At 39.4% G+C, this 115,971-nt stretch overlaps 2 protein-coding genes and 3 long non-coding RNA genes across 6 annotated transcripts; 2 read left to right on the top strand and 3 right to left on the bottom strand.

Annotated features, from left to right (window-relative positions):
• The first annotated feature begins 2,289 nt into the window (after positions 1-2,289).
• On the top strand, positions 2,290-5,853 carry LOC145458816 (uncharacterized). The gene is made up of 3 exons (XR_013921194.1): positions 2,290-2,432; positions 4,674-4,776; positions 5,135-5,853. It is a non-coding gene; the product is annotated as an uncharacterized LOC145458816 (long non-coding RNA).
• Positions 5,854-6,628: 775 nt separating this feature from the next.
• LOC145458883 (uncharacterized) lies at positions 6,629-8,354 on the bottom strand. Its single transcript, XR_013921218.1, has 3 exons — positions 8,233-8,354; positions 7,520-7,702; positions 6,629-7,457 (listed from the first exon to the last, which is right to left on the bottom strand). It is a non-coding gene; the product is annotated as an uncharacterized LOC145458883 (long non-coding RNA).
• Positions 8,355-13,605: 5,251 nt separating this feature from the next.
• LOC145434678 (induced myeloid leukemia cell differentiation protein Mcl-1 homolog) lies at positions 13,606-14,037 on the top strand. Its single transcript, XM_080312023.1, has one exon. It carries the CDS (start codon positions 13,606-13,608, stop codon positions 14,035-14,037), a length of 432 nt encoding a protein of 143 aa, XP_080168149.1.
• Positions 14,038-16,832: 2,795 nt separating this feature from the next.
• Positions 16,833-108,236, bottom strand: LOC145458402 (uncharacterized). 2 transcript variants are annotated; one of them, XM_080336764.1, is made up of 22 exons: positions 100,292-108,236; positions 99,864-100,231; positions 98,375-98,551; positions 95,808-95,874; positions 95,661-95,743; positions 94,491-95,232; positions 91,210-91,407; positions 88,554-88,814; positions 85,884-86,099; positions 84,753-84,980; positions 82,491-82,721; positions 81,098-81,328; positions 68,217-68,444; positions 65,075-65,293; positions 56,569-56,796; positions 56,085-56,327; positions 53,244-53,471; positions 49,045-49,287; positions 42,979-43,851; positions 30,349-30,456; positions 29,004-29,879; positions 26,261-26,818 (listed from the first exon to the last, which is right to left on the bottom strand). In XM_080336764.1, exons 1-22 carry the CDS (start codon positions 101,631-101,633, stop codon positions 26,787-26,789), a joined length of 7,422 nt encoding a protein of 2,473 aa, XP_080192890.1. In that variant the 5' UTR covers positions 101,634-108,236; the 3' UTR covers positions 26,261-26,786. The 2 variants fall into 2 exon arrangements, with proteins under 2 accessions (XP_080192899.1, XP_080192890.1); XM_080336773.1 differs by lacking the exons at positions 26,261-26,818; positions 29,004-29,879; positions 30,349-30,456; positions 42,979-43,851 and adding an exon at positions 16,833-18,005.
• LOC145458855 (uncharacterized) lies at positions 69,879-74,963 on the bottom strand. The gene is made up of 3 exons (XR_013921209.1): positions 74,496-74,963; positions 73,010-73,195; positions 69,879-70,071 (listed from the first exon to the last, which is right to left on the bottom strand). It is a non-coding gene; the product is annotated as an uncharacterized LOC145458855 (long non-coding RNA).
• Positions 108,237-115,971: the final 7,735 nt, after the last annotated feature.

The raw sequence follows: 115,971 nt of genomic DNA, 5'->3' as shown, positions 1-115,971 counted from the left end.
GGCTGGCATCAACCCAGATATGTGGACCGATCTAAAGGGTCGCAGTTCTATTAGCTTGACTGTCCATTTTGTTGGAGAGAACTTCACTCTCAGAAGTGATGTTGCGACTGTTCGGCAATTCACGGATACTAAAAAAACTGGTCTGAATATCAGACAGGCTATCGAAAACATCGATTGGGATTCTTCGACAATGATTTTGAAAAACTACCTCTACCGATATGGATGTTTCGGAGACTGGACAAGATTCTGCGGGTTATCTCGGAGTCTGGGATTGAGATGCCCGGAGTCGGAGGGACTTTGCCTCAGAGACCAAAGTTGTCGGAGGGACTCGGAGTCTCGAAAAGCAGACTTCGCTCATCACTGTTACTCATACAATTCGACTTCTCAATTACCAACATAACCGCGCACGATAAGTAGGCTACATAAACTCTCGCTATCATGTTCTAAATATATCGTTATCAAACTATTTTTTATTTAAAATAACTCTTTATAACACTCAAATTCGCCTCTGTGAGCGATATAACGATATTTGTGATACAGCACAGTATTGTGACAAGTCATAGTGTTTGAGTCATAATCTTAATATGACGGTCGCTTCATATCCACGAGTCGAACTACATAGAGACTGTGGCGAATTCGACTACATCTAACATCCACCCATTTCCACATGTTCCACAAATCTCAATATTTAGAGTTGGAAATCATAAAATTAGCATATTGAGGAGAATGCTAATCGTCTGATTAAAATCAGAAGATCGTGGCAATCTACCGCGCTGGATTGAACATTTCACCAGACGACTCGAGACAATCATTACTCCAATTCCTATCAAACTTCATGCACCACGTTTTAATCAGTCGATCAGCATTCATCCGAATATCCTATCGTTATGCTCTCCGCTTGGGATGGTGTGGACCCCTGAAAGGTTCTGGTTAGGGTGAACGCGAACCTTTTTGAAAGGTTCTGTGTGAACGCGAACGTGAACCTATGACGTCGCGTGACGGCACATTGCTAATACCAACCCTACATTTCAGTGAAGGGATAGCCTATATTAATATACAAGATACCTAGCGACGATTCATGCCACATTATGCCACAATGCTGAAGTAGGCCTACATGTTGGCTTTATAAACACCACCAAATGAAGAAACTGGAGAAATCAAATGCTATAATAATCCAATAAAATCACTATCTTCTGTGACTTTGCCAACAATTTCGACGAGGACTTGCAAGAAAATATAAGCTAACGCCAATTACCTTATTTGAATAAGCATCATTCGCTGACTAGTGACTATCTACAATTCAAATGTAGTTTATTTCGTTCTTGATGTGGTGTGATTGCGGGTCAAGCTCACATGAAGAGAGTCACTAAATATTCACTAACAGAAAGCTGATTATTTGGAGCAAACATTTGTAACAAATCACGTAAAGTTTCCGAGATTGGCAAGGTATATGTATGATCCTTTACTGTTGATTTTTCATGCTGCCAGCGCCATGCCTTGGGTGGTCCGAAGGTATAATGACGTCAAAAAATGTAAATGTAAAATGTAGAGGTTCACAGTGAAGAACCTACCAAGATTTACTTTGTGAACGTGAACCTCTAAATTTGTGAGGTTCACATACAGAACACGAACGTGAACCTCACGGTCACACCATCCCTATTCTCCGCCATCAATGTTTTTACTACCAACGCTTCTTACACACAACGCACGCTGAAGTTATGACGTCACACATCTGTTTTTTTTTTTATCAGGCTCGTTTCAAAACTTTTTGATATAGCTACAACCATTCCTAAATTGTGTACGATTTTCAAGGTGCAATACCCCCACCAATACTGCACATGCCCTATTGAACTGAGACATTCCGTCAGGCAACTGTCACCCTAAACCTAAGAATTCTCTCTCGGTCTTCAGAGTATTAATATTCAGGTCAATATGAAGACATTGCACTGTGTACTTTATGAATAAATAGCAATATGAATATTTGAACACATATGTTCATTAGTTCTGCCTATTATTCCACGAATTATTTGTGTGCGATGGTATCAATTGAACAAGACATTGTGTGAAACGTGTCTTTCTCTGAGCTATTGTAGCACTGAATTAGTAAGGTTTTGTATTCGTTAGGCTAGCACGAGTTAAGGTTTATCATAATCCGCAAAGCGGCACTTCTCTTTAGTGATACTTTCTCATCCCTTTTACGTCAGGGGTGATTTCCAAATTGAGACATATGTATGGCTTATATCAAAGTATCAGCATTTGTCCAACTGATATCAACTTCTTGAAAAGAGCCCTCTTGTTCTACTGTACCTGCGCTATCAGACAATGTTGACAGTGACGTGAGGACTCACTCGTAACGGATTTTTTTTCCCCGGTGCAGTCATCTTATGCGATACATACGTTTGTCTCAAGAACCCATGGAAACGTATGATTATGTAAGCCTATTTATTAATTTTATATATCACCATTTGTGCTGGTTTTTTGCAGTCCTACTTTTCTCACAAACTATCTAGTAGAGCCGATATGAGCTGAAAAAGGCTTCTTCATCTGTATACATTGAACAGAGGTGTAGTTGAGCGTAATGAGCTCGTGTAACTTGTATTTGAGCTATTGCTTACTGAACTATAACGCACTAGGTCAGGGGTGGGCAACATACGGCCCGCGGGCCGGATCCGGCCCGCGAAGGGATTTTGTCCGGCCCGCGGACAGTTTTCTGTCTTACATGATAATGTGGCCCGCGGCCCCAGTATTCAGAGATTTCCTGCCACTTGCGTAAGCGGCAAATTTTAGTGACTGTATGTTATTATACACATGTATGCGCACTGCGCAGTGAGCGAGGGTGGTGCTTACTCGTAAGTTAGTCGAAGCGAGAAGACTTGCATTATCGGCATTTACGATGTACTCAACCCTAATGTCATTTGTGGTAATGATGGTGTTTGTCGACTACAATGGTCATTTACACTAGGCCGATATTTCATATTTTTGATTCCGTAACCGTCGACTTGTAGCACGACACACTTCTAGGCTTTTGTAAGACATCGCTTATACCAGGGGTCGCCAACTCGAAACGGGTCGCGGGCCACTTTCAAATTTTGTAGAGGCCGCGGGCCGCATGAATTCAATATCGAGATAAAATAGGCCACACAGTTGAACAACCACGCTATATCTCGTCACCTACTAAACCAGGGTGGCCAACCTGCGGCCGTAGAAGGGAAATTTGTGGACAAGTAATTCAATTAGTACCGTATGTGCGGGCGGCCATCGACATGCAATTTGAATTTACAAATTGAGTCTCGATTTTTTGAGAGATCCTAATCAATCTTGAAATTTTCTTCGCGCTGCGCGCGATTCAATGTGACTTCGTTTATCGATTTTAATATAGTGGCGCCCTTTGCAATCATAGCCCCACAGTACAGACGTGAACAGCAGAGGAAAATGATGCGCCTCATATAGAAATACCAACTCGGAGTCTTGTACTCCTCACTATACGGACAATCTTGATGGTAGGTCAAGAAATAATAGCATGCAACCAAGTGACTAATTATAATGGGCCCACCCGAAGATGCATCATCATTGATATCTTGTCCTAAATTTTCGAAAAACACACCCTCCATCAAATCTACAGTTGAATCTGATGACATCGGATGAGAAATAATATGAAAAATACTATTATTTGGGACGAAATTCATAGGTGAATCGGAAAATATTTTCGCGCTTCGCGCGATTATGTACGGCCCATAACATAACCATGACCAGTCACCAGTGACCACTCGCGAAGTCAGTGCGTATAGTAAGCCTATGTGATTAAACGGATAAGTCCGGAGTTCACCGGAAAAGGACATGGACACTATAACATGTGTATTTGGCGTCCAGATAGTTCATTACGACTATGCCCTGGAATGCGGCCGTAGGCTACATGAGTAGTCGAAATGCGGCCGTGAATGGCAAAAAGGTTGGTCATACCTGTACTAAATCCTAATGAAGAGATATATTGGTGAATTTGTAGTACCGGGCTTATCGAACGCCTTGAAATCTTAATTAGGGATTGCACCGTGGTGATCGATCAGAGAGAAGCAAACATAGTGGTGCCTGTATGACAATGCTGTTCTCAAATCCACATTGTCTTTGTCATTATTGGCGAGAAATGGCTTTGAAGTTACATTGCTGTCGTTAAAATACATTCATTAAATACGATTTATTCCTTGTATATGTGGATAAATGGGCGAATAATGTATCGATTCAGCAATCCGGCCCGCCAAGTATTTAATTTTCCTATATCCGGCCCCCGACTGGAGAAGTTGCCCGCCCCTGCACTAGGTGAACATCAATTTAGGAGAATTTCCAATTTGCATTAATTAAATTTAATCAGGAAGGAAGGATTTTAAATGATTGACAACAGTTACAATTCCTGCAATGAAGGAAAAGTTCTCAACACCTTCGATAAGATGTAACAAAGTTTTTGCACTAAAGACAATCGAAGTGTCCTTTGTCTGATATATTTCTCGTCTAAATTCAAAGCAGCTATATAATCTTAGATTAAAAGTTATATGTAAATCCTATGTCAATTATCATAATGGAAATCTGAACCCATAGAAACAGCGATTCTAACCCCATCAATACAATCTATTTTGCTATATTTATTGTCTGATCTTGTTTGCAATCAATTTTATTTTCAGCAAAATGAGGTTGATGAAGTCAACTGCCTTCTTCTTCAAGCCAAATGGAGTGACAAACGAATATATGTTCAAGTTCCGAGGGCATGTCTTATCATTGAATCAGGTAATCTTTCTGTTTTATGGGCCATACAAGTTTAGAAAGACCTGCAACGTTTTGCTATGGATTTCATTCAAAGTTACATTTCTGCATTTTCACTGTTGCCTGGCAATGTCTGCCATGTTAATGTAAATGACAAAATGGCCGAATAGAAAAAAATACAGACCTGATTACAGATATTTTTATTAGTCGTTTTCCTAATTTTAGTCTTACTCTAACTCAGTGATAGGATTTCACATGTAGCCGAGCGCCTTTCCCGTGCTTCTGTAACCTACCTATCTGAAATATTTTTATTTATTTCTGCATAAAAATTAGAATTTTCCTTGACATATTCAAAACTTTGGTATTTCATCATATTTTCAAGAAGCACCACTCGGAGTCGACCAGTAAAAAGCCGGAGCCGCCATGGCACGCCTCGAAGCAAAGATTCATCAAACCTTGGTTGCAAGCTGATCGCAAGAATATAAAAATGCTTCGGCAAAGATGGAGCATTCAGGAAGATTGTTGACATTTTGAGCTGCTATGCATTGGAGTTATCATATCCTAAACGAGGAGTTCTCGAACTGGGGGCGTGAAAGCATTTGAAGGGGCGCGCGATACTGCAGTCAACTGAATTTTTTTGACGCGGTGCGATAGCTATTTCTCTTTGCATAGCCAGAATTTCATATTGGACTATTCTCTCCTTAGCAGCCATTAACTTCCATGCCCACAAACTATCCTTCCGTTAGGATTTCTAGCATTCTGGTTGTTTTTTATTTTAAGATATGACGATAAGGGGTGTGTGATATTTTTTGCTATCATAAAGGAGGGGCTGGGAACCACTGCCGTAATGACTTCCAGATTTCATTTTTTTTGCAGCACACTGTGGTAAAGTTCAACAAAAATCTTTTCTATAAATCTGCAAAATTTGTATTGAATCGAAGAAACCATTCTTGTTGTTTAAACTAAAAGTGATAGGCATTACCCTGATATAAATACTTGTAATGCGAGCACTAGGATATTTTTGTTGCCTGGTTAGCGGGCCCAATTTCATTAAGAATTAAGAAATACTTGTGGTTGGTTTTCTTGGTAGTGGAAGTGGTACTGATACATTTGTTTTGTTTGTTAATAATGAACTTTGCAATTTACAAACCATAATTTGATACGTTTTCCATTAGTTGTAATGATTTGCGTTGATCTTGTTTTCTGCTAATGGACGTAACCAATGAATTTGACTCCATGCCCCTGCCACGAAAAGTTAAGACACTAAATGATATCTTGTTATCACTATCCCAGTGCATCGTTTTCATTCCCATGATTGAGTGAGTTGCATGATATTTGTAGTGAGTTTGCTCTGAATCATTTGTGATGTTGGTGATTTCATGAACTATTCCGGAAACCGTTTCAATTGCTGATTTGAATTTATAAAACCCTGTCACAGCAGCTATTGGAAATTTGAATGTTTGCACGTATTTATTCAATATTCACCCAGGTTGGGTGTTATAAGTGCATTTATTAATGAAGCAATAAAATCCGATTTCATTTTGAGCCCTGCGTTCCGGTGACAGGTCAACCAGCCACTTTGAGACTGAACACTTGTTTAGGTAAACACTTTAAATTTAAACACTTCGCAACACTTCTAAGTGTTCAATTTTGGATCACAAATCGTGTTCAATTTTCCGGGTTGAGCAACACTTCTAAATTTAGAGTGTAGTATTATCATTACTGGGTCCACAGCAGAACTGGTAAATACAATCACAATCCTGGAGCAACCTGCGCCATAAGGAAATGTTTAGATTACATTAAACCTCTAACGTTTCAGTATTAAAGTCAAAGTGTTGTTCCTATTCGACAGATAAATTATTACGAAATATTACATAATTGCGGTACAGGAAAAATTGGCATCGGTTTTAGAGGGAGGCTAGATAAATTTATTAATATATTAATTGAAAAGTTAGTTGGTGCTTATTGCGGATTACCACCTGCACCACCGCGTGTGTGTACTTAAATCAATCGATGAGTAAATGGACATTTTACCCCACATTCCAAACTCACCGATGGAGGGGGTCAATTGGGGTAGCGAATGTAAGTTGCTAATAGGATGAACGGGATATGCATCCATTGTAATAAATTGTAAAAACGATGTATCGACGAAACTAATAGTGGAAGCATGATGTCAGAAAATTATAGACTGTTGGACCGCCGTATTCGTTACACATCGGGGAGTCGAATCAAACCTGATTCTAAATAACGTCATGCTACTCCGTAGAATCTTGAGCGTGGTTGGAACATTATGCGTTGAATGTGGCGACTGCAGTTTGTATTTGGTTTTGAAGGAATGATTGAGCTGTTGACTAGCTTGCAGTGCATCAGTATAATATCTGTATTGTAAATTGGGGAGATTTCTTCATTGCATCTCGGGAGTCCCGAGCCGTAATGATTGAAGCTTGGTGGATCGAATGTATCCCAGCCCGATCAACCCAATTCTTCAGCCTATTTTCTTAAATAGATTGGTTCTACCAATCACAAATAAAATTGATATTTACCTGTGTTGAAATCGAACCTTAACCGATGAGAGGCCGACGTAGCTGTCATCACGAATGTACAATTCTCGGCGCCGATCGTATAATTTTCGTTTTCGTTTGATCGGATAATTAATCCAACGTCCGCGGGCTGCACCGTTCCGCAATTCGACGGAAGTAGAAATACTGACAAGGTTGCACCATAAATTTATACACCCAAGTCAATCATAACACATTGCTTGACTTACTTGACGTTATCGCATTCACAGTGATATATCGATGTTGGAAAATCAACACGAATTGCATGCACTTACTGGTTGGATCCATACTGGAACTAATTCGGAAGAAATATAATACCAAATCCTGGCAACAGCTCCGCAGAAACGTTTTAGTGCTTTTGACTCGACATTGTCACGATTGCGTGAAGTAGCCTTTGATTTGTAACATTCATAATGTTGTATTCAATCTACGTCGTTTGTGTTGGCGTCTTGCATCATTTTTAAAACAACTCTGCTTTTGTACGACTGGATTAGGCAGTTGATATAAATACAATGGATTGAGGAGACAATGATACTACAGAATGTTGGCTATCACTCGATCACGGTATTTACGACATAACTTACTACTACATCGGCTCATATCAATCACCAACAATTGGTAAATGAATGCCGTTCGATGAATTAAAACCATTTGAAAGCGCGCCAAGGAGTATTACCATAACGTATCATTTGAATTAGTTCAATCATACGGAAATGATCTTGATGTAATTGTCCGATCCTAATTTCCGCTGCAATACACCCATTAGCCGTCTTGATACGGAACAAAGGGAGTCCAAAATCAACAGTTCCCAGAACAGTCAGACCACACGCTGCAGTCTATCACGACTGTGACGCTGAGAATGCGTTCACAATTACGACAAAACCTGATTTTGTCAATATTTTGTGATTCTTCAGATACTTACTGCAAACAGTTTATCGTTGATCGTTAATTCGATAATGCCAAACGTGCCCTCGGGTTGTCGCGGGTGGCAAATTGTTAGTGGTCAATGCATTGTCTTCGATAATCCGAGCCAACAGCCATAGTCTTGCATGCCATCAAACTATCCATTCGCATTTCGGTTGTATTTTGTTATATGACGACAAGGGGGGGGGGGATTTTTACTATCATAAAGGTGGGCGTGCTGTCTAAAATAAGTTTTGAGAACCACTGCTGTAAATTTAATTACAACATGTATGATAACCTAATACGTGATTTTCCAATTTAAGCTATATTATATGAAGTAGTTTCGCTACGAGTCTACCCGATAGAAAGGCCATTCGAGAGGCAATATCTTGCTGTGAAAACTTATCATAAATTACACTAAACCTGGGGTTGGGAACCTATATCGCTGGCGACCCACATATGGCTCTTTCGATGATATGATATGATATGATGGGTCTCTTATAGGTTTTAATTTGACACTTAATTCACATCTTTTTTTATCAATATGACTGTAACCGTGCTGCTCATCTTCACAACAGCCACAATCATTATTGTAAGGTAGGCCTACTTCAGCCCGTCTTTGAGAGGTAAATACATTGACCCATTCTGGGATTTCAGGGGCACGTAGTACCCCTTTTTAAAATTCCAAACTATCTGTCAAATATTGATTTCTCGTATTTCAGTCCAATATAATACTTCTTTTTTTATGGTAGAGCAAGTATGATACCTCAAAGTTATTCAGTGATCCACATCCGCCAAATATGATCCGTTGAGTTTGATATGAAGTTTGCAAAATTGCAAAAAAAAGTTGCAACCGTTATCACTCGGGACTTCGATGCATATCCCTAAATCTTTTATTGCGCGATTAGTTGAATGATCAGATATGAAACAGACATGGCGACGTGTGTATGAGTATGCAGTTTTCTCATCCAGATTGTCTTCCTGGTTATCGACGCGGAATGAAAACCGCTCGAAGTGGTATTCGCGGTTACGAATTTACATTTACAAACATAGCCATTAACATTCCCGATTATTAGGTAGGTTACTGCGCATGCTGCAACTGCCGTTAAATGCAATCTTGTAGCGCGAAGTTGCGTTACGGTCTAACAAGGATATCCCTGCCGTCTATAAGCATGTGAGAATTGAGAGGTAAAATTGACCAGTTAATATCCGGCTTGGAGGAATTAATTGGACCCTGAGTGACTGGCAGTAGAATCAGGGATGTGTAGAAAAGTTCCAGATATCCATGCAGTAGAACAATTGAGGTATGGCTGCCCTCGCTACACTATGTAAACTGCTCCGAGGGAGATTGAAATTAACACCGTGTGTTGGAATGCGGTAGTTTGTAGCGAACCTACGCTCCGTTTTCGCAGTCATGTGGTGTTTTGAAATGATTAAATTAGGGATAAACTGATACTGAGGACGGATTTGGTTGTTTATCATGCAATAACCATAAGTAGTAGAGATAGGCCGATTATAGCCACGAATGAGATTACGCCACGTGTCCTGTCACGCCCACTTTCAAATTTAAATATTGCAGCGTATTTTTTCAATTTTCTTCTAATTTTATGTCTCGAATTTCAGTGGATTATGAGAACGGTTACTCTCCGAGAATTGAACCGAGGACCTCCCGACTCAGATATGAAAACGCGCCTTCTTCTGGAATCGAACCGAGAACCTCATGTCTTATAGACCACAACTGTAACCATTAACACTACCGCGCTCGCTGAGAAATTCCGTATGTGCTGAACCGAATGAAAACGGCTCCTCTCCCTGATTTGAACCGAGGACCCTATGTCTTGTAGAACAGAACCGTGACCATTACACTATCGCACTCGCTGCCAATCCCCGTCCGTATTGAAGCTTTTAAAAGGCTATCAGCAACTTTCAAGTATAAACATTGAACGAAGCTCGTATACGACTAAGCTATTGCTAGCTTCCTCTAATTACGTTCGTTATTAATGATAATTACATTGGCTATATACGACTAAGCTATTGCTAGCTACATCTAATTACGTTCATTATTAATGTTCATTGATAAATATTTTAATTAATACGACATCGATTTCGCGACGATTAGCATTCAAGCATTGAAACACATTTTTCCAGTTATTCTTTTAATATTGTGATATTACATATTGTGATATGTTTGCTATAATGTTTCTCGTCGACCTCAGAAAAGGATTCAGGTCCATTTTCCAGCCTCAAGAAAGCTGCCATTAAATTAGAGATGGTTACCGTACGCTTCCGAGCCCGCGCCCTCAATTGTACGGCGAGGCGACGAGTGTACAATTACTATTGCAGACGTACAACAAGCGCTCAATGTAAGTGGCTCTGTAAATCATGAGCAATAATAAACGACGAGTGTGCCATAACATTATAGACGCACAAACGAGCATATTCAACTAGCATTGATGCTTTATCGATATAGCGCAGTATGTGTAGCTGGATGCTAACCAATTCACATTTAACAATGCGACCCGCGCACAATTATGTAGCCCAATTTTCGTTGAATATTGACGACCCCAATAAATCGAATGAGCTCGTTTTCGCAGACATCTATGACACAGCTGTCAGTCCAATGGGCACGAACTTGAGATTCCGTGGGGTTAAATTCCACATCAAATAAGATCAGAGTGGCTTTTCTCGCTTTCAGAATTTGGACTGATACGTCCGGCCTATGTCGCAACACTACAATATGTGGCAACACAAACCTGTGTACACGTACAGTTGTTATTTGTAGTGTCATCGTCGCCCGCCGATGCGATAAACTCCCAACAGCTGACACATTGGTCTTCAATCTAATACCAGCATAATTTTTGTAGGTCGAGAATAAGGGTAATTTAATTGCAGCTAAGGTGCCTGCGGCTTGTTTTGGCTCGAGGGTTGAATGCAACATATGGATCCATTCGCGTGACGCAATATAGCCTATTTAGGATGATGAGCCAAAACGCGTAGGCGAGGAAATGGAGATAATAACTAGCCTATATATTTAGAGCAAATCAAGTATTGAATTTATGATAACGTATTCGTTATAACGTCATAAACATTTAGCGAGTTTTATAAGCTGCTTATCCTCAATAGGCCTAACCAATTTGTGGAAACTAGTGAAGAAGTGGATTGTACGGATTCTTAGAACAGCACGAGAATCTGGTTATAGATTTGCTTATGGTACCTGCTGACAGCATCATAACCATGCGACCTTTACTTACCCGTCAGCTAATGTCTTACTATGTAAAACTTGCTTCCTGCACGTTCTTCCGTGAAGACGAACGTAATTTACTGATGTCCTAAATATTTAATTAATTCGGTTACTTTATCTGGCAGCTCATAATTTGAAATCAGCAACGACTTCATTACATTACAAGTCTTACATTTTACGTTACTTCTTGATCGTTTCTTTACTGCAAAAAGCGTTTATATTCAACTCGTCGCATTTTAGATTGCTTCGAGTCGTGGCGGTAGTTATGAATAAGTTAATATTGTGCCTACTGTCCAGTGCACCTATAGATGCGGAATCTACTTAACACGCGCATCGATCGCTTATTCCAAATAAATCGCTTAAAGTAATAAACGTGCTGGAGTTGTCAATCTAAAATCACATTCATGATACGAAATAAGTCATTGCCATTTTGAATTTATGATATTTTTATAAACTACCTTTGAAAATGCGTGCGCCCCGAAGTCAGGTCATTGCACCAGCAATAAAAAAAATTAACATAGTAAGTTTAATCAGGTCGATAAAATATTATATATTTTTTGAATACATTTCGTCCATATCTACAAATATATCTTGATGCTATCGTGAGCCACTAAAATGTTGTCCGCATGCGATCCGCTAACCGTAGTTTGCTCATCCCTGGTTTTAATCATAATCTTTCAAGTGAGTTCCGTTGGTAGGCAAGCCCTACCAGAGTATATTTTGATAAATGCGGGAGTAAATCGTTATCGAGCCCCTTTCGTTAGCAACTTCTTCAGTAACACAAAATGGGTGACCAATCGCGACCTCTCGAAATAAATGAACAGCATGCAATATGAACAGGACATGAAGCTACGATGTCCGATAATTCCTTTCAATTAAAGTAGAAGTATATAGCTATTTCCGACCGAGTAAAACGTTACTCGGCATTGCGCTGTCGATAGTAGTGAGAAATGACATTCGTTTACTTTCGATAAATCCAACATACGGGCTCATGTCGAGGGCAATTTTTAGAACTCTAATATCGCATAGCCTAACTTTGCAATATTTTTCGATTTATTTAGTCATGTTTTCCGTGCAATAGCCATTCAGCATCGCGAAAATTCATAGTAGCCTACAATTTAGAATAAACTGCTACCTTTCATCAAGGTCGTTGAAAAAGTACTTATCAACATTTAACTATCATAACATAGTAAACTTCTACTCAAGTAAGAGAAGTAGCGATTGTAAGATGATTAGAAAATAAGTATTACGGACCCAGTTTTGCCTAAAACCTAAATAACAACACGTTATCTGATCCCTTCCGAATGGCGAGATTGAATATCCCTGAAAAATGAATAATATTCATAATATTCACATTGCTATACATGAAATTTGCTCTGACATTGGCCATAGTGACCATTTAGAATTGGATATTCAAGGAGTCGATATTTCTTCGATGCGCCTAGTGCACTAATTCGAGTGCTGAAATCCGAATCGACTATGTTTGTCATAATGATTCGAGTCGAGTTGTAAAATTTAATTAGCGAGCACTGAAATTACAGTAATATAGTTATATGACCGATGCGAAATTTGGTAGCCATTTCCCCGGAATAGTAATCAATCCGAAACATTATGATAAATAGATAATGTTGAAGAAACATAAAAATATCATCAATGGTGTATGTATTATGAAACTGGAAATATTGTATTTGCGGTAGACCGCAATTAGTTTCCAATTCGTAATTTCAACCGCATTGGTAGTTTTTTCATAAAAATAAATAAACAAATACTTTGATGCTAGTTTCAAAATAACGTAAATCTCTTAATGAATTTTCCTTGAATAGTAATTAATCCGAAACATTATCATGCAAGGTCTGGGAAACATAAAAATATCATTAATGTGGTATGTATTATGAAACAGGCAATATTTTCTTTGCGGTTACCAGAGAATATGTTCTAATTCGTAATTTCAACCCCATCATCAGTGTCTCATAATAATGAATTAGCAAATCCTTGGATCCTGATTTTCAAAGTAGCTTAGCTTAGATATCTGAATGAGCTCTGACTCGCTGTTATCTTCAAATCATGGAATTATTACGAGTATCACCATCGGTCACTGAAGAAAAGGATGATATTATATCCGGGGCATATTCCTTGGCCAGGAATTTTATCATGTACGAACTAGACGGACCAAGCGTTAAAGCAAATACGAATGCGGAGGCAACCTTACGGCGAGTTGGTGATGAAATGTTCGAGCGACATCGAACTGTCGTAAACGCAATCTCTAAACGTCTCCGATACACTATTGTTGAAGTCGATGAAAAATATGAAGAATATTCTGCGGATGAGCGGATGTTTCTGATGATAGCTGATGAAATTTTTAAAGATACCCAAGAAAATTGGGGTCGGATTGTATCTGTGTTTGTGCTGGGTAGCATTCTTGCTCGCAAAAACGAGGAAGAGCATCACGGTGATAATATAGAAGGTATCATACAGTCAGTCGGGAATTACATCGGTAGAAGAAGACGAAAGTGGATAGGGGAAAATGGAGGATGGGTAAGCGATTTTGCATGCCCTGATAAGGATTTGGGAATTATCGTTTAGCTTGAGGTACTGTGTATCTGCTCTCGAGAGCCAATACCATCTATCGATAATGAAACTTAGCTTGCACTTCACAATTCGGTTTTCAATTCACATTTTGTCATAAGGCACAGAAATTTACAGACCAAGCGCTCCGAGCTTTGAATTACCTAGCAAGTACGGTGACTTTCCTCTGCAAGATTAGGAACCCTTACATTTTTTTCTTTGTTTCAGGACAGTTCTGTAGGATTTTTTGATAACGCAGCTTTCGATGATAGCAAAGTTTGGAAGAGGCTCATGTTTGTCGGAATTGGACTGACGTCTATTGCAATGGCAATAACAAGATCATGGATACTCCTTTGCCATACATCATGTAATATTTTTTAAATAATATATTTCTTCGCCGTTTCATTACATCAATAATCACTGTAGGACGGATGCAGTTTCTTCTGAGATTACATGAAAGATTAATCCATAAAACCGTCTTTATCTGGAACATTTCTATTCTTCAAATTTATCCAGCTGCGTAAGGGAATTGTTAGGTTACCTAGAAAACGCCGCAGGTCATATTTGACCCAATTCCGACCATAGTTGCGACAGGGAGTTATGACAGCTCAAAATTATCCATCTTTCTATGCCAAATATCGTTGGTTCTCCACGACCAAATATCGTGTTCTATAAATATTGTGTATATGGATCAGATATAAATGTTGCTATTTTGTTGTTATTTACGAAGAATACTTTGCTCAGTAATTAATTTCACGGGGATTCTAAACTTCAATACATGCAAGTGAGCCAAGTTACATTTACCTGGGTTAACCTGTAGTGTTATGTAATTACCTACACTTTTACCAAGACGTAGCGAACACGATAAGTAATATGAAGTGAAGGAATAAGGGGGCCAAATCCCAATGTATAGATGCGTGTTTATGCGGAAATATCGTCTTACCGGAAGAATGCAATTGTTTCCTTAAAGTGTTCCTGTCTACGCCATTCAAGCGCGGTAAGATCAGTTTGTGTTGGCGACATTCAGGATGATATTTCACGAAGCTCTGAATGGTAGTCACATATTCCTCGTCGATTCTTGTTCTATCGCTGTCACTGAGGTCGAATACCTTTAGCTGTTCATTGAATAATTGATTATTAGGCGGTTTAGATCAATTTCATAAACGAAATCTGAACTACATTGCTTTATTGAGAACCACGACAGAGCAGGAAATAACTTACTGTAGCGCATCGCTTCCCCATCTCTTCGGTAAAATTCCTGATTTGCAATGAAAGCATCTTGCAATTACTCAGGTTGAATTCTTCAACGCGGGTTTTATGCAGGATTTCAGTTACTGTTTTGTAGCAGGAGGAAATGTCAGGATTTCTACTCAAATCCAACGAATGCAGCTTAAACACAGTGTGATGATCAAATATTTTACGACGCTACAAACAGCTCAGTTGCTGTAACAATGATATTTATCGACGACAGAGCAATATTATCAATTTCTGCGCCTCATCGTAAAACTGGTGTAATACAGAAATTGATAAACGTCGATAGGACTTGAAGAAACTGCCGAAACTACCATTAATATGAATGAGCGATAGAAAACCTTCCGCTCATAAGCAATATGACACTTTTTATCAGCAGACGTGATCACGAATGCCTTATTGATGATAAATTCGCTCGCTAATTGAAATGCTATGCCTGACCTTGATTGGAACTCATATTAGTAGTACACTATGCTTGTTTATTTAACTTGCAAGAAAACAAAACAGATCTAGCTAAAATGGATCACCTCATGATTTCCGAGACCATTATTCAACGAAGTTAATGACTGTTCAGTGATCATCTTATTCGCAAGCTGAGAGTCGAACTGCCTTCGTGTTATGCCTTTTCGCGAAGCGTCCGATTTCTTGCAATCCTACCGGTTCCAAATCCGTATTGTAACATTAGATCGAGTTTATCAACCTACAAAATACAGCAAACTATTCTGAAAACGACACACAAAATTGTGGAAACGAATGGCTACCTCGATTTCACCAAAACATTCAAAAGCATGAATTTCATCGGGTGTAAGGTCGCATCCTTTCATCACAAGGCTAACTGCTTTGTCTTTACAAAATAAGGGCGGCAGTGCAGCCATACACTCTTCATCCAGACAATTATAACTGATGTCGAGATATTGGCGCTAAACGAATATGGGAAACTGACAATTTACGACAAGAATTAATCGGCGATGAAGACAAACATTACAAACTTATAACAGAGAAATATTGATTAGCCAGTCACGTCATAATAGATTAGCGAAATGTTCTGAGATTAAAATAGCATTTCCGTGATTCCTCTCAAATGGACTCTTTGCAACCAGTCATAAAGAATGTGACTATTGACCACTACTCAACATAAGGAATTTCAACTTGATCATGATCCATAAGTATTGATTGATGATACATCCTCTTATCACCTGTAGCATATGTGAATTATCGTGAATTCGTGATCAGAAAATAAAATTATTATTCATTCTAATCAACATCCAATGTGTTTTGGTGTTGGACGATTTCAATATTTCGATAAGTCGGATAAAATGATGATACGTGGCATATATACTCAAGCAAGAAACTGCTCCAGTACCAACACATCCACGTATATGCCAATAACATAAGACTAAATCATGCTAGTTTGCAGAGTTTAGTCAACCATTGTACAGTTTATGCGCTATGAGAATATCGAGTTAATCCAATTACATCATCATAAAGTTTATCCAAGAGTCAAAACTATATTATTTTCCAGTAATGTATGGACTAAATTATTAGAACTAAACATCCAAAAAGTTTAAGCTTTGGTTTTTACTTTATAAGAATAATTTATATACTTTATTATAATCATGGTAGGGTACTTGTAATAACGAAGGTGTTTTTTAACAACAAGCTATCATTAATTTCATCAATGACACAAGCTAATTGATAAATTTTGAAATTGACTGTAAGATATTAAGCTAATCGTCAGAGTCGACGGCAATAAAACTATTTTACTTGAGTAATATTTATCGCTACATAAATATCGTTACGCCTTCGGTACGATGTAAATAGTTGTCTCGTGCGGCATCCGTTGCGTGTCGTCACGCTTCGTACACCGTCGAGGAATAGGCTACCCGGCTCCATTGACTTGTGACTATTTGTCGTAGACTTAAGTTGTGATATTGTAAGTTTCGAGGTTCTAAGATGGGTCCGTTCTGGTAAAAAGGAGTCCGCGGAAACAATGAAGAGACAATCCTGAGGATGCCGCCCGCCCCGCTCTGGGTTCGGGGCCAATAATAGGGATTAAATTGGGGCGGGCCGCCACGGCCAATAACATTGTACATGAATAATGGCGGAAACGGAATGAATTGGATACACTCAGATCATAGCAGGCGGTATCACAAGGACACGAGGGTAGACCAAAAACACGAGGGTAAGGCGGTTGCACAAGAAAACAAATCAATTATCGGAACAGCATGATAAACTCAAGTCACAAATTGCGGTTGCACGATAACACAAATTCAACAACATAAGGCGTTATTCGAGGATTCAGGAGTAAATCGGTAATACAAAAATTCACTTTTAATTGCGCACATTTATCTATGAGAAATTCACGGTGAAAAGCATATTTTGGACAACATATTAAAAAGTGTTCGACGGTTTCGGGGTATCGGCAGTAACTACAATATGGAGATTCAACTATTCCAATTCTAAACAAATGAGCGTTCAATCGGCAATGTCCAGATTTCAAACGAAACATGATGCCATCTATAAGGCGGTTTCCACAAGTAGGGGGAGAATCACAAACCGAGGATTTGAAGGATTTATATTGACATCCTTTTTCGGATATACGGTATTCCTGATCCCACAACGTCATGCAGTGACGACGTACGACACGGCGAGCTTCTTGTTCCGAGAGCATCGGCAAATCCCGGTAATTCGGCGGGGAGTCGGAAACGGTTTTGGCCAGTCTGTCCGCTTACGACCTGCATGTAGTGTTGTTGTTGTTTATGGCAATATTGGTGCTTTTGACCAGAATGGTCATTTACACTATACCCGTAGACCGATATTCTTTGTTATGATTCAGTAGGAACCTAGATAAACTTTGAAACCGCAAATTATTGGTGTTGCAGCTGTGGTTCATACCACTGCGCCATCTCGCCACATGTAGTGTTTTCGTTCTTGCTGTAGTCAATGTAGTATGATTGCAGTGAGTCCCTAAATATTCACAAACGGTAAGCTGAAAATTTCGACCAAACTTTTCTAGCAAAGCAAAAAACATTTTGAATTTCGCAAGGGCCATGTACGTTTACGGCTGAATTTCGATTCCTGCTGCCAGCGCCATGTACAGAGTGAGCCGAAGTTGACATACTAGGAATTTCAACCGAACATACTGCGATGACCTGAAAGATACATCAAAAAGGTTCCCAGTGCAGAGATTACCAAGGTTCGTTTGTTAACGTGAACCTCCAAACACACCGGACGCGAACGTGAACCTGATGATTTACCCAATCACTATTTGCTACAGATATTAACTCAAAATTCCGTAACTCAGTATCGGACGGATTTGGCTTTTATAATACAATAAACGTAACCTAAAAATTTTCTTCACGCTTAGCGCGATGCAGGGTGACTTGGATTTTTCGTTTTCAGTATAATAGTGTCCTCAACGCATTATTGGGAACACGATGCGCCATATAAAGAAATACCAAGTTTGAATCGTGTACGTCTCACGATTGAAGGTTTTTCTGGTACGTTTGGGCGATTCCAATATATTTTGACTCCGCCGACGATCCAGATGGGAGTTCAAGCAATAACAATATGCAACAGAGCAATTCATAAAAACAAGAAGATGCATCATCATTAATTTTGTGTCGAAATTGTTCGTATACACCCTCTCCATCAGCCCTCTCCGTTGCTCTGATCACGTGGCATAAGTATAAATTCAATTCCGAAGGTAATAAGTGAAACTACCACCATTATCGACGAAATTCAATCAAGACGGCGGAAAAATGTTTATGCTCCAAGCGACTAGAAATTTAATACCAATAACTTGTCCTGATATTTATACTGGTGGTTGTGATACATATAGTACTCCGGCAAGGATGTTCCGATTCTACAATTAGAAACAGTTATACGCAAGGTACATCTCAAGAAATCAGCGATGGCAAAGAAAACCACATAGACACTCCGCGGTGCAAACTTCGCGGTAGCCAATTTCACCTGGGTATTTGTCGTCCAGAGGGACTATGACGACTCGCTCCGCTGGAATGCGGCCGTATGCTAGGGTTACTTTACGTACCATGCGGCATGCGTCCATACGTAGGCTACCATACGATTCAAAGTGAGGACCTTATTTTAGTCAATACCGCTGAAGTAACGTTAAAAGTGGGTCGAGACCTTGTTTAACACATGAATATTTCCAGTAAAATCTCCATAATATGCTGATTTCGTTCTCGGTAAATTAACTTTTATGTGTTTTAAAAAGTGTCCTCCTTTCCTTATTGCAATGTATGGTAACCTTACCATGTGCTATATATCTAATCCACATGCGGCTTACTGGGTAATCGGTGTATTATGTGGTCACGGGTGTACGAGTTTTTAGTAAACGCTAAAAGCGTATACCATAGCGAAAAAGGTTGAAGAGCACTGCCCTCGACAAACCTCAGCAGTGATAGCTAGGGGAGATGTGGTACCGATGGATCAAAAATCGCAAAATGATCTCTGGCCCTCAAATCTTCAGCCGGGAATAGCAGATCTTTTGCTGACTCAACACTTCGATACAAGCTCTACCTATCGCGGACATTTACATGAATACCGGCCTTTTCAAAAAATATTTATAAACGTTTAAAATTTGTTGCTCGAACGTGTCATCGGTCCCCACCCGGTGGGTCCAAAGGCACACGACCATGGGACCAATGAGAGAAACGCTCAAAAACTCAAATTTGTTAACTTGTTTTGTTGTGTACTATAAGCTAAGCTACAGCAAGCCAATGAAGAATGTTTCGTTGCGACCTTTAAGAAAAAAATTGATTATATCAACTCAAATGTTGGCGTAAAATCATGTTTTGATTTACGCCTAAACTTACAAAATTAATGCCACATACGTATTACCCGCAAATCGACATTTGGGCTTTCAAATACCTCGCAATAGCGATAAAACACCACAGGTAACTATAATTCACAGCCTGTATATGTGTAGGCTAGTTTCTGTTGATAAGTGATTAGTTGGTCTATCTATTTTGCTTGATTTGGCTATGGTACCATAGGTCCCCCACCCACTAAATATTGTAATTGACTTGAAAATAGTCCACTCGAGGATGGTATTGATTCAAAAAATATGTGCCATTATATACCCTGATACAAGCCCTATACTTCACATCAAAAATTATGGCGGGTTTGTTAGTCTGAAAGGTGATATAGAAAAATGAAAATGTCGATCGAAATTTACTTTAGACCCCATAAAACGTAAATCATTCGTCACAGACCCAATAACTCACGAAGGTCGAATTTTTTTGCATGTGAGGGAAGATTCTGTCAGTATGTAATTGTAGACAAATTCCCGGAGTGTAATCAAGGAATTATCATGGAGAATTTTTCAAGTATTTTCGGTCCCAGTGATCCATCGGTACCACATCTCCCCTACTTTGTCTCCCTTGCGAAATCACAAGAGGTCACACAGTTTCAATATATGCTATTCACTAACATAATGAAATACCCATCAAAGGTAAGTGTTTTGTTGAATATCGTCGTATAGTGCATTAGTACTAATAAATTGAAGTCTTTTAATCTACCTTTGTGATCTGAACAAGTCTAACGCGGACAGCAGGATGGGTTAATAAGCAACAACTGAACAGTACGGATCTATGCTAGGGTTGTCATACGTCCGGAATTTCACTGTAAAAACTGCGTCCGGGAGGAATTTCTAAAATCTGGCTAAATGTCCGGAATTTTGAAGGCTTGAAGTAAACTAATAATTTTTTCGTAAATCCACATAAACAAGATTATTTTTGGGCAGATATATGCCACATGAAATTTTACTCCGCGCTGCGCGCGATTTAGCATCATTTATATTGGTTTTAATATGGGGACTATCTCCCTCGCAAAAACGGCGATCAAAAATAAATAAAAAAATAACATTCATATACAAAAAGAAGTGTGATTGTATTGGCAATTATAAGATAACGGTTCGGATGATATATTCAGATATGGTGTTTCTAAACCTGGGGGTAGTTTGCTTTTATTCTGCGGTTCGCGAAGATTTTGAACGTAATTAGCTTCCAAAATATGCCGTGAGTAGGTCTGGGCAAATATACCGACTTTAAATTAGTAATCAGCTCTTCAAATTTTGAGCTGGACCACGGCACATTTTCAATTTGGAAATAGAGTCGCGACCATAAAAGGTTGGAAACCCCCGGATATGCGGTGTTTATATAGCTCAGTGGTTCAGTGCGCACCGGCATTAGTCTGATAAATAATCTTATCGGCGTGACATGAACATGACTTAACGATGTACAATTATGCTCCTTGCATTCTCGAAGTCATCATCCTCCACCAGCTCGACCGCTAACTCTGATCATGTGGGCGGAGAGAGAATCAAAATTATACAGTAATATATGGAAGAACCAATATTAGTGACATTCAAATCATTTAACGACCAGATGCATATAGTAAGCCCCCAGAAGTTGCATTGAATACCCAACGGGAGGCCCAAGATCAGTGTTTATCTCGGCGGAAGGGAGCTGAAAAAATGTGACTTCGGCCCTGGTTCCAATTTACCATACACAACCACATACTCCTGAACCCAATCGTGACCACCTCTAGTCCATACACAAAGCGTTGCTGGTGTGACGTCATATTCATCGACAATGTGCTCACACCTCATTTTAAAATCCGCTAGTGGGCGCCGAAGAGCGTCCGGAATTTGTGAAACAAAAATATGGCAATCCTAATCTATGCCGATAACGAAATGATGAAATTGCACCCAAAGTTTTGTTTGGTGTTAGAGATACGCAGTTACATGTTTGTTTACGCAGAAAGCGAACACCCACCGAACACCGAACAGCCGTGCGTGTGTTTTCACAAATAGACCAAATAGCTGTTTTTGCTCTCGGTATATCTATGAGAGAGAGAGAGAGTCTTTATTTTCATCCAACCATAATACATAAGAAAGACAGACGGCAATGATGGTGGTACAGACAAAATGCATGCACAGTATTCGGTATCAGATAGTAATGATCGACACGACCGTGAAGGTCAACTAGCATCAAACAGATACACTTGACTCCACACAGTCAGGCTGTAAAAAATGTTGGTTTAAAAAGGAAAAGAAAAAAGAAAAAGTGACTAATGGTAGCAAATGCTGAATAAAGCAATGTCTGGGCAAGGTAGGACAACAGTGTTAAAATATTACGACAAGAGGTGACTAAGTAGGTCTTTTTTTAAAGTTATTATAGGGCATTTCACGAATATCTTGTGGTAATCCATTCCAGATGACAGGGTTGTAATGACTCGAGTCATGACTCGACTCGAGTCCGACTCGAGTCACGATTTTCTGATGACTCGACTTGACTCGAGTCATTTTTTCAAAATACGGAAATGACTCGACTCGACTTGAGTCAATCTGTGTATTGACTCGACTTGGACTTGCGCATGACTCGAACCAAGTCATTGACTCGAGACTCAGACGGCCAAGACCGACATTTCATTGTAATTCCAAAGCCAACACACTATTGGGATTTCGTCTGTTGGTACTGGTACTTGAAAATGCGACCAGAAACTGCTAAAAGTGAGGAAAGTTGTTATATTATACATGCGAACCATTCGACATCACCAAACAGAGTTATAAAAAGTGGGTTTATCAATAATTTAACTGGAAACTGAGCAGTCAACACAATGACTTGGACTCGGACTCCAGTCATAATTCCATGACTCGGACTCGACCCTCTGCTCGCTGACTTGAACTCGGACTTGACTTGGTGGTGAATTGATATGACTCGACTTGACTCGAGTCAAAACTGTAAAAGTGAGATTGACTTGTGACTCGGAGCCTTGTGACTTGGTTACAACCCTGCCAGATGATAGGTCCTGAGTAGTCAATAGATCTCTTAGTTAGGTTGCTATTGGGGCGCGAGTAGACATTTCCCTTTGATGAGGATCTCTTGTAATGGGAGTGGACAGTGTTTTCAAGTAATCGTATTCGCAATCAATTACATTCGAAAAAAATCCAAAGTAATCGTAATCGTAATCGATTATATCGTATATATAATTGATTCATTTGTGAAAGAACGATTAGTTTTCACTTTTACAAGGATCTGACAACTGAACATTCGTAAACAAGGAAGAATGCGTTAAATCACGTTATTGATAGCAGAAACGTAGGGCATTCAAACGCTACTGCTCATTATAACGTCACTAGTATTACTTTTGCTCGTCATTGTGTAACGAATTATCCACAAGCAGTGAATTCGATGTATAATGTAGTAGTGTGATGTAAGAATGACCGGCATGTCGTGTATCAGGTTATAAATATACTCCAAACGCAATTATCTCACAGCAGGATAATATTAACCACTCTGCCTAGTTTTAAATACTAACTTATGTATTGAGGTTTGGTTAGGCTTAGTTAAAGGGTTATTAGTTAAATTGAGATTGAACATGAGCATTGCAGCTTGGCGGGGAGTAGGCCTATGTACGTCGTAGCCTACACCGGACAACGATTCGAAATTTTGTACTCGTCAAATGAAACATCACGATTTCCTCATCGCAGCATTAACAATCAACGGTGCAGATATATATCATAACCGACTTGTTCTTTGCCGTTACTTGAAACGGCAGATCGCAATATCTGTATTAAGCCCGCTGCACACTGACCTCGCGACGCAACATAGCGAGTTGGGCGTTGCGAGTCGTAAGTCGCGAAGCAGTGCACACTGCATGGTCCCGGCAGTGCCCACAAGCGGCAACTACAGCTCTTGCGCGTTCTGTCCTAAGTCTCGAAATGGATACACATTGCACAGCTCCTGATAGATCGCAAAATGAATATTTCGATGGGTATACATAGGTTTGTCAATGAATAAAATGACGTCTTATATGCACACACTTTTCCATTAACGAACCAATATCATATTTCAATGCTGAAAACGCATAATCTAGTTGACCCAGTTGAACGGTTGCCGATCCAAATTTTTGGAGTTCTAGCAGTATCCTACTATGCTATGCTACACACACCAAGCCTTTCTGTGTTCCATTGCCTCAGTGACTGCATCAACTGTCAAGTAATCATAGATGAATTTCTCGATATGATAGAGAACAACATTCAAATGCATTATAATTTTATTGTAAATGAATTAAGTCTTAACAATATTCAAATATAACTCTGGGATTCTTTCTTTTTCAATCTTCGATTCGCCCTCAGGTATCAAGCATTGAATATGATCCCTGGGTCTGGTTGATTCATTCTCCATAATGATGCATACTCCATTTCTGACTATTATAATATGCGCCACTACATTTCGTAACGAAGTCTGATAAAGAGGAGAATAGACGAGATCTGACATCAAGAATTACACTGCTGTTAACTAGTCAACAAAAAGGTTTTCAGACGTCGTGTACCGAGATGTACCGGTATCTGAGATATACATCAGCGAACCCATGACATACCACGATTATATGTACCTGCTTAACCCAGTTTCTAACCAATGTACACTGCACAGGTAAAATGTATCAGACAAGGTATATATCTAATAAATCCACCTGTAGACATACAATGACTGAGAGTTTCGCGGTATCGGTACTGCCGGTACTGGTTTGCCTTTGGTAATTACCAATTACCGGTACTGCTTAGTGCTTACAGTATTTGTTTGTTTGTATTGGGGTGTTCATGGTATTTGCAGAATAATTTTTTTTTCGGGATTCCGATAATAAAAACAAGACGTGTATGGACACTAAATCGCGCAAAACGCGAAGAAGTTTTTTAGGTTGCATTCATCTGCCCCAAAATACTGTTATATTTATTGATTTTAGGAAAAGTTTCCAAAAATTTGGGGGAGCGATCGCCCCTTTCGCCCCTCTCTGGCTACGCCAGTGGCCTCGAAGAACGTGTGAAGAATGGAATTAGTGAACTGTTAGATACGACATGTTGTCTATGTGATTCTTAACTGGGGATTAAATTTTGGTGTCCAATCTTAGGTAATCAGGGTGAATATACCAAGTATCGCCTTTCAACTTTTCCTTACACACAGTAGCGATCTCTAATCAAAATAAAATTTCTATGGCTATCTCGTCATTGTGTTTGACACATACAGTCGAACTGTGTGATCTCCAATAATTTACCAGTGATTCCTTGCGGATGACCTCACTGAGAATGCAGTGAATATAAAAAACTGAAATTGAAGGTGAGCCGAATCTAAAGAAATCGCCAGCGGGAGATATGGACGGCTGGACGCGTAAAAGCGAGAAAAAAACTGATGTCGAAGGAGCGGAAGGTGAAATTATTGTGCCAGATTTCAAAGTAAAAAACTTTTAAGTCATTCGCATAGCCACTGTGCAAAATAAATGGACGATTTAACGCGACCTATCAATGAAGATCCCGACAATTACCAAAGTTAGATGTAGATCAGGGGCGGGCAACTTCTTTGGTCTGGTATGGGAAAAGGAAGTACTGGCGGGCCGGATTGCATAATCGATACATTAATCACGTATTCATTCAGCTATACAATGAATACATTGTATTTAACGTAAAATTTAAGTTTAAACCATAGAGACCCAAAACAAATTCTAATGATTATGTTGCACTCTGACCGCATGTTCGATGTAACTCTTAGTAAAGACTGCATGTGAAATTCAGCTATATCGGAACGCAGCCTCTTCTTGTTAATAATGTTGGTTTGCTCGCAAATGTTTGCAGACTCGAGCAGAACAGTTAGTTTCATCTTTTATGACCATCTTTCTCAGGTTGGAAAACTTGGATTCATTCTGTGACGTATAACAAATTTCAACGGTTTCAGATTAGAATGTCGCATTCAGGGTAGAAACGCTCTGCGGGTAGGTCGAAATCCTGTGGCGCCGCGGATCGTATGTTGCCCACCTCTGACATAGATGGTGGGTATTGTCTCCTATCTGTGCGGATTTATTCTGTCGACCACTCCAAGGTGAAGTGCAATAGCTATTTTTTCTATACCGCTGGATAGTTCTTCAAGATGTAAGGAGAGTTTACTGACAGAGTAACATAGACGACAAATTATATTTCATGCGATGTATTCACAATTTATGCGACAAAGATATAACACATATGTACAGTGAAAAATTGTTATAAACGATGATATGCCAATACAATGCGAGTATTACACAGCTGTAGAAGGGTATAGTTCAACGGCTGGTCGTAGGAATAATAAATTTGCTTTCCTCGAACGAACGTGTCATTTGCTGGTGAGGTAAGAATTTGGAAGCACTATATTAGATTTAAAAAATGCTAACGATTCTGTAGCTACTTACAGTATCTAAATCATGGTCACCCCTATCAAACATTAATACAAAGGAAACTATACTATACTTTAGGATTAGGACCCACGTCAACAATATGTAATTAGATAACATCGATCAATAAATGAGGATTTCAAAAGAGGTAAGAAAATTAACACTTAACAACAATAAGTCATCAATGCTTGAGGCAGATATAATCATCTGCTTCGTTATTACTGTACACTTTCCATCCAATGTTGTATTTTCCGATGTAATTTTGATGTCGTCGCTTTGGCAATTTCCATTCAGTCATCCGCATTACTTTGGTCAGGACCAACTGAACAGGCAATGTGAATAATTTATATATGAAAAACGCGTAAAGAAAAACAGTGATGTAGACAAATAAGGCCATATACACATTATGACATATTAGTCACATTCCTAACCAAAAGAATCCAAAGAATTGGTATCATCAGTATTTTATCAATTTGTCATAATAAAATCTTTTATTGGGTGGATTTATGCATTCACAAAAATCAACAGTGTTTATATGAAATTTATCAGTACCTTCAGAAATATACGACATCTTGAATAAATTCCAAAATACAATATATTCTCGTGTCGAAAGTGAAATATTTCGTGATGGCTATAGCGAGTTTAAAGATGTGTAGTGGCAATTATCCGGTCAGTCATTGAATATGACGGGTTATAGATATCCCAATAGAGCTATTGATCAATGTCGGTGTAGGAGCTACGCCGTAGGTAAAGCATAGCATGAACAATTTTAGTATTGAACGAAACACCCCCTTCGCCCCACTGTAGGACATTGTTATATACAGTTCTCAGATCCGAGTGACACGGTTCCAAAGTTTGAAGAATTTCCCAATGCCGATTTTGTATGTTCTTAGCACGCCATTGAAGTCAGTTTAAAGCTATAAGATGCAACGAGTCTATAGGCATATCCGGTAGCAATTAGCATGGTACATGCAGTCTCTAGTCACTTCAGTCACGAAATCTGCATTTTAGCTTGGTATATTTATGCTAATAGCATTGGTGGTCCAGCTTTCTGCTATTTGTGGCAGCGTTTCGATTACTTACGTAGCATACCGCAGCATTCCGGACATATCCAATTAACCATAATTAACTAACTGGATGTCGAGCTTTGCGGACAAGGAAGATCGCGATGAATATGACCAAAATCGCTTGTAAAAGTGTTTTTATGTACTAAACTATCATTTAGAGCTGCGCAAAACAAGTTTAAAAAAAATGTCCGAATCTGATCATCTCTACGGTACATGTCCATTTCCAGTGAACTCCGCTCTAATGCACTTACTATACGTAGCTTCGCTATGGCCGCGCGTAGTAAAACAATTTCACATTCAGTAATGAATTTCGTCATTAATATTAGTTGTTCCAATATCATTATCAAATATTCACCGTTCTCAGGCCATGTGATTAGATTCACCGGTAGACTTGATGGAGTGAGTGTTTTCGAAAATTTAGGGCGTGTTAAAAATTATAGAGCATCTTTGGGGGGCCAATTGTTATTAGTCGTGTCATTATTACATGCTTTCATTCCTCTACCTTTCATCAGCATTCGAGGTATGGTGGAAAGATATTGGAATCGCCCAAATGTACCAGAAACAAATTTGCTTCGTGACAAATTTATTTTTATAAGGGGCGCATGATTTTCCGCTGCAGTTCAGATCTGTACTGTTGGGCTCAGATTGGAAAGGACGTTCTATATTAAAATCAAAATGTGAAGTTGCATTCAATATCGCATTGCGCTAAGAAAATTGCAATAATAATCAAATTCTCTCTAAAATTCGAGGTTAATTCCTAAAATAATTTATTATCTCGACGGTCGCCAACACACTATTTGAATAACGTGTCGACGGCAGCACACATTTTCTTCTACGACCACCCCTGCCAATAGGATGCGAAACTTCCCTCAAATAGGTAAGTGTGGAAAATGTCATGATTAACTGACAAACATCTAATATATTTGAAGTAGTCGACAATTCTGAACATTGCCCGCTTTCATTTAGGTAGACATTGGTAATATTGTTAACATTTATTTTTCCCAAACGCGGACACGTTCGGTTGGCTTCAGGTCATGACCTTATCGCTCATTTAAAGTCGGATTTTATAGATCAGTGGTTCCCAACCTTTTTGTCTTCATTTTCCACTTCAGATTTATCCCGAGTCTTCACCACCCAAAACTATCGTCGTATTTCGTTTTAACTTATGTCATTACGGAGCAGCTATATGCTTGTTTGAGTAGAAAAGACGCACAACCACACCAGTACGCAAGACAATCGCCTATAACTGCAACATAAAACGTATTCTGAACAGGTAACACCCAAAATTTAGCGAGATAGTTATTTCACGTCATACTGGCCGTCCTGGATGCGTTGGTGACGGCATCATTGATTATCCATACTTAAAATGAGTTTTTGTCAACAACACGCAATATAGTTTTCGACACATACATTCCAGAGCAGAACATTAATGTCACTAACCATGTTGAATATTATGTATGATGCAGTCCTGTGCCTGTAACAGCCTTGTTCCATCTTTCAGCTGAACCTGAATTGTGAGGTTGACATTTGATGTCGCAGAACTCTCCGGTCGTAATTGGAAACAACGAACATTCGGAGCGGAGTGCTTAATAATATCCCGTATGGCATGCGTGAACGAACCGGTTGGCTCAAATAGAAAACCCTGCTTCGGAATAAGGCACTCGACACTACTTCGAATTGTTAGGTTCTTTTTGCATTCCAATGGAGGAAGTTGTCTGTTCTTCACATCACACCCATATTCTTCTTTCATTTTCTCCATCAAATGCGCTTTGGCAAGAAGCGTATCACGGACCATAGCTACGACGAAGTGACTTTCCTTGAAATAGATTATTGGCCTTATGACATAAGTTGGATTGATCGGGTTGGAATAGGCCGCGATCCAGGAACTGAAATGACGGGTTTGGAATTCAACGTATCCGGAATTATCCACTGACAGAGTGTTCATACACGACCATGTCTCGGAACGTTCATCGTAATGCATCAGATCTATCTCTTGGCTTTCCATCCCACCAGAACACCAAGTGTGCAATTTCACTGAGGCTCTTTTTTGAAGTCTTTCCGCGGTAATGTATACAGTGGGGCTGATTGCCTCTATATTTTCCGGCCATTTATCTACGTCAATTTCCGTGGAAACAGTGACAGTTTGCATTTCGGAAAATGCTCCTGCGGGGAAAGTTACGACGCAGCCACCGACTTCGATGTCGCATCCTGTGTTTTCTACATCAACAGATTTTGACGCAAACGGTACCCTGGAAATACATTTGAGGGTTTCCCTTGCTTTCATGGTGGTGATCAGCTCCCCTGACGTTGTCGGATCTAAAAGATCCAAATATAGCATCTCTATTGTTCAAGACTCGTTTCACAGGAGTAATTCTAATTGATAATATTGTACCAAAATCGAATTGCAATCCTTTTCGCCGAAAACAAACTTTTGTTTCAATCGACACATTCATTCCCACCACGACTGAGCACAATGTGGACTACCGCGTATTTTCACACACTCTAAAATGCGCAGCTGGTTGGCGTAATTTAAAGCACTCGGTGCTGATGTAACGTTTTCTTCTGTCTGTTAAATTACTACACGTCCAATCGTCCCATGAGGATGAAAATGGTTGGTCGGCCGCTACCGAAATCTCCGTACGTTTTATGAAACGGAATATCATTTCCATAGGTTAGCATTGGAAATTATATGCTGAAGATGTTGCTCAATAATATTCTGTGTTGGGTATTCTAATGAACTACCAGAATATAGCAAATGACTCTCCCATAAAAGATACTCGCTTACCTTGCGGTGAATTAATAATTTCGATTTTTCCGATATTACTTCCGGAGATGTTAAGATGGGTCACTGCTTCACTAATTTGGATAACCCCTGCGTTCAAATTAGCATATCCTGTAATATTATAGAAGCGTTGTGATATTCCGTCCATCGATGGACATGCATGTATTAAATACAAATTTACGAGCTGCAAGATCGATTGCAACCCGAGAGTAAGTCACTAAACTTAGGTAATGAGATCCCGACTCCCGAGGGTCATAAAATTCCTTGTCATTGCACAACACAATCCTTTCACCATACTATAACGGGACGGACTTAAGCAGGCATGAGTTGAAGTTCGGGTTGTCTCGTAATGGAATTAGTGTTGAAACGATCAGATGCAAATCAAAAGTTCAATCGTTAGATATAATATGAACATGCATGTTGGTTAGGGTTGTTCAGAATTGACCGACTTTCAAAAAGTCTAGGTTTTCAGTCCGTTTCCCATGCCTTATACCTTGAAAACAAATTCTGGCAACTTTTTTTTGTAGTTCATCCCCTGCATCCGTGTGCACATTGCCGTTGTCTCATGCACCTAAAAATTTATTCGGAATTAGGGGATTCCCCCGTTGTCAGTGACTCGACAGGAATGGCGTGTGTTCTCATTGACGTGACGCGTATGTTCTAGCGCTGATGAAGCGCTGCGCACGGCTGTGAAACGGGGATCATTGATTAGTCAGGTGCCTTGCTGCTTTGTTGTTGATGGACTGTGTTTACGATTGAGGTGCAGGACTTATCAGGCGGCGTTTTGACTCATGCTATTAGCGAGTTTAGCGTAGGGTTACCATATTTCAGCAACCTAAATTCCGGACACTCTTTAGCGCCCACTAGTGGATTTCAAAATGAGTTATGACGTCACACTAGCAAAGCTTTGCTCATAGACCAGAGGTGGCCACGGTCCGGTTCAGGAGTATGTGGCTGTGTGTTGTGTAACCGGGACCGAAAGCACATATTTTCAGCCCCCTTCCGCCCAAATAAACAATGGTTTTGAGCCCACACTATGGGGTAATCGATGCAACTTCTGGGCGGGGGGGGGGGGGGGGGGGGGGTGCTTGCTTTATGAATCTGGTCTCTATATGCATCTGGTCGGTAAATTATTTGAATAAATTCTGTCAATAATATTGGTCGTTCCATGTATTACTATATAGATAAGCCTACTACTCTCCGCCCTCACGATCAGAGTTAGCGGTAGTGCTGGTGGAGGATGATGAGTTCGAAAATACAGGGAGCGTAATTGCACATCATTAAGTCATGTTCATGTTCTACCTGTATAAGATTGTTTATCAGCCTTATGCCGGTGCTCACCACGGGGCTTTATAAACACCCCACATCCAGTGGTTTCCAACCTTTCATGGTCGCGACTCCATCTCCAATTTGAAAATGTTCCGTGGCCCAGTTCAAAATTTGACGAGCTGATTACTAAAAGAAGTCAGCACTTTTGCCCAGACTTACTCACGGGATATTTTGGAAGCTGATTACGTTCAAGATATTCACAAACCCCAGAATAAAGGCAAAAGACCCCCTTCCGTTTGAAACCACTATCTTTGAATAAAGCATGTGAACGGCCTTAACGATCTCTAGGAATATACCGTTATCCTATAATTGTGATTACAAGTAGGCTTATTCCAGTAAATGAAGGTCGTTTTTATTTATATTTTACGGCGGTTTTGGCGAGGGTGGTAGTCTCCATATTAAAATCAATAAAGGTGATAGTAAATCGCGCGCAGCGCGAAGAAAAATATCATAAATCAGCATAAATATTCCCAAAAATATTGTTTTTATGCTGATTTACGAAAAAAATTATGAGCCTACGTCAAAATTCCGGACATTTGGCATATTTTACAAATTCCTCCCGGACGCTAGTTTGAACAGTGAAATTCCGGACATGTCCGGGAAATTCCGGACGTATGGCAACCCTAGTTTAGCGTGTGATTAGTGAACATAGTATTATAGCAGTATACAACTATTTGATATAATAGACCTGATACTCTTTTCCTTTTTACTGGGATAGAAACAAAGCTTGCAAATGTCTATACTAGTGACTGGGGAAAACCGCCAGTTGGTTGCTCTAAATTTTTTGTTATATCCCAAGATATCAATATACTGGTATGAGTTTTTCCAATTTAGGAATAACTATCTTCGATAATCTATAACTGGATCTAATCTGGCTACTCCTGTGCAAGTTATGCAGTATGTGTTCGACCTAAAACTCTAAAAGAACTGAAATGTTTTCCACTATTCTTTGTTGCTTGACTGAGTTTATGTATATATGTTTTTCTAGGATTAGTGTAGTGCGAAATGTCTGAAAAAAAAGAAAATCGTCATATAGTGCAGCAGTACCGAAGAAAACTAGAAGAACACGATCGCAGACACAGCATTTCTTAGTTGGGCCATCTGAGGAAGCCATTGCGGGATCGAAGTTGCCCACTCTAAGGCAAGTTATGCAATATGTGCTGCACCTGAGAGAGCATTCATTTTTAAAAAATGAACCAGTCAAGTCACACATCCAGATCGCAGTAGATGAAGTGATCGGTTTTTGGTTACTTGCTGGCATAAAGACTATCACAAAAGTCAATGCCACTAAAAGATTGGAAACAGTATGGAAACAATGGCTGTCACTAAAGAAAACTGCAGGCCGGCAACATGTATCAAAAAAACAAAGCGACTTTGAAGTCAAACTGAGTAAGCTATGGGATATTGGAGCCCCTGACGCGATAGCGACAATTGAAGCAAGTAGACTTCTTTCTGACGATAAAAAACGTGAAGACATAGCATTTTATCAGGATCAAAGGGGTCCGAGATTAGCAACGATCGGTGGCAAAGATAAAGTGTTGAAAGCGAAAATCGTGCAACAAAAGAGACGGACCATGAGTGCAAGAGAGTCTGCACCAGCATCAAGTAGCGAAGGTGAATTTACAGAGAGCTCATCTATATCTTCACAGGTAGCTGACACTTCTCACAGCACTGATTTTGAACTTGCACAGTCGACATCTGGTCATTCCGCTAAATTTGTGACTCTAAAAGCTCCTGTAAACCTATTCAGCGACGAAGACCTATGCCAGGTTTTCGATCGCTTGAAAGTCAGTGATAATGCCGCTACCATGATAACTGCAGCACTGATTAAAGCTTGCGATGGCAACCCTAATGACTTCCATCTTTCAAGATCTGGGACCTATCGACGACGCATTGCAAATCGTTTGAAAATTTCCGAATCTATCTTTGAAAAAATATCCACCAATCCGCCAGAGCACATTGCATTGCACTGGGATGGAAAGCTCACTAAGAGTCGTCTAGGATATCAATCTGAGGCCTTGGCAGTGCTCGCATCGTCTGCGTATTCCGGCGCATTTAAGAAAGGGAAACTTCTTGGCATTCAAACTCTGGAAAGTGCTATAGGAAAAGCACAGGCTGATGCATCATTTGAACTGCTGGAACTTTGGAATTTAACAAAATCTGTTAGAGCTCTTGTGTTTGACACAACATCCTCAAACACTGGTAAAAACAAAGGTGCGGTTCCGTTACTTGAAGAATTGATTACCAGGAAAGTTTTCTACAATGCCTGTCGCCATCATATTTATGAACTGGTCATTCGAGAGGTTTGGAAGTGTTTGTTTGGATCGACAACCACAGGCCCTGAAAACACGGATTTTAATACCTTCAAGAAGAAGTGGAAACATATTGATAAATCAAGAAGCTATAAAACGCTGAAGTTTGTTGAAGGCAGCTGGTTGGCGATGAAAGCTGATGAAGCAAAGCAAGAAATAATTCCACTGATGAAACCCAATGATGGAAAGCAGAAAAAAGTCTTGATAAGAGATGACTACAGAGAATGTGCAACAGGCACCTTGGCGATTTGGATGACAAATATGTTGATCATCGTTTTCGCAAGCCTGGTGCTACTCATAGCGCTAGATGGATGAGTCAAGTCCTGTACTGTCAAAAAATGTTCATGTGGAGTGAGCAAATGGACTATTCTGAAGAGTTCATTAAAAAGTTGGAACGAATCAATACATTCATTGCTTTGTTTTATGTTCCAGCTTGGTTGAAAACTGGTATTGCATGTGACGCACCTTGGAATTGTCTCAAATTCCTTCATGACATGAAAAACTTTTCATTATGCGATCTCACTGTTGCTGATGTGGCATACAAGAAATTGCGAAAACATCATTGGTATCTAACTGAGGAAATGGTGGTATTTACCATGTTCTCGGCTAATCCAAAGATTCCTGACAAACTGAAGGAAGCGATGGCTGCTAAATTGCTGAAAATGCCAATCCCTGAAAAATTTCGCAGAGGTATGCCTCTCAGTCTGATCTCTGACTCTGTCTCTGAGTCAATGAGGATGGTCGATTTGATTGGGCCAGAATCGTGGTTTCTATTTGATGCTATACATGTGGAACATGATTGGTTGAGTCTTCCAGTATCGGAATGGCAAACTGATCCGGATTTCGTGACTGCTCAAGAATTTGTGAATACTGTTGAAGTAGTTAATGATGCAGCAGAGCGTATGGTAAAATTGAATACCGACTATGCTGCGTTCATAACGGATGACAAAAAACAGCGAGCGAGCCTCCTACAAGCTGTGGAAGATCACCGGAACAGATATGCAGATTTCTCGAAAGCAACCATTTCATCCACCTGATTTATGTAATATTTTGCCAAGTTGATCTCTTTCTTTGCCTTATTTTTTCGTTTCCTGTGATGTTTATTATGTGGCTGTGAGTGGATGTTACATTTACAGTTGTATTCTTGCACATGGGGATCCAGGAAATTGATGAGCAGTGCCGGATAGGTTTGAGGGGTGTAGGATATGTGATCCAACAAAATGACTATCAGTTTTAGGTAGTTTTGAGCAGTTCTAAGGCAGTGTGGGACATGGAAATGATATCCTGAACTAGGAATGACTTATATAGTGAGGTTCTGTAGCACTCCAAACCGCAACAGCTGCATAAATCCCTGTTATATGTCACTTTAACTAGGCTAGGTAAAATCGTGACACTCAGATTTTAGGGGAATCCCCTATTTTCAGCTGCTATTCTTCCAGCTCAATGTGCACACGGATGCAGGGGACGAGTTACAAAAAAAAGTAGCCAGAATATGTTTTTAAGGTATAAGGCATGGGAATCGGACTGAAAACCTGGACTTTTTGAAAGTCGGTCAATTCTGAACAACCCTATTGTTGGTATGCCAATAGGACTGAGCGATGCTGTATATATTTGGATAATGCAAATTCATTGTAATAACCAGTATAGAAGTAGCGCACAAAATCTGTGCTGTGATAGACGCCACTATCACGATTTTTACTTATAATAATAAATATAATAATATTAACATCCAGTAAGCAATGTCCATTTTATTCAGAAGAGCCATGATATTCTGGACTCCTACGCGATAGATCATAGTTACACTGTCGCTTCAGACATATATCAAGACAATTTTGCATGATGAAATTTTCGATGATGAGATTCAAAATCAAAAGTCACACGGCAATGAGTACAGCGACAAAGGATGAAACCATGATATCGCTTGACACCCCGAATAACTAATTTGTTGACAACTATAACGAAGTGTTCAAATGCAATATTATGAAATACCATGAATTCAATATTAGAACTGCTAAGATGTTCACTTTGAGACATTGTGATTTCATCGATGAATCACACTTACATATATACAGGGGAAGAATTTACACTGATCGACAGGATTGTTGCTTTCTGGGTTTTTACTAGTTGATTATGAATATGAATTCGCTTTCTTTTCTATCGCATGAAGAATTTTTATAATCTCTGATTTAAAATCTTACATTTCAGTGCTAAAAATAGCCTGTTCTCGGAACGTATTGCTTGCTGTTTGGTCGTAGCTATAACCATTCTGACGTCATCAGATGTGATAAAAGTACTTAGCATAGGGACTCAAGTAGAAGTAGATATAGCGGCGTCAATTTCTACTCACGTGGAAGTAGAAGTAACTTTTATTCTACTCAAGTAGAAGTAAAAGTAACTTTTTATAAGAATGTACAAATGCAATTATTCTAGGCCTAGTTTTTGATATCAGTATCAATTTAATAATAATTTATTACTTTCAAAACATTGCAAAACTGCGATACGATGAAAAGATGTGTCGGAACGACTTGGAGTGGCCTTTGAAATCAGACACCCACCAAGGTCAAGGCGATGTAAAGAAGAGGTATGCAGATTGCACAGCACAAACAATGAAAAATAAAGCGACATTGAGGCTGTGAAGCATTCAAAAACGAAAATCTCTAGTATTCAGTGTGCCAACGGTTTGGAGAGAGCCACATGGACATGGAAAAGATTGTTACTTTTGTTCATGTTTTTTTTTATTCAATGTCAAAAATCAGCATAAAATTCAATATCCAATTTGACTTGCGCAATGCGACCGATCCCTCATGGGACAGATGTCACAATTCCATTGCATTCCAAAGTCTTACCAACATTTGAAGAAGATTCTCTCGGTGAAGAGTCTTTGTCTTAAAAATGTTCTCAGCATGAGTGTGAAGTGTGAAATAATTTTGTCATAAATTTGAATTTGCCACAGGGCTGTGGAGCCTGAGTCGGAGTTTGACTCATTTTCGCTTGATGGATCGGAGTCGTGAAAACTATAGTGGCTGCAGTCGGAGTCGCAGTTGGAGTCGTGGAAACAATATTGACTGGAGTCGGAGTGGGTGAAAATGACCCTGACTCAGACTCCGAATCCGACTCCAACTCCTTCAGTATGAAAACAATTGCTTTCAAAGGATTTTCAAGAGGATTTTCATGTTTCCTCAATCACCGGTATTAATAGCGATACAGATCAGGGGGGCCATCCCGTGGCCCCCAAGCCAAATGTGGCGCGCTAGAAGGTTTTGTGTGGCTTGCGAGGTAATTCTCGAAATTAGAAAATTGCAACAAAATGATAGAGGCATGTTCACCGGAACCGTCGATATCGCTTTGTCTAAACGCCGAATAATCCTGTCCTTGCCATATACATGTGAGTATCATATTTATTGATAGAATTCATTCATTACCTTTGAAAAAATTTCGCGCTTGGTGCGACCAGGGCATAACTGCACACTGCGCAGTTGCATGACATAATTTTTATCAATTTTGAAGCGGAGTAATATAAGTCTTGTTTTTAACGTTACCTAATTCGGTTCGCTCCTATCGGGCGACTAAAAAAAGTTATCAACATTCCAGTTGTCCGCCCGATGGTTAGTACATCTCATGTGGCCCATTGGCCGAAAAGGTTTGTCACCCCTGAAATCGATAAAATTGGACATTATTTGCAAATTGCAATTCAGTTGCATACAGGAAGAAAATCGCAATATGCATCCTCGCGATGAAGTCACAAATTGATGCGATTTTTGGAATGATACCATGATACTGTGTCAGAGTAAATACATCGTATGGTTTTTGTAAAATTGATGTAAATATAACCAAACGCTGCTTCCCACTTGACAAAATTAGATATATTTGTAGTGTAGCTGAACTGCTGGGGTCGATTGACTAAGAAAGACTGCAAGTCTTAGTCTTTGAATACTTGACTTGGTGCAGTGGTTCTTAACCTTGCCCCCAGCGCCCCCCAGGGGGCGCTGGCGATCTTGAAGGGGGGCGGAAACGCTCAGGGGGCGATATGGGGGCGCTGGGCTCAGGGGGGCGGTATGGGGGGCGCTGGAGAAAAATGGCTTCGCAGTAGATGATGTGGTGATAGGACATATCCTTATTGAGTATTCAGAGCAAATTAACACCGAAAGCTTCGTTACATATAGCCTTCAAAATACATATAGGTTTAATTGTCCATGGGCGCCTAAATGACTGATACCGAATGTTCCTGTCTTGGAAATCTGAACCCCAGAAGACGAATTCCATCTGGCAGGGAAAAATTATATGTCAGTGAAGAAATACCAATCTGAAATCGTGTGCGTCTTTTAGTTTAGTACGATTGGGCGACAGGGATATTCCTGTTGGGCGATATCCCCGTTGAGCGATTCTATATTTTTTGATATTGCAGACAGGGGGTCACGAAATAACATCATGCAACGAAGTCATACCAACGGGTTCGCCCGCCCGAATATGTTTAATTAATAGTAACGGGCCGTACAGTTTCCAAGAAACCTCACAATGTTCGCTTTAAGTTTTGATGAGTCCGCGCAAACTCAACAACTCACTGCGCTGACCCTTGGACAACAGTGCGTAACGACTAAAATAAGGTAATAACTCCGGATTTGTTGTGCGCAACGTATATTTTCTGTGTGCAGAGACCGTGTCAGCACTGCGCACGTGCACAGCTTAGAGGAAACATTGCACCTCACTCAGCTCTACCGGTAAATGTGTTTACGTGAGCAGAGGGAGGATAAAAATTGATCTCAATTTACATGCAATTCCCGATGATATTGACCAATTCAATCATTAATTAGTGAAATTTTTCGCACTTCGCGCGAATAGGCGAGAATAGCTGCCTCAGTAAATGGACACCAAATGTAGATACCTAATAGGCTATCAGCAAATAGGGGACAGCCTAATGGGGGTCTGGGAGTGAAGTCCCGCGAAGTTTGGTTTATCACCCGATGGGGGCCCAGGACCAACGTTTTTTGTTTGGTAACAAATAATTGTACCTGCGGGCACGCCCGAATATATGTTTAATTATTTATTACGTGCCCTTTATTTTCCTATACAACAGCTCACTCAGTGCTACTGGTAAATCTGATTACCACCTATTCATTCATGCATTATGGAAAATTTTGGTACCTAGGGCGACCAGGCCACACAAACTTTGCTGACCATCAAAATCACGATATGGGGTTCGTGGGGGCGGAGCCCTCAGAAGTTCGGTTTATCACGCTCTGGGTGCGCAAGGCAATCGTTTTTAGGGGGGTTAACGAAGTGCTGTTACGGCCCTCCCTCTTACTCATTGTCTTTATTACATTCCTTACAATATGAAGTTGGGGGGGCGCTGGAGCACGATAATTTTTAAAAGGGGGCGCTGGAAGAAAAAAGGTTAAGAACCACTGACTTAGTGCATGTTGACAATACATATGCTATTTGACTACTTCCTAAATTTTATTAATGACCAATGTCTATTCGTAGTAAGAGTTTGTGTGCTTATAATCAATGTGTAACGAGAAAATTAGTAAGTTACATCTCTGTATCAGTTGCTGACTCATACACCAGAGCTACGCAGTTCGATAGTTTTAGCTACATTTTAATCATACTGGATTGGATATATATCCTGTTTGAATGGTTCGTGCATATTAGGATATTCGTGAGTCCATGTTCATCACATATGAAGAAAGAAAGGATATTTAGAAAGGAAATCTTTTATGTTAATTGCGTAGTGAATAATTCGAGCTGTGCCACAATGAAACAATTTTAAATGTCATCGTTAATCATATTTGCATGTTTATTTACTGTATGATAGTCATTTAACCGTTACTGTGGCATATAATTTTCGAAGTAAATTGGTATTGCTGTTGGAGTCGGAGTCGGAGTCGGAGCCGGAGTAGGAGTCGGTACGTTTAAAGACTCAGGAGTCGGAGTCGGAGTCGGTATATTGAAAATGTGGGGAGTCGGATTCGGAGTTGGAGTCGGTGGTAAAATTTACCGACACCACAGCCCTGATTTGCCAAATGAATCTGCTCTTAATATAGGTTCCAGATTAAAAGCCAAACATATACTTGGCACTAACGCCACGTTTGCTTGATATATCCATCGTGATAGTGAATACACATTACACACGCTTCTTTGCCTCCGATCCCTCTTTTGTCTATTGTGTCGATGTTCAAGGTCTCAGAGAGACATTGGGAACTGTGAATTGCGCCTTTTTATTTACGCATCAAGCCTAAAAGCTGTTTTGTCGCACAACACAAACCAATGTTCTTCTATCTCTGTAGCTAGTACAACTGGCGTCAAGTAGTCTTACGAAAATAGGAAACTTTGATTTCAAATTTGGAACATGGTTCTCAAACGTGAGAGTTTCCGTTGGTTTTGAACTCATAAATATGCTACTGGTTCAACTGTATAGAACTACAAGGTATGCTTGTTTTATGTGTGAAGGGGACAGTGGAAATCATTAACTTAAAAGGAAGTTGTCGATGAAGGAGTATATTAAACCAGGCCTTAAAATGTTTCAGAGCCTTCTCTTATCGACAGATCCTATGTTGTATTCCCACCATTATATATTAAACTGGATCTCATGGTTAAGGGTGTGATCAAAGATAGTGCACGTTTTGAATCAGTGGTTCACAAACTTTTTAGACACTCCCCCTTTATGATAATGAAATATTTCGCGCCCCCATTTTCGTCCTATCACAAACTGTAACGAGAATACTAGCAATCCCAACGGATAGTTTGATGGCATGAAAGGTCATGACTGTTAATGAGATAATTTTTCAATACGATATTGTGACCATACACAGAGTAATAACTACGAATTGGAGGAAAAGCGCGAAGGGAGCGAAATTTTTTTCAGTTGATCGCAGATTCGCACCCCCCTTCAGATTCTTTCACGCCCCCAAGGGGGAGCACCCCATAGTTTAAGAACCGCTGCTCTAAAGACATTCACGAATAGTTTCCTCACTGAAGTTGATAGAATAGAGCAGAGGTCTCAAATTCAAATGCGCACGCGGGCCAATTTCTTAGTTCTTCATGACGCCGCGGGCCGTAGCATCCACAATAGGAATATTCAATGTATAATTTCCAAGTAGGTCTTATTTGACGGTAACTCGCAGACAGGTATTCCACAATCATCGTGTAAATGTAATATACTATTGTACTATTGACGCTTGACACGGACAAAACACATTTTCAAATATTTGAATAAAGATGTTTTTGTGCAGAGCATACTTTTTTAATTAATGAGTTACAGACATCATGCGAGAGGATGCATCATGGCATCATAAAACTGTCGGGTCATAGTATTGCAGCTAGTGGACATTTGAGGTGCCACAATTTTATGTAGAATATTTTAAAGTCTACTAAAGATTGATCTTATATCAGAGCATTTGAGCGATGTAGCCTAATCCTAGTTTTGATATCGTTGTGATAAGTAGTGGCTGTTGTTACTGTCATCGCCAAAGTCAAATTAAATTAGCGTTCGATTTTGATTATTATTGGAACATAACAATACCAACTTAAATATATTCATTATTGAGCCATAGTAATAGCATATCCTCCTAACCTTTTTAGCGATCGTACCCCTTGCCCTTCCAATAATATTTCTCGTAGCCCCTGTCCATTTTCAATACAATTTCTGATGGTACCAATATTAAAATCAGAAAGCCCATTCACATAAAACCGCGCGTGGCGCGAAGACTATTTTCCCGTTGAATAAATTGGCCAAGACAATATTCTACAGCATACAGGCCTAATTCCACAATGCATCTCGTACACCCTGATGTAGTGCTTCGTACCCCGATGTGGTCTACGGGCCCTGGCTGAGAACCCTGGAATAGAAATGTCCAATCGGCGAAGAATTCATTGGTTTACAGCTGTTGAGCTTGCTACTACCTTACTCGCTATCAATTATACCATGGATAAAGAGAACAACCAACACCCAGCATGTAACCAACTGTGCGTCACGGGGGTCACAAAAAACCAATTGTTGCCATACAGACCTGATTAGATAGCTATATACCCTACGCAACGCAAACTACGACATTTTGATATATTACTATTCTCCATGAAAGTTTCATAGATTGTTGCGTCCGTAGGATTACCAAGTCACCGTTCAGAGTCGCAAGTCCCTCTCTGATTTTAACGTTTAACCCGACTCAATTAGAGTCATTTTTATTTAATCACTCAGTCAATCCGAAATCGAGTAATTTTACAAGAAGGTCGCACCGAACCAAATCACAATTTTCAGTCACGAATCATCAACGGGTCATTTTCTATCACCATGAACTAGAAATGTGACGTAATAGCTGATCTTCTACCGCGTATGGTAGCTTTTGAAAGTGATGTGATAGTGAAGTTTGTTGAGATTTCAGAGATTTTTACAGTAGTTTCAGCGTGAACTTCAAGTTCCTGTATCTAAAAAAGATATATGGCACTTGATTGTATTGTTGAGTACTTGAAATTCCAAAATGCCGTCGCGGGCCGCGTGTTCGAGACCTCTGCAATAGAGGGTGTATTCTTATTAGGAAGGCGGATCTGGAAATAAAATATGACTCTCTCTCATTGAAGTGGGATCCTAACTTCTTGGAAATACTATGGATCCAGATTATTTTGAGGGTATAGCTTAAGATAATAAGACCTTAAATCCAATAAAGTAAGTTGGTAGCTTTGTAGGGTGTGTTTCGTATCATATACGGACGTAAACGGTCATAAGCGCCCTCAATACAGCCTATTCTGAGTAAAATTTTTATTCGATTTTTGCGAAAAAATCTGACGTGAAGAGTAAATTCTGAACGCAAATTCGGAATCAGCATTGTCAAGTTAGGTAAACTCAATTGATCGTTCTAAAACAGCAAAAAATATATTTAAAAATGTCGACCAGTGTTAACGATACATTGACAATGAATTGGTAACACACAACGTTGGTGAAACGGAGGAAATTATTATTATGAGAATAAAAACGGAATAAAAAAATACTTCGACTCACCCCGATTCCAGATATGTTTGATTGTGCCTGCCGTGCGTAATATCGTCTCACCGTCCAAAAGATTTAGTCGAAGATTTATAAGTCCCGATAAGTCTCGATAAGTCTCATCACTTTCTAACACACAGTATCCATACGATTGCTTGGAATATGTGATAATGCAATCAATGTCATGGATGAACGATCCACTGTCAATAAATCGGAAACCTTTGGTGGGCACCACACACTCAAGACAAGTAGTGATTTTTTGAGTTTTATTGCATGGTACTGAGGCGAAATCCAGCATTATCGGATCGCTTCCCAGATTTTGTCTCATTGTGTCCAGTAGTTGATTCTTGTCGAGGACTGTGTCGCGAATCAAAGCTACTGCGAAGGTCGTGTTTTTGAAACTGATTATTGGCCTGACGAAACATTTGGGGATATGCGATGATGATGGGCGCATGGTGGCGACATAATGACCGTGATCTTTTATTTGAAACTGAACCAATCTTTCATTTTTCATGGTAACGGGTGCAACCATTTCCCATTTCGTGATTTCATTGTTATACAATATTACTATTACGTCCTCCTCGTCGCCTTCTAAACTGCACCATGTTTCAAGTTCGACTGTTGCTTGCTTATTCGCTTGAGTGTTAACGTGAATAGTGGGCGTTATCGCCTCCATCCCAAGAGGCCGTTTCGTACAGTCGATTTCTGCTTTCACCGTGATAGTTTTTACATTATTAAATGATCCAGCCACAAAACTGATTTTGCAGCCGCCAACTTCGATAGCGCCTCCTTCCTGTCCGATTTCCGCTGTTGTGCTCTGACACGGCATTTGTCGCATATTTTTCTCTTTTTCGAAGAAGGAAATAAATTGACTCCTCGTGACACAATCTGAACATTGGCAATAACCAGTTCAATCAATTCCAGATACTCGTAAACTTGAAATTTATTTGTCTAGCTCTTCGCAAATTCCCATCATACCGGCTATTCTTAGCCGGAGTTATTGTTTGCGGCAGTCACGATGACTTTCGACTACTCTGTCCATTAAAACCAGGCTGGTATTTTTCATGATTCCGTACCTGCCGACATTAGCACGGCCGACTTCTAGACATCATATAGGCGTAGGCTACCTGCAAACTTTGCAAGGAATTTTGCAGTCGACATCGGTTGGACTCGAATCCAAAACCTATTGATGTTGCAGCTGTAGATCATACCACTAAGTTTTCTCGTCACTATGCTTGTGACTCTTATCATAGAATGTCGGATCTGGGTATAGATGTGCTGGAATATCGGAGTCAGGAACATAACTAAATGTACAAATGCTACAGAGGTGGTCAGTTGCAGCAGTATAGTAGGTGCAAACACACAAGGACAATACATTTTTGCGCTAAATGTAGACTGAATAACAAGTAGATATTGTGATTTCTAGACAATAAAAAGGATATTCGAAGTAGAAATTGATCATAGATTATGCCTAAGGAAGCCTATACTCCAGCAGTAGGGGAGATGTGGTACCGATGGATCACTGGGACCGAAAATACTTGAAAATTTCTCCATGATAATTCCATGATTACACTCCGTGAATTTTTCTACAATTACATGCTGACAAAATCTTTCCTCACATGCAAAAAAAAAATCGACCTGCGTGAGGTATGGGGTCTGTGACGAATGATTTACGTTTTAGGGGGTGTAAAGTAAATTTGGATCGACATTTTCATTTTTCTATATCACCTTTCAGACTAACAAACCCGCCATAATTTTTGATGTGAAGTATAGGGCTTGTATCAGGGTATACATTGGCACATATTTTTTGAATCAATACCATCCTCGAGTGGACTATTTTCAAGTCAATTACAATATTTATGGGGTGGGGGACCTATGGTACCATAGCCAAATCAAGCAAAATAGATGGACCAACTAATTACTTAACAACAGAAACTCGCCTAAATATATATAGGCTGTAAATCATAGTTACCTGTGGTGTTTTATCGCTATTGCGAGGTATTTGAAAGTCAAAATGTCCATTTGCGGGAAATATGTATGTAGCATTAATTTTGTAAGTTTAGGCGTAAAACAAAACATGATTTTTTGCCAACATTTGAGTTGATATAATCTATTTTATTCTTGAACGTCGCGACGAAACATTCTTCATTGACTTGCTGTAGCTTAGCTTATAATACACAACAAAACAAGTTAACAAATTTTAGTTTTTGAGCGTATGTCTCATAGATCCCATGGTCGTGTGCCTTTGGACCCACCGGGTGGGGACCGGTGACACGTTCGAGCAGCAACTTTTAAACGTTTATGAATATTTTTGGAAAAGGCGGATATTCATGTAAATGTCCGCGAAAGGTAAAGCTTGTATCGAAGTGTTGAGACAGCAAAAGATCTGCTATTCTCGGCTGAAGATTTGAGGGCCAGAGATCATTTTGCAATTTTTGATCCATCGGTACCACATCTCCCCAATAATTCAATGTAGATATTTAGCGAAGTCAATCGAATCTCACATATCACCAGTGACAGGAAAGATCTTGGTGACAAGAGCAGGTTGATAGATAGTTGATAGATAGTTGATGACATATTTCCTTCATAACATCGGTTTCCAACTATCTAAAGTTCGTTGCCTGCGTGGCTGCATATTCGCGTCGAGCAAGTGCGACGGTGAAGACATGGTGCCATATAACGGGTTAAAGAATGACGCGCAGCCGCGACAGCTGGACCGTGAAGGTACTTTGGAAATTTCTATAAATTGCCGCTCCATTACGGTGGAATTCTGAACGAAATAGCTGCGGCATATTTTTTTTTTCGTTTTTCCCTTCAATATGAGGCCTCATCATATTTAGAGGGCGGTGCCCCTTTAAAACGTAAGCTTGTATTCCCTTGCGAGTACTCGTCGAAATTGTTGGCAAAGCCACGGAAGATATTGATTTTATGGGATTATTGTATCATTTGATTGCTCTAGTTCGCGACAGATTACTCATTTGACGACGTTTAAGAAGTCAGTATGTCATACATCAGAATTGCGGCATTATGTAGCCCGAGTCGTCTCTAGGTATTCTGTACATTAATATCAATCACTTCACAGAAATGTAGGGTTGGAATTAGCAATATGACGTCACGTGGCGTCATGAGGTTAACGTTCGCGTTCACAAAGAACCATTCACAAAGGTTCGCGTCCGTACGAAACGCGAAATTATTTCAAAGTTATGGAATGAATTCGCTGAATAACTTCAGTATCTATATTCATTGTCGATCGGTCAACATTGACTATCTATCATCTACATACCAGTGGTCGGGAACCTATTGCGTCCGAAGAGCCATATTGGCCCATTTTTTTCGATTTCAACTCCAGAAATTCCATACATGACAATCAACTAGTACGTCCCAATTGACAATTCTCGACGCCATGACATCACTTATGCAAACTCACTACATCGGATTCGTCGTGTGCGCCTCGTTTTCTCTTTTTAAAGTCCTACTAAGCGTACTGGTATGCGAAACTTGAGTTACGAGAACGTAGCTTCGTCGTGGTGCTCCTTATAAATGCGAGAACCCATGATAACATGCGTGAGTCAAGCTAAACCTGGTCACTACAGCAGTATATACCCAGTTTAAGTTGTGATACATCAGTGACGTGTGGTCAGGGGAGGCAAGTGACCTAGTGCCTCACCTGCCGTCAGGATGAGAGAGCGAAAATTTTGAAACCTTCAATAACTATTGGTATTTTCTATCGATGTCGATGAATGACTGGATTTTGAACATTTTACTCCCAAAATTAGGCGATTTGCATATTTATTATTTTTCGAAAATAAAGCCCACAACGAGAGGTAAGGCAAACACTCGCCATTACTACCGCTATTCATCGTAAATAGCTTAGAATTTGTAATGACTGTAAATAATCGAATGTAACTGTCGCACTGATTCTAAAAATCTAAATACTGATCGACTTCTCAATTCTCAAAGTATTCGGCGGGAACATTCCGTCACAGAGACGGATTTTTAATGCGAAATCCTACCAAGTAAATATGTCCTGAAGGCAAGCAATTCTCGAAGTATTCAGCGGGAACATATAACGCCTAAATTTTGATCACCGGAACTACAAAGCGACTTACCAATCAAGAACGTGGATAGCTATGACGTTGTTTGTAATTAGAGTTTAATTGTAATTCTGAATGTCACTTCAAGGCAGTTTATTTCTCGCCGTAGATTAGGCAGACAGCGTGTATTTGAGAAAAACGTTGTATCGTGCAATCCAAGATTTCGAGTCGGGTACATCGAAATTGCGAGTGATATTGGTTGCCGGAGCGACAGTAATTTAGATTTTGGGATTGTGAAAAGGGGGCCCGAGTCCCTAACCCCGAAGACGACATTGTCTTTACCTCTCAAATACATTTTTATACGGTCACGAGAATAATTATTCTCGTCGTGATGAAAATTTACTAATAATTTGCCGTAATATTGATCAATTCAGTAAAAAAAAATGTTTGGCAAAGAGTCATATCTTATACCCAAAAGAGCCATCTATGGCTTGCGAGTCATATGTTTCGGACCGCTGATCTATACTGTCCATTGACATGATTTTTTTCCCAAATCGTCGTCGGTCGAACTCATAACACATTGGTGTTACAGCCGTGGAACGTATTGCTGTCGATATGTCGCCACCCATTGTGGGCAATGGGCCGTAACACGGTGTCGAGCGATCGACTAATCAATCAATCAATTACTTATAAGCAACCAATCCATCGACCGTTCAACCGCACCATGCTCACCTCGAGTGTAGGGCCTCTGATGTATTAATTTATAGCACTGTGATCACAGTCTCTGTACGGAAGAGTGGACTCACGTCACCTCCCGAGGTTTACCTAGGCTCCTCATCGCCACCTCATCCGTGTCAGCGGTGTCTTACAAAAGTCTAGAGGTGGGCCGTGCTATAAGTCGGCAGTTACGAAAAATAAGAAGAATATCGGCCTGGTGTAAATGACCATAGTAGTCGACAAACACCATGAATACCCCAAAAACAAAAACAAAACGTCACCTCCCGAGTGCGATTTACTGAATGACTGATAATAATATTAACATATTACGTCTGTATCACCCAGCACACTTCCGTCAAAGAGACGGATTTTTAATGCGAAATCCTCCTAAGTAAATATGTCCTCAAGGCAAGCAAAGTTGAGCATGTTCAATAGGGGTGTTCACAAATGACTTTTTTCCCTTAATTTTACCGGATACTTGATAAAAATTGTTAGGTTACCAAATTAAAGCATGCACACCTGCCACTGGTTGGAATTGAACCAAATTTGGTGTGCACGCTTCAATCAGGTAACCCAACAATTCTGTCAAGTAGCCAGTAGAATTTGAGATAAAAGGCCATTTTTGAACAATCCTAAGTTCCTACGCTACATTATAGCCGCCCCGCAGTGGCAATTTTTCGTTTTGCAAGTATGAGACATCCACACATAATTCCGATAATGGAAAAAGTGCAAAATGACATAAGATTTTCCGAAACAAATGAACTGAAATTTAGTTCGTCGTAAGCAAGTTACAGCGCTCAAAGGATGTTATGCAAATATATGTGGTCAGATTACTATATAAATTCTGATTCAATAGATTACAGTCTAACAAAGTCATGTGTTCTGGTTTTACATGAAATACGTATAAAAGTGAGTCAGATGAGGCAAAATACTTTCTTTATTATCATTACTTTTTCACTTCCTCAACCAAAAACAACATTGTTGTAACAACTTTTACGCTAGTGTCACTTATTGTGCACAGTGCTTGCTACTCAGGATCGAGGAAAAATAAAGTATTGCTGGGAATTCAGGAAATATTACATACATAAAACGACTTCGACTTCACTGTCATGGGTATGATAGCCATCAAGCGAGACACGTAGGAAACGCGAACGGCGATTGAGAACCACTGCTATATACAGTTGACAGGTGAAGCTTTGCTAGTATGGCGTAATATTGACTGGCAATGCGTCCATACCTCAGTGTAAAGCTAAAGAGTGTCCGGAATTTGCATCACAAAAATATGGTAACCCCAATGTATACTGTATAGTCACGACAGTAACATGCTCACCCATGTGATTCATCCACTTTTCGAATGCGTTCCAATGTTGGAATATACCATTACTTGTCTTCCTCTTGCTCGCACCACTTAGGAAAGGTTCAGGCAGATCTATTCCAATTTGGGAGCGTGAAAAATCGACTAATTCGTCGTAATCTTGAAATCGTGACGTCAAAAATTTAAAACAATTTCCAAGTCTTTTGCTCTGATATTGATTCACCATCTGACGAATCGTGATTGATGATGCATTAGTTCCTATTGAAAGAAAAATTATCACATCAAGGAAAAAGACAGACATAACGCAAATTACTACATGATCAATTTTCTGAGGTTTTATAATTTATATTGTTCATCTTTCAAAGCCAAAGAGAAGAGAAGATTTTTTCATCCATAACATCTATATACCCACTTCGAGAATTTAAACCTATGTACGAACACGTAAAACAACCTTGAGTCGTGAAAGATAGTAGGGTAATACGATTATTTACCAATACTGATATGAACCAATCAAGTAAGCGCAAGGGTCAAACGTTGTCATCTGGTAAATGACAGTGGGGTAGAAAGTTAAAAATCTAGCCATAGTTTGTATTGCAGTGGTTTTTAACTTTCAGTGACGTGCGGCAAAATTCATAGATGGTGAGACACTGAGCTGTTACAGTGACATTTACAAATATATAAACCCAAAATGATACCTAATTCCGGTAACGACTTATTTGTTATCACATTAGAACTTTTGACGCCCATGTTACGTAATAAGTTACAACTGCATATCTACAATTGCAGGTAGGTCTGGCTGGCAGTGCATACAGCTGCATTGGTATGATAATACTCTGCACTGCGTGTTGGCCGTTGCAACTCTATGATCCATAATAGGGTAACCAAATCATCGTGCGTATTCGATAGCGTATTGCAGTGGTTCCCAACCTTTTTCGTATCGTGCCCCCCTTGGCCGACATTTGAGCTAAAATTCCCCCCCCCTCCTTATGAAAAAGTTACCTGTGACTAAAAAATGAGCTTTTTAACGCGTAACCATTTGTTGATTAAGCAATTAATGGCCAAGATATTCTGATATGTCCGAACTATGGCGAATACGGACAGCACTAAACTTTAGTGAAGTACAGTCAAACTTGACCTGTTCTTGATCGGCCGGGTAGCCGCTGACGAAAAATAAATCACCAAGTCCGCTTGCTATGGACTTGATTCGAATCGATGGATTTTGTACGGTATGTTTTTCACGTTAGCTCATATGTTGACTTGAAAAGTTAAACAATTTCATCAGCGGCGTTGTGCTGAATTCGGCTTGACGTTTTCCTGTTTAGTAGCATTTTGGTCGAGTGGCTGTCGCGGACCCAACGATATAGGCTCGTGAGCGTCGTTTTCTCAGAAGGTGTAATATCTACGGAAGGCATTTAAACATATACCTAGCATTAAATCCGCCAAAGAAACATACAATTGTAAAGAACTAATTTCTACCTAACAGTTCTATACCATACAAATCTAACAAACTTGTGAAGATAGTGTATCTTCCGATACAATGCCAAAGCCAGATATCCCCTGAAAATATTAAGCCAGATTCCCCCCTAAAAAATTCAAAAATACCCCCAAGAAGGGAATCCCCCCCCCCCCGGTTGGGAACCACTGGCGTATTGATTCATTGCTATTTCCTCCAGGATACCCGTTGGACATACGAGGCTTCGCCTTAAAAAGCGCCTACTCATTGTTCAGCAATTTCTTAATTACAAATGAGCTAATAGATACTGAACATATATTATCAGTATTTCAAAATAACGTGGTTTCGAGGTCGAACCCCAACCTACCCTGGATACCCCGGCCCTTCCCTCATACATAACAAGGGTCGCAAATTCGACAACCTACTGCGCATATAATGGTCTGCCGCTAATGATAATCAAGACAAGCGTATTGTCGCTAATCATATATACGAGATGATTGTGTGGCTTGACCTCTAGCGATGTGGTTCCCAATCTTTTTGTCTTCATTCCCCGCTCCAGATTTATTCCGAGTCTTCATTCCCCACTACCCAAAACTCCCATACGCCCTTTGAAATAGGGTTACCATATTCTGACATCCCAAAAGAGAACACTTTTTATAAACCATCAAAGCTCCTAGAAAACTGGTGATTCTGAAAATTTTTCGACCAAAAATATATTGTGTTGACTAAAATAAAGGTAATTAATTTGACTCGGCTCCCGATTTTCCACTAAACTCTGACGTTCGCTGCTTGTTTGGATACACCAGACGCACAACCACACCAATACGCAAGACAATCGCCTATAACTAAAACATAAAACGTATTATGAGCCGATACCGGTAACTCTCAAAATTTAGCAAAAGCGTTATTTCACGTCATACTGCTCGTGCTGGAAGCGTTTGGGACGCCGTCATTGGTTATCCAGAGTTAGAAAATAGTTTTAGTGAACAAGAGACTGTATAATTTTCGATACATATTTCCCAGAGCAGTTAACTGGTAACGGTTATCGCGTAGGTTTCTTCGTAAATCAGTATACTATATTATATATTATGTTTAACAAATGCGTCTATTCCCCACTGGAAACCATTGAATTCCCCATCACTGGGGAATTCTCCACCGTTAGGAACCACTGCTCTAGCGGAAGCCCTGAGACGAATTCGGGAAATCCCTGTGGTTTTCTATTAATCCAGTCAAGAACCACTGTAATAAGGTATTTATTTTGATTTTCAATAATGTATTTTTTAGTTTTAGCACTGAAAGCATAGAAACCGGAGTGGTATGAGTAATAAGTAGATATGTGTAAGACATCATATTCAATGGCTAAAATTACAACTCGACCGATTAACGGTTCGCCGATAATATCGAATCAATACTGCACTTTGAAAGAAATATCGTATCGCCCACGAGAGGTCGAAAATACCGGCAAATTTTGGGAACTAACAACATAATAGTCGGAGAACATTAGCCATTTCCAGAGGAGTAAAAAAGTAATTATTTTGTGCCAAGTTTTTGTCAAAAGAGCAGAGAACTGTAAATGTCGAAAGTTTCCAAAATCATAACCACTTGGGAAATTTGGGTAATAAGCCGGAACTATTTGAGTACTCTGATGACGTTGAAGTACATTCATAATGACCCACCTCTGCTTACGGGTGTTCAGATGCGGCCTTCATTTATTTCATGGCGATAAGGCTTTTCGCATGTGAGGTCATGTGTTTTAAATGAGCGGAATATATATAGGTTTTGGGCGAAGGTGCTAGTTATTGGCGTAATCGGTAGTGAATGTATCACATATTAGTTACGGAAAATACCTATCTGGGTGTATGGTTTCGAAGACTAATCAAAGTCGTTTCCACAACTTCCTATCTTTTCATTCTATAGTCATCTTGTGGTTGTTTGTTAGTTAAACCAAAGAAATTAGGTGCTATCATCTGTTGGTGTTTAGCAGCAATGTTGCATATTGTGTACAAAGAAATGCACAGCAGCCAATAATGGCGTTCGAAATTTGATTGCAGGAATTAGGATTTCCTTCCGATTAAAGTTTAGGCCCATGGTTCCCAACCTTTTTCGACTCATCGCTCCCTTATCAAGCTCGATAGTAATTTTCGCCCCCATATATACGTTTCCGAAAATGAGGACATATAAACTGGATATTGGTTCACCTAACTCTGATCGCTTCTGAATTGACTAAAAAAACAGATAATTTTTCAGAGTAGGTGTTCGGAGAACCGGTTTTCACGTCTACTTGGCGCCTATAGTTGACCTTTTCCTCGCGTCATATGCAGAAAAATCCGCATTCAAGTGCATTTTGGCCATGATTGTTAAATATATCTCAACGGTCATTATTATGTTTTCGCCCCCCAGCGCCACCTGTCACCCCCTTTGGTATTTTCGCCCCATTGATTCCCAACATCGCCCATGTTGGGAACCACTGGTTTAGACAAAACAATGTTGACTTGAAAATTATAAATTACAATTACTGTGTGAAATACGTGATGCATTTCATGATAATGTGAGAAAGTGATACAGTTCGATGTTTTTTGTACTAGAAGAGGATGACACTGATGATACACGAGAGTGAATTTCATCTGCGGTGACTATAGGTTTAGTTCGCAATAACTCGTCATTTTTACTCTACGTATCCTTTTTATATATCGCATGTATGACGTGCTTTGACGAAATTTTTACAGAGAAGGTCGAAACCGAAAACCTCTGTCGTACTTACCGAGGTGTTCTAACCAAGTCTCGTAAAGTTTGCGAAGTTTGATTGGGTTGTTTGGCTCCACATTGGTATCGTTATTTGAAAGCACCGACCGATCCAGACCGATTTCCGAATGTGTGAACGCAGCCCATTCGTCATCATTTAGGAATGCAGAACGTGTATACTCAAAACACTCTTCGAGCATTTCCTTCGTATATTCATCTACCATGCTACGGAGTCTTGCGGGCGACCCTTTTGTTCAGATTGAAAACAATACGCACGAATTATACATTTTGATCTTAACACTTGTGTACGATGATCATGTCGTATCAATAGGGGGCGATGTGGCTCCGATGACACAGTCAGAACCGTAACCGCCGCACCTCAAACCCCATTGGCGGAGACCTCGGATGGGCACGAAATGATTTCGTGAATGAACACAAATTATATGCCAGTGGGGAAATACCAATTTGAAATCGTGTGAGTCATTTAGTTTCGTGCGTTTGGGCGATTCCAATATCTTTTGACATAGCAGACAAGAAATCAAGAAATATAATCATGTAGCAGTGTTGGGAGGACTCGAGTCACTTTCTTCGTATGACTCGACTTGACTCGAGTCACTTTGCTAAAATGACTTGACTTGACTTGACTCGGCATATCAGATATGTCGATTGACTCGTGACTCGGAGCAAAATCCACGAGTCAATGTCAAGTCATCAAGAAATCGGTGTCGATAAAAATCACCATATCATGCATATGTTCGGACTGTTCCCGAAACGCTGGTGTATCCCGAGAGAGCGACGAATCATTCAATGATCGTGTGTTTTAATTAACCTCCATTGTTTTCTCACAAATAAATTGACCGCAAACGAAGTGACCGAATCTTACGGCATACGTTGTCCTAAACTAGTAGGAAATTAATTTAGTAGCAAAATGTCTATTCCTTATCTGTGTTTTTACCTTTACAAAACCTCTTGCTTTGTTGAAATTTAATTAGAATATAGTTTATAAAGTCCTCAACCATTTGCGCGGGCTCGAATAATACCATATCAATTAGTAAATGGGTAATGTATTGCATTTTATCAAATCTTTTCTCTATTCTCTATTCTCTATTTTGCTGGTAACTATAAACTGGGGCTATCTGTAATTAATTACGTAGTTTAACAGTTCTACGTTGGTTGTATGCAATGTAGCTAGATGCATGTTTTTGAAATTCTCCATTTGGTGACGATTGCCCTTGAAAAGTGTCAGCTCGAAAAGCTTCGGGTTTTAATATATTTTACTATGAATATAATATTAAAATGTATGTTGAAGTTCTCTACCCCAAAGAGTCAGTCCTACGTATGTTCTACGTATATGAGCGATACAACGCCTTATTGCGCATACATTTAACTCTATTCGTCCATCGGTCCGGAATCAATGACCACTCAATCTTGATTTCAGACAGCTCGCCAAATTCATTCACGTAATCATGCCTCATCCTTCGAAAAGACAACTTGACTTGACTTGACTCGTGACTTGACTTGACTTGACTTGACTTGACTTGACTCGACTTGACTCGAGTCACCTTCGAAAATCGATTGACTTGACTTGATTCGAGTTAAAATGTGCGATGACTCGAAATGACTCGTGACCCGAAGGTAGTGACTTGATCCCAACACTGTCATGTAGCCGTAGCGAAGTCAGTATATCATCTGGACCATCCGAATATGTTTGAATATAAACATTGACGGGTCCTACATTTTCCAAGACAACACCTCACTCAGCTCTATTAGAGCAATTAATATGCCAATCCCAATATTATTAATCATTTCAAACATGAATTGCATTAATTTTTCGCGCACCGCGCGAATATTCGACGTAACCGGATTCAATAATTGGTAGCAGCGGTAAAAAAATGTATATCCTGATGGGGGGGATCTGGGGAACAAACCCCCCAGTAAGTTTTGTTTATCACAAAATGGGGGACACAAGACCATTGATTTTACGGGTTGGTGATGAAGTGCTGTTTCGGCCTTGGACACAGTGCGACATGAAATACTTTTTCTTTGATAACCAATTCTTTCAGTCTCTGAAATTGAGTATATTTTCATGCTTGCAGACACTTCAACGTTTCCGATTTTCTTGAGTGAAGTATAGTCAGTGTAAGAATTGTTCTGTTTTATCTTTGCAAAGTAATCAAGGGTCAAGGTGAACATTTTCGCGAAACACTCACGCTAATTTACAAGCCTTGGCGGAACGCCATATGTTTGTTGATTCACAAAAATCTACCACATCACAGATTTGTTATATATAGAGCGATTTTGTTTTTCATGTCAAAAAAGTCAAAATATTACTCAAAATTGTAGCGTCAGGTCATAAAGTTGTCAAAATTGTTAACAAACTCAAATTTATTTTGCAAAGCAACCTACATTTATTTTGTATCGTAAATGTTTACACTGTCGGTTAACTTTTCATTCGATATTTTACAGCCTGTATAGGCCTACCGTTGTAGACGGACCGTTGTCTTCTAATTGTGAATCATAAACGGTTAAATGAAACAAATAGGTTGACATGGTGTTATGGTCAGCGTACCTCAATATTCTAACTTAAGCAAGGCTGCGTGGGCATTGGCTCATATATCAACAAGCGCATGATGAAAAATTGTGATATGAAGAGAGAGAGAGCTATGCCCATATCTCCGTCCCAATATATCATCGGATCCACATCACCAAATCAAGCATATCATTTCGGAGTATCATTTAGGGATGATTTATTCTCTACTAATAAGGAATCGAGTAAAGGATATAGTACATTGTATAGTATATAGTTATGCAAAAGGCGCTGTATCCTAATTTTGTCCATCCAAGGTCATAGCCTACTTACCAATGTGCCCTATCCACTTTTCAAATATTTCGCGAAGTTGTTTAGGTGGTCTATTCTTCTCGCGTGTGGGGTCGTCTTTGGAAAGTTGTGCCGGAATATCAATTCCTATTTTTAGGAGAGTGAAAGAATCCCATTCCTCGTAGTATTGCAATTTTGAACGCACGTATTCGAAGCACTCGTTGATTGTTTCTTTATGATGAGCATCAACTAAGCAGCGAATTCGTTCAGGGGACATTTCGAAGCCTAAGAAATAAATACAAAATCGCTGTTTATGAGAATAGACATACGTCAATCGTACGCGATATTCAGACGGGACACATTTGAGTTTGGTCTCGAGTAGCAGAAAGTTATAATTTCATCGGCTTCTTCATCCCACGGACGGATATTTTACTGGTATAATTTGTTATATATTCCCAAACCAAATAGGAAAACACCACGTTGTTGGAAATAACGTTTAGACTTAAAAGTATGTGGAAGGGTTTACCCGAGTGTTCAAACCACTTTTCGAATATTTCGCGACGGTCAATGTGAGCATCAGCTTTTTCTTCTGTCATCTTGTTCGGCAAATCCAGCCCGATCTTTACTCGTGAGAATGAAACCCATTCCCCGAGAGCTTCGAATTTTGCGCATACGTAGTCGAAACACTTGTCGCGGCTTTCTTTCAGATATTTGTCCACCAAGCGACGAATCCTTGTTGGAGATCCTTGGTCGCCTAATGAAAAAGGGGATAACGAATTATGCATTTACAGTTCGCTTACTTTCAAGTGAATGCCCCAACTGCTCGTCACATAGGCCTACGATAAATACACTAAGCAGTTTAAGAGGATCTGATCTTAACTTACCGGCAGCTAATTGCCAATGGCATATCAGCTTTATATGCACCCACTCATTTATAAAAAAATTACGTTACCAGGGATTACACCAGTGCAAATATCAATGAACTGATAATTTCATACAGATTGCAGAATGAACGTTGGATGCCGATCAGCCATTCGACCTAACTCAATGCGGAAATGCTTTTCAACTTCCTGGCCGTAGCTATACGGTTGCATTAAAACGAACGGGGTGGTAAGATAGCGCAGTGGTATAAGCCACAGCTACAACACCAATGGGTTGCGGGTCGACTCCAGATTTCCTATCTAAGTGTTGGAGGTTTATCTAGGCTCGCCATGTCATCCGTGTTAGCGGTGTCCTATAAAAAAACCTACGAGGGGGCCGTGCTACAAGTCGGCAGCTACGGAATACATATGAACAAAATTGGGCTGGTTTAAATGACTATAGTAGTCGACACACACCACGAATACCACAAAAACAAACAAACAAAAATGAACACGGTGTTAAAACATTTTGTTTAAATCATGTTTAAAACAGTGTTTTAAACAAATGCCTTTTACGAAAAAACTTGTTTTTTTTCAAACGCAGTCTAATTATACCGTAATTGCGTAAACACATCCTCAAAACCATGTAGTACGGCGATGTGCACACATGATAGTCGGCGGATACGATATGGGGTAGCAGGAACCCTCGAAATCGTCATCGGTTCAACAGTTTTAGCATGTAGATCAGTGTTGGGATCAAGTCACCACCTTCGAGTCACGAGTCATCTCGAGTCATTGCACATTTTGACTCGAGTCAAGTCAAGTCAATAGATTTTCAAAGGTGACTCGAGTCAAGTCAAGTCACTCGTTTTTTGGAGGTGACTCGAGTCAAGTCAAGTCAAGTCAAGTCAAGTCACGAGTCAAGTCACAATTCAAGTCAAATTGAATTTTCGAAGTATGAGTGATCATTTAAATTCCTTATCTTTTACTAGCTGTGTTAAAGAGATCAATTGGTCAATAATCTTGAATCAAATAACGAATTTAAAGTTAAATATACACGCAAAAATGCGTTGTATCGCTCCCGCACACGTAGAACTGCTAATAAAATATGTCAGTAACTGCATAGCTACATCAGGGGTGTCAAACATACGACCCGCCAAATGATTTCATTCGGCCCGCGAAGAAATTCTGAGTAGGCTATATGTTGAAAATTGCGTGATTTAATCGAACATATTTCTCGAATTTCTTGTAAGAAATACTACTAATATATATTCCTTCAAGATAGCAAATTTCGAGTATATTCATAGGCCACATTATAACCACCCGACAGTGGAGTTTTGATTGTAGTCATCGTCAGGAGAAAATCGCTGACATTGACACTCAATTCCGAGAATGCGAAAAAGTGCATATATTGAGTTAAGAGTTAGTAATATTTTGGAATCATTTGATTGTTGCGGCCCGCGAGTGATCTGAATATTTGAATTCGACCCGCGACGTCAGTTGAGTTGGACAACTCTGAACTACATGCTACATTCTCTTATTATCAGCCAAAATAGAGGATCGAATACGAAGCCTCGAGAAGATGGAGGAAATTGATATCGTACAATACACTAGCCATCTATACACATTCGTGAGGATATGAATGCATAAAATATATTTGTTCCATTTAAACCATACAAGAAGGTTGGTAAAGGTGAGCACCGTGCAGTGTAAGAGCAGAGCCGCCCAATAAACAGTGATAAGTTGCTATCAAATTAATCTGCTACTACGACAACGCAAGCTGTGATCATTTCATTTGCGGTCAAAGTATTTGTGATGTAACAATGTAGGATCAGTGAAACGTACAACCAGTAAATGACTGGTTGCTCTCACAAGTCACAACAGCGTATCGTGGAAAATCCGAACATGCACAAAATACATTGATTTAGTCGACACCGTTAACTTGATGACTTGAAATTGACTCGTAAATTTTGCTCCGAGTCACGAGTCAATACACATTTTTGAAGCGCCGAGTCAAGTCAAGTCAAGTCATTTTTGCAAAGTGACTCGAGTCAAGTCAAGTCATTCGAAAAAGTTGACTCGAGTCTGACTCGAGTCAAGTCATGACTCGAGTCATCCCAACACTGATGTAGATATAGATCATTGGTACGGAATGGGTGTTCTCATGATGATGTCTATTTATGGCAGTAGTCGTGAGAGCCATATTTATCCTGTTGAAGACAATATACCGATTGCAAACAGAGGGCGTCGGCATGAGAAAACAATTTTATCGTTAAATGGGTCGTCACATGCATTTTCCGTCATATTATATTATTTGCCATCTTTATCGCGGATGACTACACCTCGCGGGCCATTTCACCCCACCAATTTTTATACTAGCTGCAATCCCTGCTTACATGGGGCATAAGCGGTGGCTATGGCGTGAAATGTTGAGTGAGGAATTGCAAAATAACGATTGGTGCCCGTTTTAGATATAGGGCGATATGAGAATCAGAAAAAGAAGATTCTGCAGTAATGTATAATACTTCTTCCGGTTGAGCGTACGCCTGTTGTCTGTAATCCACTGAATACATACATTGCGAGATGCCGTTGCGGGTATCGGCAAAGAACAGCTTGACCATGATTTATATCCGCAGCCAATGATTTTATTGCTTCCATATGGAAATTGCCACCATGTAATGTTTTGACGAGTACAAAAGTACAAACTCCTAGCCAAGCAGCAGAGCTCAAACTACGTCTATCCAGGTTTATCCAAACATCAATAATAAGGCCTACCTTGAAATTTGAAACTATAGACAGAGTGTTGACAATCATCTTCTCGTATGAGGTAGTTGTGTCTGGTGTCAATCGATTACCTGACACATGGCGTGGCGGGGGTTCTTTCAATATACTAATACATCGGATATATATATCTATGTCGTACCTAACCGTTACCAACCTGGGCAACCTTCACGTTAACCTGCAATCAACTCCAGTTTTCGTTGAGCCAGGAAACAAAAATTTACCACGATACACATCTACTACGTATTTAATCAGTGGCATTCGGTCAGGGAAGACAGACGGAACATTTTGTCATTGATAAATTAGTAAACCAATAATTACTCTGGGTGGTATTTTTCAACTTTTGTATTACTTTTTTAGAACGAATAATTGAGTGTATTTAGTTCGACGATGATAATTCAGAAATTGCCGTCAGAAGTCATTCATCACGTCACAATTTTTCGCAAAAATCGAACGAAAATTTTAATAAAAAACGGCTGTATTAAGGGCGCTTATGCCCCAGTACAACTCAGGAGATGGTTATACGATACGAAACAAATCATACAAAGCTTTCAACTAACTTAATGGGATTTGGGGTTTTATTATCTCAAACTATAGGCCTACCCTCAAAATAATAAGGATCCTCAGTATTTCCAAGAAATTCAGATGTACCTTCGATGAAAGAGAGTGATGTATCTTCTCTAAACCCGTCTTGGTAATAAGAGACATGTGGTTTCTGATGAGTGTCCTAATATGAGGACCATCACATACACCCTTTTTAACGTTCTCGGAATTCTAGTGAGAAAAATTTGTGCGAATGTTTTCAAAACGTACACTCTCTTTGTTTAGAGCTTTTCAAAAAACTTTTCATTACATCCAGTTTTATATATAATGGTGGAACTGCCACTAGAAATATAAATTAGATCTGTCAATAACTGCAGGCTCTGAAACGTTTTCCTTCATTTCCCAATTTCTCTATGATACCTTGAACACCCACACAGCATACTAAAGAGGGTTCGGAGGCAAAGAAGCGTGTGCTACTGTGCATTCACTATCACGATTCCTATACCGATCAAAAGTAGTATCAGTGCTAAGAATACGTTTGGCTTTCAATCTAGAACCTACAATACGAGCAGAATCCTTTGGTAATTTCAAATTTATGACAAAATCATTTAGTTCCGCTTGATCCAACTTTATATAGCTGCTGATCACCATGACACTCATGATGAGAACATTCTTCAGACAAAGACTCTTCACCTAAGAATCTTCTTCAACTGTTAGTAAAACTGTAGAAGGCAATGAAATTGCTACATCCGTCCCATGTGGAATCGGTCGTATTGCGCAGAGCAGTTTATTATTGAATTATATACTCATATTTGACATTGAATTCAAAGACAACACATGATCAGAAGTAACAACGACCATTGGCTTTCTCCGAACGATTGGAACACTTGAAGCTAACGGTTTTTGTTTTCCAATGCTTCACAGCATAAATGTCGCTTTATTTTTCATTCAGTGTGCTGCACTATTAATATTTCATCTATCAGTACTGGTACTGGAAATGATACCAGAAACTGTTCAAAGTGAGGAAAATTAGTATATTATGAATGCGAATCCGTCGATATCACCGAGCAGAGTTGTAAAAAGTGGGTTTCACATGACATCAACTCCGTACTGAACAGTCAACACAATGACTTGGACTCGGACTCGAGTCAAAACACCAGGACCCGGACTCGACACTCTACTCAGTGACTTGAACTAGGACTTGACTCGGCGCCGAATTGAAAATGACTCGACTTGACTCGAGTCAAAACTAAAAAATTGAGAATGACTTGTGACTCGGAACCTTGTGACTTGGTTACAACCCTGGTTGTGAGTCCAAAAGTTTTATCAATTATGAAACGAAACTGTGCCATGCTTTTCCTGAATAAAAAAATAGTAGGTTATCAATCGCTTTACAAATTTAAAGGTCTCGCGGACCCCCTAAAAATGGTTCTCGGACCCCCGAGTGAGAACCACTGCTCTACTTTTCACGAGTGTGCGCGCACTCATCAACTCGCCATGCGGTCCCTTGACCAGCAGTGCGTAACGAGTACCGACTAAAATAGGTCATCACTTCAGCTTATTTGAGAGCGGCAAGATTATTCTATGCGCGGCGAATTTGTCATCAGTGCGCGGGGGACGACGACATGCTCGGAGAAAACTAAAATCATGGGTTTACCCTTAACTCCAGTGTAATGATATTTAGTGCTCTAAACCTTTTTTTGAATTTCTGGTTTCGGCTTTCTCTTTTTGACACGCGCGTTCGTCCTTTATGGATGATAGATATGATGAATCATATAGTAATCGCGAGCACTGATTGACTTATTTTCTGGATTAGGGATTTGGAAACGACTCATGTATAAATTTGAAACGCGTATCGTATGATTCGTAATAAGACCATGGCAACAAAAATTTGACCCAAACCATATTGAAAGAGTAATTTCATGTAAATTTAATTGTTACTCATACTTTGCCACATAATCGTGGCATATTATTGAACAGGCTTCAAAGTATAAGAATTTACTGTTTAGTTGATACAGCCTATGGTTTTAGTCCACGCATCAACACTCAAAAATCAGGTTTAATGTTATGAATTCCAAGCAACTGTTCGCGGGCCGCACAGAATGACTTCGCGAGCCGCACTTTACCCAGGTCTGCCCTAGAACCTCCTTTCCAAATCACCAAGTAATGTGAAATTACGTACGCTAGTTACTTACGATGACGGCGGAGAAACAATGACCAGGTCGGTCCGTGGACATATTAGCATGCGACACAATAGCAATCGACACTTGATCATAGCGACTTTTGGTCATGGCGACTCGTGGGCATGTAGACACATCAGCACAGGGACAAATTAACATAAGGACATATTAGCATGGGAACACACGAGCATGGATACACGTGACCATAAGGACACATGACCATGGTGACAATTTAGTAAGTGCCACTTGAGCATGGTGACACATGAGCAATTGAGCCTGCGATACTTGAGCATGCGACACTTGATCTATTTTGCAATAAAAATTCATTCAGTGAGAATTATTATTCTCAGATAGGGAAGTTTTAGGTTACGTGGGTGGGTAGGGGAACATAGGGTTGGAGGTGAGTTAGCGTACATGTTGGGGTTAAGGTATCTCAAGAATATGGTTGGGGATGATGGATATTAGGCTAGGTTAGGGTTAACGTTAGGGTTAAGGTTTAGGTTAGGGTTAGGGTTAAGGTATCCCAAGATTAGGGTTGAGGGTGATTGGTATTAGGGCAGGGAGGGGGATATATCATTTTCGAACTGGTATAAAGCCATGGTTTTGACGCTAGTTAACTACACACTAATAAATGACAAATGATATAGTGTCGCATGCCCAAGTGTCGCATGCTCAGGTGCCACATGCTCAAGTGTCGCATGCTCAGGTGTCGCATGCTCAAGTGTCGCATGTGCAGGTGTCCGCATGCTCATTTGTCACCATGGTAATATCTCACCATGCTCATATATCACCATCACCATGCACAAGTGTCAACATGCTGAAATGTCCCAATGGTTATGTGCCCCCATGCTCACGTGTTACCAAGCCCATATGTAACCATGTTGATTAGTCCCCATGCTAATGCGTAATTATATGCTCAAGAAGCGCACGCTAATCTGTTTCCTTGCCTATGTATCCTAGGGTTGCCATACGTCCCGAATTTCCCGGACATGTCCGGAATTTCACTGAAAAATCTGCGTCCGGGAGGAATTTCTAAAATATGCATAAATGTCCGGAATTTTGAAGGCTTGAAGCAGGCTCAAAAGTTTTTCGTAAATCAACATAAACAATACTATTTTCAAGCAGATTTATGCTATTCAAAATTGTTCTTCGCGCCGCGCGCGAGTTAATGCAAAGTATAATGATATTAGTATGGGCACCAGGCACCACCCTCTCCAAAAATTGCAATCAGAAGTAATATAAATAACCATCATTTACTGAAATAAGTCTGATTGTAATCGCCATTATAAGCTAATGGTATATTCCTAGAGTTGGTTAAGGCCGATTGGATGCTTCAATCACAGACAGTGCATGGTTCCAAATCTTGGGGTCGTTCGCCTTTATCTGGCGATCGCGATGATCTTGAGCTTTGTCACGGAACATTTTCGAGTGGGAAATGAGGTCGCGACCATAAAAGGTTGGAAATCACCGGATGTGCAACCTGCTGGTGCATTTATAATAGTCTAATATATGGAAGAATCAATATCAATATTTTTTTGACAGAATTCATACATAAAATTTAACAGCCAAATGCATATAGTATGTGCCCAACAAGGTACATCGACTATCCTATGGTGGGCTCAAGATCAGTGCTTTTTTGGGCGGAAGGAGGGGGAGGGGGAGGGGAAAATGTTGGTTCGGATATGAATAAAACACATATACCGATAGCCCACCGACCTAACAGTATAGCAGGACTGCCAATCACAATCCTGACAGGCCAAACACGGCCCGTCAGATGATTTCATCCGGCCCGTGGAGAAATCTATTGCAGACCCTAGCAAGTAGCAATCACCAGAGCTCACATTACAGATGGCCTAATTCATGCCCTATGTTTCACTCCATTCCTGTAGAGTGTGTACATTCGATGGGCAATGCTTTGCCAGTCTGACGTCATATTGACGGTCAATGAGTTTACACCTCATTATAAAATCCGCTAGTGGGCGCTACAAAGTGTCCGGAATTTGCTTCTCAAAAATATGGTAACCCTAATGTATCCCCTTGCTCATGTTTCACCATGCTCATATGTCCCTATGATCATGTGTCGCCGTGCTAATGTGTTCTCATGCTCTAGCGTCGCATGCTTACCTATCGTTTTTCATTGTGTCGCATGCTCATAGGCTATATCGGGCAACCAACCAGGTCAGACAGCCGCATCACAGCGAAATAATACGCTGTCCAATTCTCAAACCGACTATATAGTATGGATCGTGTACTCGAGACGGCCGACATATAGTGTAGAGGAAATTCATGCCCCAGTTACTGTAACTGTTAGGTATTCCTCATCTATAACCATCCTCAATTCTGGATATGTAGGCTATATTGTATATAGTAGCTTCCTACGTAGCATGAGTGTCAAGAGTGTTCATGTCATCAAACATAAGTTGGCAACTGAATCAACTGCCATTATGGGTTTTAAGGGTTTTTATAATATATAAATCTGACTCTAAAGGAGTCAGACCTCACCGATGATGAACATCGCCGAAAGTGACTGCATCTGCCAATGGATATCGAACATATTGAGCATGTTCGAACATGTGCTTTGGAAGACACAATTCTTCCATATTAGAGAACTCCACTGAAGAACATTGCATAGAAATGGTTAGGCAGCTACATGTATTCTCGTACTCACCCATGTGCTTTAACCATTCATTAAATAGTGTCCGAAGCTTGTTCGTAGCATCACCATCGACACGACCTAGAAGGTCTGGTACATCCATCCGGACTTTACATCGTGTAAATGTAATCCAATCACTGTCGTGTCGAAATTTTGTGCGTACATATTCGAAGCAGTCGTCGACTTTGCCTTTCTTATATTGATCAACTAACGGAAGAATCATCGCTGGAGACCCTACAAATTAGATACAGAATCATTCAATAAGTGATGCCCAGGCCTGTTTATTTTTGGATGTTGGGTTTTATTTTTGGAGATTCTCCAAAAATAAGATTTGAAAACATCCAAAAATAAGCTTTTTTTGGATGATGTTTTATTCAAATTTTTTAGTGAAATAAACGTGTCAGAGCAGTGTAAATACTGTGGAAACAACCAGTAAACTCACAAAAACAGCATGTGTGTGAGGGAGGGGGTCTCCGAAACGCTAAAAATACTTTCCCTCACTGGATGGATCAGAGGCGTGGCGACAAGGGTTGAAGAGGCGGCTTGGTATGAATTCGTGCGAATATGGTGCGGGTGGGACCTTGTGACGCAGGCCGAATACCGCCACCTCTACAACAGTCACTTCGTCCCCACGATGATGATACTGAATGGCTACCTCCGACGGCAACAGCACTTGATCCGGGAAAAGAAAAGTATGTGCCCCAAGTTTGCTGACACATGTTGGTTGTCAATTAAGAGGATGACCACTTGATTGACTAGACACCGTACCAAACTCCTCGAGGTTATAAACGATAAAAGTCCGGCCTGTGCACCTTCGCTGCAGTGGGGGATCCAACTAATCGTCCTCGAACCCATGGCCACAGATCTGAGCACCACCGTCACAAAGATTCAGGGACTTGGTCATCTGATCGTGGAGCAGCAGGAGGAGCTCTATCGCCTGGTCGAACGCATTCGATCTCGGTGCCCAGCTGAGGACTGGACAATTACACCCGCGGCAAGTAAGGTCCTCTGGTCAGAGGGTGCTGGGCTATCAAGTTCACTGAGGCACGCAACTTCGTGGAGGATTAGACAGTGCACTGTGCAGTCCTCGAGAATATCGACGAAGAAGAGAAGCAGTCCACATTCGAGGCAACCGGCCGACGGCATAAGGAAATTTGAAGTTGCCGACAATGAAAGGGTTCTGCCCTGTCTACTACTACAAGTGGTGCAACATCGTAGGCAGGACAGAACAAACACTTCTTGCTCTTTTAGATTCTAATAATATAAACAAGAGTGATACATATATTTCAGCTACTTTATTTGCAGCTCAGTGAATTGATCGACAAACACCGGAGTGGGCTGTCGAACAAGTGGACACCTGAGTAGACACAGAATATCGAAGACCGATTCCAATCCATGTCTGTCCGATACAAAATGGACGTCACTTTCAAGCGCATTATTGACAAGCGACGGTTCTTTGGACCCAGATGGCTCGATGTTTCCCACAACTGCGACGGTCGAAGCCGATTTCACCAAAATACACTGGGAGAAGGGTCTCTTCCGGGCGTCACCCTCTGATTTTTATTTAAAGGGCATTCTCCAGGCCAAAGACTTTGTGACGAAAGTATTGGAAAGTTAGATCAAGGTCACTGATGATGTGGATGTGTTGAAGGACATGAATACATGATAATAACATACTTTCTGTGAAGTTTTCTAGTAGTATTAGGGCTAAAAACACCTTCATTTCTTATTTTTGGAGATTCTCCAAAAATAAAATTTGAAAACATCCAAAACTAAGCTATTTTTGTTATTTTTGGAGAAATCCAAAAATAAACAGGCCTGGTGATGCCTAATTGTAATATCTTGATATAGTTTGCAGCGTATTGATTACATTACTCATGAGTCCTTGATTGATGGAATATGCGATTGGACTTTAGTTAGGTTTGCTTGGAGTTAGGACAAAGAAGAAATGGACATTACATATGACATAAAACCGTTGAAAGTTTATAAGATAGATACCCCAGTACCGACATTGACTAAATTAATTATGACAGAGGTATATGATTAATGCGTCACTTCGGTGTCACGATGACGAAAATAACAAGGCCAGGACAAAAGGATTCATCGATGTTTTCGATAATAATATTCTCAAATTAGAAAAAAGTAGGTTAGCGATTTGTGAAATCTGTCAGAAGAAATGCATTTACTGCATACAAACTGAAATGACTTCGCGTACCATTAGGGGTAAGCATATCGCAGGTTGAAAAGCATTGAGTTAGACACATCCACAATCTTACCCACACCAGTTGAGCACTCACAAGTACCACACTTGACGCTCGTCGAGCTCCTTCTTTGCACATTCCCTATCGTCAATTCCATCAATGTTGGTTGTTATGGGGAAGGAGACGTCAGCAGATGTTGAAGCATCGCCATGTCATATGCCTTATCAAGGTTTTGGTTCGACGTATATAGTATATATGTAACCATGCGTATATATGCATTCTAGTAGCGTAACTGCCGCACCCCAAACCCACCAATTCAGGGCAGCTCGAAGTGATCCCAAAATTATTTTGCAAATCAAGATAAATTGTAAAGTATTTAGTTGGTTACTTGCTACAACTTCGATTTTTTTTCGCGCTGCGCTCGATTTTTTGTACTTAAATGTTCACTTCTACATGGGTACCTTCAGCCTCCTCAATTCGCCCTACGAGCGACAAGATATACACTTAAACACAGTACCCCCATTCCAGTAAAACGTGGCTGACTAGTAGTGATAAAAGACAGCCGTCGCAAAAGTGGGCCTGGGGGTGAAACTCCTCAGAAGTTTGGTTTACATTCCTATGACAGGACCAAGAGCAACGATTTTTTGGGGGTGGAGGGTGACAAAATTATGTTTCGGTACTAATGTGATCAAGAAGGCCTACTTGATACTTTGCGTTAATAAATATATGCATATGATTAATGCCAGGATTCGCTTATATTTCTATGCCGGACAGCCCACAAATTTAATTCAGATACGGTCACTGAGCAGTGCTCAGTGAGCACTGTAACATGATAAAGGGAGTGAAGATCGTTGCTGTCATGGAATTGACTGGGGAAAAAATTGCAGTGACTCACAATTACTAGGTGGTAGGCGGTACTCGAAGGTGTCGACTTGATTCCGACACGTAGTACGTACCAATGTGATCGAGCCACTTTTGAAATAGTTTCCAACATTTTGTTGAGGAGTCATTTGTCTTTTCTTCAATTTCGCCCGAAATATCCACGGATACGTGAAGACGCGTAAACGAAACCCATTCCTTGTAGTTTTCCATTTGGGAACATACATATGAGAAGCATTGCTTGATTCTTTCTTCGTGATATTCTTTAACCATGCTTCGAAGCTTCGTCAGAGACCTTCCACTGTCTGTCAAAGGTCAAAGGTACAAAGGTAAATGATACATTCCGAAGAAAGTTACGAATGAACGAAACATTGACCGACTCGTGAGTCAATGATTGAATGGGGAATCAGACCTGGGTATGATGACACGATTTATGGGTCAATATTAATGATTTCAAGGCGTGTGGTACGGTTAACTTTGATATGTTAAAACAGGAATGTGTCAGCTGATGGTGAACCCATCTTGACACAAATTACCAATATCCTTTTAATAACTCAGGATCATGGTGTTATGATCATGTATTAGATCTATGTGATATTCCAATCAAAAGCCGCTTCAAATTACAATTCAATTCATATCTATTGTTATATTAAGCAATTGATTATGTGGGACTCTCTGCCATGAATAGGAAATACGAAAGCGCGCAAAATATCAAATATACGATCGCCAAATTGAGGAGAGTTGCCCAATTATTCACCCCGCTGGTACACCCTCAGGAATTAGAGGGTTATCACGGCCCCATTTCAATAAACTTTTGGAGGTGAATCCGTAGAAGCCATCAAAAATAAATGTAGTTGAACGTTAATGCCCCAAACAACGATAAAAATGGTCTTTATTTTAATCTCTGTAATCTCTCCACCCGGTCAACACTCTCAGGAAAAGAGCTAAAGTAAAGACTGCACGTAAATCATTCAAATTAATTCGGGAATTTGCCCGCCTAGTTCGGACACAGACTCGCAATTCACATCATTAGGTCATGCCTCAACAAACAGTATGGTTTAGCACAGTATATCTTAACCTGATCGCAAGCGCCCCCAAGGGGCGATATGAAAAATGGCGTCGCAGTAGAGGGTGAAGTAAGGACATATGACTATAAAGTAGAACAAGACTTCTGTATTTAACCCTGAGTTCTCATTGCAAATTAATATTCGACAAAATCTGCCAAAACTCAAATGTTTTCGTCTCACGCCTCGCAAAATATCCACCGACAATGTTTGCAACACGTTTGCATGAATGCAGAGGTTTATTGACATTCATGTAAAATGAATTGCGTGTACTTTTAGATCGCCAATTCCCCGTTGAAACACTTATGTTCGAATAGCTCAGGTTCTTTTCCACAAAATGATTCCAACTAGGTATTTTATCCTGCTGCGCACAGCATGTCAAAATCGAATAAAGAGGCACCCCAGCAAACACAGTACAGACCAAAGATGTAGAAAAGCCGAGCCGATATAGTAGATATTAGATCTCGGCAGGTCGTAGAAAGGGGGATTTTGTGTCGACTCAATTCAACGTCTTTTCCATGTCCTTCAATAATGTAAATATTATGCAGATGCTACAGCCTTTAAACATGGTGAGTAGAATGTAGATCCTACGTTAGAAGAAGAAGATCCTGATATAATAACCTGTTTTCTACCACTATGGGCTTAACCTGATCACGGCTGCGTACACACACCACATTATTTACTACATATTAATCACATTTGTGATAATTTAATTTCAAACGAATTGGCAATAATGCCGTTGTAAAAAATAAAACGAACAAACGAACGAATGTCATTATAAATAAAGTGAAAACAGTCCTTATCATCAGGTTTCATCTTCTGATGAGCCAGTTAAATAACCAGCATGCGGCCTTTTTTTTTCAACACCCTGCAGAAATAAAATGAAAATGATGATTAATAGCTAAGACATTCGTACTGCGAAAATGGCAGAGGTAGCGACTAACGAATGACTCCTACATTTTTTTCGCCCATACTTACTAAAATGGATTCGATTCTGAACTATTTCCACTCAAGTTTTCAAGTTTTATTATTATATTTTTTAATATTATATGACTAGAGAACTGACTTCAATCGTCACTTCTACTTGATTATCAAGATCAGCGATGACTACTTCAGCACTCTTTGAAAACAGCCACTAACACAAAAAGAATTCTTGACTAAAATTTCTTCACATTCTGTCCAAAATGATCAATTCAACAATCCAAATGAATCAGTTATTTGGCCGCTAGTTGGAGACAGGGTTGTAACCAAGTCACATGGTTCCGAGTCACGAGTCAATCATACTTTTGTGGTTTTGACTCGAGTCGAGACGAGTCATTTTCAATTCATCACAGACTCGAGTCCGAGTCCAAGTCACCGTTCAAAGGGTCAAGTCCGAGTCATGGTGTTATGACTCGAGTCGAGTCCAAGTCACAGTATTGAAGTCATGTTCAACTCATGTTTTCAATCCTGCTTGGGTGATATCGAATTCCCTGTTTGCGAAACATGCTCATTTTGTCCCTATCAGAGTCTTGGCACGTGTTTATTTAGGCAGATAACGGACAGATCCTGGCCTCATTTACCGATGCTAAAGATAACTTTACTGATCTTAGAACTTAAAACCAAATATCTCTCTTGTCAGTCTGATACATCACCAATACAAGCATTCAGTTTTTATTATGAACACATCGACGATAGCTCACGAATAGCTGATAGAGAACCAACGAATTCACGTCTACATACTATCTGATAGAGAACGTCAAGATACTAGTTGATAGAGAATCAATAGATGCATGTTTATGTAGAGGTATTTACAACTGGCCAGCATGCTGTAAAAGCGTGCATGCAACTATGTGCATTGTGCAGTGACAACAGAACAGATACCTTTTGATTATACTAAAGGTTTTCCCAATTGCATTACAGACTACATCGCAGTTACAGCATTGGAGAAATAATTGTACAATGGGGCTGTTCAAAAACATTTTTTCAAATTTTCCGGCTACTTCTTAAAATTGCTAGATTGCCTAAAAAATCAAATTTGGCTCAATTCCAACCAGTAGAAAGCAATGCTATGAAAGAAAATTTTAGACTAATTACAAATAGAGATTTTCGAATTTTACCGGCTATCTCATGATATTGTTACATTGTGTAAAAATATGATTCATAGCAAATTTGACTCAATTCCAACTAGAAAAAGTGAACTTATTACAGTAGAATGTTTTGGATATGAAAAATAGTCGGCTTACTACTATGTAATTATAATATATGAAAGAATTTCTCACTAAAATACTCCATTTATTTTCAAATCCAAAATATTCTCCTCTCACATCATTGATTCCACTTTTTTCAAATTAAGCCAGATGCAGTGTTCCTTTTATGCAACATAACAATTTTATCATGTAACCACCCAGTAAAATAAAAAAGAAGTTATTTTAGAACAGCCATATTGTACAAACATCACACAACATCAGCCATTCATTATTACTCACGTGCACAATGCACATACCTAACAAAACGTCAAATGGACGAGGGGCATTGTGTGTTTTCACAGACAGCAGATCAAATCAATGAGTTACACCTCAAAAATACTAATGTGGAAAGAAGATCCTCAAATATGTTGAAGCGGCATGGCCGTAGAATGAATCCACATCTACTGAATACACGTTCCACTAGTGCACTAGATGCAGGAATTGACAAGCATTTTTGAACCACACTGAAGAGCATTGAATACTCATTCTTTTTAGTCGCATAAAAATGCAAAGAATCATCGCCTTCAAATCTACACATGAGCTTATCAGTCTCTTCACCATCTGAGTCATTTCATTGGCTCTAATTGAACTTTGATTCAATTGTTTGCTTGTATAATTGAAAAGTCTTGAGTACTTTAATTGCGGAGGATCTATTACCTCTTCATCACTGGACGATTTTGTACAATGCATTGCTACTATGTATCATTTTCTGTTGTTTTTACGGCGGCATATCTGATATCAGACAAGTGCAACGAAAGCAGTGGTGACAAATAGCGATGTCGGCAGAATTCGTCGGATGCGTTGATCTAGCCATTATGATTCGCAAATTTCTTCATCTTCAAGTCATATAAAATAAGCCGAGTCAATGACTTGGGTCGAGTTATGCGTAATGACTCGAGTACAAATCGAGTCAATCCAAATATTGACTCGAGTCGAGTCGAGTCATTTTCCCATTTCAAGAAAATGACTCGAGTCAAGTCGAGTCATAAAAAAATCGTGACTCGAGTCTGACTCGAGTCGAGTCATGACTCGAGTCATTACAACCCTGGTTGGAGAGATATATACTCAAGTCTAGAAAGTGGAATGATACTCTGCCTGGAAAGCTGAAGACCTAACAATATTGTGTACAGAGAAAACATTTGAGTGGCGGCACTGGTATAGACATTAATAAATTATTAGAATTGACAGCAAGATAACCAGCAAGACATTAAAATGAGAATTAGTGCAGTTTCTTAGGCTGTAGTGATACTCAGCCAGTAATTGACCTAGCAGAGAGCAAAACGTTGTAAATAAAGCGAGCGAAACCTCCGACAAATGATACGATAAAACATTAGAATCGACAGTCTTACTAGAAGCAGAATAACAATCATGAGGGGTTAGAGAACAGAAGCCCGGGAAGTGACCATCAGAAATTACTGCATACTGGCCGAACAAATCCATGACCACTAACAAATGGTCTTTCAATAGTCAATATTGATACCAAATGACACCATCCCTATTTCATAGCAACATTTAGCAAATACAGCGCTGGAGTCAACCTTATATAAGCCCTAACCAAACGCCCATTAGTTTTCCCACCTACTACTTCGCGGATGGAAATACGCATTAAAGCGAACGGACGCGACTTGTCACACTCTTGCTATTTCTGCTCCTTTTTTCTCTTCGTTCCTCTTCTCTGTCGCTTCCGCTTGAGGAGAGAAACAGTCGGCCGCGTTTACGGATCGTGAATTCCCGGTGGGTGATTCTTCCTCGAATGGTCAGCACCTTGAAAATTGAGAACAATGTTGTTGCAAAATGCATGACAATTTGAAAGTTACATCATTCTAATTATTCCAGTTATGGCCGTGAATCGTTACAAGTGCGGTAACCATAAGAATTATTACTATACTTCAACTACAAATACAATACATTGTATAAAATGATTACCAATTCTTTTACGTTGATCGAGTCCCAAATAGATGAATTATGTCAAAGAATTTGCTAAATTTTTGTATAATTTGACAGATTCCCAAATCTTCTCAAAGTGCACCTTTCAAAAATTTGATATCAAGGCTCCCAACATTTTACAATTCGAAGTTGGATGGCTTTACCAATACAAGCAAACAGTTTGTATCGCAATTGACAATTATGTAGAGAACGCTGCGAGACATATGAGTAGGCCTACCCTAAAACGTTTCTCTCACATGGACATTAGGGCTCTTAAAATATGACTTTTTTTCTCAAATCGTTCTGGCTACTTGATAATATTGTTAGGTTACCTAATTTAAGCCTAAACACAAAATTTGGTTCAATTCCAGCCAGTAACCGCTTTGCTACAGGAGAAGAAAGTTTCTATTTATTATATAAAAATAAATAGGTAATAAAAATTTGAAAATTTTCTGTTCACCCCATGAAAGTGTTAGGCTGTCTATAGAAACGATGCTCACCAAATTTGGTTCAATTCCAACCAGTGGAAGCGGAGATATTGCCGTCGAAAAATTTGGATTTAAATAAAATAGTATTTACGGTGACCGATTCTTTGTTTACTTATTAAAGTTGTGCTCACCGTAAGTACTATTTTATTAAAATCCAAATTTTTCGACAGCAATAACTCCGCTTCCACTGGTTGGAATTGAACCAAATTTGGTGAGCATCGTTTCTATAGACAGCCTAACACTTTCATGGGGTTAACAGAAAATCTTCAAATTTTTTATTATTCATTTTTATATAATAAATAGGAACTTTCTTCTCTTGTAGCAAAGCGGATACTGGCTGGATTTGAACCATATTTTGTTTGTAGGCTTAAATTAGGTAACCTAACAATTTTATCAAGTAGCCAGTACGATTTGAGAAAAAAAGTCATTTTTGAAGAGCCCTACTGTTCATGACCGTCCACGTTTAGAGTTGCATCTCAAAGATGCTAAAATAAGCCTAAATATAATCCAAGCAATACGATCGTCCACTTTGACCGACTGAATTTCTAAAAACACCTTGATAGCTTCCACATCTTACGTTTATATATACTGTCTGCTATCGGCACAACAAAGTAGGCCTATTTAAAAATACCAAAACAGATTCAACATACCACATCTCTTGCAAAGGCTTTTGCTTTCATTCAATTTTCCATCAAACTTCTTTAAATCCTCCTTTGTGGTGAGTTGCTTTGGAATTCTTCTAGGATCAATTCCGATATTGTTTTATCATATACAATCTATGGCGGAATAAAAGTTTCGGATAAGTTCTAAAACGAACACAATTTTCCACACAAAAGTCAATTGCCACACGAAATGCCAAATGCTACGGTCTCATTTTACAAGGTATGGCGAGGAAACGTAGTGGTACGTTCCATTATAGCTAAACACCAATGAATTGCGGGTTCGAGCGTGACACGTCGACTCCATAATTCCTACCGAAGTGTTGGCCGTTTATCTAGGCTCCTCCTCGCCATCTGATTCGCATAGCCATGTCTTAAAAAGCCTAGGAGTGGGCCGTGCTGTAAGTGGGCAGATGGTTGCCGATGCACCCGGCACTTGGTGAATTCGGCCGCACTAACTCGGCACTTGGTGAATTCGGCCCTCGGGAAATTTTGAAATGAAGTGTATTTACAGCTATTAATATGAATTATCAAACTAATAATAGTATTATCAAGTGATTCGTCAATCTTGTAAGGAGATCAGGGCATCCGTAGATCGCGCAGTCACGGCGTGATTAGATCACGGATTGCGTAGCCACGGGAAATAACACAGCGCTCATATACCGACCACGCGCGGTCTGCTTGGAATCGATGGCGTGAGTCACGGGCCTGTGTCGTGTAAGTTTTGAGAAGATGGATCTTGGCGTTGTATGTGAGATCAAAACTGTGGAACATCAAGCGGCGCTTCTTCGTTTATCGATCACGACAAGCCAGTGTTCCTCATCAACAAATGTTTCGCATGATCACGTCAAAATAAATTATTTTTTGCCTTTGGAGAGACGATTCCACTCTGGGATTAGGGTGTCTCGATAACACGGTTGAAGGATCCCAAGATTACGAGATCTACCACGAGCCACGACACGTTTAAATTTCCTTTTTGATACTGTTCATTCATACTAAATGCATTTCTAATGCGAAGGTGTTCTAGTGCCAATTCCTCCAAGGGCCGAGTTCACCAAGTGAAGAGCGTTGCGTTATTTCCCGCAATTACGCAATCTGTGATCTAATCACGCCGTGACTGTGTGATCTACGCATGCCCTGACCGCCGTACAACATTGACAACCACTCAAAGTGCCAAGTTCACCGTCAAACATTCCAGTAACCAATCATGGTGACCGGTACCGCTACGAGATCTACCACGGCCGAATTCACCAAGTGCCGAGTTTGTGCGGCCGAATTCACCAAGTGCCGAGTTCACTGGTAATCGGGCAGATACGGAATAATAATAATAAGAACCGGCCTGGTGTAAAATGACCAGTGTAGTCGAACCACCACCATGAACACCACAAACAAACAAATAAACATCTAACAAGGAAAAGAAATTACCTTTGCAGCCTTTGACAAACACAGTTACCATTGAAACCAGCAATTAAGGTCTTATTCGAAAGCAGAATAACAACTGTTTTAGTGGACATATCAAATCAAATGTTGGAAAGTTCATGTAAAATAGCCCAAAATATTATCTTACTGTGACCATATTCCATCAATATGGTCTGGCTAGCCAAATTCTCTGGGCCAACATAATCAAGCTGCGTTTGGTTTCAACGATTAATAATCTTGTCACTGGATTCGAGGTATAATTGCACTCAAATATCAAATTTTGCTCCATTAATCAACATCAAGTTGAAAATGTCCATTCTTGCACCAACTTTTATAAAATCATGAATCAGTGTTCTACAGGAATGTATCTATATGACTTATATACCTAGAAAATTCAAGCATAAATATTATGATATACCGTAGGTATAGGTACCGGTAATTCAGATGTTTGAAGCGAATTATAGTGGTCTAATTTCACTAAATTAGAGCGAAATGCCAGCAATATAATTGTAATCTAATTCGGAAAAACGGTTTAGCTCTAATTCTAACCTGGAAAAGCTGAAACTTTTCTATAGTTGTCTACACCTGTTTTGCAGAAAGTCAAACAGCTCTAGGCGTCATATACTACAGGCAATTCGAAATACCCCATAAGCTATATGCTACTGTATATATACCTTTAACCCGCTACCTCAGTCAGTCACAATTCCTATATATTTACGGCATTTACCATACAGAAAGAGCGAACTATGCCTGGCTGCGACCTGTTGCGCTTCAAATCTTTGTATGGCGCGATGACGTAAAATTTGAATCGCCGAAATATTCTAGAAGTCACGCATCGATAATCATATTCCTAAACGTACAACATATCACTTATTTAGTTATTCTCTGAATAAAACTATAAACCATACTCGTTGAACATGCGAGATTACCGAAAGAGCGAATATATATATAATGAAGATCATATATATCAGAGGAAAACAAAACTATTCGACCTTAGAGCAACAACACGAATATACAACACCGGTGACATCCTCACGCAATAAAACGAAGGGAGAACATTGTTTTCTAATGGATAGAACGAAGCTACCGCATGAGATCGAACAAAACCGGATAGAATTCATCGTGATTGAATGTACCGACAAAGTCATCCTTTCTACGTATTTTAGTCGTACCCGCGAGAGATAGAAAATTTGCATTATTAGGTTAACTACCGGATATAACGAAGCCTAATGCATGAGATGGAACAACACCGAGTATGAATTTATTCTGATTGAATATAACCACAAGACCATCCTACTACGTATTTTAGACATTCCCTCGACACTTAGAAAATCAGAACCTAATCGAGATGATCCCGGATGATCCTTTTACGGTTTTGTGTTTGCTGGGACTGTACTACTATGGTTTGGTTTTTGTGGTAATTATGGTGTCGGTCGACCACTATGGCCGATGATATTCGTCATTTTTGAACCGTAATTGCCGGTCACGGCCCACTTCGAAGCTTTTTGTAAGACACCGCTTACGCCGATGATATGGCGAGGAGGAGCCTACGTCGACCTCGGTCGGACTCGAACCGGCAACCCATTGGTGTTGCAGCCACGGATTTTACCACTGCGCTATCTCGCCGATGTACTACGATGGATTGTAAATTAAAGATAAGTATAAATTATTATATGATCAGGCACTGAAGCCACCCTGAAATAACCATCCACGTCTGAAATATAGGCATTGTCCAAACAATCGGAGTGCCGCAATGAACATCCTACAGTCATCGAGCATGTCCACATTCATGTCGAAATAAAAGCAATTGTACTAAATAAATACTATAGTTAACCCTCTAGTTTACTAGACCACGATCTGACATATCGATCTCGCCTTTAGACACATGTCACCTGTTTTGCCACATGTCCTTTAATAATATCTTGTTTTACTTTTCATTCAGTGTGCATGACTCCTTTTTTATATCGCCACGGCCAGTTGGGTGTCTGATTTGCAAGACTTCTCCAAGTCGTTACGACACCTTCCTACCGTCCATTGCATCGGAGTGTTGTGGTGTATTGGAATGATGAATATTTTACTAAAAAAATGAATTGAACAATGCAGATTTCAAATGTTGAGGGCGACTTTTGATCAGGTTCCGGCGCCCTAAAGATATTTTTCTTCATGTTTTCGGAATCTGTACAACCGTAACTTTCGACCAAGACCATATGCAGTCAATCTTGCGCTCTGCACGATAGCTTTTGAATTGCAACAAATCCTACAGTCGGTGCGGCGAATCAATCCACTCCCCAGCCACAGCGAAGCGAAAAGAAACAAAAAAATTCGGTTGTTGCCATTCCATTCGATAATGCCACTTTTGAGTGTCAGAGCGCATTGTACATTAAAATGCATTGAAGCTTTTTGGCGAAAATGAATAACTAAATATACTTGTATTTGTGAGCTACAAAATTAAATCTTCAGAATATTTCTCCATGGTTCCAATACGGATTATACCATAGTGTAGGGTTACCATATTTCTGTGACCCACCTTCCAGACACTCTTTAGCGCCGACTGGTGGATTTCAAAATGAGTTATGACGTCACACTAGCAAAGCTTTGCTCATAGACCAGAGGTGGTCAGGAACCGGTTCAGGAGTATGTGGCTGTGTGTTGTGTAACCGGGACCGAAAGCACATGTTTTCAGCCCCTTCCGGCCCAAATAAACAATGATTTTGAGCCCACCATAGAGTAATCGATGCAACTTCGTGGGGGCTTGCTACATGAATCTGGTTTCTATATACATCTGGTCGTTGAATTTATTGAATAAATTCTGTCAATAATATTAGTTGTTCCATATATTACTAGATAGTTACTACTCTCCGCCCACATGATCAGAGTTAACGGTAGAGCTGGTGGAGGATGATGAGCTCTAAAATACAGGGAGCGTAATTGTAGCCTACATCGTTAAGTCATTTTCATGCCCCACCGATAAGATCGTTTATCAGTCTTATGCCGGTGCGCACCACGGAGCTTTATAATCACCTCACATCCAGTAGTTTCCCACCTTTTATGGTCGCGACTCCATCTCCAATTTAAAAATGTTCCGTGGCCAAGATCAAAATTTGACGAGCTGATTACTAAAAGAATTCCGCACCTTTGCCCAGACTTACTCCCGGGTTAATTTGGAAGCTGATTACTTTCAACATATTCGCGAACCCCAGAATAAAGGCAAACGACCCCAACGTTTGGAACCACTATATATAATTGAATATAGCATTTAAACGGCCTTAGCGATCTCTAGGAACATACCGTTCTCCTATAATTGCGATTACAATTAGGCTTATTCCAGTAAATGAAGGTTGTTTTTATTCATATTTTATTGTAGTTTTTGCGAGGGTGGTAGTCTCCATATTAAAATCAATAAATGTGATAGTAAATCGCGCGCATCGCGAATAACATTATCATGCATCAGCATAAATATTCCCAACAATAATGTTTTTATGTTGATTAACGAAAAAATTATGAGCCTACATAAAGTCTTCGAAATTCCGGACTTTTGGCATATTTTAGAAATTCCCTTCGGACGTTAGTTTGAACAGTGAAACTCCGGACATGTCCTGGAAATTCCGGACGTATGGCAATCCTACCATAGTGTCCTACAATGGCGTGGACACAAGCAAATCTCACGGCTCACTGTGATTGGTCTACGTCACACTTTCCATTTGGCCAAAGGTAATTTTACGTTAATTTTTGACCGGATATCCGAGCGCGATAATTGATAAAATTGATATAAATCTAAATCTACTACGGTACTGATTGCGAAAATGTAAATTCTACCCCGCTCGTGGTCGTGAGACCCCTCAAAATTAGCCGCGAATGTTGCATTGTACCGGAGATAGTTATTGTAACGCAACAATGCCGTCTGGGAGCAGGTGAGGAGCACCGCAAACAGAAAGCGTATTGGCCATTGTTGCGCAGGCGATTGAGCATTCACACCCTCACTCTTGTGCGCAGTTGCTCCTTAGCTGCGCCGTATTATTCAAGACGGCATTGTTCTGACACAATACCAAACTCATTTACCATGCAACATTCGAGGTTGATTCGAGGCCGTAACCTCACATTGACGTTACATAATGTTGCTTGCTTTGTTTGGGATACATTCATGTTGAAGTTGATAACCGAGTGCATTAATAAATTCAATGTGAGCGAAGATCTCAACCCCTACCTCACGCATTTGATTTGCTAGTCACGGAAAGCTATAAAACAAAACCCAGTATAATTAACGTCCCCGTATGTCCAATCGCAGAGCTTAATTCGGAATGTGTACAGCGGGCTCGAACCAAACGGCATGAGCCCGTACCCCATGGTTGTTATAATAACCTTGATTTGATCTCGAATATAGGCACATACAAATATTATAGCGGTAATTAGTCGAGTGGTCCTCCGGTGCGATTCAAGAGATTTCGAATAGTGGAGTCCGGAACCGAAAAGACCGACTAGACTTTGAACTCTTATACCCTGTTTTTACTACCGTGTTCAAGATATAGGGAAGGGGGGCAGACCTAGGCAATTTTCAACGATAGCCGGTGCAGGAAAAAATGTCGAGAAGAACCTGCATATTTACACAAGATATTAGGGGCAGTTGAAATAACTCACAGAAAGCCATGACATATTCATATTAGTTTCAATTGGGTGAAATTGCGCCGATCTCGAACAACAAATTGGTGCGGAAAAGTGTAGCGGAAGAGGTGAAATTGCTCTTCAAAGTAAACCACAACAAAGTATAGACGCGTACCCGACAGTTCGACAATTATTTGAGTTGGTGCGGATATCAAAAAGTACTAGATGCATGTACACGTACAGCAATGCAGTTTTTGCTAATAGATTTAGTATCGAATATACTCGGATAAAGCCGTATCCCCGCTTGATTCGGCCGAAAGTGAGCGGAATCAGACTGTCTAAATTAATAATTTTACAAGAATGCTATTGCCTGACGACGAAGATATGTGATGTAAGCCAGCTTTGGCGGACAGTAATATAGCAAAATACTGATATTTAGCGAATGTTACTACATCCTGGAAATTATTGAGGATAAATTAAAAAACGATTGCTTATTAAGGGCACGAATTTCAAGTGAGGCCCAGTTATCGAAATCAAATGATATGTATATTGCGAAAAGGAACCGCTAAACATACCTTTTCCCCCTAACCAGTTTTCGAATTCTTCCCGTAATTCGATTGGCATCTCTCTGGTCAAATCGTTGAACAAGTGTACCGACAAATCCATTCCCAACTTTGAACGAGTGAATGAGACCCATTCGTCGGCAACTTGAAATTTTGAGCACATATATTTGAAGCACTGATCGAATCTCCGATTGTGGAATTGATCAACCATTCGACGAATCTTCGTCAAAGATGCTCTGCAGTCTGTCAACATATCCATAATCCCGTGGTCAGAATCGAAAGACGATACAGTATAATCAACCAATTGGAAAATCATTATTCCAGGATATAGTCGAAAAAAAACAGTAATCAACTGCGATACCGGCCATCATTATTCATATTTAGTAAGACTAGTAATCCTAAGTGTTATAAAGGAAAATACAGGTTCGAGAGCGATTTCACCAAAGATGAGCGTGTGCTTGAGAATTAGAACATACATTATTCTTATTCTAATTACATTGTATAAGGCTTTTGCTGGAGAACATCGAATTTATCATCCGGCAGTACATTTTATCAATTTTCAACACGAAATTATCTTTTACCAAAACATTATTGTCATCAGGTGACAATACGAGTCGCACTCGGACAATCAATGCGTTCAGGAATCTTACCGGTTGACTGCGGAAAAAATACTGCATAGAACGAAAATAGATGGACATTCGTATGCGGATGTTATCTTTGAGGTTACCTCAAATCGTTATAGTGTGTTCAAAAAAGCCCAGAAGTACAGTCAGCCACGCTATAAAAAGTCGGCCCCAGAGACCCGAAGTTGTATACATGCGAGAGAGTCTGTGACTGAAGAGTGGAAGTGAGCGAATGAAGAAGATACAAAAAGATATATATGCTGAAAGATACAAAGTCATTGAAACTGATCTATCCAATATCAATGTCATGATGCGCAAGGCCAGAAAGGGCGATAAGAGTCAATGAATTGTCGTGTATTAATAATGATGATGATAATAATAATAATATGCGGAACTAAAATTGTGGACATAAACAACCGATCTATTATCTCACATTCTTGATCTATCTTAAGTTTTACATAACACGATAGTCCCCGACTACATCGATGTTTTATATCCACTGTTTTGGTAAACACGTATTGATATCCTTGCATAGATGTGTTCATAATAGAAGCAATTCCCAATCTGTTTTCAATTGTGTTGGATGTTCCCACCAGATGTTACAGAACATCATTTCACAATAGTGAATGACCCGGTATTGTATTGGACATACGTAAGAAAGAATGCTACAGCTGTATTACTTTTCACAACCTTTTCGACTTTTAACATGTTATTGTCATTAGTCCATGGCGACGGTCGTTAACGACATGATTCTGAATGACCTAATTTACGGACATACTCACCGAGGTAATCTAACCATTGGTCGAAAATTCCCCGAAGTTTATTTGGATCATCACTTTTCTCTTTGTTAAACAGTGGCGTGTCCTGATTCATTCCTACATTGACGCGTGTAAAAGTGATCCATTCCTTTTCATGTTGAAGTTTTGAACATATGTATTCGAAGCAATCGTCGATTCGTTCATTGTGATATTCATCAATCATTTTACGAATCGTCGTAAGAGACGCTTCGTTGCCTATCGAAGAACAGTTAATTTTTCGATCAGATGAGGTTGGAACAAAACGACTGAAAAGTGGATATAATATTAGGGATAATGTGTTCGGTAGAATTTCCATATCCTGTATACAATGACATATAATCAGAGGTGGTCAAAGTAGTCAAGAAAGCTACTCAAGTAGAAGTAGAAGTAGCGACGAAAAAATCTACTCAAGTACGAGTAGAAGTACTTCTTCCATAAGCATCCTAAAACTACTTGAAGTAGAAGTAGAATTGACTGATTTTAAAAGTACTCAAGTAAATAAGCAGTTGTGCAAACGATCCTAATTCGTTCACATGGATTGTAAAAGGGGACAAATGGAGCTTTTCGCAAGGTGACGAGCTTGATTCATATTGATGCATACCAGCAGGTATCCAATTTTCGATAGCATGAGCATTCGTCCACATCAGGGGATGAAAATGATAGTATTGATATGGAAATGCGATACTAATCATCTGTTTTCTCGAACAGCACGTTTTAGAAAATAGCATGGTATGGCGCCATCCCCCATATTATAAGGCCCGTAGTTTAGTCGAAGAGAAGTTGTATAGGATACGATGTAAACGCTTTGCGCGATTAGTAAACGTTAATAAAAATATGATGGACCGTAAAAATGCCATATTGTGTTGCTTTATTTCCGGAAATTAAAGGCATTACTACGCTTGCTTTTATTCTTCAACATGTATGTTATCCAGCCAAATGAACTGATAATAATTATAACTCAAGGTACATGATACTGGGAATTGAAAGTGAAACATAAATACTACTTTTAAAAGCAGAACATGTTTTTCGTGCCTTTAGTCCAGAAAGTTTCAAAGGTGGTATCCTAAAACAGCTCTAAAACTAACAAAAAAAGTCAGAGTCGACTTTTCCAGGTTATGACGCGCCCATGGACATGCTAGATTACGATATGACAAGTAAATGCTAGATTGCGAAACATCAGTTTCAAACGTTATGATGAGCCATATATACTGTGGTGAATTATTTCATATGGGCGAAGGACGACAATGTGGTGTAAACGCAGGTATATCTAGGTATCTAGTTCCAGATATCCCTGTGTGAACCGAACCACGCCAATCCGCTACCTAAACTATAGTCATCGATACTTTCGTCAAATCATACTGGTCACTCCGCATCCACTGCGCGCGAAGCGCGACGAAAATTCTGGGCCTTACTCAACTTTAATGAAAATTAAATGTTGATACTCCGTGAAAACAGCCCTGAAATTCCTCAGGCTATCTTCCTGATTGGAAGATTGAACTACCTCTACTTGACAAACTGAAAATAGCGAAAAGTAAGTAAGTAGATCACAAAATATTACGAAGTAGAAGTAGAAGTAGCGAAAATCAGATCTACTTGAGTAAGTACCAGAAGTAGAGGAAAACTACTTGAGTACTTCGAAAAAGTAGAAGTACTTCGTTACTGACCACCTCTGCATATAATGGCATAATGTAGTTTGGTAATCCGCGGAACGTATCAACAAAAAACCTACAACCTGCACAGCAATTCCAATGCATAGATAGGCTATATATAGAATAGATGTGTGTTTTTACTGTGTATGCGTATTGGAATGGAGTCCATGGACTGTATAATGGATATACGCTGCGAAGTAAGACACCATTTCAGAATTGAAACGAAATTATATGACGTAATCTTTCTGATCTCAAATGGTTTTTTGGGTCTATCAAGGTAAAATGAGAGCCGAAAAAATCGGTTACGTAACGAGACACACTTAGGTCAGGTTTCAAGAAAACCAGGCAAGAGATTGAAAACAAATGAAAATGATTTGGCTGGTGTCAAGGAAGAGGTACCGGTTGTCAAGAATGTATCAATAAAAGATGGCTCGATTGTCAATGCGCGTTACATTGGTTTTGCTACCACGGAATCAAAAGACAAATCATTAAAAACAAGCTTCTTCTGCAGCAATTACACTCTTGTACATTTGCTGTTAAAGCCTATATTGAATATACTAATGAATAAAGGGCACACAGATAAGCCGTTAAATCCTACCCATGTGCTCCAACCACTTTTCAAATAATGTCCGAGATTTCTTTGATACTTCAATTGTATCTTCTCCGGCACCATTCAAAAGATTCATTCCGATCTTAGCATGTGTGAACGAAACCCACTCCCCGTAATCGCGAAATTTGGAAGACATATATTCAAAGCAGTCTTCGATATTATTTTTTCGATGTTCATCAACAAAACCGCGAATGTCCGTCAGAGATGATGTATTTCCTTTCAAAAAATATTAAATCGGTAATGAATGTAGCACTGCAAATAATGATTTTTCACCAAGTCACTGAATTCCTATGAAGCCCATCATCAGAAACGCTTATAATGTTTAATGTTTGTAAAGTCCAGTATTAATGTACAGGGATGGAAACCATAATTGATGCAATCTTGAACGTTTTATATGTTCTTTTACGTTGGCGAGTTGCAATTAAAAGGATAGAACATATAACGGGCGGCGCGCATATATATCGGGTTAGACAAAATTTGATATGGATCCCACGTAAGACTATCAGCCTTATTTTTGATCATATCAACGCTACTAGGCCTGTTTAAACAACATTGAATCAAGCAGGAATTCTAAAGAATGAATTGCATTGTAGAGCAAGTTTTTATTACCCGCGAATGGTACTTATTCCACACCTCAAAACATGACCGTCACATTATGTTGGTCTTTGGAATTTAAATTTCATATAATGTGCTGAAACGTCGTAGTTCGATTCAAAATTGATATCAAACGTACAACCTACAAAATATCACAAACCCATATATCGTTATTAATTTTATGGTAATCGGTATTAATCACTTTTATAGGAAAATAAACATTGGGGGATGTTCCGCGGGACTCGGCCTAATGAAGCTAAGACAATATTTCAGTATACTCCGGGAAACTATATAAACTTCGAATAAAATAGTATCAAAGACTGGTTTACATTACCTAAAATCATAATTTTAAAATCCTTTATTTGCGTTAAATCACAATGTTAATGGTGACATAACACATGATCAACAATAATCGTATATCTAGCACAATTTATCTCCCAATGGCAGCACAATTGAATAATGTAATATATTTCACAGCACGTTCCGAAGACATTGCTGAACCTCTATAACTACAGTTGCACTCACCGATGTAGTCCAACCATTTTTCGAATAGTTTTCGAAGTTCCTTCGGAGTATTATTTATCTCTGTATCGGTCCCCGTTGGATCTATTCCAAACTTAACACGTGTGAATGAAACCCATTCGTCATAATCTTTGAATTGTGAACACGTATATTCGAAGCACTTCTCCTTTTGATATTGATCAACCAAGCAATTAATCTTTTTTGGCGACAATTTGTTGTCTGTCAATACAAGTTGAAATCGTTGGCATAGTGAGGCCAAAATTGTAGCAAAATTGCAACATTTCACGACAAAATATCTAGATACGTAACCGGCCACTTTTGATTTTGCAAACAATTCATATCTAGCTCGGTTACAGCTAGCTAGCTCACAAGAATCCATACAGCAGTGGTTCCCAACCGGGGAGGAAGTTATATCCGAACGTATGCTCCTTATGTTTTTTTTGGGGGGGGGCTGGAAGTATGTTCAACCGCTATTTGAAATCTCTTTTTCACATACAAATTCCCATTTTTTTAAACTAGTTCAAATGTGCTGCAGTTCGCAAGACAATTTTGTAGGCCGACGACGACCTCTCTATCAAATATATCCTAAGCGAGAAAATCTCGTGCCGAATCTATCACGACAAGGCCTCTAGTGAAAGTATTCATCTTATATTTTCATGTCAACATTTTCAGACAGTGACAAAATATTCCAACGTCATCGATTCAAGTCAAAGAGATCGCTAGCCTTGCTTTACCTTTAGTGAATAGCTAGCCGATCGTAAAAATGACAAGTTAAACTTGGTGCAATGATGCCGAAACGGAACGGGTGTCCTAAATTTCAATGAGCTCCACCAGGAAATCTGATCACGCGTATGTTACATATCAGGGCTGTAACCACGTCACGAGGCTCCGAGTCACAAAGTCAATCTCACTTTCATAGTTTTGACTCGAGTCAAGTCTGAGCCCAAGTAACCGAGCAGAGGGTCGAGTCCGATTCATGGAATTATGACTCGAGTCCGAATCATTGTGTTGACTGCTCAGTTTCCAGTTGAAGTCTGTTGAACCCACTTTTTATAACTCTGTTTGGTGATATTGAATGATTTGGATTTGTAATATACTAATTTTCATCACTTTGAGCAGTTTCCTGTCGCATTCTCAAGTACCAGAACCGATAGACGAAATTCCAATAGAGTATATATAGTCACTTAACTGTTCTTCGAAATGACAATGAATGTGGCCGTATTATAGTCTCGAATCATATGCCTTGGTTCGAGTCATGCACAATGACTCGAGTCCAAGTCGAGTCAATACACAGATTCTCTCGAGTCGAGTCGTTTCCGCACTCGAGTCAAGTCGAGTCATCAGAAAATGGTTACCCGAATCGGACTCGAGTCTGATAAACCCTCTTATATATGAAAGTACCAATATTATTGGCCAAATGCAGACGCAAACTTGAGAAAATATTCGCGAGACCAGTAAATTGATGCATACTGATTTTTCACACAGTTATTATATATTAGCGATTTGTGCATGGTAATCCGAAAACACAAATGGAAGTGTGGGGGTCTGTTGAGTCAAGCCATCCGGAATTTGTTTGATTGGGCCGACGACTATTGTTTTAGGAGGTCTACAAATTGTTGTTACAGCCCTGTTAGAAACAAACACTCGGTACCACTCGTCTTATTTTTCAGTCAACAGGTGTTTGCGCGGTGAAAATGACCTGTTTACTGATCTGTAAGATTTCTCCTAAGTGGGGAATTTGGGCTCAAATTTCGGCAAAGGGGGCACGAGATGAAAAAGGTTGCGAACCACTGCCATACAGCCACTGACATACAAAACATGCGCCAGTTGCAAGCCCGGATAGACGGTCGTGGTTTCGGCAGGACTGTCATTGGCGTGGAGCAGGGGCGGGAAATATACGACCTGCAACGTGATTTTGAGCGTCCCGCGGACTGTATCCGGTCTTACATGATAACGTTGCCCACGGCCACAGTCTGTCACAATCCCCCACTGCTTGCTTACTACGTCAAATTATAGTGACTGCAGGTTATTCGTTAGTTCTTTGTTTTCGTTGTGATGTGCATAAATGCGTCACTGAACAATTCCAAGTCTCCCAATCTTACAAACATGGCCATGAAAGCAAATTTGCGAGCAAATATTTTCGATCATACGCATTAGCAAGACAAAGCTGCGCTCATATCAAACTGATGTTTACTTGTTGTCTTTACTACGGGTCCCTACGTCCGACATGCAGCCAGAGTTCAAAGAACTTGTTATCAACTTTGATCGATCACAAATATGTCCTATTGACCACAACAACCGTTAAAGTACATTTCCGTAATATATTTATTGAACATTCTTTTAGTCTCTATACTTTAAGTTTAAAGTTCACAATAAGTAAGATATATTCATAGTATAGTTGAATAGAACCGCGATTATATTGTATTGCTTTAATCCGACTTCCCGCTGACTGTAGAAGTTGCCCGCACCTGGTGTAGCGCCATGAGTCTAATCATCGTGTTGGCATTGGAGGACTGATAGGCTTTGGCAAATCCAACACCGGACACGCCGATCGACTATCTCTCATTTTCGAACGAACTAGATGACCGATATCGACAGTTAGGTATACTTGTCTTGATCATATTTGGAACGTACACGCTATATTAACTGTAATGTATTCATATATCGTGTTACCTTTTATTCGACACCATTCGCGACATATACGTGTTTGCTGAACTGGGCCTATTGTGTCACCATCTCCGCATATGTCCTGGATATCATCCATTGACAAACACATTCCTTTCGGTGAGTTGAAAAACTCAATTAGTTGAGCGTTATCTCCAATCTTCGATAATATTTCTGTGATTATCACTTGCAATGAACGCTCCAGCACCTCCCTTCGTTTCAGATAGCGCTCCACCACTTGGTGTAGCTGCTTTGCTTTAACAAATTTTCCTAAATGATTTGATTCACCAGTAATATCCATAGATCAGTGTTGGGATGACTCGAGTCATGACTTGACTCGAGTCAGACTCGAGTAACCTTTTTCGTATGACTTGACTTGACTTGAGTCAATTTGCTAAAATTACTTGACTTGACTCGGCATATCAGAAATGTGGATTGAATGGTGACACGGAGCAAAATTCACGAGTCAATTTCAAGTCATCAAGTAATTAATATCGATAAAAACCACTGTATCTTGCATATCTTCGGATTGTTCGCGAAACGCTGGTGTAACCCTTGAAAGCGACCAATCATTCAATGATCGAGCGTTTCACTGAGCCTCGATTATTATCTCATAAATAAATTGATCGCAAACGAAGTGATCGAAGCTTACAGCTTGTACGTTGTCGTAAACTCTAGTAGTAAAGTAACAAAATAGCAAAATGTATATTACTGTTCTATGTTCTTTTACATTTACCAAACCTCTTGTTTTATTTAAATTGAATTCTACTGTAGTTTCTATTGTCCTCAACCATTAGCGCATGCTCGAATTGTATCATATCTATTTGTAAATGGGTGTTGTATTGCATCTTATCTGTTTGTTTTTATAATCTTATTTCGGCTGGTAACTATAAACGGAGGCTATGCAATTACTTACGTACTTTAATAGCGACTTCTTGCGTGTATATTTAACTATATTCGTTCATCGGTTCGGAATCAATGGCCACTCAATCTGTATTTCAGACAGCTAGCAAATTGCAATGACGTAATCATGCCTCATACTTCAAAAAGGCAACTTGACTTGAAATGTGACTTGAAATGTGACTTGACTCGTGACTTGACTTGACTTGACTAGCCTCGAGTCAAAATGTGAAATGACTAGAAATTACTAGTGACTCGAAGGTAGTGACTTGATCCCAACACTTCCATATATAATAAAGGTGGGGACATATAAATTCATTTTCTTTCAGTAGCACCAGTAAACTTCACAATTGTTTGCGTTTGGCGATTCTCAACAATGAAATACCTATTAGCCATTAGGATGATTTATTAATCTATGTACTTCGATACAGCTATAAGCTGTGAGTGATGCTATGCATATAATATCATTTAGGCGCCGACATAAAGTATACGCGTCTATGTAGAGTAAATTCGTATTTTAATTTTTAAAGTTTTTCATTCAAGTTAAATGCATGACACACTGCAAAGAACAAATGTACAGCTATTTGATTTTCCCAGGTATGTCTTATCGTGTTATCCACATTCACGAATTCGACTTAGTGTCAGAAAACCTTAGAATTATTGGTTTTACTATTACCGACGGGTAGCCTACCACACAACAGTGTTGGGATCAAGTCCCTACCTTCGAATAACGAGTCATCTCGAGTCATTGGACATTGTGACTCGAGTCAAGTCAAGTCAAGTCAATCGATTTTCGAAGGTGACTTGAATCAAGTCAAGTCAAGTCACTAGTCAAGTCACAATCCATGTCAAATTGAATCTTCGAAATATTAGTGATGGTTTAAAGTCATTAAATTTTGCTAGTTGTGTGAAAGACAGATTAATTGGTCATTTATCTTGAAATAAACAATTTATAGTGTTAAATATACATGCAAGAAGACGTATCGTTCACGCACATCTGGAACTGCTAATAAAACAGCTGAGTAACTGTATAACTGCATGCTACAATTTGGTATTATCAGCTAAACTTGGGGAACGCATACAAAGCCTCGAGAAGTAGATACAAATTAATATGGTAATGTGGTACAATACGCTACTATCTACAGATCCAGGGGAATATAACAGCATAAACTTAATTCGTTCGATTCAAACTATACAAGAGGGTTGGTAAAGGGATCACTGCGCAATGTGAGCACCGAGCGGCCTAAGAAACAGGGATACGTTGCTACAATTATGGTCCAGTGATAAGTGCAATCAGTGAAAGGCTGGGTTTTCTCACTAGTGAAACCGGCGTATCGCGAACAATCCTAACATAGTTAAGATTCGGTGATTTGTTCGACACTGTGTACTTGATGACTTGAAATTGACTCGCAAATTTTACTGCGGGTCACGAGTCAATCCACATTTCTGTAGGGCCTAGTCAAGTCAAGTCGTTCCTTTTGATCACACGAATTCTCATAATTAAGGTATCGAATTTAATAAATGGTTGCTATTAATAAACGGTTATCGAACTTGACCACAAACTGCTGTCGAGTTTACCCGCGATTTCGAGTGACGATCGAATTGAATTGATATTAGGTTCAATTACCACGATATTGGAGAGATATTTCCATCTACAAGACTTAGGCCCTTATGGCATAGCGAATAGCATTTGAAGTGTCACCAGCACGGATACAAGACAAGTATCAAAATACTTGCAATGCATTGAGGAAGCTAATTCTCATACCGTTGTTCGATCGCCAATAATTGAGCATTGCGATTTGCCGTTCTCCATCAGTCGAATATTTTTTTTGAATTCTCCCATGTTGATTTCGATCAATACGCAGCCCATCTACAGATCTCGCAAATTCATTGAACTCCGCGGAATCAGAAAATCGCGTTAATAATTCTTCAGTGAAGCTGCATTCGTCGCACATGTCTGAACCTAAAAAGAGCTTGGTTGCATTGGTATTCCGAATATCTCAAAGATCGTGTGGGATCCATACTTTAAGAAAGGAGTTTTTAGGCGATTTATCGCGACCCGGGTATGAATTTGGGTCGCGACCGCACTACGGCAATGTTTTAATATCCATGTAATATTTCTTGCAATAAAAAACCTTCTTTGCGATTCTCGCGTTCCACTGTGAATATGTTATGTTAATACATGTCAAAGTTTACTGTGTTGGGTACTAGCCTACAGAGACGAGAAAAGTGGTTACGAGTATATTACTTGATGATGAAAATGTACCGAACATTGTATTATATAAATTTGATGGACGGTATCATTAGATTTGTCCGACATTGATTGTCTGGAAAGCTCCAAATGGTGCGGGTATTATTCGGACAGGGTAGAGGGAGGGAAAAGCGGTACCTAACTACCGCACAGCGATTTATTTTGAACACGCCTAATTTTTAGAAATGAATCTGAAACATTAATTGTAATTTTGAATGAACGGTACTCCCACTACCGTCTATCACCGTCCTCTCTATGTGGCTGTGCCCGTAAATGCGACTGTCGGATTGTTACACCAACAATGGGTGATTCTAATTAATATGTGCTTCTTCTTGTATTGTTTCCACTCGATATCATTGTACGCAACGAAACTAGCTTCCACAGTAGGCCTAATTTGCGATTTGGAGGTGTCTGGAGACCGGACATTTTTATTATGTTTCAATATGTTAATACAGTTCTTCTCAATCTGCGGGATGGTACGCACTTGTGCAAATGAAAATATTGCAGTGCGGATGCTGAGCGTGGTGTCTATGAGGCAGATGAAAATCCGGATGAGTGCGGATGAAAAGCGCAAATAATTTTTACTTTTTCGACGTGGAATAATTCAAATAAACCAAATAGGAAATTCAAGTGCGATCGCTCCCTAACCTTAGTGGTTTCGACGCAATTGTAAAAACTTGTTTGACTACCGCCGCACTATAATTATTATGAGATCAAAATTCTGGTTTGAAAGCGAGTGTGTGGCCGGTAGGCCTATACAGTGCACTAGTACGTCTGAGCCTGCGACGTGCTCGAAAAATGACGTCAAATTGACGTTCGGTTTCCTATCTCTGAACTATCATCCGATTATTATAACGGCTCGATTAGCACGAGGTACGGAAAAAGTAGTAAATACCATTATTATAGTTATAAAATCACATTGGCAAGTTACTGTAAATGCTAATTGTTCGCCTTTAAGGGCTCTCAGGCAGTGCTCTCATACGTTTTATACCGCGACCCAAATCAGACTTTTAGTTGAATCTTACGACCTAAGCTTCACGATTTGAAAGGGATACATTTTTACTTTCAGTATATGCTTAGGTTTGACGGGCATGGCCACATAGAGGGGACGGTGGTCGGTAGTGCACATTGATAGACGGTAGTGGGAGTACAGTTCATTCAAAATTACAATTAAACTTGAAGATACATTTCTAAAAATTGGGCGTGTTCAAAATAAATCGCTGTGCGATAGTTAGACCCCGCTTTTCCCTCGATCTTATCACGTCCGAATAATACCCACGTCATTTAGAGCTTTCCAGACAAACAATGTCGGACAAATCTAATGATAACGTCCAACAAATTTATATAATACAATGTTCGGTACATTTTGATCATCAAGCAATATACTCGTAACCACGTTTGTCGTTTCTGTAGGCTAGTACGCAACACAGTGACCTTTAACATGTATTAACATAACATATTTACAGTGGAATGCGAGAATCGCAATTGCAAGAAATATTACATGGATATTAAAACATTGCCGTAGTGCGGTCGCGACCCGAATTTATACCCAGGTCGCGACAAATCCCATAAGAACTCCTCTCTTAAAGTATGGATCCCAAAGGGTCGAATTTTTGGTCGCCATAGCACCAGAGCGAACAGTTATTACGTATGTAATATGTGTTAACAATTTTCAATTTCTTCGCGCATTGCGCGATTTTCAGGGGGTTAGGTTTACATATCCAAAGTATCGGTTTTGGGTACTATAATCAATATATCTGGAACTCACCGTCGAAGACCGGTGGAATGCTTTAGTGTAGAGGTGTGCAATAGGGCTCTACAAAAATGAATTTTTTTCTCAAATCGTACTGGCTACCTAATTTAAGCCCACACACCAAATTTGGTTCAATTGCAACCAGAAGCCGCATTGCTGCAGGAGAAGAAAGTTTATATTTATTACATAAAAATAAATAGAAAAAAATTTGAAAAGTTTCTGTTCACCCCATGAAAGTGTTACGTTGTGTATAGAAACGATGTTTACCAAATTTGGTTCAATTCCAACCAGTAGAAGCGGAGTTATGGTCGTCGAAAAATTTGGATTATGAATAAAATAGTACTTACGGTGACCAACACTTTATTTATTAATTATCGTGGTGCTCACCGTAAATACTATATTATTCAAATCCAAACCAACGGGTGCGGGTCTATGACACACATTAATTTCTAGGTCAACCCCTTGTACGTCGGGACACACGAAGACGTAAAGCTCTGGCCAAAATAGCGGTGAGAAAATGCTGTGTCGAAAAGATGGGCGGCGACAAGCCGTCGCCAAAGATGACCGCCGCTGATTGGGCAAACCTTCATATTTTCGTATGCTCGGTCGTTGAAATGGTCAGCATTCGTCGCAGAGTAGTCCCATCCTCGCAATCCGAACAGCCAGTAGTAGTACAAATGCGAGCCGCAGAGGAAGATAATTCAGTGTGCCAATTTAATTGATACCAGTAATCGTAAATTTTGAGATCGGGACAATGATGCGCTATCACTGTTTTCAATTGTGCTCGGTCTCTGACTGATACGAGTGAATTTTAAAATCCGGAACGACAGAGCGGATTTAATTCTGTAGATCTTTATAAAAAGCAATTTATATATGAGAGATAAATATTAACGTTGTAAGGTTACATAAGGAGTAGCAATACAGTTAACAATTTTGTAATATTGTTGTATTACCGTCATGAAATTTCCAGAATAGTTTCGAATTTCAGTCAGTAGAATCGTATTTACCGTATTTGGAAGTTATGAATCACGAAGTAACTTACTTGAAATATCCTGATCTCTGAAAGTTACTTTTCGTTCTCGATCAACGTCGACTCTCCGATCGATTGTTTTCTTGTTTTTGCATACCTCGTAGGAGATTTTCACCCGGCATTCTTGACAGCTGCTTGATTTTAATTTGTATGTCTTTGACGTGAAAAACGAACCCCATTCAAGAAACCGTTTGGTCAGTCGAAATCTCGTAGTCACTCTGTTCTTTTCATCGAATGATACATCTGATGGATTCGTTATCTTCATAGTTACACTGATGACATCCTCCAGTTTAACGGCTGTGACATTGAACAGGTCAGTAACGACTTGGTAGCCGTACTTTGTCATTACTTCTTCGACTTCGCTTCGGCAAAGTGGGTGATTTTGCTGAAATGTCAATATCAACTTGGTTTTCTTCGCCCACAACGTACCGCCCATCCGAAAAATTGTGGATTCAAAATTGACATCACAAAAAACTCGAAAGGTTCCATCGGTCCTCGTGCAACGATATGTAATTTCTTTTTTTGCATCTGTTTCCCCTATATCTTCCCAAATGTCTGATTCGTCAGCGATGAAAAGAATTCTAGCCGTGTCATTGACGTTGTATCTTTGATAAGTTGGCATGGTCATGGTCATCCAAAAGTGTTGTGGCACTTGATGGTCACCATCTAAATTCACACGTATAGCTGGTGTGATAGGCAGGCCCGAATCCATTTTTAAATCGTGCGGCATTTGATTCATCCGTTCCAACGTAATCTGTAGAAAAGGAAAATATACCTAAACACTACATAAGATTGATAGGTAGCCTGGCCATACTTGATGTGAATGCGAACAACATTATTTCAAATTTTTCTTGGTAATTAAAACGGAAACTTCTTTGGTTTGTCACCCGGAAAAATAGAAAAACGAATTTTTTTTTTTACCTATAATAGGTTACGGGCATAATTCATTGCATTTTAACTTCACATTGCCCAATGCATCATTATAGCCGATTGGGATTCGTATCTACCCGTTTAAATATGACTGAAATATGTAACGTCTACAGGTTTGTGTTTACCATAAAGATACTACAAAGGCGATGTATACAAGACGTCGTAACTAATAATATTTTCCGGTTTGAACCACACTAAAATATATTCTGATAATGCAATTTACTGTTAAATACCAGTAAACCTACATTTTACCTTAGTTCCGTTGGGCAATGAATTCTTTTGAATATTCACTTTTCGCAGCTCAGAGATTCCACCTCTCCCAGTCATGGTTGACTCTGGAACGTTTTAAAATATTTACTGTGACTATCTATCGTACGAACTGAATTAAAAGCTCATTACCAGACGTTTGGCGCCAGTTTCGCCGCGCTGTAAGTATTATCCCATCATCGATCTGCACTTTCAATTTCTGTGAGTGAAAATAGTGCAGTGTTTCTCAACTTTTTTAGACACGTCCCCCTTAATGATAGTGAAAAATTTTGCGTCCCCCTTATCGTCATATCCCAAAATCCAACCGGGATGCTAGCAAACCCATCAGATTGTTTGATGGAATGGAAGGTTACGACTGTTGATGAGATAATTAAAAATCATGAAATTCAGTCTAGATATAGAGAAACACACGTGAATTGGAGGTGAATCACGAGAGCGCCAAAATTTTCTCAGTTGACCGCTTCTTCGCGCCCCCTTAAGATGTTTCATGCCCCCCTCCCCTCCCCAAGGGTGGCGCGCCCTCCAGGTTGAGAACCACTGAAATAGTGGCACCAATTATTACCAATTCAATTATTAACAAGACAATGTTAACTGATGAGATAAGTAAACCCATCAGATTTTTACCGAAGTCAAAAAGAAATATCAATAGTCATAGTCAGTCCCGTGGAGTCGCTAAATTTTGCCACCGACTCCTACTCCACACATTTTCAATATACGGACTCCGACTCCTGAGTCTTTAAACGTACCGACTTCGACTCCAACTCCGATTCCAACAGTATTACCAATCTACTTATAAAATTATATGCCACACTGACGGTTAAATGACTATCATATAACCATTAAACATATGCAAACATATGCTTAACAATGGCATGCAAAATTGTTTCATTGTGGCACAGCTCGAATTATTCATTATGTAATTAACATGAAAGAATGCCTTTCTAAATATCCTTCCTTTTTCATATTTTATATGTTTTTATAACATGGACTCTCTAATATTCTAATATGTATGAAGCATTCAAACATGACATATATCAAATCCTGTATAATTAAAATGTAGGTAAAGCAATCGAAGTGCTCTTGTGAATGAGTCAGCAACTACAGACATTCAACTTACTAATTTTCATATTACATACTGTACTGATTACAAGCACGCACACACTCTCACTACTAATAGACATTGGTCATAAACGAAATTTAGGAATTAGTCAAATAGCATTTTGTCAAGTGGCAAGCAGCGTTATATTCACATCAATTTTACAATTGTTCAAAACCAGACGATGTATTTACTATGTCACAGCTTCATGGTATAATTCCAAAAATTTCATCAATTTCTGACTGCATCGCGAAGATGCATTTTGTGATAATATTTCTCTATGCAACTGAATTGTAATTTGCAAATAATTTCCAATTTTATCTACATCAGGGGTGGCATACCTTCTCGGCCAAAGGACCTCATGATGTTTACGAATCATTGCGCGGGCAACTGGAATGTTACACCTTTTTTTAGTCGTCCGATAGGAGCCAACCGAATTCGGTAACATTAAAAACAAGACTTATATTACTACGATTTAAAATTGATAACAACTATGTCATGAAAACTCCGTGTGCAACTGTGCAGTGTGCAGTCATGCCCTGGTCACGCAAAGCGCGAAATTTTTTCAAAGGTATGAATGAGTTCTATCAATATAAATGTTACTTACATATATTAAGGGTCACCTCTGTATAACACTGGGTTCATTTGGCAAGGACGATATTATTCGGCGTTTAGACATAGCAATATCGACGGTTTCGGTGAACATGCTTCGATCATTTTGTGCAAATGTTTCATCGCCGACGATCTCGCATCGAGCGCACAAGCGAAGTTGCATGTTATCTCCTAATTGTGAATATAGTTAGATTTAATTCTGTAGATTACAAGTAGGCTATTTATAATTTTCAGGAGGGGGATCCAATGTTGAATGCATGAAATCCAGTAACAATAGATCATGTGAAGTGCTACGAAAAATTTCAACACAAAAAAATCTGCTACGAAATGTTCTACTTTTTGATCATACACGGTCTGGGATAAATGTGTCTGGCCCCTGGTTACGTCAATGCGTCAGAACTGCTGTTTTAGTCATCATCCAATTTCGCGGTCAGGCTAATCAAATTTTGGTTGGCCTTGCAATTTTACCTGATGTTATAACCAATTCCGAGAATTATCTCGAAGGCCCCACAAAAACTTCTCGCGGCCACATTCGGCCTGTGGGTCACGGGTTGGCCACCCCTGATCTGTATCGTTACTAATATCAGTGATTGGTGGTACATAAAAATTATATTGAAAATCCTTTGAAAGCAATTGTTTTCCTGATAAAGAAGTTGGAGTCGGAGTCAGAGTTCTTTCACGAACTCCGACTCCGATTCCGGTCCGTATTCTTTCCACTACTCCGACTCCAGCCACTATAGTTTGCACGACTCCGACTCCGACTCGATCAGACGAAAATTAGCCAAACTCCGACTCCGACTCCACCGACTCCGACTTCACAGCCCTGGTCATAGTATAACGTATCGTATACTCCTTGCCCCTTTACACAAAAGCTTACAATGACATTCGTTGCAACAATATTTATTTTTCATTATCCCTACATTGTTTGAAGATTCAAATAAGAGTCTGTCCCATCCAATATATAATGTAGATTTATAACCAGATCTCTTACTGGTTTCTTAATCTCATCCAGTGCAACTTGTATACGGGAGACATGGTCTTCGGTAAATTTCCAGCCGGTTAAATCACAGAAATTTGATACATATTTCAGGAAATGTTCGATAAATTGAACATCTTTGTCCTTCACTTCTTTAATCCCACAGCGTTCAGTAAAGGTCGCAGTATCAATCTGTAATAAATCCAACTATTATGAAATAAAAATATATTTATACAGTATACATCGCAGTATATATCTCTATTTGGAGAAGCGGGTGGGAGCGGTGGCGCAGTTGGTTCCGCACTAAGTCACGACACCAATGGAAATGGGCTCCTCAACGCCGATCTCACTACTACCGTAGTGTATTGAAAAGCCCAGACATAAAGTGAGCCGTGCTACAAGTCGGCAGCAGAGACCACGATGGCCACACGATAGCCTGAAAAAGCGATAAGGGCCACCGTGTTGTGCAAATATTATTATTATTATTAATAATATTAATAATACTCTCATGGTGAATCTTGTACCTTCGGAAATAAAGCCTCACCAATTCATTGCAGTTCTACGCTAATGGACGGATGTGGTGAACAGCATTTATTTATTCAACCTAACCATTCTAGAGAAATATTCTAGAGAAATATTGCATTGACGTTCGACAACGGCAAATGAAAATATTATGCATTAGCTAGCGGAGTCATTCTGGATTCAATATTTTTATTCAATATTTCATATTGTAAGTGATACAAACGACACTGTTAATACTTAATGTATATCTCAGGGGTGGGCAAACTAAAGCCCGCGGGCCGCATGCGGCCCGCAGCATCATTCTGTACGGCCCGTGAGAGTCTAAAGAAACTTATCAAAAAAAAAATTGATAAAATGCGCAATAATAATCGAACTAATGCAGGGACTTGATTAAACTTTTCTCAGTACATTTCACCATGAGAATTATAATGCAGTGGTTCTCAAACTGAGAAGTGCATCCGCTTTGGGGACGTGAAAGCATCTGAATGGAGGTGCGAAGCTGAGCCCAACTAAAAAAAAATTGTCGCACTCCGCTCTATTTACATCCGATTAATGGTTATTAATCTGTATTTAGTATGAATTTCATATTTAAAAATCTCTCATCAACCGTCGTAACCTTCTATGCCATCAAACTATCCATTAGGTTTGTTAGCGTCCTGGTTGCGTTTTGTGATACGACGATATAATCTCCATGTCCTCACTTTATAATGAAATACCAATGTTGCATTTTGGTTTATATTCCCAATAATCCTTAATAGAGCGGACCGCGAATGGATTCAAATGTTGAATGCGGCCCGCGAGTTCAAAGATCTGCCCACCCCGGGTTTATGTTGTTGCCTTGATCCCATAAAAGCAAGTCGGTATAAATTGTCAAATTCATTGGGAAACTGCTATTGGAATGTAGACAATTCTAAGCAATAATAATGTTACTGCGCTTATCACATACTAAACAAGCCTAAGGCGTAAATTAAAACTGTGTTACCTTTACACTTCCCTTTAATTTACCCAGGTCTTCATTCAAGGTATTCAGGAAATCTAACGAAAGGTTACAATTGTCAAGGTTCAGTTGCTTCATCTTATCAGGAAAACAAATGTAAACAGCGAGAGCGCTCGCGTCACTCCGATTAAATTTAATGTTTTTGTCTGATTTCATCAGGAAGGTTTCTAATCCTTCAGTTAGATCATTATATCCAGTAATGTCAGACTCTGACAGCAAATGCAGGCCATGAAGCTGATCGTCGATACCACTGATATTTTCGAGCCAACGTCTTAGTAGTATTCCACTGAGTTTTAATATATATTTTCTCTTGAAGTCGTATTCGATACTAAGTTGTTGCTTTTTCGCCGGGTCTGAAAATAAACGGTGAAATACAGGAATCCTCCACACGACTCGAATCGCAAGAAATTTACCCGTAGAGATCAGATCACATAATAGTGCTTTATTACGCTCTTCCGAAACAAATCCACTCAACATTTTCCAGGCTCCAATGAAGTTGATATCGTCGATAACTGTTTCATATTCATCCGTTGTCTCCCATTTACTTTTACTGTAGAGGTATAGTGCAACGAATCCATCAAGAATAATAGGATGACAAAAAGTCAGCGTGACGTTGTCCCCAAACTTGATTTTTTTAGTTATGAAAAGAGAATCAAGTTGTAATGCCCTTGTATCAGAAGAAGTCATTCCAACTTTCACAAGGTCAGCTTTGGTGAATGAAGTCTTGCCAGTCTTTCTAGTGTCATAACATAGCTTCATGAATTTTTGGAAATCGCTAATATAGTTCGTTTTTCTCACCGTATCTAAAAGGTTCATAAATATGCCTGACATTCCGCGTGGCGAGCTTTTTGCATTATTTGCAAGTCCCTCAATGGTGTAATACAAAAGCATAGGATTTTCGCATAACGCTGTGGTGTAGGGTGTCATTTTGAGAAAAGCTGTTCTACAGACTTCTTCATTGAGTGCTTCATTTGCGATGGATTGAACTGTGGCTGATGATAAGCCAAGCGTACAAAAACGTCTTGTAACGATAACATTTTCTATCTGCAATATCAAATCTATATTATCTTGATGACAAGAAGTTACGATAATGCACCCCGGATATTTTTTTCCCGAGATGATTTGAGTCAGCGTGTCAATGGAAACGCTCTTTCTATTGGCCGTCGATTGCACGAGGATCCGATCAAGATCATCGAACACAAAGCAAATCTTTGGGGAATTCTCGTCCATCCATTTCTTCATTTTACCTACAGATAGTATGTCAATCCGAAAAGTGCCCTTTGATTTGAAGTACTGTATTCCTGAGTTTCCAATATCACCAAATATGGAATCAACTATTCCTCTTTGCCTTTTTATTCGTGTATTGCCACAACTAATCGAAATAACTGCTGCAATACCACTGAACAATGTCTGGGATCGTTTTACTTTAATATCTGCGAGTAACGCTGCCAGGACTGTGCTCCGTCCGGACCCATCCTTTCCCGTGACACATACGTGATAACTTGTGCCCATACGTCTCTTGTTTTGGCCAGCAGAAATAAGTTGCAAAAGTCGGGTGCCTTCGATTAGCTGATCGGAGAGGGAATCTCGTATTTTGACCTTATTGATCAATAGAGGAGTTGAATATTGCTTTTCTGTTATGCCATAGACGTTGTTTTTCCCTATCACATCAGGATTCTGAGTTTGACGTCCTTTTATTTTACTGTGAGACGCCATATTGAAAACTCTAACTATGGAAAAGAGTTCATGAAACATATTACTGTTAAAAGCCGGTCAGAAGAATACTTAGGCGCTTATGGTACTATATGGTCACTCAACAACTTTTAGCAAAGTTCCGGTGACCGAAGTTAAAAATTGTATTGCGACCGTGGTACCTCTCACGACATAATTTACTGTCATACAAATGTATTACGATACAACCATATACAAAATCAGATTAAACGGTATTTGCAAGCGCAAAATCCATTTCTTGTTTTATTGGTGACAGTTGTAGTTGGAGAATTGACATATTCTTGTGAGTTTTATATATTTGATTGTAATGCAGTGAAGGTTTTCACGGGCAGCAGTTGGAAAATAATTCTGCAGCTGCAATCAACAATAATGGATTTTGTTTTGCTAGTAAAGTAAGTAAATCCTGAGACAGATAAGGTCCTTATTTAACCCTAAAAAGGTCCACGTTAAGACAGCGATACGTCAGTCGAGTAGCTCTAATATCCAATATAGTCACCATGTGAAGTCTCATCGCACCTGTCGTCAGGGTGAGTAAAATACAGCTGTGAAACCTTCAATGATTAAACCACCAATAATTATGTGAATTTTCTATCGATGTTCATGATTGACTTGACTTTAAAGATTTTTAAACCCAAAATCATAGAATTTATTCATTCATTGGTCCGAAATATAGAGCGAGAGGAGAGATGATGTACAGGTGGGGAAAGATAGACCATGTCATATCTTTATCATAGTACGACTCATCATAAACTGAACAGAATTTTTAACAATTAGTATTAATTGAATGCCATTGTCGCCCTGTTTTCGAACCCCCTCAACTAACGAGGAATGTTAAGTAGGCAACGCAGAGAATAAATTATTATTTGAAGCGCAGACGAACTTTCCTCACTCATTGTTGACTAAAAATCCGACAATCGCAGCGCAGTGACACAATACGCTATCGACTTCGCAAACCGACAGCGTATAGTACTGGAATGGGTAAACTATAGCCACGGGCCGTTGCGATATAACGCGTCGTAAAAGTCGAATTACTGCAGCGATGTAATTAAAATTGTTTCACCATGGTACTGGTAAGTTACAGTTTTACTCGGGGCACACGCATTTTTGAAATATTTGGATTGCTGAACACACCATTGAATAAGAGCTGAAATGACTTCATTCCGATAACGATTGTGAACTACAGTAACTGTATTACTTTAAATAATGTACTCGGTCAAACCTCTTAGTCGGTGCATGTGCTAGGTAAATTCGTGCTCTAAAGTATGTGTACATTGCGCAGATAGGTACAGCTCATTTATAACCTCGGTCACAACTCATTATGAACGTTGTTCAATACAATCTAAACGGCGAAATTTTGTACATAGGCACGATTAATCAAATTATGAGATGTTGTGCTAAAGAAAGCAACCGAGTTATTTAAACGGTTAGGAAAACAATGAGTTATGTTGAGGTGCGGGTCTTCACAAAAAGAAAAACGTGAAGAAGGCAAGTAACATGGTACAGACAGTAACACGTTAAACACATTTTCTGACACGTATTCAAAGGTATCATGGACCTGATGCTATCGACATTGTACGTCCTGAAGTTAGACTAAAAGCAGAATCTGCGAATTTATCAGCAGATCGCTGCATACGGATTCACATTTCTATACTGTTTTACAAATCGGCACAACTGATTCCACCTGTACTGTTGACACATTGGTTATTGTGGATGAACACTGAATTGTGAACAGCTTATAAAATTTCGGTAATGCTTCTGACGCGTTTGCGTTATTATCAAATGAATAACTGTTTTGTTTTATAGATACACAGGCTATGCCTAGCCCTGTTGTAGTGTTAATCGTGCAGTTGCGAAGGTGAACGTGTAGTGCACAGAGGTGGCCAAAGTAGTCAAGAAAGCTACTCAAGTAGAAGTAGAAGTAGTGACTGAAAAATCTACTCAAGTATGAGTAGAAGTAATTCTTCCATAAGCAACTTAAAACTACTTGAAGTAGAAGTAGAATTGACTGACTTTAAATATACTCAAGTAAGTAAGTAGTTGAGAAAACGATCGTAATTCGTTCGTATGGATTGTCAAAAGGTACAAATTGAGCTATGCGAAAGGTGCCGAGCTTGTTTCATATTGATTCATACCATGAGGTATTCAATTTTCGACAGAATAAGCATTTGTCCGCATCATGGGATGAAAATGATACTATTAGTATGGAAAGGTGATAATAATCCTGTTTAATCGAACTGCACGTTTTAGAAAATATCATGGTGTGGCGCCCTACCCCATATTATGAGACCCGTAGTATAGTCAAAGAGCAATGCTGAGAAGTTGTATAGGATACCTACGATGTAAGCACTTTGCGCGATTGGTAAACATGAATAAAAATATACTGAATCGTAAAAATGCCATGTCCCAATTTTTGAATATATGTAGTTTATATACTCTTTTCTGCCTCAGAGAAGGCCATTGTGGTGTTATTGCCATGGAAATTCACGTGAGACAGTTAGCGTCCACTATACTGGCAACAAGTCATATATATATTGGCAAATTAGACAATTTGCATGCCAGTTCAGGAATAGGGATAAAGGCAGGGTTGTAACCAAGTCACAATGCTCCGAGTCACAAGTCAATCTCAGTTTTATAGTTTTGACTCGAGTCAAGTCGAGTCATTTTCAATTCACCACCGAGTTAAGTCCGAGTCCAAGTCCCCGAGCAGAGGGTCGAGTCCGAGTCATGGTATTATGACTCGAGTCGATTCAAAGTCATTGTGTTGACTGCCCAGTTTCCAGTTAAAGGCTTGTTAAATCCACTTTTTGTAACCCTGTTTGGTGATATCGAAAGGTTCGCATTTATAATATACTAATTTTCGTCATTTTTAGAAGTTTCTGGGCGCATTTTCAAGTACCAGTACCAATAGACGAAATCCAAATAGTGCGATTACTTTACTATTCCTCGAAATTACAATGAAAGGTCGGTCTTGGCCGTCTGAGTCTCGAGTCATATGACTTGGTTCGAGTCATGCGCAATGACTCGAGTCCAAGTCGAGTCAATACACAAATTGACTCGAGTCGAGTCGAGTCAAGTCATTTCCGTAATTTGAGAAAATGACTCGAGTCAAGTCGAGTCATCTGAAAAACGTGACTCGAGTCGGACTCAAGTCGAGTCGAGTCATGACTCGAGTCATTACAACCCTGGATAAAGGAGAGGTTAGGCCCAGTGAATACAAGCCTCACTTGCGATCACGCAATCCATCATAAACAAATCTTATAATCCCCCGACCCCTTTTCCAATGCCATGTTGGCAAAAAGGAAGTGCGTGTACATCCAGATTTTCTCCAGTCCAGCAAATGTCTTCAAATGTTCGAGGTTACTGGCGTGATTAGATTCAATGGTGGAACAAGGAATTACAGTGAAACAGCACAGGTAAGAGGACAAAGTAATATGCCTCATCAAATAGGCTCAATCATATTTGGGTTGAATCACAGGCCAGTTTTCACTATTTGATGGTGATATGAGCTCGGAATTTATTTCAAATGGTACCAATGAAATCGATTCGCCGATCACCGATTTATCGCATCGATTCGTTCAATAAAAACATTGTTAAATTCCAGTGGTTCTAACTTGTTAGTAACCTGAGGGAACAATTTCTCTGATCAATAATTACGATAGATTACATGTTCACTCTGAAGTGGCGAGATAGCGTAGTGGTATAATCCACAGCTGCAACACCAATGAGTTGCGAGTTCGAGTCTGATCGAGGTCGACTCCAGGATCCCTGCCCAAGTGTTGAAGGTTATCTAGGCACCTCCGCGCCACCTCATCCGCGTGATCGGTGTTTTATACAAAGCGTAGAAGTGGCCCTGCTACAAGTCGGCAACATCGGAATATAAATGAAGAAAATTGGCCTGGTGTAAATGACCATAGTAGTCGACAAACACCACGAATACCTCAAACAACAACAACATGTTAACAAAATGAAGTGTGCATTAACTGTGAGTTTTTATTATTATGGAAAAAAGTGGCGCTTTCAACCGATGATGGTCATTTGCGCCACGCTCAGTATATATTAAATGAAACGATCGGAAAAAGTAACAGATAGATCTAGAGAAATAATTCGCAGGAGAGAATATATTCTGTAACTGGTATATTTAGGCAATGGAGGGTCAATAGATCAATAGATCAACAGTGAGTGTTAAAAGGATAAACATTACCACTATGATTTTTAAGCAAATCTGAACAATATAATGAATATTTATTGCAAATCAGTGTGACTTCTGCTGTCACCCTGAGACACCAGTTAAGAGGTGTCAGCCTACAAAAATCCATCAGCATGGGTGTAAATAGTGTAAACGGCACTTTATGGAACCATTTTGTGCTTTAACACTCATTTCAACGGGTATAAATGAGTCAAATACACAAATTCGTATGGAGATTGGAGATATATGGTTTGTTTTCATTACCTGGCAGTGACGTCAACCTGATTTACACCCTGTACTGGCAAACACGGACTTTTTCACCCATGGATTTACAGCATTCACCTATAAAAGTGTCGCCATTGTTCTGTCGAAGCGTAACGGTGGGATATCAATTTCTTACTTCCAAAGCCATTTGTAAATATTGGAGATATAATTAGCATATCAGAAGGACGGGGTTTCAATTTCCACCTCCACTAAGTACGCCATTGCACACGACGTATCGCCAAAACAGTCACAGTTCGACTACCAATCCGGCATAATTGCCTTCAAACAATGATAACCAGATTGGGCGAGTCAACAAAAATCATATGTATATGAGTTTGGTATGCGTGTGTCCATAAGGAAACATCGAGACTGACTCAGGGAACACCAGATGAGAACCACTCTTCTCGTCAAAACCCGAAACAAAATCTACACGAATGTGAAAATAGGCTTTGTAAGTACAATCGCAAATCATTGAAACAATACAAGGTGAGATAAATCTGCCACAACGATTGTGAGGCAGGGGTGTCAAACATACGGCCCGCGGGCCGCATCCGGCCCGCCAGACGATCTCATCCCGCCCGCGAATCAATTCTGAGTAGATCAAAAAATTCTTATGTTTTCCAGCACATTTGTAACAAATGTTTAGATATTTGCAGGAAATAGTTGCATGTTGACAGGCCCCATTCTAACAGTTAACATAATAACATTCTAACCCAGTTACGGTACCGTGGTTTTTTTGTAGTTACCACTAGTAACAAGTTGATGAAATTGACATCCTATTTCTAGAGGACAAAATTTACAAGAAGTTTTATACAAATATGGACCAAGGTAGTTATTACAGAAGCGAAAACGCCAATGCGGAACCGTTATATGCCGTTTACATGGAAATGGAAAATATATTAGTTGCATAAATGTATAATTGAAATATCTATTGTCGCACTGCTGTGTCACTTTCGACCCAATAGATCCCCAGACATGAGAGAGACCGGACTCGCGGCTTAATATTAATAAACCAATTTCCAACTTCTGCGTCTCAAATTAAATATCATACCGCATATGCAGGGCTAGAGCCAGATTACGACTAAATCAAAGGGAGAATAAAATATGCTAATGTATATCGTAGTTGACGTCTCCGTTTTAGCGCTTCTTAACTGTATTCAACTAGCCAATCGTCGTATTTTTGTCAATTCTATTGTTCGCGAATAAATGTGTTGCGACTTGCCACTTTAAAATCCTATGATCCATTATCTATATATGCTTGATGATCAAGTATCCAAATGAAAATCAAGAACAAGAGGTAACAATTTGGAATCAGTTGACTGGTCCGGCCCGCGAGCAATTTGAGTTTGACACCCCTGCTGTAAGGCTAACGATTCGTACAATCGCAGCACACATTAATGATAATTGGTTGGGCCCAAATAAATACGTCTAGTCAACAGTTGCCATTAACCATTCGATCGAGCCGAATTTTTTAACGATTCTGCGCTAACACTAAACCTACAAATATTTATCAGCGAATAGTTTTGGAAAGTTTTGTCTAGCCGAAATTTGATTACGGCCCATATTATGGTAATAGATACTATGATAAGTCATGAACGTATACAAAAATATTTAGCGAAGTTGTAGAAGGCTTAAGCTAGTAACTACTGAGCATTTGCAGGGTTTGGAAAATTATTTCAAAACTACTGTGCTGAATAAACGCAATGCACAGCGTGGATACGTCAAGTGTCTGCATACATGCTACAACCGCAGCCAAATACAACGGTCGATACCTGAATGAGATTATTTAACTGCCGGAAAGAAAGATTGAAATGTGCTGGTAACAACAAATATGAAGTTATCCATTTATTACCAAAGTGGTATAGTGGGCATTTTGCCACACTACATGTGAAATCCGTTTAGCCTACTTTCTGCGATCTCCGAAATCCGGAACGCGACTCAGACTTTCGTAAAACCCGGTTCAAAACTTTCACTTTTATTTATCCATATGCAATTATTTCTAAGTGTACCAAACCCTAATAGTGTAATTAAACAGCTTCTTGGAGGTACAGAACGTCAATATACAATTGAATAGTATATTCATATTGGAATGAACCCGAATATTTTCGGCTGACACTCGTCAGGGGTAATCGTCAGCAACTAGTAGATAATTGAAAAGAATAGCGTATATCAACAATCGTAGCACAAAATATGACGTCACCAGCATGAAATTTTGAGCGTTCAATGTACAAATTTAGATGATACACGAACTCTTTTTGTTGACACAGCCTTGGCTGGTGTATTTTGATAAAAGTCGACTCCAAGGCACGCAAATGAAAGTGAGAACGACCCTTTCCGACTATGCGAAATCTGTCGTCTCGATAATTTTTCGCACATGCGGGATTATCCAACAAGTGTCTGCCAGTTGCAGAATTTATGGCCTTTGATTGTTCCGCATCAATCTTGAGCGGATGAGTTACAGGTGAGCTTTTCACCGAGCGTGTTCTAATGAATCTAAGGACACGCTGATTTATGCGTTCCTGCAAGCGCTCTGACGTTCTTCCCACGTAGCCACAATCACAGTGACACTATAAATTCGTAAATACATTGCGTTGTTGAAGTCTTTACGAGTTGCAGGGAGCAGTTGCGTTGTCGTGAAAATCACGTTGGTCTTTACTGTGTCGTAACTCTTATGGTATAGTGTAATTGGAAATGATGCGTACAATCGTGAATGTTTTTTTCCGTCATGCCATTTCATATGGAACAATCCATTATATTCTATCCTATATAAAGATTTTCTGGGTGATGGATTTCTCTACCTCTATAATCAATAATAATGGATAAAAAGTAGAGTGGTTATGTGATGATAAATAATCGAGTAGCCAACTGACTCATCTACCTTTTTAGCTCCATATGTTGGTGAATGTCACTTGGATGTCGTCTGCCTCGCCTGTTATGAAACGTAAGGCACTGATACAAACTAATTCAGCAATTTAACTTGGTCAACTAATGTGTCATTTAATTCCCACATTGCTGATTGGCTCCTTATGCCTGTCTTACATCACGAAAATGTATTATTTTAGCAAGAAATCTTATCCGATTCAAACGAACACCTGCGATGACAATTTGGTATGACATGTCGTGTAAGCATGTGTCTTATATGTATTCTTGCCTAGCTATCAGTTTAAAAGAATACCTCCTGTATTCGAATACAATTGCGTTCCCGTTATTAGAGAAATTTGATACTCTTTAAAAATGTCCTATCAATTTGCTGAGACTTCGGTGTACAGGATATTTAGTTGTAGTGCGCAAGACATTGTTCACTCAATATCAATCACGGTTTCAATCTCCCGTACAATTGCTGTGAAAAGTATAATTACTACTATCTCAACTATTACCATAATGTTAGTAATTATGGAGAGGCGGAGGAAAATTATTATTGTTGCCCTATATCATGATTTTGAACCACCAATTACTACATACCGCTCACCTGAATTGTGTAAAACAGCAACATCGGACTAACTAACCATATTGTTGCATAGAATATACATGCTTTCACAATTGTGGATCATTTATCTGAGCACATCAACTCGTGTCTGACCGGGTACATGGGACCACTGGAATGTGACAAAATCAGTACCAATATGGACTTCACTTCGCATGGAGTTGATGCAACAATTTGTAATCAAGGCTGTAGCTGCTTTGTTCCAAACCCCCGTCAAGTGGCGTTGGTAAGGATTGAAGATTGAGCTAAAATCAAAATGCTGAATAAACATCAAACAAATGCTTATGCGTATACCTCTGCATTTTGTAACATTCCTCCGTGCGTGAAGAACTTACGTACGACCAAACTTTAATTTCAAGCGTCAATACTCTTATGGAGGCCCAGTGGTGTAAAATTTTCGGGTTGTTTCACAGTCATGTTACGACCATGCATGTAGAACAGGGAATTCTCAGGCTTAGCGTTGGGTGTTAGATGCTCGCGTGTAGTCTGACTAATTACTGTTTAATGTAGGCTTTTAAACTTTAGGGATCCGTTTAGGCATGCAATCATCGTTTTTATATTTACAATTCTTGAAAGGGTTTGGTGAAAATGGAAAAAGCTTACGAGTCACTGACATACCCAAATGTAGACAATGTTTGGAATTACACCAATATCATATTTAATCACATCTCGTGGTCGGACATTCCAGTGACCAATTATATTTCTATGCTCATTCCTGAATACCGAAATCCATGTCAACAAGCGATCTATATCTTTGTTCGCATGGTTACAATTACAATATACCTTTGCGATCAAAGTATTATTCTCTTCTTGAAAGTAAATCCCAAAAGACAACTTTATCAACGATGTTGATGCGCTTTCAAGAGGAGCATTCAGAGCGATTCTTTCGACTGACTGGGTAATTCAACAGAAACTGTTGCATTGCATGGCTGATATCCTATGTTTCCTTTTTTTAATAATTAGAAGCTACGCATTCCCTCTGCCTTAAAGTCTTGCTCATCCTTATTCCTACTAGAATTTTAGAATTACTAGATGTTCGGTGTGTCATGAGTAAACGGTAAAATGGCATGCCAATATACGAAAAAACTTGACAGGCCTGCAGTAAACCGCATTTAGAATTGTGATAAATTTTGCAGACTTGATTAGCATATTTGAGAATACCTTTTTTATTAGAGTAACATTGAAAATGTCTGTGACTTGACTTGAAATTTACAAGTGAAAATTTCAAAATGATCTGACTTGACTCTAGTCTAGTCCGTATTTCAAGTGATTCCAAATTTATTGTGACTCAAAGGTGGTGTCTTGATTCCAACACTCCGCTGAATATAGTATGATTGTTACAAGCACAAACAAAATACTTAGTTTTATTAAACGGGCTAGGCACCTACTATTTTTACTGCGGGCCAAATGAAAGAAGAAAATGCCTAGGCGGCCGAGTCAAAAATTTTAACCATGTTCTGCGACGTAATAATTGTATTTCTAAATTGAAAGCAGTGAATTATATTGTTAATACATGGTGCTCGGTGGCTGTATTGATATTAGGCAATGAGAAAGTGACGATCGATTAACAAAAATTATATTTATTTGCCGTCATAATTCAAAACAATGGTAGGCATGATACATTTTAAACTCTTTTAACTCACAGACACGTTTTATAAATACATAAAAATACATTCAGGATAGGCCGACTACGGAGCTTGCCTTGTTCTCTGCCTTCCAGGAAGTGTATAGCTTGGTGAAATAGCCTTTGTTGTTGAATATGATATTCAAACTATGCTGGATACTATAAGCAGCATAGTCTGTGCTTTTCTTTACACCTCTTTTTCTGCGGGATCAATAAGGACTTTGACATGCCATATCCAGCACAGCCTGTGCGAGTGTGCGTACATTACCACCTCTTTTCTGCGTTATCATTAAGGACTTTAACAACGCCTACAAGTGCATTCAATTTATTGTAGGCTTCTGATAAGTGCCAAGCATAACCGGCTGATTCCGCCGATCCCTAGAGCATTCAAAACGTCACCTATATACTACAGCTTCAGCCCATTAAGATCACACAAAGTATAGTGTCATTGTTAAGCTTTATATATTTATATTCACTGATGGTGGATCCGTACTGAAACGGTGAATTCGATCAACACTTGCATAAGCGCCTTCGCTTTCTCTCGATGAAAACACGACATGTAGGCTTCAGTCGTTTCCTTCACAATAAAGCAGTCATGCTGTAAAAGCTTCTGTGAAGCAGGTGTTGTTTGTTCATCATGTATTTCGTACCTCAACATGTCCTGAATTGATCTTAAATCATCACCTGCCAAACTACTAACAATGCGCACTCAGAATCCCCGCCGGTAGCAGACTTCTTGAACACCTAATCAGCAAGCTGCTGCTGCCGTGGTCATTGAAGCATAGCCGATTAGCCAATCAAGAGCCGTGGTTATTTGATTACTAGTCTTCACGCCGTTCTATAGTCAGTGGCACGCCCATTCTTGAGCAGCTACTTTCAAACGCTTTGTCCGAAATCTTAACGGCTTTCCTGCAAGCTTCTTTCAAGCTAATTGTTGTTTTTTATCAATAATATATAGAATGAGACACAATCACGGAGACTTTTTGAGATTTTCCAAATTTTGGACAACCCTAGTGAACACTGCCCTCGCTTGGAAATAACGTGAGCGAACACTATGTAAAAATTTGATTATATTTAGAGATTATTTACTTGAAGGTATTTCTTACGATATATTTCAAATCCTGAAAGAAATTGTGCGGGAAAATACAAGCATTTTTCAATTAATCAGTATTACATCGCTTGCCGGATGAAATGGTCTGACGAACCGTATGTTTGGCACCACTGGTTTAAATTGTAAACAACTGTAACATTGTCGGGTAGATGCAGTTCCGTCTTTGTGGCCCATCATGCTTGACAGAGAGTTTACTACCATTTTAAAATCTATGCGAGGATTGGAATTTAGTTTTTGCTTTCCATTGAAGAATTTTCGAAAATACTTACCGGTATAGAACGATGATTTCGCCTGAATACCGGAGTAGGCGACCTCTGATGTTGTTTTTAAGATATTTTCACTTATATAAGAGAAACAAGCTTATCTTAAAATTTCTCTGTATTTAAACAATCAAAATTCTAAGAAGTAAGTATTTCTGCATAAAAAAGTCCAAACGTAATTGTAAGTAGTTTGAAACATAACCATTAGCGAAAGTACTATTAAAGTACTACAAATTCTGCCGAAGTATACTCTGAAAATGGTAGAAGTAATTAGAAACTGGCCACCTCAAGTTGCCAGCGGCTTCTTGGCAACAGAAATGCTGAAGAACGTCAAGACCTCGTGAAATAAATGTTCAACATAGAATGGATGAAAGACATGAGCAGAGTATAAACATAAAATGTCTTAAAAATCCTATGGATTACTTTCCTGCAAAACCTTGGCGATGTCAGTCACAAAATCTTAGAGGAGTGGGAGAGAGCTACTACGGGAGAGGGAATTGTCACATAATGGTGGATTACAGGTGTAACTTGAAGAGAGAAAGCTACACCAGTATACATACGAACTAAGGTCATCATAAAGAAATTAGCTAGTTCCGATTAAAAAAATCTCTACGCTTCAAGGCAATTTAATAATCATTTTATTATATTTTATTTTAATAAAATTACCTAAGTTTTTTTTATCTCAAAAACGTGACGTGACAGAAACAAAATGCAACTGGGCATTCTAACAATATGAAAGCAAAGGATGGAATAATCATATTTGTCATTTAAAAGCTTATTCCTATACTCATATGTGGCTCATCTGTTTGAAAATGGTCAATTTTCTGCCTAGCGAAAAAGTGGTTGTAAAAAGTGCCCCCGTTTTTTATCTGTGGGACAGCAGGGCGCAAAAATCCAGTACTGGCGCAAGAACCAGTGTTTGAATTGTATGAGCTAATATAATAAATGAGCCTTTGATACCCAGGGATAGAATCGTGAAATTAGTGCTAATAAAGCTGTTCGTCAATGCACTCAACAAAGAAACGATTCAAATGCGGATGATATATTCTAATTTCAATTTAAAAGAAATGTGCTCGCTGAATGAAATTCCTTCTAGGTGTAGGGAAGTGGTTCTCCGCCTTTACTAACCTGCGGAACACTTACGCTAATCTGTAATACTTCGCCCATAATTTCGCTGAGTCACAAAAACAAAATTCCACCACAATACACATCTAACTAGTACATTTCTAGTACAATTACAACATTCACTCTTCCTAACTACTTGTCACCAGAGTTGTATTAATTACAATGATTCAGTTCAATTACAATTACAATTACCTTCTTGGATTTTTCAATTACATTACAATTACAATTACTCAATGCTAAAATTGTCGAATTACAATTACAATTAGAATTACTGTTAAACATGTAAGTAATTACAATTACAATTACAATTGCAATTACTGTTAAACAAAATTGATTCGGTAGAGAGGTGTTCTTTGACAGCCGTAGCGACGTAATTAGCAACAATCTCAAGCTATTCGGTATTCATGTTTCATGAGTACTGAAAACTACAAGCACAGAAAAACGTTTCAAGCGACTGTTAACAACCAAAAGTTTGAGCGACTGACGGCGAATAGGCTACAGGACAGTCAATGAAATGTAATCAAACGATTAGGCTATTCAGAGCTGAGTGAGGATAATGAAATCTAACTGGTAAGGCGTCAGCGATAAGGATGATACCGATAAGATGTGTAAAATTACAATACAATAAATGCAAAGGGAAGAACCTCCTGAGAACGCCGCATTACAACATTTTGGTTCACACTTACATTTTCACTTGCTCGGAAACTGTTAGATTGCATTTGATGAACATCAGGGTGTGAAAATTTCTGGCCCCAGTAAATTTGGCCAAGATTGGAGGTATGATTGGGATAACATCTCAACAAATGCGTGATCAAGTTTGATAAGTCTTGATTGGAAACTTGCATTTCTTTTTGCAATTGTTGCAGCAAGCCTCGGTACTGGTCCGACATTTAAAAATAAAACTCTGGCCGTGGTGTAGGAAATGTTTCAGAACAGGTTTTGGAAGAGCTTATCTGCTGTTGATCAATTTTTGAAATATCAAGATTTAGCTTAGCTCACTGGTTCTCTGACGTTTTTAGACACGCCCCCCTTTATGACAGTGAAATATTCCGTGTCCCCCTTATCGTCATATCACATAATGAAACCAGAATGTTCGGAATCCTTATAGATAGTTTGATGTTATGGAAGGTTATGACTGTAGATGAGAGAATTCTTCAATATGAAATTCCGACTATACACAGAGCAATAACTATGAAATGGAGGTGAATCGCGCCAAGCGCCGAAAAATTTCAGTTTACCGAAGCTTCGCGCCCCCGTCAGATGCTTTCACGCCGCCCAATGGGGGCACGCCCGCCAGTTTGACAACCACTGGTTTAGCCTATAATGTAATTCACAAAGTTTTCCGCGTTGCTACTGAAGTTTGGGAAACAGTTTATCATGGCTGAATTATCTAGTGACAACGCGTCACGCATAGAATACCGATGTAAATAGGCTAATTATTACAGGTGGCGACTGTGTACTAAGGCCTTAAGGCCTTGCGGCCCCTCGTCGTCATCCTGGTCCGTACCGGATTTTTACTGGTGTGGCGAATAAATGATTGATTGATTAGATTATTTTATGTTGTGATTGTCAGGTTTCCATAACAATGTAATTGAAATTGTAATTGAGCAAAATTTTTATCAAATTACAATTACAATTATATACAATTACACATAACAGAAATGCTTCAATTAAAATTACAATTATATTTACATGAAATATTGTAATTAATTACATTCAGATCAATTACAAATTACAATTGATCCAACTCTGCTTGTCACCCGCGATGAGGGCCAAGACGAGCAAGCGTATCATGACAAATAAGATGCATGAATTGAGTGTGTGTTGTTACCTCTGGGGAACCCCAGAGACAGACTCTTGGAGCCTCTGGTTTTCCTTGGAACACCGATTCAGAACAACTGGTCTATGATATAGCAAAATCATCTTGGTCAAACGCAAAGGACCCAACTACAAACAGTTGGTCCAAACATTGATATTTGCATAGCAAAAATTTGAAGTAAACGTTACCATTAAAGATAACTTCCTGTCCAGTCATTTTGATAAATTACCTGATCATATTGAAGATTAGAGTGAAGATCAAGGGGAGTGGTTCCTTCAGACATGGTTATAGGATATCAGGGTATATGGCAGAGACTGCCCAGAATTACTCAGTAGTGAAAATCGTATAAGATACAATTTTTATTTTAAGATTAATGAATGTTATTGCATACAAGTTCCTTATGTGACATAAAACTGATTGAAATATGATGCAATGTTTCAATTATTTCATGTATATACTTTTATATATACGATTCGGGTGCATGTAGGC

The sequence above is a fragment of the Botryllus schlosseri genome, chromosome 2 (genome assembly GCF_051294905.1).
Source record: "Botryllus schlosseri isolate E-star chromosome 2, Bs_hap1, whole genome shotgun sequence".
NCBI classification, from domain to species: domain Eukaryota; kingdom Metazoa; phylum Chordata; class Ascidiacea; order Stolidobranchia; family Styelidae; genus Botryllus; species Botryllus schlosseri.
This window is presented reverse-complemented; position numbering and strand designations above follow the sequence as displayed.

What these genes read in the sequence shown, in the direction of transcription:
- LOC145434678 (XM_080312023.1), top strand. Translation starts at nt 13,606, where the DNA reads ATGTACGAACTAGACGGACCAAGCGTTAAAGCAAATACGAATGCGGAG.
- LOC145458402 (XM_080336764.1), bottom strand. Translation starts at nt 101,633, where the DNA reads ATGTTTCATGAACTCTTTTCCATAGTTAGAGTTTTCAATATGGCGTCT. An exon ending in AAACTGGTTAGGGGGAAAAG is followed by an intron (nt 68,445 to 81,097) that starts GTATGTTTAGCG and finishes GACCTTTGACAG; the next exon opens with ACAGTGGAAGGTCTCTGACG. An exon ending in CATACATAATATTCAACATG is followed by an intron (nt 26,819 to 29,003) that starts GTTAGTGACATT and finishes TTGCCTGTTCAG; the next exon opens with TTGGTCCTGACCAAAGTAAT.